This window comes from Argiope bruennichi, chromosome 1 (genome assembly GCF_947563725.1).
Source record: "Argiope bruennichi chromosome 1, qqArgBrue1.1, whole genome shotgun sequence".
Classification (NCBI taxonomy): Eukaryota; Metazoa; Arthropoda; class Arachnida; order Araneae; family Araneidae; genus Argiope; species Argiope bruennichi.
Genome location: NC_079151.1, coordinates 10,919,160 through 11,063,338, shown reverse-complemented (window position 1 = coordinate 11,063,338; position 144,179 = coordinate 10,919,160). Strand labels below are relative to the sequence as shown.

General features: G+C 30.3%; 2 protein-coding genes and 1 long non-coding RNA gene across 4 annotated transcripts; all 3 read left to right on the top strand.

The window, feature by feature from the left end:
• The first annotated feature begins 33,410 nt into the window (after nucleotides 1–33,410).
• LOC129966857 (acyl-CoA Delta-9 desaturase-like) lies at nucleotides 33,411–49,347 on the top strand. The gene is made up of 5 exons (XM_056081490.1): nucleotides 33,411–33,576; nucleotides 44,207–44,385; nucleotides 46,261–46,391; nucleotides 47,290–47,495; nucleotides 48,598–49,347. Exons 2-5 carry the CDS (start codon nucleotides 44,208–44,210, stop codon nucleotides 49,067–49,069), a joined length of 987 nt encoding a protein of 328 aa, XP_055937465.1. The 5' UTR covers nucleotides 33,411–33,576; nucleotide 44,207; the 3' UTR covers nucleotides 49,070–49,347.
• A 12,407-nt stretch (nucleotides 49,348–61,754) lies between these two features.
• LOC129966720 (acyl-CoA Delta12-desaturase-like) lies at nucleotides 61,755–92,368 on the top strand. 2 transcript variants are annotated; one of them, XM_056081291.1, is made up of 5 exons: nucleotides 61,755–61,953; nucleotides 84,181–84,359; nucleotides 86,401–86,531; nucleotides 90,290–90,495; nucleotides 91,599–92,368. In XM_056081291.1, the coding sequence occupies exons 1-5, from the start codon at nucleotides 61,934–61,936 to the stop codon at nucleotides 92,038–92,040; spliced, it is 978 nt and encodes a 325-aa protein (XP_055937266.1). In that variant the 5' UTR covers nucleotides 61,755–61,933; the 3' UTR covers nucleotides 92,041–92,368. The 2 variants fall into 2 exon arrangements, with proteins under 2 accessions (XP_055937266.1, XP_055937345.1); XM_056081370.1 differs by lacking the exon at nucleotides 61,755–61,953 and adding an exon at nucleotides 79,476–79,617 and having other exon boundaries at nucleotides 91,599–92,365.
• Nucleotides 92,369–98,500: 6,132 nt separating this feature from the next.
• Nucleotides 98,501–105,829, top strand: LOC129968524 (uncharacterized). The gene is made up of 3 exons (XR_008784420.1): nucleotides 98,501–98,628; nucleotides 100,324–100,502; nucleotides 104,430–105,829. It is a non-coding gene; the product is annotated as an uncharacterized LOC129968524 (long non-coding RNA).
• The last annotated feature ends 38,350 nt before the right edge of the window (nucleotides 105,830–144,179 follow it).

The following is a 144,179-nucleotide window of genomic DNA, read 5'->3' as shown; positions in this document are numbered from 1 at the left end:
GCGTTTTAAGCATTTAAAAGTTTTAAAATGTAGAAAAACGCTTGAAGCGCTTTATGGCCGCCCTGCAGAAGTTTCGCTAGACACGTTACGGACAACGAAGAGGTTAATACAACCTATTCGTACATAGGGCAGATGATTATAAAAGAGAAGAATTGTCTTTGAGCCTTCACCTTAATTTTTAAATGAAAATTACTATTCGTAAATCATTTTGTAAATTCAGAAATCGTGTAACCTTCAATTTCAATGAACATTTTCTTTTTCTTTGTAATGTGAGCACTTCGTTACAAGTACATCCGATTTCTTTAATTTCTTATCTATTTTCCGCGAGTATCGTTTTCAACTTCGATGCATCTCATTCAAGGATGATTGCTGATTTTGCTGCTTATCTCATCGGTCAACTCCCCATTTTGCGATAAGCTGCCCTATCTACAAAGGGGTCACGACTGTTATTTTGAGCTACTTCCATGCATTAACAGTTCATTGAGGCTTTTATTTGTGTGTTGAAGAAGTTTAAAGATGGTTCTAAGGAGATATATAATTTATATGTCAAGGCCAATTTAAAAATAAAATGAGAAATATCCATTCTCTCAAAGTACTGGCTTGCTTACACATAAAAACTTCCAATATCTCTCTTCTACAATTTTTAAGTCACTAGAGGAAGAACTATGTAAATCGAGAAAAAAGTGCGACAATTATACATAAAAATGCAAGATAAAAAAAAAACGGTAAGCGTTTCACAAATGCACATTATAATATTATAGAGTATTTAAACTAATTATTTTAAATAAATATCCGATGTAAATTTATTTTAATAATATTCACCTTTTGTTATTCTACTTTTCCATTGGCTAGGAAAGTAGGATTTCATTAGTAAATGAGTAGGAGTCAAAATACTGAGTCCTTATATATATTTTTGATTTTATCAGTAAAGACAGGCTGCAAGCAATCATTAACGAAGTTACGGAGCCCGCTCGAATAGCCTGGATATCAGGACCTCTCCCTTTTGTAAAATGTCATTGATTGAATACCCAAGTCGTGCGCTTTGTTCGTTAGAGACCTTCGCCCAGATGGATTTGTATAATAATAATATTTTCGAAGAACACTCAAAAGAAATTTATTTTATAACTACTATCTCAGCGGAAAGATCTTTTGTATAATAAGCCCTCAATAACACGAGCTGTCAGTGAGGTTTTTAAGAGAGGCAGAGAATTTTTCCTATATTTGATGTAGAAACTTGAACTTTTCAGTATTCTGAGGTATTTAAACTAAAATGATCTTGGGAATGAGAGGGTTCATTTTGTTATCCATTTTCGGTGAGGAATTATCTAAAATGCAGTAAGTATTCTTTCTCGGAGCGAAAGATGTAAATTTTAATAATTATCCATTTATTTATGTATTAAAAAACATGCGTTCGAGATGAGAAATCCAACGACTGCTTTCTACCTAAATATGTGACTCAAATGGAAATCTGCTAACTTCTTCCATTCCTTTATATTCCCTTTTTGTCTTTCAATTTATGAATTAAATTGATTTTTTTTTTTTCTTGATTGTTCATCACATTCCTGTTGCTTGAAATGTTTCTAGCTAATTGTGATGTCATTTTATTTCGACTTTTTTTTTTTTCGCTTGAACTATGTGGCTTCACATTAACTGCGGAAAGCCTGGAATGTCGATAGTACTGCTGATATAAAGTCTTTCTATGTTAATAAAAAATAATTATAAAAAGCCCATTGAAAATAATACTGAAAAATGCTTACTATGAAATATTTACATTTTATTATTTTTTTTTCAATTTCTACTATTAGTTCACACTCTCCTTATATATATTTATATATCTTGTTCAAGTCTTCAATCGTTAATAAAATACTTTTTATTCCTCCACTCAAGTTCAAATACATTTTTTTAGACTTGTAGTGGATGATACTTGATGTTATAGTTTTTCAAATATTAATTCATTAATTATTAAATCTAATTAATTTTTAAAAATTTAAATAAAGTTTTGGCAGTTTGTAATGAAAATTTAAATCAACGGGTAGTCAATCGGTAAAATGCAAGGATTTCAGAATTTTTCACATGAAAGTGAAGAATGCGAGTTCAATTCTTGCGAAAGTAGAAATTGAATTTAAAAATATTTTTATGTTACTTTTTTTTTTATCAACAGATAGCACGACCATTACAAAAGCAGTGATTTTACATTTAATTTTAACAAAATAACGTCAACGAAGTATTATTTGATACGACGTCCTAAAAGCAGTAGTTAATTCATTAATTGTAAGAACTCTAGATATAATATCCTTTTTTGTTCCTAATTTCAATGTCACATCTCCCAATAATGTTATCGAACAATAAAATAGCATTAGTAACATTTAGAAATTATAATTTATTAAAAAAAATACTTTAAAATTCCAACATAACATAACAAGATAAAATTACTCATTCTTTCCCATAAATAAATGGTGAAGTTTTTTTCCATTTAATTTTTTCTCAGAAGTATTTCACTTATACCAGGAAAATGCATAAACTAATAATTTCTGAGCTCTTAAAGGAATTACAATTAAATATGCAAACGACTACATTGTTGCTTTGTGTGAAAGACTGTTAGTTTGAAATTTACATTGTTTTAAAGTATGCATTCTATTTAAGATCTTTTCAATCAAAATCTTTTTCTCAGCAACTAAATGTAGAAATTGTTGTGAGAATTTGAAGATGAAAAATTATTTTCAACAATGAACAAAGAAATATCATTTTTATTAAAACGTCAGTTGTGTGAATTATTTTCAAAAATACGGATTTCGTTTTGCAAGTCTGCACTAAAGATGTTTTATTTATGAGGAAAACCTATTTTTTCTCTCCTTATTTCTAAACCGATTTATAATTTTTCTAGATTGATAATCTTCTTTCTATTGCACGATTCCCCCCCCCCCTCAAATCAAAGGCAAAAATCAGACACAGAAACAGATTTGTTTGTTTTTTTCGTATGTCAATTATAAATTTATTCTGTATTTCCTTTTTTCTTTTCCTATTTTTTTTTTACTCTAAATGTAATTTGAGTAATAAATCAATTACATTTATTTATTCTCTTGTTTGTATGAACTGTGAATTAGTTCACTTCTAGTTTAAGCTAATGTCTATATGTTATTGTGATACATAAGATTCATTTTAAGAGAACATAATCAAGACAGAATTTTTGTTTCAAGACAACACGATTATCTAGAAATTTCGAAAAGTAATTAAGGGATTTACTGGTTTGCGAAATTGCAGTTTAAGCCATGTTAAGGATATTCCATTTCTAACTATAGCCCAATTAATTTCGCTTTTATTCAATTCTCGAAAAAAAACTGCTCTGGACTTATTTTTACTCTGGACTTGATTTTTATCAAATCCAGAAAGAGTTTTCAACCGAAACATTCTTGATCTCTCTCTCTAATAAAGGCACAAAGTTTTTTCCTTGTGTAAAATCATGAATATTACGAGTACTCAGATTTTTATTTTCGGAGTTCTGCATTTTAAACTTTAGAGCATCGTTTTATGGTGATACACAATCGATTATGTATTTCGGATGTCTTTTCATTAACTATTTGAAAACAAAATTTTCGCAAAACTATTACATTAAAGTATCAGGATCTGATGCAAATTTCAGGTATCTATTACTTTTTTCAGTTACTAATAACTGCAAAAATATGTGCATGCTTGTAAACTCGAGTTTATCTTGGGCAAATATCTCCGCATTATCGTGTTTACCTGTATACCATCAGATGATCAACCTTTTGGTTGATCGTCTAATTTAAATTTCTAAACTTGATGCGATTCTAATCTAATTCTAAATGAATAAGAATTTGGTGCGATTTTAATCTAATTCTAAAGGAATGATATGATGCCATCCTAATCTAATTTAATCTAATTCTAAATTTGATGCGAATCTGCACTTTAGATATTATAATTCTTTTACGAATTCCGGAGATTTTTTATGATTAAAATATCTTTAAAACGTTTAATAAGATTAATTTCAATCAAAAATAATAGAAAAAAATAGTAGAGTTTTTGTAATATCTAAAATATTTTTTTTAATTCCAAGAAGGAGCAGTGTTTTCTTATAAATTTAATATTACTTTCAAATTTTCATATCTTTTATGCTTACAGGGGGTGGGGGGGGAGAATAAAAAATAGGGATTTATAACCAAGAAATTTTTAAATAGTGAAACCTTATTGTATTCTAATACTTGGCCATTTAAATCCGAGTTATGAACTCAAGTGGACCTGTAAAGAGAAATTTTTCTAATTCATCAACACTTGAAAGCAAATATAGCGAAGACAATCATCTCAATACATAGTCTGTAGTACTTATTTTTAAAAAAACTCATTTTTATTTTATTCTATTTTAATTATTACAGTTATTATTTTTTAATAGTCTAATTTATTTTCCAACTTAGGATCTCGCAACTCCTTTTTTTTTTTATGCCGAAAGAAAGGAAAAATTGGAATACCCTTTCATTTTTCCCGCAGTCTAAAGTCGTGCTGCCACCTAGTGGAGCATTTGTAACTGAAATTAATAGTGGTTTATTTAAAATTGTTAGGCTCAAAGGGCAGACTATGAAAAATATGTATATGAACGACATGATATATTCATATCAAATAATATGAATATATTTATTTGATAGATGCTTATCAATAACTTCAAGTATCAATGAACGTTTCCTTTATTACAAAAGGTAGGATGTATAAAAACAATTCTTCGTACAAAAGTTAGAAAGAATATGGATATTCTCTTTGTGTCTTTGCGTAGGTATATAACGAATACTTGTTTTTATAAATACACATTTCTTAGGTTTGTTTGCCTACAATATATTGAAAAAAATTTTAGAATGCAATGAAAGTGCTTTAGGGAGATTTTTGAAAAGAAATTTCAATAAAACGCTTTAAATAAATTTCTGAAAATATTATGTAAAATATTCTGCAGTCTCTGGTCGTATTTATTCTATGTTTATTTTCCCTCTTTATTTAACCTCTTTCCCCCCTTTCTCTCTCTCTCTTTATATATATATATATATATATATATATATATATATATATATATATATATATAATTGAATTTTGTTTCATTAAATTTTATACAATTTCATATTTTTGATAAACAAAACTTGGCATTTATGTTTCTTACCACATCGAAGAATTAACTTTGCTATTAAAAATTTTTTATAGCCTTTGTCGGATATCGATCTCCAAAAACTCTATTATGGATCAATATTCCTAGTTCTCAATACTCATGTGATGTAGTATATAAAACTCAATACTCTTCAACAACTTAAAAAAGCTTTTAATCTACTTCAACTACATATAATTACATTTACGGACATCTAAAACTACGAGGCACACAAAACATTACATCAAAACATAAACATTGAAAACAGAAGCCCGCCTAAAAAGGAGTTGCCAGATACAAGAATGATACAATAAAGTTTTAGAAATAATCTCGTAACCAGTCAGTTTTCTACAGCCTTCTAAAATAGATGAAATTACATTTTTCCGCCTTAACTTTCGAATGTATCATTCACCAAAAATTGTATTTAAATTTTTAAAAAAATTGACATTTCCATGGGCTGAATTCGATTATCATAAAACTATTTCCATAATTTTAACTATTCTTTTCAAAACTCATGCTCATTCTTTTCTCGTATACAATGATAATGTATTATAATCGCCAACAGAATTCGATTAGAGATTTTGGCGAATTCCCACATTTTAGATCTATCTCAGTGAGACAAAGGCATTTTTGAAATTTTGTCTGTGTATAAACATGATAAATCAAAAAAACATTTTGGACTGGGAGGAGGAAAATTGTTGTGTTGTTTTTTCCCAAAATTTGTAGATTTCTGTTAACATTTGAACAGAATCTATTCTCAGAATGTCTGTCTATTAGAACTGGTGAACATGCAAATTCCAAAAACACAAAGAGTTAGAGTGGTAAAATTTGATACACAGATTTGATATCTAAAATGTAGATACATGTCAAAGTTTGAACCAAATTCGACAAGAGATTGACCATCTGTTAGTGTATATTAGCCCGATTGTTCAAAAATATAACACTTAAATAAATGACATTTGGGACATGTTTTTAACATTTAAAGTGTAGATCTTTATAGCATTTAAAATCAAATTTGTCAAATGCGTGATAATCTATCGATCACTTGCAAGTGACGGGATAACTCAAAATCACAACGACTGAGATTAATAAATTTTAATCTTGGTAATTAAATCGTAGTTCAGTGTGAAATTTTGGCTTCATCTGTTCGAAAAAAAAAACATTCATATTCGTTTTACCATGATTCAGATTCGATTTTCTTCTCTATTCTACGAGAATTCTTACGAGATTCCACCTTTGTTTTGGGTGTAGGCGAAAAAGTTTCGGACCCCCCCCCCTCCAATTGTATTTTGAAATATTAAATTTATTTTATTATTTAATCACATTTATTACTCGTGCGCTTTTGTCGATGCTTTTAAATTATTTTCTTTTGGTAACTTCACTTTTTGCACTTATTTAGTAGTACAAGCAGCTTTTAATAAGAGAACTAAAATTATTGCTATTTTCTATTATTATTTGGCTTAGCACAATATTTGTTATTTATCGCTTTTAAATTTTCAGTGTATCTGTGGAATATTATATTTCCTTTTTACTGCTCTTTGGCTTCCATTCATGAAATATGACTTTCTTTCACTTTTTTAATCTATCACTTTTATTATATACTAGCCGCCTTTAGTGACCAGCCGGTTCGCCAATCTTAATGTTCGAGAAAATTTTAATAATTAAATATTTTATGCAATTCCTACTTTAATAGCTCCTACATAAATATATTTTAAAACTTCAAATTTTGATAATCATATAATTCACTCATAATATTATAAAGACCTTCAGTCATAACGTAATATGTATCTCTCTAATTTTCTGTTACCTCCCATAGAATTTATGCTTTAAATTAAGGTGGAAAGAATTTATCTTCAATTAATATAATAATATTTTTTACTGAAACAAAGTATTTTTTTGTAATATGATTACTGAAAGCAGTCACTGAGCGATTAAACTTTATGGGCACTAAAGAATATATTTCTTAATTTATGTAATATCTCAAGAATTTGTCAACAAAATTTTCTCAGATTCATCATGACCAGATCGATTAATTAACAATGTTTAATTTTAAATGCATCAAACACTAAGAAAATATAACGAATCGTTTAAAATAATCGGTTGAAATCAGGTTAAAAAAAACTACTTAAAAAACGATGGACTTAAAACTATAAGCATATACAAAAAATATATAACATAAATACAATTTAATTACAAAAGCATGCAACTAAGCTAAAAATAATTTAAATCAAGTCTGCAATCAGTCACAACAATCAGAACACAATGCGCATGCGTGAATTTTCAACGCCAGTTACGGTAAAGCAAATCCGTGGATTTTTCTACGCCAGTTGGGGTAAAGCTATGCAGATTAGAAATTTTTAATTTCCTTTATTCTGTTTTATTTTAATTCAAAAGTACTTCAGAATGAATCTCAAAGATCGATTAATTAATAATGTTTAATTTTAAAGGCATCAAGCATTAAGAAAATAAACAGAATCGTTTGAAATAATCGTCTAAAAAATGTTAACCCTAGCCTCTTTAGTGTGAGGGAAAAAAACTGAAGCCTTACTCATTTGGCGGTGGGGGAAATGAAAAGATTTTTTTTTGGCGGGAAAGTTATTTTTAATAATTAAAATCCTAATTAATTAATAATTAAAATCCTAATTAAAAATTCGAAAAAAGGGACCCCAGGTGCACATTCACGACCTCCAAGGTATGCATGTACCAAATTTGGTAGCTGTAGGTCAAACGATCTGGCCTGTAGAGCGCCAAAACACACACACACACACACACACATTGAGCTTTATATAAGTATAGATTTTATCGTACTAGCTTCAAAGCATTACATTTATTGCATTTTTTCGTCGTGTTTTTAAAATGCCTCAATAGACATTTCCTTTTAGTTTTGCATTTAGTGACTACAGATTTTGTGTCTTTTTAAATTTCGTAATGTCTAGAGCGCAGAAACATTTTCTCTGTTAAACTTTACTGTTATCCATCATTTAAAATCCAGACACTGGATTTTAAATTTTTGATTAAACATTACAGAAAATTTTAACTCCAAGGTTACTAAAATAGAACCGATGTCAATATTATTCAAAATTCTACATCACTCCACAAGCACTGTAAAATAAAATTAAAAATAATAAATAAATAAACTTAAACAAAAAATATTTTCTATATATATGTTTATTTATATGAGAGTTGTATCTTTCTCGGAAAAAATTATTTGCTTACTAGCCGCCTTTGGCGACCAGCCGGTTCGCCAGTATTACCGCTCGCTACAATTTTCAATTAAATATTTCAAATAACTTGTCTCTTAATATCTTCTCAAACAAAACATTTTTAATCTTCAAATTTTTATAGTCATACCAAACTTATACTGTTGTTTAGATCGTTTCGTTCAATTTACTATATATATTTTGCTAATTTGTTGTCATTTCCGGTAAAACTTCAACTTTAATTTAAAGTGGAAATGCTGAAATTGCAATTAATGTAAAGATATTTTTTAATGAAACCAAGCGTTTTATTTTATTCATCATTTTTGTTGTTATTTATTTATTATTATTATTATTGAATATGAGTACTGCAAACAGAATCGTTCGGTATTTAAGTCTTATGTGAACTACAAAATATTTTTCATAATTTGCGTAATATCTCAAAGAATAATTCAACAAAAATTTCGCAGATTCAGCATAAAATTCAGTTTTTAGTTTTGCTTTCAAAAGGATTGAAATGAAATCAATAATAATATTTTGTTCCGGCCTATAAATATATTTCAAAAATTATGAAGTCTAAATTTTATGCAGTAATGTATCAGATTCTGAGAAATATTCTGGACACACCAAATTTTAAATAAATTAATGAATGTTTCTATTTTCCACGATTAACTAAGACTGATTTATGAAGTTTTGAATGTTAAAAATTTAGAAAAACTCAACATTTTCATAATCTTAGGCCAATTAATCTTGAGAAACCTGCTCGCTGATTGGCGTATTTTCTTTAAAACGATCAATAAAAAATCTAAAATTATCCTTTTTTTTTTTTTGAATAGTGATATTTAAATTTTTATAAATCAGTCAGTTTAAGTGATTGATTTTGTTGATTGGAAATTAATTCTTTATTTAAAATATTAGTGTTTCAAGAACATTTTGTTAAACGTGATTTTCACAGCAGAAGCTTTATGTAAAATCAAAAATTCCTTATATATTAGAGTATTTATTGGATGAAGCTACATAAAATATAATCATTTTCCATTTAGACCATTTTAGTAGATCTGTGTCTATTACTAAAGGTTTACAAATTAGCAGTGTGGCCCTGATTTGAATGGATATCCGGTTCATATTAAACAAAACTTGCCTTAAAATAAAACTGATTTATTGGATTAATAATACAGATAGTGTAAAAGATCATAAAATAATTTTTCTTAAATTTATTTTTTAGAAAAAATAATATTTCATATTTGTTTTATTTCCTACAGACACGTGACGAAAATCATATTTTTGCAGATTTCATTTCCAAAAAGATTTAATTTATTTTTAAATGGAGCTTTAATAGATGTGATGGCAACACTTTGAAAAAAACTAATTTTTCCCCATGAATGCGAAACGTGCTCGTGCAGCTTAAATTTTATTTTTATTTTGTACGAAAAAAATTGTTGAAAAATATATTTAAAATATTTATTTAAAAATTAATTAAAAATAGAAATTTAATTTTAAGGTTAAAACATTAGTATCATTTAAAAGATAAATTTTTGATCTTTAACTTGATGTAAAATTCTTTTTTGTGCGGTAATATTTTCGGAAGTTATAGCAGAAACACGCTAAAATTTCGCTTATTTTTTAAATAAATAAAATTTTAATTAAAAATTCGAAACAATAACCTCGAGGTGCACATTCCCGGCCTCCAAGGTATACAAGTGCCAAATTTCGTAGCTGTTGGTCGAACGGTCTGGTCTGTAGAGCGCCAACACACACACACATTGAGCTTTATTATAAGTATATAGATAAACAAATATTAGATGTCTGAGACCAATGCAGCTTTTATGTGGAGATCTCTTAAAATTGCTAATGTCTTAAGTTAAAATTTAAACTCTTAAAACACCTCGCATAAACCTGTTAATTCCATGTTTCTCTCACGGCGAATTAAATGTTACCAGGTTCTGGAATGAGAACTCAGCACAATCTTTACATATATGCTCAAAACACTGGGATAAAAAATGCCATTCATACGACAGCTTTAAAATGGAAATTAATTAGATAATATTTTAGGACTGAGGATCCCAAATCTCTTTCACGGATTGAAAATTAGAACATTTTACTAAATAATATTATTAAATGTGATTTGCTTTTTCTTGTATGCAGGGTATCACATAAAGGTCTTCCAATCTGAAAATAAATAGCTTTGAATTGGTAATAAATGGAAGCATAAAAATACTATTATTTTGATTTAATCTTTTATGTAAATGCGTTATGAGTAAGCACATATTCAAAATTTTAGTTGCGAATATACCAATAGATGGCGCTAAAACCGCAATCATTATAAGAAGGCTACACGTTATGGGTAATACATGTAGTAGCAACCTCGTAGCATTCACATCAAACGCGATTCAAAGTGTGAATTTTTCACCTAGCGCACGCGCCGCAATGAAGCTTCAGTGATTCTTTGCAGTTGTCACCTTGACAAACAGCCTTCTTCAGCTCATCGAGTGATGAAGGATTGTTGAGGCAAACAATGCCCTTCTGTGCATCCCACAGAAAGATGACAGGTGGGCAGGGTGAGGAGAATACAGAGACTAATCCATGCATTTCTCCTTAACTGTCAAATATTTCAACGCAACAATTCTATTATCGAAGTATTTGTCCAAAAAGTGAAAAAAAAAAGTTTTGTATGCAGTGTAGATGATCCTGATTTTGCATGAACCATACCGTGCCTGGTCGAGTGGCCAAAGATTGTTGAGTGGAGACAAGCTGTTGCAAAAACGCAATATATCAATCAGCCGTTTCTTTGTTAGCATACTTCTAAATGGTCAGTTTAATTATATTAACATCGTGTTTGGAAACAAAATGAGGCCTATTTGGAGACGAACTTCGTCATTTTGAACTCTGGTCAAGTGACGAGAAAGACACATGATCTGGCAATCCCTTTTTCAAATTACCGCATCATACCAAAGGGAGAAAATTTGATCCACGACGTCATATTTAGCGTGCATCAGGCCTGCATGCACGGTGTATCTTTAGTGGAATGGGATCTCGAGCTTCAGACCCTCCGGTCACAGATCCGAGGTCTTAATAGTAAGCCACAAGGGCCTCATTTTTAATGGTCGGACTTCATGATTAGTTTGAAGCATCTTTGAAAAATTAGGATATATGATGGAAAATTGTTATTTTAAACTGTATTGTAATCTTTATTGTTAACTTTGATGCGAAAATGGTTGAATATATATTTTGAAAACTTAGAGATTTATTTTCAAACCGTATAACTTACCTCATATTGAGAGAAAATCTCTCGTTGTTGGAATTGCTAGTACGAAATCGTTTGGACATTTGGTGGAATACTTTGTAAATTTATTTAATGTAAGTGATACGGTTGATAGTTTTATTTAAATTAGAAACACCTAGAGCCTCTAGAAGAATCATATGCACATTTTGAATAATATACTACGTTCCATTACCTTTGAATTGGTAAAGTTCCTTTGTACTTTAGTCAGTGAAAAAAATTAGCTGATTTTATTGCGGCATCTGAGAAAGCCATTGTATTCTGTTAAGTAATACTACATATATCACTAATACACTAATTCATGAATTTTCAGAAAATACTGCCACCTTGATTTATTACAGACTATTATTCAGAGTTTGTTCCTTTTCAAAAACAGAAAAAGAGAAAAAAAATATTAAATCATTCTACAGAATAGAAATAATTTTGAAATTTAACATTACATTTTTGACCGCCTTAGAATGTATCGCAGTACTGTAAAGAGAGCTAGTGGTGGAGCTTTATGCACATATTACGCGCCCTTTGATTCGATACTGAAATATATATATATAGTAAATGTAAGAAACTGATGATTATGTATAATATCCTGTGATTATTTATAACCACCAATTAACTTATTGAGTTTGTGAATAATCACCGATAATTATACATTATCATCAGTTTATTACATTTACTATAAAAGATATATTTTACCCCCCCCCCAAAAAAAATGGACTTAAATGGAAACCTCCAGTAAAAATATTCCTTATTCTGTAAAGTATTCAGGGAACGCGCCTACGAGTCACCGAATTAAGAAATCTAGCTTGTTTAAATCTTGTGAAACAAACCGCTATAAAAATGCATTTCGCTCTACACGATCCAATTTCGATTTTATTTAGTACCATTTATTTGGGTAACTTTCTGGAAGCTCTTTGTTAAGAGAAGTCCCTCTCGAGTTGAAGGTAGCGTCCCACTTTCACCTTCATTGAAGATACAGCTAAAAGCTTGCCGTTTTTCTATCTGAAGTCGTCTGGTCAAAATTCGCCTACTGACCGAGTGTGAAGGCAACTTTCACTCGAGCTACGGTGACCCGCCATCGCTTGACCCATATTCCCAGGGTGATGTCACGAATGATGTAATATTATGTAAGGGGCAAGGTAAAAGGGACAGTGGATGTCCATGAAACGAAATGTCCTGCGGGCCATTTGATCATGGTCAGGTCAGAAAGTGCCTCTTAATGTGTGTATAACCAAAGAATGGATTTGTTTTACTTGATTTCGAGTGAAAGAAGTTCATTTAAAGAGGCTTTATTGAGTTTCAGTTTATTTACTGTCACTTCGTAATTGGATAATCCATTTCTTAACATTTGCTATATGTTGCAATCAGAACATGTTCGGACATTTTAACTCACAAATAAACTGATTTGCGAATTAAAAATGTCTTATGGATTGAAATGTTATGAAGTGATTTTAAATTAAAAAGTTTGCTTTATCTAACGCAGTAGAATTCGATTGCAAATTCGAACTATTAGATGTTTTCTTGTATTTTGATCATTTTTTCTCTTTAAAAAGGCATCTACTGAGAAAAATTGGTACAATATATATCAATAAAAATATTTTCCATCATTTTCTACAACTTTTTCCCATTTTCGTTCAATAAGTCTAGCAATTCATGGTCTTCGAGTTTTTTCCCCCTCCACTCTTTATCATTGACATCGCAATCACCACTCTTAAATCATTGAAACGAAAGCCGACAATTAGGATATGACGGAGCAGCTTCACCATACATTTCTAAAAGTGTCTGACGGGCTTCAGCAGTGAATTTCTTCAAATCAAACAAAAAAAGCAATGAATGTCGAAAATGCAATTTTGTGATCCATGATTGGAGTCCTTAAATCAATAATACTAAACGAAAAACTTTCAAAATGATAACAATAAAGTAATAAGAAATTGATTAAACCCAAAACCATTGTCATTTATACGGATACTTCTCATGTTTACCAACAGATGTCAGATTAAAATGTATGCAAGTGCCTAATAATAAAAAAATTAATTAAAGAAAACTTGATATAATAACAAGTACAACATGAAAAAGCAGTAAATTTACGTAAAAGTGTTTAAGGAGCCGTAAATTGCTAAATGAGTAGTGCATGATCCAGAAGTCATCCGAATCTTCTACAGGGCAGGCGTAATTATTTCTTGGATTGTAAATGTTCTCGAAGAAAAAATTTTTCAATTTTGTCTTTTAAATAATTTAAAAAAATTAATCGAATTGCTCACATTTTCCCTCAATAAATTTGAAGACTATAATCACAAGAAAATCCTTATACCACTTAAAATTTCAAAACAAAATTCTTTTAATGATACCAATTTCATATCTATGGCATTTTTTTCTCTAATTTTGATACATTTTTCAAAAGTTTTTAAAAGCATTTTGCAACGATAACAAACGGATTTTTAAAACGCGAGTGTAAAATTGATGCATGTGCTGTAAAAATAATATAAAGACCAATGATTTAATTCTAGAACATTATCATGTAACAATGTTCCAGAATAAAGATTTCGAATCCCTCTTTTCCCTTTATGTTATCCAAAAACTATAGTATTTATTTTCAATATTAAGAGTTTAGATGAATAATGCATAATTTCTTAACGGGGTATAAGAAATTCTAATAAATCAACAAATAGTAATTATCCGTTATAATTATTTCAATAAAATAATAATTGTAATGGCAGTAATTATTTTTAATATACAAACAGTTTACTGTATATTCAGTAACACAGTTGTACAATAGAGCTTCAAGATATACAATGCAAATCACATTTAACGTTTTCAAATTTTTTTGTTATATTACAAAGTTTTTTTTTACCATTTTTTTATAGGATACTTTAAACAATAACAAAGTCCTGAACTGAATTTTAGAGGCGCATTAAAAAAACTATAGAATATTTCTAAACGTATAGATTATAGTTCCTTAGTTAAGGAACTGCAAAACACTTTAAGAAATTATTATATCAAATTTGAACAAAAAAAAACATTTATCATATTTTAATTTATGAGGCTTTTTGAAAGAAAATTTTATCAAACATCAGAATTTAAGAAAATAGCATTTAAAGATGCGAAACAGTATTCAAACCGATATAAATGCAACTATGAAAATCAGTGAAACTTCCCAATAAATCAACTTACAAATAAAATTCAAGTGGTTATATAAAGAAAACTGTTCAAGCTTGAATAAAAACATATTTTCGTAAAAAATTGACTTTTTAATATACTCATCTATTTTAAAAACATGAACTAATTACCTTATTCATTTAAATAAACCAATTAAATTATTACTAAATTAAAATCACTTGATAGATTCAGTAAAAATGCTAAATTCATGCCAAAGATAAGTATTTCAAGATTATTATATGACCAATGCCATCCAAAGCATTCTCTGGGATAACACTTTTATTAGAAAACATGTGAGAAAGTTCTCGGGAGACTATTCCCGCTGGTTTCTAATGTTCACACCTTGAAGGACATTCGAGAAGAATAATCAACAGCAACGTTCTGCCCATCAGTTTTTTCATATACCTTTACAGTATGGAGTGTTTTGTGTTTCGATTCATTCAGGCGTTTAGTGAAGAGTACGGAGCACTCCACCCATCGTTGGATTTCGCCGCAAAATTGATATATCTACAATATTAATATGCAGAAAACCCGTACGCAATTTTACTATCCCCTCTTTTCCATATTGTGTTACTGTGCACAAAATAAGCATATAAATACCGAGCATATTATGTAAGTAGTTATATTATGTTTTTATGTAAGTGTATAACTATTGCAAACTTCCAGGAAAAATATTGATCAGTACGAAGAATTGCCTTCACACGTGGGACGCAATTTTTCTTCGATAATTTTAATAACTTATCTAATAGAAAGCATTGCAAAATGCATTGAAAAGAATTTGAATAATGGGGCTCTGACAGCTATTTTATCAACTTTTATGCATTGTGTTCATTTTTCAATTTTTAAAAAAGATATTTCTAGAAAGAGAAGAATCGTCTTTTATTGAATATATGATAAAACTGCAAACATCTATCAGTAATGAAATGCAAAATTTTAAATATCAACCGTTTTTTGAAAAGCTCATTGCATTGTGTAACTTATGTATTCATTCTTAAATCTGAAAACCAAAATCCAAACTCAGGAATTGTGTGAGTCTCAAAAAAACGCCGGTGTATTTTCTATGATGAATGACCAAATGACAAAAATATTTCTTAAAAACAACGGGTAAAATTGTCATATGAATTTCTACTAAAAGGACCAAAGTCTATTAGCGATTTGATTTGTGGTTAAGAATATCGTTTTTTTATACGATTGTGAAATTTTTCTTTATAACAGAGCATAGATTTCATGAATGTGAACATAACCATTAAAATGAATATGCGTGCCAACACTTTCTAATGTGGCACCTTTAAAATACCTTTTTGAAAATGCCACTCTTTTATTTATATTCTCTCTTTAGTAAGTAAAAATGATTATGAATTTGAGAAAGACCTTTCTTCAAAATATATGATTTCCAGGCTGTCATTCTTTAAATGATTTAAAGAATTATATTTGATGTTGTTTATATTTGTAAATGAATGCTATAAAACTAAATACTAGGTGTAAGTTTTTTAAGTCTTAAAGTCTTATTAAGTCCTAGTCATATTTAATAACATATTTTTGAAATACTAATATTATAAACAAAAAAATGTTCCCTTTTCTGCGTTTAAAACACTTAGAGTAATGATGCTTTGATTTTTATGATAGCAGGCCAATGTTTGACTTTTACATCATCCAGTTGTCCTCTAATTCGTCAATCTTTCACATCCGTAAACTTCAGGAATTGAAATTGTCGAAAATGGTCTAAAATAATGATGTTCATATCTTTATAGTTCGGTGGATTTCAGTTGAGAAAAAGGAAACTTCTTCTGTTTAAAATACTAGAGTATGAAAAATATTTTACTGAACCTTATTAACCGGACTTTAAAGATTAACAGTTCTCATTTTTTAAGTAGATTTCTTGATAAAAAATAATTTTTCACGTCATTTCCAGTTGGAAATGTGTTCTAACCTCTACCGATTTAGAAGTTACCTAGATATTGGTTCCCGACTTAAGCAGAAATCCTGTAGAAATTGTTCATTTTCGTATCAAAACTTTCTGCTAATTTCTCTCGGCCTCGATTACTACTGTTTAATCGTGTCTTCACACAAGCTAAGAGAATCAATAGACGCAATTCCAAAATTGCTTATTTTGGATCCTGAGATTTTTAAAATTCGTAAATTTGTAAAGCTTGCCAGTTCATCAAAAACTCTATATGAAATCTCCGACCACTACAATAATTTAATTACGTCTGTTTGTGTAAAAGAATACAAAAATAATTACCAAGATTTTCTAATGAATATAAATTTAATATATGTTTAGAAATGAATGTAAATGAATGCATCTCAAAGAAGTGAAAAACACTTGAATTTAAAGGAACCCATTTTCATGAAAGGCAGTAAATCATGCAGATGCAAAATATTATGATTTTATATGCAAGACAAATTAGTTTTAGTTGCCTTTTATTAAAAAAAACTGGATTCATTCTGCATTTCAAGACAATCAAAAAAATTTCAAGGGGTAAACAAAATTTATTTTGCTTATTTCTCGTTTTGATTGAAAAATTTTAGCTTGAAAAAATTAGAATGCACAATATCTATTCTTTATTCAAAATATAACTATTATAGTTTAATATATGCATCTAGCCTTTATTGAGAAAGAAAGTTCAGGAAATAGTTAAAAACATTTAACTGAATTTTTATCTTTACCGTAACATAAACAATTGGATGTCTCAGAATTCCCTCTGAAAAGCCTCTTCAACTCTGCATTCTAAAACACAAACTGTTGGTCTTAGAATTGTCAAAATAAATAAATAAATAAATAAACTTTTTTTAGAGAAAGAGAATGTGTACTAAAGAGCAAATTTTAAATTTTAATTAATCAAAATTAGGCTAAATTTTTAATATCTCCAATGATAACTTCTGAGAATATTATAGCACAAAAATGAGTTTTGCACCATTTTAATGTACTAATAGCAATTGATATTTATCGGGTCAATAATACATAACATAAGCTTTACAAAAGTATCCGAAATTTAAATAATTTTTAAAAATTTTAATAGATCGTACAACAGTTTTTCATTTTCATAAACTCTATTCATTTTCATTGTTGCCATAAATATTTCATAGTATGTTTTTCTTCCATTGATGATAAACAGTTCTTATTTTTGCATGTCGAATAGGTACATTAAAAACATATAGTTTATAGAATTTTTGAACTTTTTAATTGTTTAGCGATTATAGTTAAACCTCAGAAATAAGGAGTCATGGAAGTTGTAAAGTTGGCCCTTTTTAAGAGCAGTGCTATTCTTTCTGTTATATAATTTGAAGTATAAGAATATATTTTTTATCTTGAAATTTAGCTTTGTTACTTCAGCACGCATATTTTTTTTACTGAACAAAATTATTCGAAATACTAACCAAACTGTGAAATATATTTGATAATATAATTAAATTGCAATGCTGAATAATCGTGCTTACTTTCTTTTCTTATGTATATATTTCGATACAGCAGGCAAATTGTAAGGTTTGTGGAAATTGGATGATTTCATGTTGCAAAGATTCAGTTTTCGAAGAAAAAGTAAAAAATTAAGGAAGTAGATAGCGCAATTAAAGGGCAGTATAAGACATCTAAAATACGAAGAATTAATGTCTGTCAGGATCCAGAGTGATTTTGAGAAAGAATGTTTCAGAACTGAATATACAAACGATTTAATTCAAATTTTTGAAGCTGATAATCACCAGGAGCTAAAGACGGCTAATATAAGAATAAAAATAAAAATACTTAAATAAAAGATACGAATATTTATTTCGAAATCCAAAAATAAAAATAACTGTGAAGGGATATCTAAACAGGATAATGATTCTGATGGATAAACTTGAGCTGTCTTTTAAATAAAATTACCTTTATAGCAGACAATGAGTAGCAATTGTTAGGAAAATACTATGTAAAAATTGATTCCGACTATGGAACCATGGGAGTGCCCTTCCCAATTCTTTCTCGCATACTCTCTAATAAATATGTCATTACCCAATTCCAGCAAAAATTTATAGACTTTGGGTAAGGGAACGACTTTCCAAATTTTTCTCGTGTAAAAATAGATAAGAAAGAAGGGGTGAAAAAGTAAACGAATTCATAGAGGATTATAAAATAAACTGAGCCAAAAATTTAGAAAATATAATTTAACACGAAAAGCATGACAAAATAAAATAAATGCTTTTCTTAAAACATAGAAACTCAATCGTTATCACTTCGAATCTCAAAGTAATAAAATTTTCAATTGTTGACAGCTAAATACGTAAATTCAGATATTTTATAATAATCTTGAAAAAACATATAATGAATTAAGTTTCCTTTACTTTCAATTCTTTATAATTCTTTAATGTGTAAAGAGGAGATAAACCGAGCTAAAAAATTTAGAAAATATAATTTATAATTAACATGAAAAACGTGACAAAATAAAATAAATGCTTTTCTTAAAACCTAGAAACTCAATCGTTATCAATTCGAAATTTTCTAAAATATCCCAAAGAAATAATTTTTCAATTGTTGACAGCTAAATACGTAAATTAAGATATTTTATAATAATCTTGAAAAAACATATAATGAGTTAAGTTTACTTTACTTTCAGTTCTTTATAATTCTTTAATGTGTGAAGAGAAGAGAAAATAATGCATAATGTTAAAAAATATCTTCCTAATTCTACGAAGCATACGAATGAAATCAGATTCTCAAAAACATTTTACTTTAAAAAAAAAAATACATTACTAATTTTAAAATGCATTTTTAGAACATGGACGATATGAAGACTTTTCACGTGAATAACGTTTAAATTCGCTTCAGAAATTAAACTACTAACCTAAATATCTTACCGAAACAACGTAAGACTACAATGAAAACAAACACGTAGAAATTGAAAGGCAGCCTACAGGGCAGAGGCAACCCTGACATCAAAGGAGAAAAAATTAATCTCACTGTTACCGGTGAGATAGAAATGTGACTTGGAGTTCCTCTCCTGCTTTAAGTTCAAGGGCTGACCTTATTTCGGCCTAGGATATACCAAGATGGGAGTACGTGGCATTTCACTTATCTACTCGTCCTACGTAACACCGTTTTTTCATCTCACGATTATGTCACTCGAAACATGTTATTCATTCATTTCTTAAGGTTTTTGTTAGTTACTTCGTGTTTTCGGTAATCCGCGTAGGTGAATTTTATTTCTTTTGGAAATTGTAGAAAAGCTTGTTTCATTTATTGTATCACAGAAAGTGTAAATGAAATAGGATGCAAAATTCTGATAAAAAAAAACTTATTGCACAAAACTTTTTCGTAATAAAAATTTGGAAAGAAATTAATGTAAGATTTGAAAATAATTAGATGTTATGAAGACGATGAATCTGTGGGTATCACTAGAGAGAGCTACAATTTATAAATGCTTAACCCTTTATCTAAATGCAAAAATTAGTTTTTTTAAAAACCAGCTGCTTAAACATGTAGAATGAAGCAAATGTTTATTGAAATCACTTTCTGAACTATCGAATTCGACTGATTGCGCAGTACCAGCCTTCACCTATACACATAATTCATTTTTCTTGAATAATATCATTATGATGGGTATATCTCGCTTCTGAGTATCTAAAGGATATTTAGAGTATTCTGAGTTAAGATAAGCCATAGAAGGTTAAAATAACTGATAAAATGGATTTTATTCATTTCAGACTTACTTTTTAAAACAGGTATTAGTAAAATGATAGAAAACTTTAATTTTGTTTAATTATTTATTTTGATACATTTGCGAAGAGAAAATGGAAGAAAAGAAAATTTGTTATTTGTTATTTATGTGTCAGCAATTTTTATTTGATCTCAGAAAAGAATAAGCATAAAAGATTAGAAAATGTAACGATTCCAAAATTTTACAAACTTTCAAATGCCGCACACTTCTCAGTCTTAGGATGATAAATAAATCAATTGATAGCTGTAAAACCCTTAATCACAATTTGATTTTTTTTTCTTTTTGTCCTATTTGAATTGTCCTTTTTATTTTATTCCAAAAATTATATTTTTTAGAGCAATTTATATAAATGATTTCAAAATTTTATACTTTAAAGAAATGGAAATATAATACTAGCTTCCTAAGTGTTTCAATTTTCCGATAACTATACCTGTGAAACATTCCGGTGGGAGGAAGCAGAATTATAAATCAAAGTCAATATAAATATTTCATCATATTATTAGCATAAATATTTTTTAAAATATACTATAGCTGAAGTTGGAAAGCGAAAGTACATAGATTTCATTGCCAGAAAAGAAATTTTCTCACTGGTGTGGTATGGAAGCTTGGACAGGGAGACCAGCTCAGGTGCCGTCCCCGTCATCGGACCAGCAGTTCAAAATTACTAGTTTCGCATCAAAATAGCCCTAGTGTTGCTTTAAAATGGGACATTAATATAACTAAACTAAAGGAAATGGAAATTTCGTCTCCATCCGTCTCTAATTTCATAAAATGTAGCTATGTGTATGAAAAAAAAGGTGGGAAAAAAGCACAATGATTTAGAATTTTTCAATGATTTTCAATGCTTTCATTGTTTAGAAGGAGAAAACGTAACTTCTAGGAAAGAAAAATGTAATAATGAATAACGGGGAATGTAATAAGAAGTTCAAATTAAACTTGTCTATTGTATAACCTGAAAAATTTTAATTTATATCGTTTCTGATTTATAACTTTGTCCTACAATGATATGTGAAAATCATAATAAAACTGCAATTCACAAGAGAGGAAATCTCGATATTCCAAATTTTAGAAAGTGAAAAGAAAATCTTGAATTCCAGTTCACAGTCGCCTCAAATATATTCAAAGGGTCTTGAAAATTCACATAAACTATTATAAACGTTTTTCTCTGTGAATCAGGAAAACAAACAAAAAAAAAATGCTATCATAACTAACCCAATTTTCCTGAATTTCAGGAAATTGGGTTTTAGCATCGAGTGTCAAAACACATCATAAATTTGATTTTTAAATATGCCCTGCTTTTTAATGTTATTGATATGGCAGCAATATCGTCCAAAATATAATGTCTGCATTATTTCTGAATAAAAATATTTGTAAACTTCCCTATGCACGAACCTGAAAGTAAGGAAGGAAAAATCGTGAATGCGTCCTTGTCATTGACTTTAACTCTAGAACAAACAGAAAGAACTAAAATTTATGCAGTCATAAATTTTAATCACTTCATTCTTTTCAAAAAAATATTCGCTGCAGAAACGCTGGTGCACTTTTTTATATAATTTCAAAATATTTGCACAAAGAAGTCAAAGGTTTCCTTATTTATTTTTCAGGCATAAAACCGAATTTTGGGTATCACGTGTTCTCCTAAAAACTCATTCATAAATTAGTACCGAAAACATACGATTTGTTTTTAAAGTAAAACTAGAGACAGAAAGAGAGTCTGCACTTCTTTGTACACATTTAATTTAACTCCAAATACAGCATATAATTTTTTCCTAGATCAAAGGGACGTTTTTACCCCAATAAATCATAATCGTTCAATCAATCAAGCTAGGATTAAGTTGAAAACCTAAACAATTAAATAGATGCTTAGTTACTGATCATGATATTTTAATTTGAATTGTTTAATGTTTAAAAAGAAAGAATTTTGGAAGGAATTTTATTCTAATTTTTAAAATACAATAGTTTTGAAATGTTGAAACATTTGTGTATTCTCGATAGTGATATACTCTTTTTAATAATTTCAAAACTCATTTTCATTCAGTCGATTCATTTTATTTCGTTTTTATTCTGATCTAGCGATGTAATTTTGCAACGAATTTTGGAAAAAATTGAATTCAAGATTTTAGAACGTTGAAATAATGAATTATAAATGAAAGCCTTAAAATACTTTAAAAAAGCATTTTTTAAGCAATTAATAAAATTTTTTCTTAAAGTATTCGAAGCAACAACACATAGAAACAACATTTCTGAAAGGCTTCATCGTATAAGAAAAGTGACTTATTTTTGAATTATAATGTACTTTATTAAACCAAAGTCTTGATTTATTATAAATCCAATAATTTGCTCTTATTGATAGGTATAAAAAAGAAAAATTTAGTCAGCCTAGCCGTAAAACCCAAATTCCATAAACATGCAAAGAAAAGTCTTTATATCAAACAAGCACTAAATGGTCTCTCCAAAATTTTCTCCCATATTCTCTAATGAATGTGTTATTTATCACTAGCCCCGGCAAAAAATTAGGGACCTTCGACAGTTCAAGCATTACATGACTTTACATGGCATTGGTGTAAATAGTTACGAAATATTAACCTTTAACATAAATTTAGCATTTTTATTGACCATGTCAATAGCAATTTAGCTTGTCAATAAAAACCATGCAGGCAGTTAATAGTTCAAAAAAAACCGAATGCATGTTTTAGACTAGATTTTCCCAACCGGCTGAAATAAAAATTCGATATAGAACTACACTTATAGTCACAAAATCAGACATCAAATTTGATACATTTAAATTACCGCTTTTATATGTTTCTGAAAGCGCAGACCGACAGACGATCCACCTCTTGCTAGATTTGTCTCAAAATCTGATAGATGTCTATTCTATAGATGTTAAATTTATGTTATCGAATTTATTCATCAAGCTCCCTTCGTCTTGTAGTTATAAAGTGAACTTCTATTCGAAGAGCCAGACGCACAAACTTATTCTGAACGAATTCTGTTCAAAATTTGATAGAAATCTACAGATCTGGTGGGTGAGAAAGTGAAAGTAACCTTTCCCATCTTCAGTAGTTTTATGAGGTGAGAAACGTCTAACGAATGCCATAAGAAAACCATTGTTTCAGAATTATTTACTTCAAATACTATAAAAAAGGAATTTCCAGAAATGTGAATGTTAGGCCACAATTATAAACTTACAGCCATCGAATTTGACACAAATATGTTTTCTAAGTTCAGAATATGCATCTGGAAATGATATGTTCAAAATTTTAATTTTTTAAAATTTAAATGAGTTTTTAGTATTTTTCGCTGAAAATGTACGATATTTTTTGGATGAAAATGATTTTTATTCATTTTTAAATTCTCTTTATAACAGAAATTTAATTGAAATGAAACGCCTTCCCGTCATTTTAGCAAACTTTTCAAAAATATTTTTATTTTCATGCATATCGAGAATAGAGAAGGTACTGTAATCGTCAAAAATTCGAATTCATGATTCTGCCGAATCTACAAGTTTTAGACTTTCCTCGAGTTCGAAAAAAAAATTGGAAAATGTCCGTCTATATGAATGTCTGTCTGCGATAAACTCAAAAACACTTTGAGTGAAATGAATGAAATTTCGTATATGCTATTTAAATCGTATTTATTGATTTCTTTCAAAATTTGAGTCCCTTCAGAAAAAGTCCGTCTGTCTGGCTATTCAAATATAAGTTAACAAGATAACTACAAAATGGAGAGAGATAAAATTCCGTTCAAAAGTCAACTTTTATACTCTAGATTCTCACGAAAGTTTTGAGCCAAAACCAACAAGCGGTTGACCACCTGTCTGTCTATATGTTCAGAGACTTTTAAACACGATTTCTCAAAAACACTACTTAAATATATCAAATTTGGTATGGGATTTTGTGACGATAAGTGTATTTTGCGCCAAAGTTTTGTTTCTGTCGGTTGGAAACAAACTTATATAAAACAGAAATTCAATTTTCAGATACTATTAACCGTACCTCAGACAGTAATCGCCAAAAACCTAGCCAAGAATGACCACAACCCCCGATGTCTATCGGGGGTTGTGGAATGACCCAATAGATCCAGTAAGAATGCTAAATTCACGCTAGTGGTTAATATTTCGTAGCTGTTGTAGGCCATATGTATTTTTTCTGTACAATTTTCCTTGCATTTTCAACCATTTATGTTTTTAAAAAAAACTTGATCATTCGTGATATTATGGCGCAAGAATTTTCTAAAATCTTTAACATAAAGAGATTTTTTTAAAAAAAATCTCTTTATGTTATCTCGTTATGTTATAAATCTCTCTCTGCTATCTTTACAGAGTATGATTTTTCTATGTCTCTGTCTTAAATGTGTTAGATATTCTTGTTTTGCACACTGATTTGTATACAAACCAATATGAATAAACTTTTCTATGAATATGAATTAAATATGAGAGTTATTTCAAAATTCTTTAAGGAAAACTCGATAAATGTTTATTTATTACGCAAATAATACTTTATTCATTATGAAGTCGTAGATAAACTATTGGAAATGACTGATGAATTTTCATTGATAAAATATTTTAAAATTTATGATTGTATAAATTTATATGTCTAAGATAAATTTGCTGTAAATGAAGGTTCCTTGCTATTGTTTTGTGCTCAAAAATTGTGATTTTAATTCAATGTGATCTAAGAATGTCCTGATATTTAAAATTCTACTAAACTTCTTAAATTGAATATTCTACATCTTCAAATAGTTGTTGTTGGAAATCAATATGTATGAGCGTAAAAGAATGAAAACGTTAAAAAAATTCAATTGTTTTCATAATTTTATTGTATGATTACCAATTTCTCTCTTATGAGTAAATTTTGCATTAAGGAATTTTAAATAATTTTTATGAAAAGTTATGGATATTTTTTAATCTGCTGAATAAAAATCTAAATTATATATATATACATCGCAGTTCAAAGAATGTAATTATCATGCCTGACTAGCGTGCAACTTTTAAAAAACTGAACTTCAGAAAATTACACCCCACTGTAAACAAAAAGCAATGTTGTTAAGGTTAGAGTAAACAGTGCATCTTGCTGGTGTATGTTGAAAATTTTTTCATGCTATAAGCGATTACATAAAAATATTAAATTGCTAAAAAAATGATGCTATTAGGAATATTGCCCCTAATTTATTCCACGTTTTTAAATAGTTCCCTATTCATTGATTAGTTTGTAAATTAAACACTGGATAAAAAGATCTGAATGTTTGAAAATTTATGCTCTTAATTCTTCAGTATGAAAGTTGATAATTTCTCTAATGATATTACAACATTCGCTTTTACACCAAGTGATATACGTAGTAGCTAAAAACTCTGAACTAAGATATCAATTATTATAAATAGTCTCCATATATTTTTTAAATTATGCTTATGAAATTTTTTAATCTGAAGAATAATTTATGGTTACCCTGTTTTATTTTTAGACAGTTATCTATTTTTAAATGCGATATCTTTTTTTCCTCTTTTCCGAAGAATATTTCCATTCCAATTTTGGAACTGTAACAAACATTCGATTTTCTTATCTTTTTTTTTTTATTCAAGCGGACTCCACAATTTTAGAATAACTGATAATTTTTTAATAACGTAGCAGCTATTGGTCAAATTGCTCCATGATATATTGCTTATATCTTGAATCATTCTATAAAAACATATTGCAGCATTTTGAGACTTTCACTTCGATGCGTATGCGAATTCTTGAAAAATAATCATTGGTGCATTTTCTACCATGTATTTTTCTGATGACAGTCAATAAACGTGATGCATGACGTCAATTCTTTCGAACATAATGCATGATTTCGAATATCATTTTTCAAATTATTCTTAAGTTGCTGCCTTATGATGCATAAATGATAATTGCATCTACAATTTATTACCGTTTTCTACCGTTTTATTGATTAAGAAATATCGAGCTTCCTAAAGTAGAATCTTACATTTCATGTTTTTTAAAACAATTAGTGGGCGATAATATTTCTTATTTAGTTAATAAATACAGGATGGTAGAACATAACTTCTGTTTAAATAAATTTTTTTTTAAATGTAAAATTTCGATGTTTTATTGATGGATCGGATGTGCTGTCGCAGGAAAAAAAAATCCATCCAGCTTTATTCTGGTATCGTTCAACATACAATTATAAAAAAGGACATCATTCGAAAGGAATTAACGTACTTTTAAAGACTTTGGAATTAAAAATTTCATATGGGATCGTCTATATATTGAAATAAGCACAGAGGGCAGCAGCTATGTCCCTCCTTCATTTTTAAATCTAAATTAAAAGTAATTCGAGGAAACTATATTTCATTTTTCTAGGTCTATTCATTTCGAAATTCTGAACTAACACGGTCTTTTCTCTCTAATGTTGAAATTAAATTCTAAGCTTTTATGCACATCTAAAAAAAATTACAGTTATTGACCCAAACTTTTTTCCGTTATAAAAATATAAGAGCTTCTACACATTTTGCACATATATTTGTCACTAAAAGATCATTTTCAATAAAAAGAAGCAGTTTTCAAAATGAGAACCTTAAAATTTTTCAATGGCAACACATTTAAATTTAGGCATACATTAAATAACAAAGTAATATTATGCTGGCATGAAAAATTTTAATTCATTCCAAAGAGAAGTTTTTCCTATTGGATTCCCTTTTCTGTAATGCCTGTCAAACCCTACACTTTAAGCGCAATCAGAAATTTCAAAACGGTGACAAATTTTTTTTAATTTCACATTCAAATGCTATTCATCATGCATCTTTTGAATCAAACATTATTTTCCCATTACTGTAATTAAAAAAAAATGTTTTTTTAAATTTTATCAGTGAAAAAGTACTAAGCCAAAGCGAAAAAAAAAAGCTTTCATTGCCATTATGCTTTATTACTTGGCATTCATTTTAAGCGTGTATGACAGTCTTTATTCTTGTAGGAAGTTAAAATTTTTTATCATCGGTTCATATAATGTCTCTTACAGAATATAATTCAGTGGAAGTGGCATACCTGAAACTTTCTCTCATACCCTTCAATAAAAGTTTTATCTACTATATCCGAATAAAATGACGGACTTAGGAAACATGACATATACTTTGCATATATCTGGTGAACAATAATAACGAAATGGGGATCTTTTTCGTCAATATAGAAAGTTTGCTGAATCTATCGCAAAATATTTATTTCGGGCAATTTTTTCTTTATTGCCGGGTGATTGAAACTAAGACTCGACGTATGCCGTATTCACAACATATTGAATTTCATTGATTTAAGTCCTTACGTTGATGAGTTAGAGCGTTTATGCATAGAAAAGAACAAACCGACAAACGTTCTGCACTGTATGCATACACAGTAGAGACACGAAAGACGGTTAACCGTTTAAGAGATTTGTTTCAAAATCTGATAAATATTCAAAATATTTCAGATGCTGAACCTGTATAACAAATTTTATCTACCCAGCTCTTTGCTTTTGTAATTATTGAGTTCAGTTGTTCTCGAAAATCCTGACAAACAAGAAATGAATCGAAAATACAAACATTATGAAATGACAATTAAAAAATTATTTCTGAGTCAAACTAAAAAAATTCAAAAAGATGAAGATGCATTTAGAGAGTGCTCATGCTGCTACTACTAAAACACAGATGAACTTAACCAAATGAGAACTTCAGGCCGGATTCAGCATTTCTTTTCCCTTTTTTATTCTTTTTGTTTATATTAACTTAATATTTTTACTAATTTGCTGACAAACAAGACTTCCTTTTGATGAATTTCATTCAAAATTATATGTATATATGTGTGTGTGTGTGTGTGTGTGTGTGTGTGTGCTGTTGGTGAATTTCGCACAAAGTGGGACAGAAATCCACAAAATTCGGTGTAAAGAAGATATACCAAATTAAATCTGTCTGGTTCAAAGCGATTTTTGAGTTATCTTTGTCACAAAAGGAAAACGGACAGACAGGCATAATACCGAAAATGTAGATTTCAAGCTCAGAGAAGTATCAAATTCAAAATTTTTGACGATTACGATCATTTCCTTATATTTCATAAGTCAGAAAGTAAAAACTAATGTTCAAAAATTCTCGAATGCCTTCAATTTTTTTACAGTTTTATTATTGCATCTCTACTTCCTTTTAGACAAGTCTTTTTCGCCGAATTTCTACATAAACATTTGAATGAAGGCATGCATGTTTTAGAATCTCAAACGTAATGTCTTGTTCTATTTTAGTAGGTTTAGTTTTCTGTCTTGTTCTGTTTATTATGTGCAACAATAATAAATGAATGAAAAATTAATCATAAAATAATAAAATCATTTTCACTCTAAAAAATTAATGAGTCGTCTCAGTAAACATGAGTAGAACCAAATGGTAACAGATTTGAAGGACTTACTATCAATTATTCTATTGCTAATGATGAGCAACTTCGAATGAGAACTATGATTATTAATTCCTCGTCAACCTGAAGCACAGGCACTTTTAAATTTACGGCGCCAAAATATGTCTGTAAAATATTACCCCCGTGCTTTAACCGGAAACTCAGTTCCGTGCTCAGTCCGGAAACACCCTTTACACCCTTTGATGCTTTCTGTTCGCCTTCGGCGATTTTATATGGCTCGACCCTCTCACATTCTTCCTTTTTGTGTGAGAGTTAAATTACTCCTCGATGATTCGGAACTACAAGATGTGAGTATTCACACATTTGATTCATTTGCATTTCCTCATTGGGATTTACCACAGTTTTCCTTTTTAAATCCTTTTCATGGATTTGAGAAATCGACAACGCCCCCAGTGATTTTTCAAAATCTTTTTAATGCTCATTGCTGTTAGTATTCGACCCATATGCCTATTTTCACAGATGGGTCCAAGTCAGATGGACATGTTGGGTGTGGTATCATTTTTGATACAGAAACAATTAGTTATCGTTTGCATACATCTTTTTCAGTATTTTCTGTTGAATTAATGGCAATTTTCTATGCACTACAAAAAATTTCTCTCTCTACGGAACACAAATTTTGTATTTACACCGACAGCATGAGTTCTTTGAAAACACTCTCTCATTTTCATAATCAAATTCATCCCATCGCTCTGGAAATTCTGGATCTTTTAAGAACTCTGAAAAATAGGGACTACGAAATTTTATTCTGTTGGGTTCCGAGTCATGTTGGGATAACAGGAAATGTTCAGGCGGACAATGCTGCGAAAACAGCGTCTTTGTTTATGCAACATGAAGTACCCATCTACGATGCCAAGAAATCGTTTATTCGTTGTATTCATGCTATATGGCAGGAATCGTGGGATCAACAAAACAGTAATAAATTACATTTTATCAGACCCACAATCACAACATGGGCTGCTCTTCGAGTGCGTGAGCTCGAAGTCAAATTAACTAGACTCCGCATTGGTCACACTCGTTTAACACACAGACATCTTTTATTAGGCGATAGAGCTCCCTTTTGCTCCAAATGCCAAACGATTTTAACGGTTCTTCACCTTTTAATTGAATGCCCTTATTTTAATCATCATCGTTTACGATTTTTAAGTGTTTCAACAGTGGACATGCGGGTGCTTGTGGGGGAACGTCCCCACAAAAATGTTTTTAAATTTTTAAAAGCAATTAGTTTATATAATCTAATTTAATATTTCATCTTGTTGCCAGTTTTTAATCTCGTTTCTAACTATGAGAGACATTGTCAAGTAATTTTTTAATCGATCTCTAATTTAACAGATTTTTATATAAAGACGAGCTCTTTCTATTCTAACCATATGTCTGGCGCAGTATAGTCAGCAATAGCTCTTGCACCTATAAATCTCACAATTCAATCCAATCTAATCAATTATTCTATGAACACAGTGTGGCTGATGAGGGACCACGATGGGGTCGTGGTAAGTTTGCGGCTTCACGACCAATGGGTTCCAAGTTCGAGACCTGATTTCACCAAAGAACTTCCTGGAAGATGATCTCGTGAGCGTTAAAATTCGAGTCATGTGTTTTATAGGTAAGCTTGGAGAATTGGATAGCAACTCAGGTGTTATTCTCGTCATCTGACTACTGTTCAAATTCCAAAGTTCATCCCAAAATAGCCCTCGTGTGGCTTTCAAATGGGGCATTCTACAACTAAAACCCAACCAAAGAGCGACTTGAATTTTCAATGTTTGAATTTGAAACTTAATTTAGTCCGTCCATTGAGTTAACGCCCCTTTTGGGAAAAAAAACAAAAACAAGAAGGCTATTAGGTGACAAATGCGTAGCTTTAAACCTTGATCAGATAATGAGGATGACACCTTAGCAGACACTCCCTCGGCAAAACTTTTGTTCGATATCAGTGGGGGTATGCTTAACCAATGCAATCAGAGTTAAATTATACTAGGTTTACATATATGGCAGATCCTTGGAGAAATTGGGGTTCGAAGCTGTATACTCCGGCTCCAAAGTCGATGACTTCTTGTTGGTACCGCAAACAGCTAGACTACATATTATAGATGAATTCTAACTACTTAAAAATTATAGTGAAATAAAAGGATATTTTATTTTTAAAAGGGAAATCATGCGATGATATTTATTACTGAAAATATTAATGAATACTAATTCTACTCTCTTGGAAATTCCATTTCAAAAGACATCATTCCGAAACGGACCATATAACGTAACATTACTTAACTAATTTAATATATATAACAATCCAACTAAACAAAAAAAGCGGGATTATGGTTTTCTCCTCAAGAAAGAAATTTCGAAAATCACGACGTCTAAATAGTAAAAGTCTGAATAACGTTTTAATTTTGTCTTTTCCAGATAAAATTTGCGTTAAAACATTTAATAGCAGATTGTAAGTTCTAATCTTAAATATCGAGGCATGATATCGTTTTAGACTTTAATCATATTTTTCAAAATTTGTTATTATTTAAGGAAATAAGATTGTTCAACACTGATATTTTTTTTGTATCTTAAAGTGATTAAAGAAGGGTTTTAACGTGATAATATGTTCTGAAGTTATTAATGAAAAACATTAGTATTTCAATTAATTTTAATTAAAAATGTAATTAAGTTTTTTAACCTTTTACAATACCTACTAACCAAGAAATAATTAAGAGACAAATTTGGAAACTCTATGTCCAATCGTCTCCTCTGGAGAACATTTTGAGCAATTTTTGAACTCCTATGTCACATGAAGGAATTTGCAAATTATATCCAGCCTGTAAATAGCATATTGCTTAAAAATGAGGTAAAGTAAATAGATGGAAACAACTTACCTCAGACGAAATACCTTAATGTATAGCCAATATTTTCATAAAAAGTATTCTAAATATCTTAAAATGAATTAAATATGGTGAATATGTAAGAAAACACTTGTGACAAGAAAAACAGGAAGCCCACCATGTAGGAAATTAAATGCCTAATAATTAAGATATCCTGTAGAAAAAACGTCCAAGTTGGTTTTGTTTTTAGTCTTCTTAAAATGAGATATTTCAAAACATTATATTAACAATAAAGTAAGAAGTTCATAAAGTAACTGATAAAGATTTAACATGCCTTTCTTTCCCACTCTAGAAATCGAAATGAAATTTAGAAATATACTTAACGGGACAGTTCTATTTTTAAGAATAATTCATTTAGAGAAATGAAATTTTTTATAAATATTTATTAAAATATAAATACATCAAATATCTTTGAAAATTCTTTTAATGGGAAATACATTATTATTAAAAAATAAATAAATATAAATAATTTTCAAAAACTTCAAACGACTTCATTTTTTCCATTATTTGTTTTCTATTATACCATATAAAATTATTTGGAACAAAACTGCGTAGGAATCTGCAATTTTTTTTAAAAAATATTTTTGTGCACACACTCTGAAATTTTATAAGAATTTTGTGTTTTCAGAAATAAATTGGCTTTTAATTATCTAAAAGAACTCGAAAAAAATTCTTTATTTTAATGTTAAAGAATATCTACCTTATAAATGTTTTGAGATTTTCCCAAAAATTTAGACACCTGGAACATTTGAAGGTTATTTGAATCGGATCAGAACATAGTGTTGTGTCATAGTTTTAAAAATATATTTATTCCTCTTAGACTCTCAAATATTATTTTTATTAAACCAATAAATTTTATAATGATATTTTAATCGAATATAAGCGTATGATCAATAAAATGATCTTGATGATCGATAAAAGACCCATTAATTTTGTTATTTATTAATTTATTTATATTTGCTTATTTCAATGCCCATTGTCCCTATAATTTAGAGGAATATGGGGACTTGAGCAGAAACGTGAATTCTTGACTATTAAATCAAGGAAATGCATCCAGATTAGTATAACAAATAAGATGGGCATCTTTACAAAAAGGTTCAAGAACGTTATGTGTGTGTCAAATCCTATAAATATGTATATACGTCTACTACGACATCGAAAGATGATTATTTTTCTCACCGAATCATAATTCCATTAATCTCCTTGCTCACTGTGCCACTGGGGAGATAAAAGAATTTTTTTTAAAAAATGGAAATAAAAATTATATTATGCAGGAATAACTAAGCTAACTAATAAACTTATGAATAATTAAACATAATCTCAAACAATAACATGATAAAATATTAAATTTTCCTGCCGAATAATTATAAAAGTAGAACAATAGAATGAGAGAATCAGAATTTCACTTAGAAATTCAACAATGCAATGTACACATAAGCGTTGATTGAATTTAAAAACTGGTTTTATTCCCTCGCGTAAGAACTCTATTCCTAGAAAAATGAAATTGAAATGAATTTTGCACACAATCATATGACTTCATGAAAATCAGCATCGAGTGCTATTTGAATTTCAAAGCTTCCACCTGTTGAAGAGCTATGACGTCACTGCTCTCCAGCCAATGAGTGAAACCGAAGTTCAGGAGTAAAAATAAAAATGAAAAAGGCAACTGTGAGTATAAAGTAGTAGAATTCTCCCTGACCGGTTGAAGAGTGGAGTTCTTTTCTTTCTTGGCGTGTGGATAAATTTTATCTGTGAATTTGACCTATTGGTGGAAGCTGTTGCCTGATGGGCTTGAGTTTTATCTGAAATAAACGCTGCTTGTGTCTTTAGCAGAAGTCTCATTTTGAAAAGTAAGTTCCTTTTTTATATATATATATATATATATTAAAGGTTGGAGATATTATTTTGATGATTTAATGTTTCGTACGCGAGAATTCTAAATGTTCTGTTTTCTGCCCCCTTCGCATGCAATGAAGAATCTGACTTGCACTACGGATTACTAAATCTTTAATTTTAAATCTGTAATTAAGTGCGAGTATTAAATTATCTTAAAATACACAAATAGATCGAAAATTTATAAATCCCCAATATTTTAACTGGAAGTCAAGTAACTTCTTAGGGGTTTGGTAGAAGTTTTAAATCCTTATTTAATTTGGAATTGAATATTTAAATTTTGTGGGAAAAACTTGAATTGTTTCGGGGGAACAATATTTATGTTAAGCGATTTGAGCTTCGCATTTATTGATCTTCATCAAGAAGGTAGACTTGGTTTGCTATCAATTTTATGATGACTAGTCGACTCATTTTGTGCCAGACATCACCTTCCACGTATCCCTCACAAATTTTGAAAATTTACAAAGTTTTGCTTGAAGCAGTACAGCTGTTCTACCAACATTCATTAAATCTTTCAATATCCAATGAGTCTAATTTTACAAGCTGTGAGAACTTCTCGTTCGAAAAATGTACAACGCGAGTCGAACGAAAGTAGACTCCCATGGTACAGAAAAGATTAATTTCAAATATATTATTGACTTGTAATATATATAATTATTCATGCAGGGTTGCAACAACCTGTAAACAATTAATTAAATCAAAATGCAAAGAGAATTCACTAAAACGGAAAAGCGTTAAATTTCATGCGTCAATGTGAACAGATGCCTACAAAAACGAAGAAAGTTGTAATTTTTGTCTACAGTCCTCTAGATTTTATCATTGCCTCTAACCGTCTAGCAATAGATGTGAGGAGGATTTTTGCTGGCTTTTGAAAGGATTTTTTTTTTCCCTTCTCTTTTATGATTTATTTCAAATCTTCCTTATTAGAAATGATTCTTTAACGTACACTTTTCTCGAGATATAACCAGAAATTTTGAATAGGGGTTTGGATCTGATGACTATAGAGGATGGCCCAAATTCTTTGCAACATGAAAGAGTAACCATTCTTTCCCGATCTTTTTGTGTTGGGATCGTTATCGTGTATGGTGATCCAGCTTGGTAACAACCCGAAATTCGCAACACTAAAAGCGACGTTATCCTTTCGAATATTTAAGTAGTCCATTCTACTCGCTATAGATCTGTAAAAATACTGAATCGCACTTCTGGTGCCGCCATACAACCCCAGATCATAACGCATCCACCCCCCATCCCCATGTTTAATTGCTTTCAATGAATACTGGCTATATTCTTTTCTGTGTGCTAAATAGTTTCGTCTTTCTCGTCACTAAATAAAATATTCCTAAATCCTTTCTACGATGCTTTTGTCAGACGGGCGTTTTTCTGATTATATCTCGTGATGAATGGTTACTTGCGTAGAATCCTACCATTTAACTCGTGTTCATGTAGAGCCCTCCTTATAGTTCTTGCACTTATCTTCTCTGGGCTTGGTGAATTGTTTTTAAATATTTTAACAGCACTTCCAGCAAATGTAGTTTTGATCTCACCGATAAAGAAGCAAAAGCAGTAGCACGAAGGTCTTCTTAGTCTTAATGTTCTCTAAAATTCTTTAATCTGTCTATGTCCGAAATAATTGGCAAGAATTTTCCTCAGTGCAGAGGCTTCCTTCAATTCTTATCTCTTATTTACCATTTTCTTGTCTAGTTTTCCTTTTCTAGTTATTTCTCCATCCCATAATCTCTGGGTTTTTACCAACTTGCATAAATTCCGGCAGAATATAAGACTAATTTATATTAAGATCCATCCTCTAAAGAAAAATAGCTATCTATAAAATTGAAACATTTGAAGGAGAAAGTTCTATACGTATTTACTTTTTTGACACGTTAAAATTGGATGACTTTGAGTTATTTTCATTTAATGTTCACTAGTTTCAGTTTCTATTTAAGTTAATAATTGCATGCATCTACGTCATAAGGTAATATAATTTTAAATGTATTTCCTAATCGATCTTCACTGTTATTTTAACTCCCTGTAGAATAGTGGAATTTTCATATCTATTATTTATTTGTTGGAATCTTCTACAGAAATTGCTTCAAAGATATACGTGGTGTTTCATGTCGTATCCACTTCCTACGGAAATGAATCAAACGTTTCCAACAGACCGACTGAATGCAACCGTACACTTTCAACACTCGCGATCTTATTTGTATACATTAAGTTAAAGAAATGCTGATTATTTTCTTTTAAAATCGAACAATATTTCAATATTAAATCTGGCTTTTTATATTTATCTAGATATGATTTTCACGCAAAGTTTCTGATGCATTAGGAAACTTTCGCTTTCATCTTGTCGATAAAATATGCTACTCAAACTCGGTATTTAATCCTTGAACTCTAATATCCTATTCGTATAAAGTTCCCAGTTCCATCTATTGGGACGCGACTCTGTCCGATGAAGACAGATCTATGTTTGGAAAACTAAATATGCAAGCAAAGGAAAAAGTTGAATTGAGTAAAATATTTGAACTCGGACACGGAACAGCCCGAAATGCGTCACCTTTCTTCCCACCACTCATCTTCCGAATTAATTCGAATGTTTTTAAATTCGTTTCTTTTCGACGCTCTTCTAATCCGAAAAGGTCGTCCAGATGGAGTGGGTTAAAATGCCAGAATGGAGGGTAAGTAAACTTGGAAGAGAGGAAACAAAATTCAATGGCAGCTTATTTCGATCACTACTTAACAAAGACGGGTATTCTAAAATGGATCTCGACTGCGCAGAAGCTTTCAACCGCTTGACGTCTCGTCTGCTATTTTTGGTTGCATTTTCGAAAGAAAATTTAGTTTACTGCTTCCCCCCCTTACAAGATCATTTAAATTTATTTCGCAAGCCAAACTATAAAATTGCGACTTCCTCAAACTTGTTAATCTAAAATAACTTGAATACATTTATTGGAATATTTGTTTAAAATATTGAAACAGTTCAGGTTTTAATGTGGCCGAATTTTAAAACGTGAAGACGAATGAGAGAACGCTATTCAATTTGTACTATTCAATCATATTAGCATCTCGATGTACAAAAAAATCAATGATTCACTTCCAAACTTAATTCTAGCAATCTTCATCCGTCAGTTTGATCATGAAATTCACTAGTCCAAGTTTCCAGAATATGGATCCGTCATACAGAATGAAATGCATGCATATGTCACGAATTTGTATAGAACTACCAGTTTGATAAGGTCAATGTATTACTATACAGTGTCATAATCTATGAGTATTTTACATTATGATAGCATTTTTATTGAAGCGTATACAAATCTAAAACGTACTTGTTCTTTACAGTTAACTGGCCATAATGTTCTTAAGGATACTTAATTAGCGAGTCCAAATCATCACTTCGGTTTGGATTTGATGGTTCGTTTGAAGATGTACAATTAATGATTCTGTATGAATTTCGTCTCGGCTGCATTTTTTCTAATGTTGCGTCCTATCGTTATTACTATCGATTATAGCATTTCCGCTTTGGACCGTATCTCTAATCGATGTTAAATAATATGCGAAACTCAAATTTACTTATTGTAACTTAAAGCGTAATGCTGAAAATTTCTGAACTACGCGATTTTCTAATTTCATGTTTCTATTAACCGTATCAATACTTGACATGAAGGGCGAATTATGAATTGCTTGGAAACTTTTAAGAACTCTTCTTGGAGAGTACGAATTTAGTCGGTTGAATTTCTTGTCTTGTAACAAATGCGAAAAGAATAAGGCCTGGTTGTTTCTGCATAGCTTCGTTTTAAACTACTTTCAATCAAATCTGAATTCTCTTGTCAACATCTACAAGAAACATTGAATTTCTGAACTATGGTTAACACTACATACTCAACAATAACAAAGTCCCTCGTGGTATCTTTAAAACTTCAAATATTCAACATATGCTTTTTATACACGTCACAAGAAATGGAAAATCTCTTGATCGGTCCCATAATCGAATCTTGTATCGGGTTATAGGTGCAATACCTTTGCATCTGTAACCCGATGCAATCGATAGTACCTTGGACTTCGTATTTACCTAAGATACTACTTGTAGCCAAAATCTGACTTTTCAATATTAACTCTTCGAATTTAGGAATGCGATTACCCCGATGTATTCATGATCCACTTTAGCGCAATGTTTAGAAGCGAAACCTCGGTACATCCGATTTCCAAAAACTTCCGTAGCCTTAAAGTTCTCAACAGCTGACAACCCTTCAAGGTGCCAAAAATCAACAGGCAAATATGCTAATTGCTTCACGCTTTTCCCTGCAAACAGAGGAAGTCTCTTGAACTTGTTAACAGGTGTTTGAGTCGAAACGCCGAGGATGCCTGCCATTAGGGATTGATCTTGCGTAGCGTAACGGAACATCTCTCGCTTATTGAACTTGGCATTAAACTGGTTGAAGTAAAAGCTTCTAGTAGGAATTCCTTCCGATACGAGAGGAAATTGAGCAGTATCTTGATGAAAGATGAGATTCGATACTTTTTTGGTACTTTTCAAAAAATGGATCCAACTGCTCATAAGAAATTTGCGATTTCGTATTGTTGTCGAGTGTAATCGTCTGAAGATTGAAAATCGTACCGTTCTAAAAAGAAACTGAGATTCTTCTAGATCTTGAGCCGTAAAAGCAATAAAATAAGCTATTAACGGATCTAAGAGGTATAAGAAGCTGTAAGTAATTGCAACTGTTTATGACGGTCGAAAACTAGTTATAAATTTTTATATTTATAAGATTGCATCCTATAGAAAGAAAACACCAAAACTCAAAATTTAGAGAATTTGTATTGTAGCCTGACTTTAAAAAAATGTACACAGTAATTGTGTATCCACTATTATAACTAAAGTTAAGATAAACAAATTTTGTTATACAATCCTGTAGATGTTCTGGAGAACACCTGGATTTCCAGAATATAATGGATTTAACTCAATTCGTCGTAAACATTATTCCTTTGAAATCGTATAACTTTTTAAAACTCCAAGAATATTTCATGGATCTCGCACATTGCGTGTTTTTTTAGTTAAGATCAATACTCCGAGGATTATTCGATCAACCTCCAGATTTAGAAAATAAACCACTAGGTAGGAAGCCGGTATTTATATTACCTTATGAAATGGTTCAAACGATTTCTTCGCGAGAACATTCAAGATGACTTTTTAAACCGTTGCAGCACTCGTATACATAATGGAGGTGAATGTAAAGGTTTGTTTTGTATCGGACGCTAAAATGCATTTCTTTTAGAAGCGTATCATGTGAACTTTAGGGATGAACGAGTTTATACTATTCTGTAGATTTTTACACCGATAATTATTTAGACTTGAAAAGCTAGATCTCGCAAAGTGCTAAGAGTGAAAAAAAAGTGAGAATCAGATTTTCAACATTGCGGTTTTATTGAAAGAACTCGACATTTCCGACAGTCCTTAAAAGTAACCTTAAACGCTATTAATCTTGCTTTGATAAGTAAAATTTCGACATCCGAAATGCCAGCTAATCGCACGTCTCGAAAAAACGATAGGCGGCTATTTTGTTTCATTTCTTGATTAGAAAATGATAGATTGGCAAAAATGTTTGTGCAAACGTTTTCCTAAGCCGTCTGCATATATTTGGGTTTTGTTCGGATAAATCTTCTGAATTGCATTAGATTGGAAAAAGTTCTAAAAAGGAACTATTCAGCAAAAATGTTTAGTAATTCTAAGAGGAATTGTAACAAATCCTACTGCTCATGAGATTCCATATGCTTGGAAAAAAAAATACCGGGATGCTTGATTCATATTCAGCTCGGCATATGTAACGAATTTCTGATGAACTGCTTACAAAATAAATGGAGTAGGAAACAATATCTGTAGATAACCAAAATACTCTCGATCTGAAAAATCTTTTCATTGAATTGGCACGAGTTCTTGTTGATTTCGGAGCCTAACGCTTATTTGGTAGCAGCATCTTGGATAAACCCGATACAGAAGCAATTGCTCAACTCTTTCACTTTTAAATACAAGAATTCTTTCATTAGCTGAAACGAGCATATTGAATATAAAGAAGTTAAACAATTTTCTTCCTTGTATATCAAGTAGAAAGTATTGTAATCGTCAAGAAAAATCAGATCCGAGATTCTGACGAATCTGTTTTAGATCTCGAGTTCGAAAAATACACTTGGCCTCGTATCGGTGACAAAGATGGATGAAAAACACTCGGATCTAGACGGATGAAATTTGGTATACCGTGTTTGCAGCGAATTCTTAGAATTCTGTCAAATTTTCTGTAAAGTATATCATCCGGCTGTTCGAAAGAAAGTTAATGCGATAATATCGAACGACGACAGCTAGATGGATAAAATTTGGTACTTGGATATAGCATCTATATTGAAGACGCATGTTGAATTTTCTGCTAAATCGAATAGGGGTTGTACGTCTGTCGGTCTATAACTTAAGCATCCGATGACTGAAACGTCTCAAATTTGGTGTCTCGCTTTGACTGCAAGTGCAATTCTGTATTGAATATTGGCTTCAATGGTTGGGGAACGCAACTAAAACAAATTCACCTTTATTAGTATGCGGGAGTTTGGGCGAGATCCTTTCCACTGTTTTACATCTCGCTCATGCGGTTATATGCGATGAGGAGTTTGAGTTCTGAATTTAACACCCTAATGAGAACCGCTAACGTATGAAATAAGTTGAACTGTTTAAAAGGAGTTCTGCATTGGGAATATATAAACAGGATTAATTGCAAATGCGTTTAGAAATAGTGGGAAACTAAATGAATGCTGACATTTTTGTAGTACTTCAAACCGTGGCATAAATTCAAGTAATATAGTGTATTAAGAGAATGACCCATTCTTGGATTGATTCAAACTTTAAAATCTGAAATGTACTTTCACATTTCTTTCCAAACCACAATATCTTCGTCATTTTTAAGGATCGGAATTTAAATCTTATAGCTATTCCATTTATAAAACGGTTCACATGTCAATCACCGTACGAAGGTAACCTATTCGGTCAGCATGTTCTAATTAGTTCTTCATAGAACAATGAAAACGGGCGTATAAAAATGTATTCGCTACCATTATTATTCGCATGTGTATTGTCGCAACAACTTAAACGACGGAGCATATAAAAATGCGTTCATTTTACACGCTAAAAATCTAGCCGTTTATATATTTTCTCGTGCACGAAGTATAGAGAATTTCAATTGTCACAAAAAAAAAAAAAAAAAAAAAAAAATTGAACTCGAGATTTTGAATCTCGATATCCTAGACCTACAGTTCGAAAAATGCATTAACGGCCGTGACCTTTTCTTTAACTCCAAACCTTTAAACTGAAGAAATGGCCTTTATTCCGAATCCGTTTCTACTACCTGAATACAAATTATCGTGTCATCCACAAAACCAACAGAACTAAAGGGAGGAAATTTGGTGCATATTTAAAACGTTAAGTGTATATTCTTGACAAAATTGGAACTGAATTTGTCAAAGGGTTAACAGTCTGTCGCTTTATACTCTCTCAGCATGTAAAAGCCATAGCTCAAACGCAATGACTTAAAACTCAATTGCATAAAGTTTATATACTTGTTATAGTTACGTTGGATTTTAGTTTCCATCTTGTCTTGATTTATCAAATTCCTGTAAAATGACAGCAATTTAAATCATTGCTGTATCGTAGCTAGAAACTTGAATCTCTTCTCGTTTGTATGAGAAAGTAATATTTATCGTCGGAAACTGCCACGAACAGTATGGAGCTACCGAAATCTCGGGAATATTGTGACGAAAAGAAACGCAATCTGAAATCTACAGCAAATAAGGAAAGAATGAATTTGATTCGTTTATGAAAGGTTCTCATACAAATATTAATTGAAGTGCTTGTTTGACTAAATGCTTACCTTCAGACTTGTCTTATTCTCGGAATTTGTCTGCCATGTTTTTATCTTGTTTCTAGAAGTCGATTCATTTGTTCAGTGACCTTGCTTAGTAAAGAATTGTTTGCTAAGCCACACGTGTCACGAGAATGGATGTCTTCCAAATCAATTCGACTTGTACTTTGTGTTATACTAGTCATTGTAATCAACTTGGAAATCCAGCTGTTCTAGACAGAAGCTCATTTTGCTAACTCATAATTCACTTGTCATTAAGAAAGAGCATTTATAACCTCTTGTAAGGGCATTTTCAAGTCGGGCATCTGTCTACATAAAGATCCTAGCTTTTAGGTTAACTTAATATTTCGGTTAGCTTAGTAAAACTTGAGGCTTATTTGCTGATGCATTTTGTTGGTTGTCTGTGTTCAATTTTACATTTAAAATGGATTTACTTCAAAAGAATTTTTAAATTGTTTTTTTATGTAATAGACAAAAAGTGCAAGCAAATGTAACGTATTCAACCGTTTTAAATCGTAAGATGGAATCGACAGATAATGCTTTGTAAATCGATCCGAAAGATTTGTGAGTAATTTTTCTAAATTGTAGAGATGTGTTTATAACTCCTTGTTAATTAAATCTTGTATATCTATTCACTCTAGTTTGAAGTTGAAATATACAGAAGTAAATTTCAGCCTAAAAAGAATCGATGACGACTCTAGGAACTCACGGGACATCTTGAAAGGAATACGCTAGTTCCATATTTAGTGTTGCATCAATAGTTCCAGGAATTTGCTATAAGCGTTTAATTTATTTGTATACTAGGAGCAAGAGTGGGAAATACACTTGTGACCTTCACATCCAATAAATGTTAAGTTTTTCCCATTCAATAATTACATGTGTATAATGCACAACTTTTCCATTGCTAAATATAAATTTAGCTCGTCCTGAAACTTGGTTCGTTTGGATTTCAAATTTTTTCGCGCTTTTCTAATGGCTGAAAAATTTAAGGCAATAAAACCGCAAATTTTCCTACAACTGATTTGCTCGCCTTCAAAAGCGTTTTATTGGCTTTTTTTATTGAAATGTATATTCTTGCTTCAGCTTTCCTACAGGGAATACGCGTACCTCCCTCTTTTTGGGGTCGTAACCATACTTTCACTCTTAAGATTGCATCTTCAATTAAGTCGTTCCGTATGTCTTCAGCTCTATTCAGTTATGAATATGAGAAATCTGCACTCGAAGGCCTTTTGATTAGTGAAGAATAACTAGTAAAACTAGAGCAGTAGTCGTGACTTCAGTGGTAATAGAGGTCCTATTGACAACTCGAATAGTGGACGCAGAATATGAATTTGTCTGTGAACAAGGAAATGGTCTCTCTCGGTATTCTACTTTCAATTTTCTAGCTAAGAGCCAGGAGAATTGGAGAAATGGCTAGAGATCTCGTTTATTTTAAAGCCATCGCGAAGACATTCAACTCGAATTTTAAAGGTTATAGAATGCAAACTGGACACATTGATTTGACGCTCTGGCCAGTTTGGATAATTCTTCTGTATTCCATAGAAAGCAGTTGAAAAATCTTTAGCCGATTCGCTATCGCATTTTAAGATTTTTTTCCGAGATCGGTGCATTGAATAGTCGGCATCTAACACGCATACACTTCAATACTGCCATTTTTTATTGCAGTTGAGCTCATAAAATAGATTCCAAATGATCGCAGAATATCATGTCGGGCTTTATTCGTCGATCTATGAAAGTAAATTTTAAAAGTGCATATCATGGGAATCCAACTATGCTTTCGTCATATTAATTTGGTTATAACCAAAATTGTACTTCATCCTGCGATTACTTGTTCGATAAAGATAATTCAGATTGGTTACCCAAGTACACGAAGTGTGCGAATTTGGAGAAATCGGATCAGTTAATACTAGGGGCTTTCGCGAAATTTTAGAGACAGCTCTCGAAAATGTTGGCTAATATGTATAGGTAGTCGTTGTATCAACTGTTTTAAGTTTTCATATGAAATAAAAATCCGACAGCGGATGGAACTGATTTTAATTTTCTCAACTTATTTAAAATACAGTACAAGTTTTCAATGAAATGATTTTTGATGGAAACTAGTTTCCAAAGTGAAGCGGTTACTTGTACTGTCTTAAAATCTTGAGCTGTTGCATACTCGAAAACTACATTTAAATTGCTTATAACATAACCATCTGTTTTGGCACGATTTATTGATATTTTCCAGTGTTAAGGTTTCTCTTTTGTTGCGTCTAGTCCAGCAAGAAAATCGAACATCACATAAGACACCTGCGAGAGCAAGGCTATCTGGATGCTTCATATACATATTTCTAAGGAGTAAATTCTCAGTCGGATTATCTCTGGCCAGTTCAAGACCACGTTAGTTATTGTGCAGAAAGACTGTGGTCAAAGCCTTTATATATAATTCTAGGCCTTTGATCATGAAAATTGCTATGATTTTCGCTTTATGAGAGGCTGCAGCTACAGTTGGTCTTTTTATAAGTCAGCATAACAAATATTACGGTTTGTGCAATAGATTCATAGCTTGCGTCTGGTACAAAAGTACACGGTAATTATGTTGTTCTATCTAGCTCTTTTCATATCTAACTTACTAAACCTGCTCCTGCAGATATTCTTCCCAAACTTTTACACTCGATATTCTGGAATTCGCTTATATGGAAAATGTCTTTTCTTGCAGAATGGCTCCAAATTCAACTGTCGTGGAAGAACCTGTTCCTCAAAAAGAATCCGTGAAGCCAGAATATAAACCAAAGATAGTCTGGTTCAATGTTATGCTTTTCGTGTATCTGCATGCAAGTTTCTTTTACGGTGTTTACTTGGGTTTAACATCAGCATCTTGGAAAACTGCCCTATTTGGTATGTATTCAAATTCGGTAAAAAGCTCTATGAAAAAGATCTATTAGCTTATTAGTGGTTTGTATAATGTTATGCTGAAAAATTTGAGTTTTAAGAACTTTTGTGCAATTCCAAAGACTAGACTTTCAGCAAACCTAACGTCAGTTTTTAGTATTTATAATCCTACATCTGTTCCTAAACCGTTTCTGAATATTTAGACATCTGGAATTTCAAAACATTTTATTATGAATGTGTCGACAAAGACATCTTAGTAAAAGATGGCTTTTGTGCCATAAAAACCAACGCGATTTTTAAATTTTGGGAACTCTTCCATGCTATAGTATAAAGATGAAGTATTTGGCGCACTTTTTTTGTTGCATCGAATTAATAATCAGGACTTTATTAAATGCCTTGTGTTGATTCCAAATCATAAGATGCATCTGAATAATTAGAGAACGATTTTGCCAGTTTTTGAATACAGCCAACACTATGGAAACTAGCCTGACATTTTCTTTCACGTCTGTAGAGAGTCGCTGGCGATCCTCTGGCAAAAGCACTTCGATGTGCGGGGCAAGTCTCTCCACCGATACTAATTGGCAAACAATTTGCAAAACAGCGTCTGCATCAAATGCTACTTATAAATGGATATAGGTATTTACTATATCTGCGCCTCTTTGTTGATAAAATAGTAAAGGCATTGCAATGTTTCTAAGAGCAAATTGAGCCCGTTAATTAGACGGGTGTTCGGAATACAGCACATAAATACTCGAAATTTAGTCTTTGAAGAGAAATTCTAGAATTGAATAGATCAGAACAGTCAAATTGAATTTCCGTAAACTGACTTTAAAATTCCTTGACAGTAAACCGTTACACGACTGTCTGGCTGAAGCAAATGAATCTAATTTGCTCTTGACTGAAAACATGAAGTCAATGTAGACGTCCATTCAATCAAGCAAATCGTTTGAGCAAATACGTTCGCTATAAATCTGTATTTCCAGCACTTCAAGCCGTTGTTCCAGTAAGATTTTAAATGAAAATATCGTGACTTGGGACATATTATAATCTTCAATGTCTAAGAATTGAGCCGAAATTGAATATTTATTTCTACGAAATCGTGCTTTTCAACGCGTATTAATTTACTTATTTCCTGGTATTTCTCGATATTTTAAGCAATTCATAAGATTACTGAAATCGCCCATACTTGCAATAATTCGATAACAAAATGTGTCTGGACGTATGCGTTTAAATAACGCCTCCTATTTGCCTCTCAATTCCATAAAGGATATCGGTTTCACAAGTCGGGGTTTAAGGTAAGCTTTTACTAAATTTAAACATGGGAGGAATGGCATTACATTTGTATTGTTTACAATCAAGTCGTGGAACATCTCTCATGCATTTGGATTTTGAGTAACAAAATGAGATCGTGTTAAGATTTCGCGTTCAAATTGGACAATCGAAGGAATTTCTCTGCATTGTTTATAAAAGATATCATTGGAAAGTGAATTTAATCTTCTCAAAATAGTGTAATTTAAATGGCTATTCAATTTTCTCGGTTTCTTCCCATAGCGATAGAGTAATCTTTTTAGTGTGATGTAGAAATTTTAAAGGGATGTCTGAGATACTTTCATTAGCACTTTACCCGATTTAAGAGTGCAGATTCTTTCCAAAACGCCTGGTCTTCAAGACGGTATATTATCTAAACGACTGGGCATGAATATGCGAGACAAAGTTCGTATTTATTTTCGCTAATTAAATGCCAACGAGACTCTAGTCCCTTACGTTAAGTTTAAAATATTTTAGACTGTTTTTACGAGTGTAATATTACTGAAATGAAAATTGTCTTTTTGTTAGCATGAAACTATACGAATTCTGAAATGTGTTTATTTTCTTTTACAGCCTACATTTATGGAAATCTCGGTGGATTAGGCGTTACAGCCGGTTCACATAGACTCTGGTCTCATAGATCTTACAAAGCAAAATGGCCATTGAGATTTCTACTCTGTTGCTTTGCTAGTATTGCAGCCCAGGTAGGTGTCTGTTTATAGCATTTCTAATGTCCCGCGTCTTTAAATCAGCTGCCTATATTGAAAAGGCTTCATAACATTGACGAAATTTTTCCCATTGGGATTCGGGTCTTCCTCTTAAACCAAATTGTCACCGATACCTTTCTATATTTCAACTTTAACATTCGAGTCGAAAGCAAACCAGAAAGTTCGAAACAAAGTTGTCTTAACACAGTCGCTTTTGGGTGGGTTACTTCTGTTATTTATCACTTCTGAGTTCCATCTGTTTAATTCTGCAGCATTGAGGACAGAAAAAGGGCTTTAATGAACAGCGAAGACTAATTTTTTGATAGGCAACACTGAACGATACCCGTTTATAATGTTACAAAGCGACCGGCATGATCCTCCAATGGTAAATTGCTACGATTTGACCTGAAAACATTTGAAAGAAACTTATGCTCATTTTTATCAACCCTTTGCACTCGGTTGGTGCCTACCCCTTGCCATTCAAGGCGAGGCATTTTCTTTTTAATTCTAACTGTTCAAAATGTCTATAGTGTTATGAAGATGTAGAACAATTTTTCGGGTTAGTTAAACTTTAAAAAATTAAATCTTTATTGCTCCAAAAATGCTTGTTTTAGGTCGATGATTATGCACCGAATTACTTCCCAGAGTAGAAAAGGTTAAATTTATACACTAATGGAAAATTATCCTTAATTTGACAAATCCTAGAAATTTTGAAATTCATTGTCCTCTCACTTCTAAAGATTGCATCCTTGTGCATTGTTAAGCTTTTTGGTCAAACTTAACTTCTAGTATTTGCTTTCCTCATTTTTTGGCCATTTCGGTATCTTTTAGATGCACTGTCAATGAAACGAATTTTCGAATGCAAGTAATCGCTTAACAAAATATCCTTTTGCAGAACGACATCTACGAGTGGTGCCGAGATCACCGGGTCCATCACAAATTTACTGAAACTGATGCTGATCCACACAACATCAAGCGAGGATTCTTCTTCGCTCACATGGGATGGTTGATGTGCAAGAAACATCCGGATGTGGCCAAGAAAGGAAAGACCGTTTTTCTGGAAGATCTGTGGGCTGATCCTATTGTTCGATTTCACAGAAGGTAAAAATTCATTAAGATTTCATTTAAAATTGTAACTTTACGATACAAGTGCTTAATTAGCATCATCTCTAACTTTGTTCACCAGAAATTTGGCGATGGATATCCATAACGACTTAGACGTTATCGGCGCTGTAGCATAATCTCAGAGTATAAGCATGGTGTTAAAATTGATCTGTTATTTCAATGCTAAATTGTATTCGATGGCTCCACTTTTATATGGTCAACTTGGAAGCTTATTATGGAGAACTTAAATGCATAAGTGTTCCCCCTCGTTCGTAAGCTTTATATAATTTAATTGCTATAGATTAATACGATCACATTATTGAAATGTTCAATTCTTTGTTGGTCATGTTCGTTTCACTCTGCCGAATTTAAATTCAAAGAAATGATAAGATACTAAACGGAATTTCGCGATTACATCGAGTTGATCATTAAAGGCTGATTGTTGTACCAAGTTGCAAAGTTAAATTGACAATTGCGTCAGCAAGCAATGATGCTAAAATTTCAGTATTTCAAATTATTCGTACATAGAAGCAACCTTATGTCGTCATGCCTTTGATTTTTTTTCTCTCTCTTGTCTAATTCGGCAATGTAAAATCTCGAATATCGTGATGTCCTAGTTCATCAACTCTACAATAAACTTATAGTTTATGTAGTTTCAAAGCTTATAACTGTGCGTCTCTACTCGAACAGGAAAATGCTCTGAAATGGCTAAATTTGGAACCAATTGCTACCTCGGATTCTCTGAAATCTCAACTTTTATAAATCGTGTTTAAAGTGGGAATCCTTTATTTTTATAGAGTGGAAATGTTGATTATGATTGAGCAATTAGCAATGCTATATTCTCGACTTCCACTATAAAGGACTTCACTTCATCTAACAATAAAATTGCTCTCCATTTCGTGAATGGACTGAATGGTTTAGAGTGCGAGTCTACCATATGTTAGTACCTTTTCCACTTGCTTTAAAACTCGAATCGCATTGTATGCATTTAACCGAACTATATTTTGCGGATTGTTTTAAATAAGCTTTCAGATTGCTCGATGCATAAGATTCTATATAACGTCTCAATTTTGATAATATTTAACATTCTTTTTCTCAGGTTCTACATTCCGATGTCTGTTTTCTTCTGCTTTGTATTGCCAACTATGATACCCGTCTGGTGTTGGGGTGAAACCCTGTGGAATGCATTCTTCATTGCTGGTATGGCAAGATATTGTTTCAGTCTGAATATAACCTGGCTGGTAAATAGCGCAGCCCACAAATATGGCGACCAGCCATACGATAAATATATTGAGGCCAGAGAAAATGCTTTCGTTGCCTTCTTCGGGCATGGAGAAGGTTGGCACAACTACCATCATGTCTTCCCATGGGACTACTCAACAAGCGAATTGGGCTACACTCTCAACCTGACCAAAGTATTTATAGATTTCATGGCACTGATAGGGCAAGCTTATGATCTAAAATCTGCTCACCCAGAGATGGTCAAGAACAGGAAGTTGAAGACGGGAGATGGCACTAGAATGAAGCAAGTGGACGAACACGAACAGCAGCTCTCCTGCGCTCAGTCATAAGTTCCATGTAGAACACCATTTTTTCACTTTCGTTCCTCAGTTTATTCATTGAAAACTTTAGACTTGTCATTCTTAACTCCATATCATCGTGTTTATAGCTTGTAAAAATTTTCGTTCAGAAACGGCTGAAGCAATCGAATTGTATACCAAAATTCTGAACTGTAAAGATTTTTTGTATGTTTTATGGGTGATGCTCTGAAAATATGAGTATTGATCCTTGCTCATATGTACTTTTTATGTCTTAATAACTTGAATAAATTTTTAATTTTTAAACTGTTTCTCTGCTAGTCTGAGTGCAATGGTGTATTACTGAACCGACTTGGTGATCAATTCCTAGAGGCTAACTTCACTAAGCCAATTTTATTCGTATTTTTCACTTGCTTAAAATAAGAAAAGTTGATAAAAATGTGCCTGAATTCTTAATTTCGCATGGAAGCTTCTGACCTAGATACGTTTTCAATAGTTTTCGGCATCCTAGATGCCAGAAAATGGACTCGATGTATGGTGGACACCGACATCCACTCGTACTCCCTGTACAATCTCCGAAAATGTCTTATCATATGTAAACTCTAGAGTCCAATCATCTGTCAATGATCAATTCCTAATTTGCTAGATAAGGCGGACTCTCAAAGTTTCATTTCCCATTAACTTCAGAATTGTAGAGGATTGTCAGAATTCTTGTACTGTAATGGGGTTTTTCATTGCTAGTATGTCTTTCTCGTCAATTAACAAAACAATTGAAAGCTTTACTTCAAATGCATCTGTTTACTTGTTGTCGACCGATCCAGCCATATCAATGGATTTTAGTGCTTCATTGCATCGCGACTAATCATTGAATAGCTGTGGTTGCAATGTGATGAAATTTACTAGTGAACTCGGCTTAGTTTTTGAAGATGGAGACCATTTTATTTCGTAAATGAAGGCCGACGGAGTAGATGATATTTGACCCCCTTTATTTTGAATTTTTACAAAATTTGATTTTTAGATTCCGCCTGCCTTTGTAATTTATTCAATTTCTCTACGGATAATCTAAAGAATAGAAATATACAGTCCAACGGAATGTAGTGATGAAGAGCAGACGATGCTTGGTGATGTATCTAAGCATCTTTAACTTTCATATTAAATGGGGGAGGTGAAATCAGTAGAATGGTTGTTCAGGTAATTAACTCTTTATTATATATAGTATAACCGAAGGCAGCTAGAATTGCGATTAAATCATTATAACCAACTTTAGTTATTTGGAAACACTGCCTTAAACTTTTCGATAAAATTTTTGATAAAATAGCCATCCTACAATTAAAACTTTTGAAAATGGTCTCTTGAAGAAAGTCCTTGCTTCGCCTTAATCCTGTTCGTTTTTTACAGTATAACTGCCGCTATTTCTTCGTGAAGTGTGGAGAAAAATGCATAATTTTATTCGCTTAAGTGGAATTATCCGAAACTGACCTTTAAATTTGTGTCGAGATAAAATACGAGGGAGAAAGAGGCAGAAGTTTTAACAGCTTTTTGCGTTTAAGTTATCGGCTTCAGAGGAAAAATTGTAACTTAAAAAAGAAACCATAGATATTCCGTCTTATAAACTTTAGGTCTTAAAAATATTAGAGTAGGAGTATATTTAAAATGAAAACTTGGAAAAAATTCATTTTTATTTTTAACTTGAGCGAAATTTCTCTTAAGTAAGCGTTGTATAGAGGGATACAAGGCCAAAGGATGATAACTTCAATTTTTTTTTTTAATCAACGTTACTTGAAATTTTAGAATTCTTTAAAAAACATGTATTTTTTTTCTTTCCCGAGATTCAGACTGAAAAAGTACTTAATGCATTTTTCGATGAGCCTTGTTCTTTTCTATGAAGTCGAACTTTTCAAAAAAAGATAAAAATATCGATTGCCATTTTTTAAACATTACCTTCTATAAAACTTTTCACTTATTTAAATTTACTCCATCTCATTTATTAAGTTTTATAGCTCATTTTATAGATCTTTGACACTTACACCTTCTTAGATAACACTTCTTCTTTCATGTCATTGTAATTGTCGGTGTAAAACTTCCATCTCATATTATCCGGCAACATTTCCAGGTGCAAACTTACAGGCATGTTTTGGATAATCAAATGAACTCAAGCCAATTAAATTGCTGTTATGCATTTTTTGTTTTTTGCAGGAAAAAATACAATTTGGCTGAACTCGGTAATCAAATTAGAATTTAATTTTTATGGCTGTCTTTATTTATTTTATATCTTTAAAGTTATTTTGTGTTTCTACCGCTCTCTCTCTCTCTTGCTGTGTGTGAAGAAATTGACTACTTAAACCTAACTGATGTGCCATTAACTTTGTTCACCAAAATGAAGTTCAGCAAATGCTAACTAAAATGGAGAAATTAGAATTAATGTCAAAATGGAGAACTTATTTGTCGAAATTAGATTGGATTGTCTTGGGTGCCCTGTACAAAGCAATGGCGCTTATAACATTTGAAAACGAATTATTTGTTGAGTTACAGATTGAACTATTTTTTTAGTTCATCGACCGATCTATAATGGGTAGTTTAGCAATTCAAGTAGATTATCTAATAAAGTAGTAGCCATTACAGCAGAATGTGGCTACACATCATTTAAGTAATTCATACATCTGCAAGGTAAACAAAGCATAAAATTATCTGGAGACTTTTAAATATATTGTAAATTAAGTTACATGATCTTATTAGAGGTCTAATGCTATTTATATAATAGATGAGATATAACTATTCTAAGATTCAAGCTTTAAATAACATACTTTTAGAAAACAGCCTCCATTTTAATTTCGCTTAAAAATCAATTCATTGGAGAAGGTGCATCAGCTCAGATATCACCCTCGTCATCTACCTGCGGTTCAAAATTACGAAATCCATCCCAAAATAATCATAATGTTGCTTTTAAGACAGTAATTTAATATAACTGAAACTAAAAACTATAGAGCAATTGAAATTTAGCAATATCGATATCGTTCTGAATCTTAATTGCATTCAACTGCAATCAATATAGTTTGCCTTATATATAATTTTATATAATAATAGAGCAAATATATTTAGTGCATACAGTTTCATTTAATAATAATGTCCTGTTTTCCAGAATATATCTAAAATTCCATTTAAATGTAAATACAATCTCTAATAAGTTTTGTATTATTTGGTTGCAAATGACGGATTTCATATATAAAAAAACTTACGGAAAAATTTCGTATTTAAAAATAAAACAAGAATCTTTATGCTTTCTTTATAATAGCCGCCTTTGGCGACTAGGTTGCTCACCTGACTGACTTTTTTAGGCTATTAAACGATTATTATAAAATACATTTTTTTTTTTTAAATTTCAGTTTGTTTGATATGACTTTAACTGAATCATTCCGCAATAAGTTACTGTGGGCATATATCAAAAGTGTATGCATTGTGAAATATAAGCGGAAGCGAAAAATTCTATCTCAAAATTAATGATAAAAAAACGATTTTATTAAATCCCAATTTTAACATTGGCAAAAGCACGCGATTGAGTATTTTGATTGCTGAGCTTGAATTTCATACCATTAAAAAAGACGACCAAAGTGAGCAATACTCTTAAAACGCTTTTTAAAACCAAATCTAACATTAAAAGCATCGTGACAGTGTAAATAAAACTTGAAGAATTTATTAAAAGTCATTAAAGAGATTAAATTTATTAAAGAGAAGAAAAAAACTGTACAGAAATGAATGAAATCAATATCAATAACAAAATAAAACTTTTTTCGGTAATTAAACGTTTTGGAAGTCTTCCATTTCCGTAGGTAAGTCATACCGAGAATCCACAATGATAGTTAAACCTATTTTTCACACACAGTTATTAAACTTTCCGATGAATGCTTATCTCTTGATTTCTTTTATATCTTCTAACTGAATGAAGTGTTTGAGATGGCAAGCAGCATTTATAATATAATCATTTTACTTCATTGGCAAAGTGTTAAATGAAGTGCAGCTATAAAAACGCTGAATAAAGCAGTCTGCTGAAACTTTCGGACATCCATATGTCATTGCTGACATTCCGTAAAAAGTCATAAGAACGATTTCTGTGCCACTTACTTTAGAGTTTTATATATACGCACATTTTCTCGAATAAACGTGCTGTTTTTACGAGATTGCATGTACCCGTTATAATTATTGTTGAAATTTTCGAATCATTAATTGTATTTCGTCAAACGGAGGATTGTAAAATCATTTCCTATTTTGTTATTTTCTAGTCAGTCCCTTAAATACTCTCATGCCTGAATAATCACAGTAAAACATGAGTATAAATTTTAAAATGGTTGAAGTTTAAAGACAAATCGTCTCATTTTTGGGGGAAAATCTAGAAAAATGTGTCAATTCGAAAGTATTCGAATATTTTTGATCATAAAGTGAATATTAAAAAATGCTTTTCTGCTATCACGAGCTATTTATTTCATTGGCAGTTTTTTTGAGTTATTGGAAACTTTTGTTTCGATATTATTGAGCTCGCTCCTTTCTATAACAAATTCATAATTGAACTACTGATGCTGTAACTATCTTTTGTTATAAGAGCAATTTCTATATTCGTGCAAGAACTGTCGGCTGTCATTGTCAATTTTTATGGAAACAGAGAAGTTACAACAGGCAAATGAATTCATTTACGATTAATACTTTAATATCAAGAAAGTAAATATTGTTTCATTTCCTTTGATATTAAAAAACGATTTCAAAAGATAATGCAATTTATTGTATTTGAGAGCAACTTTTAAATAAAGTGCGCGTCAATTGCTTAACCATAAGTAGCTTCATGAGAGAACTCCAAATTTCCTGACAGAGAAGAATGCTGTTATATCAAACATTAAATCTAGGAATGACGTCATTGATAAACCTTCGCAGAATAGGGAGGCGATTCGGGAGACGAGAGTTAAGTTTGACAGTTTAATCGGTGATGAAGTGAGAAGAAGTGTCTGTTCAGCCAGGCGTAGAGTATTTTTTTTTTTTTTTTTTTTTTTACATATTTTGCAATTTTATTGTTAAAAGAGAACATCGCACGAAGTTATTGAAATATTTTTTTTTATAAAAGGCATCTCCGATCCAAATTAAATTTTAAAAGCAAATTTCCTTGTTTTTTTTATTTTATTTTATTTATTTATTTTTTTTCGTCTACTGACATTTGAGTTATGTTTGATAATTTTAAATAATGAACAAATCAATAGCTTATATTTAGGAATAAAATAAATAAAAAAATAAAGTAAAATGATAGAATAAGTCAATAAAATTAAATAATAAGTAGGTAAATTAATTAATTTTAATTAAATAATAAGTAAAGTAAAATATTAGAATAAATAAAATGAAACAATAAATAAAATGAACTAAAATAATAGAAAAGAAATAACATAATCAATTAGTAAATAAAGCTTTTTTTTTACAGAAGCTTGCAAAGATATCTTATTGAGAAAAATAAACAGAGAATTAAGATTAAATTTTAATTTTTTTCTTTTGGTTGTCCAGAGTTCATATTCTATAAGGAAGTGAATAAGTTTGCTGAAAATTTCCCAACAACAACTTTTTCCATTCTTTTGAAAGGTTTTAAGAATGTCATGTCCTGCGAAGCTTTCTTTAAGTGGAAGTAATTTCTTTGCTTTTTGAATCCATTTTAATAAAATACTTCCAAATTATTCTGCCTTTAGGAGAATTACTTCACCTTCCTTACTGTTGTTCCGCAGCTCTCTCCTAATTTGGTTTTCAGATAATGGAAATAAATATTAATCTGTGTGTGTGTGTGTGTGTGTGTGTGTGTGTGTGTGTGTGTGTGTGTGTGTGTGTGTGTGTGTGTGTGTGTGTGTGTGTGTGTGTGTGTGTGTGTGTGTGTGTGTGTGTGCACGCGCGCGTGTGTGTGTTTATTTACAGCTTGTTTTGTCAGTTCACCGGCTTTCACATACCTTCGTTTCTCCACTCCATTCGTCTTAGCTCCTTAATGTAAACAATAATTTTCTTTTTGTGATTAGTCAGCATCTCCCTCACTTCATCAAAGAAATCCGTAACGTAGCGCAGGGACCTGGGACAACTAAAATATTGGAAGTAAGCCCATTAATAAGAAAATCTTCTTCAAAATTATTATAAAGTACACAAAAGAATGCACAACGACAATTTTGAAGAATGCAATCTTCAAAATTTGAAATGTTAATATAAACAGTTTTCTTCCCTTCACCTCCAAACTATTATCAGTTGATTCTTTGGACTAAAAACTGCCTTCGCACTTTAAAGTCATATAATTCTTCCAAATTTCACTGGAAAATACGTTTTGTCTTTTTAACTATTTCATAAGCATCTATACTTTGATATTAAATGTAAGGCATTATGAACTTGCAAAACTCCATTTGAGGCTTCGCGATCTATTTTTGTTAGAAAAGGGAACCTTTGAATTTGAAAGAGCTTACTTTTAATTTTAGCAGAATTTTGGAGACAAATATATATATATAACTTAATAAATCTGTCTTGTAATTACTGTCCAGTTTTTTCGCGATTAATTCTTGGTAGCCGGTTAATAATATCGTAAAAAGTCATTTATGTTTTAGACACGTTTTCCCCAATCGATTGAATACGTCTTTTTTCAACTTGAGTTATTGCCTTTGCGTGCTTCTGAATGTATAGTGCGAAAGACGTTCAGCTCCTAGTTCAATTTGACTCAAAAATTGATAGATATTTATTTTATTCATATAGATTTCTTGATTTTGTAGTTATCATAACTTTGAATCAAACAGCTGGAAAGATAGACATTCTTTGAATATATTTAGCTCAAATTTTGACACAATTCTACAAATTTGATTTGAATATCATATACCGAATTTCATCTATCTAGCTCAAAGCAGTTAGTTTTGAGTAATCTTTGTCATAGATAAACAGACATTCCCGAAGATTATTTTTCGAACTCAGGAGGTCTAAAATGATTACAATACTTTCTCTGTACTTCGCATTCGAAAAGGTAAAAAGGGTGTTGGAGAAATCTTGAAATGATTGTAACATCGTATAAAACAAAAATAAAATTTAAAAAAAAACTAATTATAGAAACAAAATACCTTTATTTACTGACGACAGAACTACTAAAATTTCAGATTTTATTAAGCAAAGCATAGCCAAACGATACTCAATTTTAGACTGCTCATTCGCAAGTGCTCGAAAAGTTGTAGATTGCATGCCAACTGTGATACGCTGCTATAAGTCCTACAAATTACAGCAAAGTATCTGATACACATAACCTTTCCATAACCCACAAGAAAAGAAATCTAAAGAACTTAATATTGAAAATAGTAATTGGCTATTTTTTGAAATTTTCATATTAAATTAACATTAGACCAAGCATGGGATTCTGAGGAATAGCAGTGCTTTGAAATAAAACTTTGTTAAACCATACTTCATAATACTCTTCATAATATACCATAATAGTCTTTCACATAATATTGCCAAAGGATTCTCAGTCATCTATATAATCAATTCTCGAACCTCTATAAAGAATTCTCGATCATCTTTACAATATTTGTTTCTTTGTTTGTACGGATTTTTTTTTTATAACGTTGTGCAATTTTACGCCCTTGAGGGATTCGAATGAAATTTGGCAATATGCTTCTTAGCACCTAGAAAGATAAACTAAGCTGTTTGCAAGTTTCTACACCCACCTAAAACGGGTAAAAGGCATTTAAGGTTTTCCACCAAAACTTCAAAATGTATCACGGCACAAAAATTATTTTTATACCATCTTAAAATTCGAAAAATTCGCTTTTTAATAATGCTAATTTAATTTTTATAGAATTATTTTTTGCTTTTAATCCATTTTTCAAAGTTAATTTTATAATAATTTATTTTCGTCTAAAATTAAACTTTTTTCATTGTTCAGTCATATCTACCACACTTACCTTTGCTAAAGTTGTTGTCATACCACATTTTGTAGTTTGAGTTTTACTTTCATCTGTTGCTGTCGTCAAAAAAATTCAAAAATTCGAATTCAATATTTTCACGAATATCCAAATTTTAGACTTCACTGCCTTCGAAAAACGCCCTTCTGAGATGTAGGTCTGTCCCTCTGTCTGTCTGTCTGTGACAAAGACAATTTAAATACTTTTTCATCTAGATGGATAAAATTTGACTTACGGTCATCGCTACAAAATTTTAGACTTCTATAAAATTTTGAGCAGAATCCATTTTTAGAAAATTTATCTATCTAGTTCGAATATAAATCTATACAATAACAACGAAACGAAGAGAGTTAAATACATAAAATTCGGTTCACATGTTTAATTAATATCTATAGGGTAGATATGAATCAAAGCTTTAGCCAAATCTAAAAAGGGTGTGGCCGTGTCTACTTTTAGAAACATGTAAACGATGTAACTCAAAAATGCATACATCAAATTTGATATATGATTTTGTGACTACAAGTACTGTTTTATGTGAAACATTTTCACAAGAACAGTGAATGTGGAGCAATTTCCTTAAAGAAATTTCGGACATTAAAGGGTTTAAGAAACGACCTGATTCGATGACTGTATTCAGTCTGAAGAAAATTAATACACTCATGTCCATAAATTAAGGATAATGCAAGTTCAGGAAACGAAAGAGTCAGAAGCAAAACAAATGTGACTTATTTGTAAAGTCTATTTATTGAACAAAAGATAAAGACGAAAAAAAAAAGATGCTATATGTTTGATATCATTAATAAAAATTGCGATTTTCTGCTCCCTGGTGTAAATTACAAAAAAAAACTATTTACAAAAACCAATATTACATGGTTGGTATGACGGTTAATACATAGTATGTCTCCCAGACGATGCAATACCTAGGCATGCTGAGTATCAAATTATCGATCTGATCTTGGGGAATATTACACCACTCATCAAGCAATGCTCTCCGAAGTTCCGGTAGACATGTAGGACGTGGTTGACTCGTCCAACTCGTCGGCCAAGCATGTCCCACACATGCTGTACTGGATTCAAGTCCTATGAGAATGCTGGCCAATCCATACCGGTGATATCCTCCGATCGAAGACATTCTTTTACGATGTTTACACGGTGAGGAAGGGCGTTGCCAATCATAAACGCGAATTCTGCGCCCATGGCTCAACAAACATATATGATATTCCGAAATGACGTCCCAATGGATTTGGCCTGTCATGGTTCCAATTTGAACATACAAGTCAGTTCTTGAACCCAGAATGATTCCTCCCCAAACGAGCAATCCTGCACCACCGTAACGGTGTCGTTCAATGATGTTCTCTTGGTGGTAACGGGTACCTGGCGCTCCCCATATGAAAGTCCGGCGAGAATCAGACTGCAAGCTAAACCTGACTCTTCGGAAAACATCACACAAGCCCACTGTTGCGATGTCCACAATGTATGCTCTCTACTCCAGGCATACCGCAGGCGGCAGTGAGTAGCAGTAAGTGGAACACATCTCACAGGCCTACGAGCATATAGACCAATCTGTCCTAAGCGTCTGTACACGGTCTGTCTTGAAACTGTCGTACCAGTGGCTGAAGAGAGCTGACGAGACAGGTCTGATGCTGTGCTCCGTCTGTTTCTTTTGGCAGTAACTGCCAAATACCGGTCCTCATTCGGCATTGTAACTCGGGAACGACTTGTGTTGTAACGTCTACTCAAATTACCATCATCTTGGAATCGTTGCCAAAGTCTGGAGATGACACTCTGGGAGATTCCAAGTTCCTCGGATACTCCCAGCTGAGTACGTCCACATTCCAGACGCCCGATAATTCTACCAAGTAAAAATTCATCCAAATGCGTTCTTTGTGTCATAACTATGCGGTTATTGCACTGAAAGGCTTATAAAGCGCTTGCGAACAATTTTACTTCTTTACCCGTATTCCTTATACATTACTCTCCTACACTCTCGTCATTGTGACGTACTATCGGTGCCATATGGTGGCTTTCTGCAATTTGCATATGAATTTTGAAGATGTGTGTAGTATATATGTTACGGGTATATATGTATTTTAGAGTTCGATTTCTACATGACTCTGAATTATCCTTAATTCATGGACATGAGTGTAAATTCGAAGAAATGGGGTCATTCGACATGAAATGTGGCAGCGGAAGGTGAGCAATTGCTTGATGGTTATGGGACGATGTGTGCCGCATTGCACAAAGCGTCAAAAAGTGCTTTGGGAACATCTAGTGCACGAGAAATTTCTCGAATTTTAGACATGATGGTCTTTATGGACTTTAGACATGATTTGAGAGGATGATGAAAGCATGTTAAGCCTTTTCTACGCATCTTACCTGAAGAGCAGATAAGCGATTTACTGGATGAAATATGAATCCTGTACTTTATAGAACAACAGGTTTTTTTCCATCCCAATACCATTACTTCAATCTTGACGAAATTCAATATTTTTCTTATGAGTGGATAGATTTCTTTCCATTATGCAACAACTAGGGATTGCAATATCGGACCAAAATTTCAATACCGGTATTCGGTATTTTTTAGATCTTAATACCGGGATACCGGTTTTAATACCGATATTAGAAATTTTAGAAAAAGAAAGAAAACACAGGTGTTTCTTTGTTTTATTTGCCAGTTTTATTAGAAAGTGTAAATATCACAAAAAATAATTCGTAATTTATAAATTATAACAGTATATAAAGAGTCACAAAAAAGTAAAGGAACCTCTTATTTATTTAAATCACAAAAAAAGTGTAAATATCACTATTCAGTCTGTGGTGCCATTACAAATTTTTGAAATGTGATCTTAAAAAACATGATGCATTAATTGTACTAACATTAAGCCTGAAAAGTAATTTTGTGTAAAAATTACCAGCTGTCGAAAACGGTCTTTCGGCATCTACGCTAGTAAGTGGTACTGTTAGCAATGCGCGATATGCTTTTTCCAAGTATTTACCTCTAAATTCCTCATCAAATAAATCGATTTCTCGTCGGATGGTTTTGGTGGATATAGCTGATTTCTGTATTGTATTTTGGTTCGTTGAAATTTTTTTTATTTATCTCTAATTCTAATTTTTGTTCAAGAGACAATTCCTTTTCACTATCGACATTAGTGTCATCATAATCTTCGATAACTGAAACGAATTCTTTAGAATGTGGATAGGTTTGTGGGTAAAAAATTTTAAGGAAATTTACTCTAAACTTAATCAGATTTGAATTGGTTATTTTCTTTTCTTCTTTTTCATTTTCATTTTTAAAATCATTATAATTATGTAAATACCATAAGACATTTTCTATTTCGGTATGCCTTTCTTCTGTGCAATTTTTCAATGTAATATATAATTCTTCAGATAGTGATGTGCGCTGTTCTTTCAGTGACTGCATCATAAAATTTATTGTTGCATTAGCTGTTAATAAATTAGAATCTCTCCGACATAATGCCTCAATAGTCAGTTTTATTGGAAGTAGAGCTGATACAGTTCTGGATATTAAGTCGAATTCACTATCTGAAAAATTAATTTGCAAGTTTAAGTCGATTATTGCGTTTTGGATAGGATTTTTCAGTTTCAAAAATTGTTCCATCATTAGGAGTAAACTGTTCCAACGTGTTTTAGAATCTAATATTAACATATATTCGGTTTTATTTACAGCTAGTATATATTTTAGTAATATATCAATTTTTATAGGTGAACGTTTAAATATCTTTAAAAATTTTCGAACTTTATAAATTATAGGAAGAAATTCTTGCTGGGTTCATATTTCAACCTCATTAGCAATATCTTCTTCAACAATTACATTGTCATTATCTTCATTGTCAATATCACTCTTACTCTCTTCAAAGTTGGAATCCGAAGTTTCTATATCCACAGTGTTTGGGTTCTTCTGTTCTTTATTTTTTGATATAATACATCTATTACTCCTAATTGAATTCCATGTGCATAGCACAATTGCTGATTTACACCAATCAACTTTCCAACTTTTTTCATAAATGTTGCTCCATCAGTCGTTATAGATACAATATCTTCTTTCAGGGATAATCCATGTTTCGCTAATTTAGATTTAAGCAATTAATTAAGCCATTCATTAGCTAATTAATTTCACCCGTTAGGGAGACATAAAAACAAAAACGTATACTATTTTGCTATGTTCGCGATCCCTGAACATATAGTGGAGACAATTTTAAAAATTTCTAGTAAATACCGAAAAAACGGTATTTAAACTTGGGAATACTGGTATTAAAAATTGTACAAATGGCTCAAAATACCGGTATTTGGTATCCCGGTATTGCAACCCCTAGCAACAACATACCTCCTCACCATTACTCACCATTATGGTGCCAGATACCACCACCTAGACAGTATTTCAGTCTCAAGGTGAAAAGTCCACGACATGCTCCACCCGCTTTTAAATTTCTCTTAACTTAAATCTCTCCCGGCCAGCTGTTCAATACATTTATTCTAATGATCTTAAATCCAACCTAGTCACAAATCCAACCCAGTTTAGAGCAATGTCTGCGCACAAATCTTTACGATCCCTCCAACCTCCGCTGACGACATGTTTGTAACAGCTGCAATACTTTATCCTGATTTCAGTCCTTCCTTTTCTTCAGCGTGCATTAAGTGATCATGATGAATCGCGGAAGGCACATGATTACCCTTAGGCTCAAAGTATTTACTCCGAAATAGAGCTCCGAGCTATCAGAAACAGTGAAATCAAATCTTTATTCAAATTCGAACTTCGAATTCTTGTGTCTCTCCTTTGCCTTTTTACCAATGTATTTTCACTTAATGTTACTTTAATTAATAAATTTTAGTCTTAAATAACGTATCTATATAAATTAAAGTGGCTTATTCGAAAATCACCAAATTTTCATTGAAGGAGACGGGGACGGGGAAAACGAAGCTATCTATACCCAAGATCATGACTCAGAACGGTGCCAAGTAAGTAGACTGAACTCACTTAACATCAACATGATTGATGGTTTATGTAAAAAAAAGTTTTCTTTAATTTTTATATTTTTTCCGGTGTTTCTTACTGCTGTTTCTAATGTATTATTGGCTCTTTTGTTTCAGCAATAGCTTTTTTCATGCGTATAGATTTTGCAGTTACAATTGCATTCTACAAAATTTGAATATAATGTCCTTGAATTTTATGTTCAAATTTTAAAAAAATATTTCTTCAGTATCTTATCTGAATTTTTATATTTCACATCCCATTTTGCATGAATAATTTTGTGGGCATCTTAATAGAATGTAAACATGGTGTCTGTGTAAATTTTACTCTAACGACCGGTACGAATCGCTTTGCTTGGTTTTTTTTTAGTAACCCAGCGTATTGTACTTTGCTTTAAACAATCGATATAAAAACTTAGCCACATTTTTTTGCCCATAAAGTATGATCAACATAGATAGAAGATGCAAATGGGAAACATCTTCTGAAGTGCTGGGAAACACTTCATGACGATTACGCAATTTAAATAATCATAAAGTTATAGCCACAACTCAAAAAAGTGGTGTAACATATAAATAAGCTCAGTAACTCTTAGCTTTTGCCATGAAATTAAATAACTATTTGACCATTAATATCACCTTTCAAATTAAAGACATAATGAAACTTGACAACTTTTTTCACTCACATGCGCAACATAATCAATTTCAGGCGTTGCATTTTCTTCACTTATAACAAAAAGGGCAAATATCCTTTATACATCCATTTTTATTTTATTTCTAAATTTTGTTTGTATATGTTATTCTGAAACTTTTTCTAGAATCAATAAACTTTGTTCTTAAAACTGTTCTAATTCACTTTGTTTTATCCAGAATCTTATTCCGAAGCATGGGAAAGACCCTTTTCTCTGAAAACGTCTTTAGTCACTGAATGTTAAAATAAGTAGAAACCATTAAATATACCTCTACTCGTTGACATTTGTCAATTTCGGGGTTTAAGTGGTTGCATGAGTAGGAAATGTTATATTTGTTGAAAGAATATAAAAGTCAATGTCATGGTTTTTTTTCAAAGCGAGTCTCGCCTTTCTCAAATACATTTGCTTAGTTTTTTTGCACTTATCTGCACAGGAAGTTGAAATTTAACCGAAGGTTGCTCGTTCCGAAAACAGTATCAAGAAGTTAGAAGGTCTGAGATTTATGATTCATTGTAGATAGTGGCGAATTTCTAACTAGTCAACTAGGCAGCTATCTAGAGCCACTAGATAGCATGTTGGGCACTAATTACAGTCGGTCATCCTACCACCACTCTGTTGTGCAGAAATGGACAGCTAAATAGAAGGGGGGGGGGCATAGGCAGACCTATTTTAAAAAATGTTGTTGCTTATTTTCCGATTAAATAAATTTATAATAAATACAAATTCCATGAATTATAAATCTGTCATATATATTTAATAATTTCCTGTCAGTTTTAATATATTCATCTTTCATAGCAATATTTATTAATGTCAAGCATCTGCTTGAAAATAGTTATGTCCAAACTACAAGATATGCTCTGTCTAAATGGATTGTTATCCTGCTACAGTATCTCAGATCCGATAATCTCAAATTATTTCATAAAATTACCAATGTTGAATTAATCAAGTATATACATCATCATCGGAATTAATCAAATATATATCGTCACTGGATTTATTACATTTACCGTAACACACACACAAATTTATATATATATATAACAAAAGTAATAAAAATAAAGTTTATAAGAAAATCAAATTAAACCAAATAAAAAAATTTATTACTTTTTTACTTTTTATCACTTTTTTATTACTTTTATTTTTTTTATTACTTTTGTCTCAATTCATCTGTGTTTTAGAAGTAGCTGCATTTGCGCTCTCTAAATACTATGATATTTTTCCTGTTCCTTTTTTGGTTTTAGTTTGAATAAGAAATAAGTTTTAGTTGCGATTCCGAAACTATTTCGTTTCGTTTTCAAAATATTTCTTTCTTCTTCTTCTAAGAAATGTAATGCCTATTACAAATTTTAAAAAAAAGCATTGTTGCTGTTGTTACCTATGGCACTTGCCATAGACAAGCCCGCTGAAGAAGGCAGCGATTAAGCCGGGATAGTGCAGTAGTTTCTGACGGTAAAGGCCCCTGAGCACCCGAGGGCAGAAGTTTGACTTCTAGCTCATATGAAGATGACATTCACTTGCACAATCCCTTTTTACAGGCGGACTCTTTCACACACCTCACAAATAGAACACGAGGTAAAAAACAAAGAAGCCCGAACCAGGACTCGAACCCAGGGCTCGGGGAAGACGAGCTACCACTAAGCCAGGACAATGGCCAAGAAAAAAAAAGCATTGAAAACAAATATAAGCAATAAGCACCAACTGAAGTAAGAATATAGTGAGCGTATCAGCGTGAATATAAAATAATAAAAATTACAAAAATCAGCTCCTTGAATTGCTATTTTCCATTTTTATAAAAAGGAAATAAAATGTGAAGTTTACAATCGCATAATGAATTTTTTTCAGGCTTAGATTTATTTACTCACCTATAAATCACCTACAATTTAAAATTTTTTTAAAAAAATCCTGTCTGAATTACTTGACGCCAAAACAAGTTTGTATTTGAGCATCCGATAAGGATGCATACAAATAAAGTGAAGATATGCTTTTAACTCCGCTCTACAAGCGGAGGATGGACTATTATATTATAGACTGGATATCTAGTAGGTTCTTTCTTTAATCCCTTAACTATGGTGTTTTCTGCATTATCTACAGATGGCTCCTTCTGTTAATGGTATGTGTAATTACATTAATACATCTGAAAATTCATGGAACAGATGAGAGGCATGTAGATAACCCTATTATTTTTGTATGATGTAATGTCTGTAGATAAATTAATTTTAACTCATAATTACAAACAAACAAATTTCATAATTCTATGCAGGAGTAGAAATCCCAAGCGTTTCAAATTTTTTATGGGTATAGGGTTCATTTACTTTTGCTCGAAAACTGTTCTATTCCATATTGTAAATTGAATTTCGCCATTCCAGTATTTTCAGGATGTTACTACTTTAATGTTTATTTATTTACGAATCTTTATATTGATGATCCATCCCATGGCATCATAGTGCTATTAAAAACGTAAATGTCTGGTTTATCCGTCTTTTAAATTTCGCTGTATTAAACTTTATTTTTTAAATATCTTGTTAAGTGCACAAATATCAAATGGAATTCTTTAGCTTTGAGCATTGGAAATAGTTGATGAACAAAGAAAACAGTTTGAATTTCAGGACAACAGTCTAATCTATTGTCAGAAATTAGACACGTAATTATATATGCAATTAAAAATTGTCCATTTTGCAACCCTAAATAGGGTTTAATGTCTAAATCCATCGCTGAAGATATGAGATCTTTACCGATCATTCTACTGTTCAGCCTACACCTATTGTTTCAACCGATCTGATACATGATAACATAATAAATTATTTTAAAATCATATTTAAGGCTGACATATTTTCTATAAACAACGTGACACAAAAATCTTCTGAAACGCTTTTCAAGGCAGATCATCAGGTCAAGACATTAAATTAAGTTCATAATTGTTTTTTGAGGAGTAGGCGCTCACTAAGAAAGAAGTTTTTAAATTTTAAATGGATTTTTAACTGCCAAAAAGTTAATTGGAATGTTTATATTTTCCCCAATAACTGTGGAGCATATTATTAAGCAAAACCTATTTTTATACCACTTTAAAATTCAAAGTGTTAGCATTTTAGTGATGTCATTTGTAAAATAATTTTCTTGTTGAAATAAATTCAAATCAATTTAATTGTTTCAGCGCATTTCTCAGTTGCGTGCTTTTTTCATTTTTAACCCTATGATAAAAAAAATTGCTCTTTTAACTACAAAGAAGAACTTTTATTTTTGCTTTAACTGAATTTTTTGAAAGTTATTTTGAAAAGGGGTCGTCATCGATTTTATAAATTTTACAAGAGAATCAAAAAACTATTTACATCTATAATATTGCCAGAAAAGTTAAATCAATAATTTTCCATTTTTATAGGAGATAACACATGATGTAAACATGCTTGTTATTTATAATTCTTTCAGATTCCCAAGGAAAAAAATTTCCATTGTATATGATCTGTTTTCGAAATGAACCTGTTTGATGAAAGGCCATGTCCACTTTGATTTACAAAGACATGTATTTTTATGGATACATGATAGAGATATCACTACAGAGCTTTATCGGAATTGCATATAACAGGTAATATAAGTGAAAAAGAAACCTAGTTGCTCAAGCGCTTCGTCCATTTTAGTGGTTGGCCATTCATTTATTATTTCATTGTAGAAGTCTTTGTAGCCGGCTCGTTCGTATTTATTAAGATTCCTGATATTGGAAGTTCTTTTTGATAATCAGAGTTGTTTTCTAGTTCTTTTCTGTCTGAGTCTAGTTCTGTTCAATGTCGGGGGGGGGGAGAAATGTTCTGGTTTCTTCAATAATAAAAATTATTCCTCTAAGATGTTGATCAACTGGTTTCTGATTCTTCGCTGATGAAATGGAATCCAAAACTGTCGTTTATTTCAAAATAGCATTGCTGCTCTGAAGAAACAGCTCCTCTGTAAATCTGAATGATGTTAACTGAATTCTTAAAGAAGGTTGGGCAAAACGTTTTAAAATCAATTTTCAATGTACGTTTGCTTTGAATTTATTCGTTTTTCGCTGATTTCTATTTTTAGGTGTGCACGCGCACATATAATGAGCTGTTTCAAAATAATTGCACGAATGAAATCCAAATGGAAGTGTTTTTAAAAAATGAAATAAGTCTGAGTAGACGTAAAAAAGGCTGAGAAATTAACAAAAAGTGATAGGCCTTTTTAAAATGACCGATTCACTCAATGTGATATATTTTTTTTTATGTTGGCACTGTTTTTGTAAATTATATGATGCAAAAATCATCACAGACAGTATGGAATGGCCAGTACAACGAAGCTTGAAGACGATAAATAAATCAAGGCTAAAATTTTATCATGCTATGGTAGTTCCAGTTAAAACTTCCTTCTTCTTATTCTTTAGAATAATAATTTCTTTATAAAAACATATTTCTACTGTGGACAAAACTATTCTTTAAATATACGCACAAACGTTGAATCTTAAAAAAAAATTCAATAGATTGTAGTTTTTTTTAATGTAAAATATAAGAAAAACGACTTACTCGATAGTTGTTTAACATCGGGTCGGCTTCACTTGTATTCTGGGAATATGTTCTCTAAAAATAAATTAAACTGTAAATTATATGTACACTGCCTGAAGAATATTACATAGCATATTGGGAAACCAGAATGAAACAAAGATTATAAACTTTTCTTAGTAAATTTATTATAAAATTTTAGTTCTTGATTACTTACAAATGATTAATATATTTGAGATATGATAACGTAGTCGAAATACGAAATGATGCTTCAAAAATTCGCCATTTGAGCATGTTTGACACTTTATTTTCTCATGTATGGAGAAGGCATTTTGAAGGAGTCAAAAAAAAAAAAAAATACTATATCAAAATTAAAATGAACGTTGAAGCCTAAGTTCGTAAAAACATTCATGGAATTTAATAGACAAAATCTGTTTATCTCCTTGTGTGCATAAAAGCATGACATTTTAGCACATTAAGTTAAACGGATGAAATTTTGCAACTTATCTCTTTGAGGTTTTGGGCAAAATCTGAACACAGAGAAATTGTGTACCACTCCATGTATATAGCATTGGGTGATAACAGATAAATACAGCGAGACACCGTGAAACTGTGCTAGAATTTACAATTGCTAATTTGTCTTTCCATATAATTAGATTAACCCGATGTAAGTCCAAATGTTTGGAAAAACAGCTGTAAAGTTTTAGAGTTTAAATGATATTGTTATATTTTAGATTGACAATGCATAAAGGTGTATTCATTAAATGGTGATAAAATTAAACATTCAAAGTTGAATGAATTTAGTTTAACAATTATTAAATGACACTCGTTTTTAAGACGTCAGTATTCCATCTGCTAGGAAGTACCTTTTGAATTCCCGCTTGTTTCTGCGTTGACGAACTTCACCGTTACCTACAGAAGAGGATAGGAAATAAAAAGAAATGAACCAATCCAAATGGCGAATCATCAAGAAGATAAAAGTTATTTACATTATGTAAATTCTCAAACTTCCAAAAATTGCTAAATGAATTCTTTTCCTTTCATCTGTTAGTTATCACAGAGAGCATCATTACAATGGGCAGCATCATTAAGAACTGTGTTCGAGAAAAAAAGTCTGTATCAATATTTTAACAAAAATATTGTCATTCTCCAAATTTTTAAAAATTATAAGGATTTTTACCTCTCATTTGGTAATTCAGTGCAAATTTTCAAAATTCCATACCACTTTTTAACTACCCTACGCTGTTTCCGTCTCTGACACTGACAATCGAGACATGAACATTAAAAAGATACTTTTTGATTAATAATCAAGGACCGGATATATCATATCAAAGAAGGATGTGCGTGAATCTTAATATTTGATTCAGAGAACATTCCCATCAGTTAGTAAATAAGTGATAAAGTGTTGAAAAGATGAATAGGTTGCTTAAAATTATTATTATCTAAACTGAATAAGAAAAACAAATTTCGATAAAGATAGAAAAGCTAAGCGTAGAAATTATTAGCTTGTGATAAAAGATGATTTTGTTAGAATAACGAAATTGCATAGAATTTGTATAGAGTCACATATTTTCATTACTTTCTGAGACCTATTCCTTCCTATTTCGTTATTAGTTCAAATTGTAGAAAAGCGAAAGTGGGAAGTTTGAGATTTTTAGCCTCCTTTAAATAAATACAAAAATGGCGTGGTCCGTACCAAAATAACCCTCTTGTTACATTAAAACGAGATATTAATATTACTAAATGGAGCTTTACAAAATATATTCATTACATTCAGTTTTGTAATAAAAAATTCAGTTTTTTTTATAAATTGGTTTGATTTGATAATTCTTAATTACTAAAACGATTATACAGTGTTTAATTACTTTATATTATTTTGCAATGATTCATTAAATAAAAGACTTTACTACCTTTACAAATCGCATTGAATTGCAACGCAGAAGTAAAAATATAAGCCATAGGAAAATCTTAAATACTGTCCTGTATTGAAATAAAGAGCTGAATTCTTATTTTTACTTTCCAAAAAAATATAATATTCTTATTTTAATGCCTTCATTTCCTTTTGAAGTGATGAATTTTTAAAAAATTAATTTAAGTTCAGTTGACTTCTTTATTATTCAATATAAAAATGAATTGTTTTAATAATCATTCTATGTGCTTTTTTACTACAATGATTGCGATGTCCATTATTAAATTATTTTCACATATTTCATTTCATAAAAGGAAGGACTCGAATTCTTGAAGTTATAACATCACATCTCGAAGGCTCCAGTGAAAGTTTTACTCAATAAAATCTTAGACTCAATATTATAGTAAAAGGAATTCAAAATCGATGATCAGCTTAAATTTTATAGTATTATTTGGTGATCTGGAATTGATAAGAAAAATTGCTAATTATTTCTTTCTCTTTTATCTGCACTGCGATGTTGAATCGTGTACAAGTCACCCAACTGCAGATGCCCCAGCTGCGCGCCTTCAAATGCTAAATAACCATTCTCAGCAGCTGTGCTATACGGAACAAATTCTTCTTCCATTTCAATGAAAGCTTATTTTGGGTTATATTTTGTATTTGAATGAGGTCATATAAAAATTATGCCTCATATAGGTACAATTATCACTTTATATAAGACAAAAGTGTTTTAGGATTAAGCACTTAGTGCGAGGGTTCTCATTGTGTGCAATTTATCCCCCCCAAAAAAAACTATATTTTTGTGAAAGAAAGTGGCATTTTTCATTTGTTTTGCTAGTAAATTTCATTTCCAAGGGTATGCACTTAGTTGAAAATATTTATGAATAGTTGAAATCTTAAGTAATCGATAACTACCTCCAACTTTATCGAAACTAATGATGCGGTCCGTTGAGAAGTATTGTCCACGCCCTTTCATTTTGTGACTTCTTGGCAATGTGTTGTGCTTTGTGATGAAGGTTTTATTAAATATTATCTATTATAATAATAATCTTAAAATGATCATTCATTCAGTGTAAAAGAAAATTGGGCAAGGCGAGATGATAGAATTGTTGGTTCACGGAGGGTGCAAACGAGCTGACCGTGGCTGTACTAGTGCTAAAAATAAAGAAAAAGCATTTGTGTTAAGTAGCCACTATTTCCATTTCTGTAAGTCTTTTGGATTCTGTAAAAGTAATTTGGGAAAGATGTCATTCAAAGAAGTAATCTGTCTTCCCTCTTGAATAGTTTATTTTCGTCGTTTCAATATCTATTTAGATGAGTAACTTCTAATTATTTATTTATTGTTCCATGCATGCTAGTACGTAAAAAGTGTAGTTTTTATTCATTAATCTACGTACAATATACAGTGGCTCCCAAAATTGAGTATACACTATCCTCTTTCTTCTTTAATTTTATTCTTTTTGATCTTAACATTCCTATTTATGGCTAATATTTATAAGAACGACAAAATATATATTAGAAAAAGTATTAGGCTAAAAAACAAAACGGAGGAATCAATAATATTTTTATTACAGTCATTTTTATGTCAAAGTTGCAAATTCCAAAGTCACAAAATTGAGTATACATCTAGCAAAATCTGTCAACAAAAAGAGAAAAAGATAAATTAATATTTTGTTGCATATACTTTTGCATTTAGAACAGCTTTGTAAACGGCGTGGCATTGAGTTGACAAGTGTTTGAGTTGTTTCGCCGGATATTTTCGACCATTTTCCTTCTAATACTCTTTTTAAGTGTTCCTTGCCCATAATATCGTGTTTTTGAACTGATTTTACTAATTGCGAGCACAAATTTTCAATCACATTGTGATCTGGAGATTGAGGAGGGGTGTGCAATTGCATTTTATAATTATACAACAACCATAACTTAACTATTTTAGCTGCATATTTTAGGTCATTATTTTGTTGAAGCAGAAAACTTGACCCTAAACCCAAATTCTGGGCACTTTGTTTTAAATTGTTCTTCAACATATCCAAATATTTAATTTTGTCCATCATTCCATCAATGAAAACTAAATTTCCCACTCCTTTTGCAGACATACAGCCCCATATAAGAAGTGAACTACCTCCATGCTTGACAGAAGGATTGGTGTTTTTAGGAAGAAGTTCAGAATTGGGCTTTCTCCAAACATAACATCGACCATCACTACCAAAAACATTGAACTGACTTTCGTCACTGAATATTATTGATTCCAGAAGTCAGGGGGCTTTGAAATATGACTTTTAGCAAATGAAATTCTTCTCTCCTGATTTACTTTGGAAATGAATGGTTTTGTTCTGGCTACGCGACCATTATAATTTGCTTTTTGGATTACTCTTCGAATTGTTTCTGCAGAAACACACTTTCCAATTGTTCTTGAAGTAGATGTAGCAATTTTTGTAGCACTCACCTTAGGATTGTTTATTACCTCTCGAATAACTCTTCTCTTGGTCGTGGCACTGCGGATTTCTTTTCTTCCTCTTCCAAGTTTATTAGCAATTTGTCCATACATTTTATACTTCTGGATAATTTTTTGAACGCATCCGTGACTGCGTTGAATTTCCCTTGCAATTTCTCATAGATATGTACCATCTTCAGACAATCGAATAACAAGTTTCCGAATTTCAACATTTGTTTAATTTCTGGAGCTCATTATGATAACCAAAATGTTTGTTTTCGCTTGGAAATCAATGACTGTCAATTAAAGTAACAAAACTATTTTGCTTATTCATTTGAAAATAAATAATGGTAGTCAAGTCGCATATTTTATAAGGTGTATACTCAATTTTGTGACTTTGGAATTTGTAACTTTGACATAAAAATTACTGTAATAAAAATATTATTGATTCCTCCGTTTTGTTTTTTAGCCTAATATTTTTATTAATGTATATTTTGTCGTTCTTATAAATATTAGCCATAAATAGGAATGTTAAGATCAAAAAGAATAAAATTAAAGAAGAAAGAGTATAGTGTATACTCAATTTTGGGAGCCACTGTATATACTATTGTTAAAATCCTTATCATTAATTACCCATTCACTTGCTCGTTTGGCAAGCTAAAAATATTTTTATGGGACTAAAAGTTCATCCTCCTACAATCTTGCTAAATCATTTTTTTTCGATGCAGATGAATGAAAATGGTTCGGACTCTATAAGAATGATTCATCGATTAGGATGAGATTTGGAATCAATGAAAATGTGGATTCTTTTCATATAAATTTGAGGAAATATATTCATTTCTGAGATTCTGCTCGATTGAGGAAGATGTAAATTTGGGGATTGGAGAAGATATTGGTAACTGCCTTAAAAGGGAATAATACGGATAATGCGACCAATCTGGTACAACTCTGAGAGGATGACGCACAAATTGTCAGTTTTATATTAATACACTTTTTTGTTACGTAAAATAACATGTCAAATAATTTATATCGGCTTTTACCATCGTTCATTGCAGCAAATTGCGGGCAAACGATATGATGCTGTAATAATTTAAAATTATTGTATGGTAAGTAAAGAGAAGGAGCATTCTGTTTCGTTTCTTTTGAACTGTGTTAGTGCTCAAATAATCAAACAGCCATTTCTGATGACTCATCGTCTCATCCCTGCCATAAATATCATTTGCTCTAAATGGCTTTGTGAAATAACTTGATACTTTTCATCGGGACACCATAGTAATATAGTTGATGCAGAAATGCTTTAGGCAGTGGAATGGGATGATATTGTCTGCTTGCTCTTAGAACAAAGGCTAAAGTAGTCTCAATCTAGCACATTACTCGTCTCTACTTGAGAGCGAGACAAACATATTTGTTTCGGTTAAGTTTAGAATGGTTCTAAGAGTAAAATGTGACAGAAATTTGCAAATTCAGCCATGGTTATATGTATCAAATTTGATCCGTCTAGCTCAAAGCGTTTTTAAGTTGTCGTGTTCACAGACAGACTGACATAATGTCAAAAATGCCTTTTTACGACCCAAAGAAGTCTGAGATTCGTCAAAATCTCAAATTCGAAATACGGAATAGAGAGGATTTCCGTAAACGGGACAGACTTAATATCACAAAGAAACACTGTAAAAGAATCTAATACTCGTTCGATTCCTCATCTTGGTGTTTTGATATGTTCAGAAAGGGATTGCCAGGGGATAGTCCACTGTAACAAGATTACTTTCACATACTCAATATATTCCCTACTTTGATATATAATATTTAAGTCACAAATTGATATTGATATAAATAGACAATTTCACAGACAATGTAACAAGATTACCTAAAGCAAAATTTTAGTCTTTATTAATATAGTTATTACTTATTTTTGTCAGGAGCTTCCATCATTGTAAAAGATTTATTAGAGAAAAGTTATCTGCTCTGAAAATCCTGATTTATTTGCCATCATGCTTCAAACGGAAGATGAAAAACATCAGGTTGTTTCCATCATTTCCATTTCCATTTTAAAAGATTATATGTGACGCTGTTCCAGGAAAAATAGGTTCATTCCGAATACATCATTATCTGTTCTGTAGTAGTAATTAATAACATGTGCAGAAACTTCATCTGAACAGCTTCAATAATTTGTAGAGTCCGTATCTAGAGGAATCATCAAAGCCAAAGGAGTTTCAATACGCCAAATAGAGTTTTCTTAATATTTTGATCAATCAGAGTATATGCGAGGCTTTTTATATGAATTAATTATTTCTGTATCATAAATTTCAAAAATTCACTTAGTTTCAATCAAGTAATAGAATTAAAATAGTTTGCACATTTATCTTTGAATAGAATTAATATCCCAGATATGGTTTTGTGGCTCTGTTCAGTCTCAGTTTTCAAATGCTATTTTCAAAAATTTTAATGGTATACTTGTTTTTATTTATTTCTTAGCAAAGAATTTAAATAGTGGCTATAATGCTCTTATTTTCCAAGAAAATTTATGATCAGCAATATTCGTAGTACTTAAATAAAATTGTTTAATTTTGTGCTGCCATCTAGCGTAAAAATTAAAACTGAAATTAAGTCCGAATTTCTAAAATAAGTTCAATCATTTCTAAAGTAAGTTTCAATCATTAAACAGTATTCCTTGCAATTAATTGAAAAAGAGTCATTGCAAATGATAGTCAATTTTTGCAAATATGTTTAAAATACAAGGATAAACCAACCAAAGAACCAGTTAATAAGTTATATCAGTTGGTAAGAACTTTTGGGTTCTTACCAATTGATACAGATCTTTGAATTGCTTAAAAACTTGTAAGCTTTCAATACTATAAATTTTGTAACAAAGCTATAACTGTATATTATTTTTTATAATATTTGTAAATTTAATATTATTTATTTTGCAATATCTGCTGAACTGCACTAAATTCCTTAACTACTGTTGCTTCAATAGTTAATATTTTATTGTTTTTGTCTCAGAATTGAAATGAATCTGAAAACAATAACTTAGGCGAAAAGGAATCAATCTGAGTCTTCCATCTTGTCGAGAAGATTGTTTGACATTCACAGTTACGATTCAATTTGCATAAAAATAAACATAAAACTGAAATGACGTTTCATAAATGATAAATAAATATAAAAAAAAGGGAACAAATTTCTTCTTTTTAATAATTTTAAAGGCTGTTGATAACAAAAGATGGAAATTAATATATGAGCAATATTTAAAAACGTGCTAAAAATTAAAAGTAGTAATAATAATAATAATTGTTTTCAGATAATAGAATTAAACAGGTATTTTTATACTTTAAATCTTTAAATTATCTAACACTGTCCATTCAATATTACATAAAATTCAAAAAATTGTGGTAACAACCTGAAAAAATTTCCGAAATCAGATGTTATTCCATGGTACATAATTTTACTGTAAATTTAAATCTTCAGATTTTTTATATATATATTTTGGAGAGGAACAGTTATTTGAAAAGTAGAAACTTTATTCCATTCCTACATAATTCTATGAACTTTGAGTCACGGCGCCAGGAAAAAGTCATATTCGATTGATAGGAACTTTAAGAATACTTTTCTCTTTCTTATTTTTTCATACTTTTTCACAAAAAAAAATCGAAATATGCACTTTCGACAGATATCTATTATTTCTTTCGACGTATGTGAACCCTTTTAGGCAGTGCCCGCTCGTATGCGCACAAATAAGCAGTGTATACAAAATATGTATATATCTCATTTGAAATAAATTTAACCCTTAAAAGGGGCATTTTTTTCTAGTCATATTATGTTAAAATATTTTTAGAATTGAAATTAGAATAAGCAAAGGGATTAATTTAGCTTTTAGATAAAATTAATTTGATTCATTAATTAATTTGATTAATTAATAATTAAGTAACAAATCAAGATACATCATTTTGTCTGAGATAAAGAACTGAATCATCTAAGTTTCTGACTTACTAAAAAAATTTGTCAGAACTTATGCCAACCTACATAATTTCATACAAAGATTGATAAATTTGGTGGGAAGCTTACTTCCCACGACCCTAGAAAGGGTTAAAGAAAAAAATAGCCTTTAAATTGGAAATTGCTAATTGCAATTATCTCACATTTGCTTTAAGGCAGCTGGAGTGATTGTCCAAAAATTTCTCTCATATGAAGTCATTTTTTGTTTTAGAAGCAGTGTTTCCCAATCCATTGAAATCAAAATTTGACACATAACTACAGTTGCAGTCACAAAATCCCATACCAAATTTAATATATCTATCTAATATATATAAGGCATATTTTTTTTAATTATCACGGTTACAAACTTCTGAAAGTACATTCAACCACTTGTTGGATTTGGCTCAAAGTGTGGCAGTTGTCGATTATGTAGATATTAAAACTGTATAGTAAATTTTATACATCTAGCACTCTTTGTTTCGTAGTTATCGTATCAACATGTATTCGAACACTCAGACTTCCTCTTAACGAATTTTGTGTAAAATATAATAGAAATCAACGAATTTGGTGTAAAGACCTTGTACCAAATTTCTTCCGTCTTTCTTAAAGCGTTTTTGAATCCTCTTTATAACAGAAAGATAGACAAAGGGACAGCAGATATTTTCAAAGATGTTTTTTCGAAAGCAAGGAGGTTTCAATCGTCAAAATCTCAAGTTTGATTTTTTTTTATACAATTGCAATATTTTCTTAATACTAATTATACGAGAAAGTAAAAATATTCGATGTACTGTCCACTTCAAGATTCCAAGGCTAGCACTTATCGCCGATTATACTTCGATTAAGAGTGGGGCGCAGAAAGATGAACAATGAGTGCGCCTCCAAATTTCGTGAAGAATCTTAATTCACTCTATCGCTAAATAAAAACACCTCATCCTTTCGTCGTCTTCCCTCTTTTTTTTTTTTTTTTTTTTTTTGATGAAATAAACGCCTTTTGACAAATCCGCAAGAGCGTTGTAGGTTTCCAAATTCGGGAATAAACAGCATCTTGGGTGTTCCAGAAAACGAAACAACTACGCTTCCGTGGAAACAAGATGAAATCAAAACCGAAATCCAAAACAGCCAATGGAGAAAAAAAACAGTTTTAAGAGGAAGCCGTCAATAGTTTTGTGTGCAGAATTCATCCCATAGCAGTTTCGCTTAGTCATTTGTTTTGTCTTATTTTTTCATTTTAACTATGTTTTTTATTTTTATTTTTTATTAATAATAAGTCAATCCTTGTGCACCACAAAGTACAGCACAAGGCTTACAGAGGTAAGTAGAAACAACTACATACATAGAAAAAAAATATGTACATATAAAAATAAGGATAAAAACAACAGGAAAAATAAACAACAAAACTAATTAAAAATTGAAGCAACAAAGACAATAAATTTACAGAATTAGAAAAAAGCCATTATGTGGTCGACCAAAACATGAAGTGGAGGTGGAAACTTAATATTACAGGAATCTAGATCCACAATAAAATCTCTTCTCCCTTCAGTAACTTTGGAGCAATCAAAAAGCAAGTGTTCGACATTTTGAACTCCACCCACGCTGCAAGAGCACAGATCAGTGTTCGATAATCCAAATTTCTTGAGATAGTAATTGAAATGACCGTGTCTAGTAAGAAATTTTGTTAAGTGAAAATCACTGAAAAAATGCTTGTTATTCAACCTTTGAGAAATTGTGGGGAAAAATAATTTGGTTAAAGAGGCAGTTAACGAATTTTGGTACAGCTCGTTCCATAAGAGAATGGTCTTTTTGTGATTCTCATTACGAATGTGAGATTTTGGAATGCTCATAGGATCAATGATGTTTAGTTTTGTAGCTTGCTTTGCAAGCCAATCGGCTCTTTCATTCCCTAAAATGCCAGAATGACCTCGGACATGAGAAAAACAGACGCTAATTCCTCTTGCTTTAAGCTCGTAAAAAGTGATCTGAAAATTCACTACAATTCTGTTGCAGGAAGAAACATTACTAAGCAAAAATAAGGATGAGAGAGAATCAGTACAAATAAGGAACCTGGATGACAGAGTACAGTGGTTTACGATCCATTTTAACTATGTTGTTTACCATTTTACTATCATGGAACTTTCATAACAGAAAAATGTGAAAAATGAAAAAGGGACTCCCATCGAATCAAAAGCTTGATTGGTAAATTTCTTTTAAGTCATGACGATTGCATACTGTATTGCTAGGTAAATATCTGCAAATAATGGTCTTTCTGTAACGAATGAAATCGCATTTTTATATTTATCTCATTGAATTTATTAACATTCATTTAATTTCTTTAAAAAAATATTATTTACCTCATTAAACCTCATTGATAAGCCCTTTTCAATTTAGAAGTAAAAAAATTTCTGAGTAAATTTTGTAGCATGAAAAGCAAATTTTGCTATAAACAAATTTTGCGAATAAAGACGTAAAAATTTGTTTGTTTATAAGTAAATGTAAGAAGAATTTTTAATATATAACAGTTTGAGAAAGGAAGAAAATCTCGGACAAAGTGAATCATCTAGTTTCAAAAGGGTTGAAAATAATGAGAGGTTATAATTATGAAAATCTTTCTTTTCTTAATCTTTCCGTCTTAAATTAATTATTTAAGATGGAAATATTAAGTGAATAATTTCCACATTAAAATGAACCATTTTTGCTCAAAACGTTTTTTGGAATCTGCCATCCCAGAGGAGTATCCTATTCATTGATGAAAGTAACCCAATTACTTTAGATTTATTAAACTTAGTTCACCCGATTTTCGATGGATTCGAGGTAGAGTCTCAGCTTTAATATTCAAGAATCGATTCGATGCAAAATCCGAAGTATGTGGCAGAAAGGCCAGTTACCTTTCTGCCACAATGCAAAAAATAGACAAAAAGCGATAAATGCAAAAATAGATAAATGCAAACATAGACAAAAATCGACTTATTTTCGACTTGCTGTAAGGAATTTTTGTAATTAGTTTCTAAAGGCTTTGATGACTTCATTTTGCTTTCAAGGGGGACTACACTGGGGGCATATCTTTCCAAAAGTGGTTCAAAAGGGCAAATACAGAAACAGCCCTCGCATCTCTTTCGCATATTTTTTTATATAAATGTTTCCCAAAATACTTTCATTTCGGTAAAACTTCATGATAACTTGGCTAAGGTAATGATAACTTGGCTGCATTTGCAACTGAACAATTGCAAATACTAATTATTTATAAAACATTTTTGAGCAAATTTGAATCATGTGTTACATAGTCAACCATCAAATTGATGGCATTCATTTCGATACCAACCAACTTCGATTTAACTCTCGAAATTGTTTCATTTTGGCAAACTGGCAATTATAAGATGAATTATAATTTCAACTAAAGTTACTTAGTTACAAAAAAGAAAAGACACGATTTTTTAAAAACTCGTAATTTGGACTCTTTCTTTGCAATGTTAAAAATTATCAAGTAGAATGACTTCCTGAGCATTATGAAAATTAATTAAACTTATTTTTTACTTGTTCAAGCATAAACTTAATTTAAATTGTAACATTTCATATTAATAAGCTCATTATGAAACAGATATTGAAGAAATTTATACTAAACAGCTGAATAACAAGTAACTGCTGTAAGTGCTTTTATCCGGAATCAAACATCTGCAATCCATTTACGAAATGCAGTCTAAATAAATCCAGAAAATAAAAGTGTCACCATTCACCATTTGTGCACATAAAATTTAAACAAAATAAATAGTATAATAAAATTTTAATAAAACGAATAATTAAAATTATATAAAGGAAAAATACTTTGCTTTTTCGAATACAGGAAGAGAAACTGATACTCGAATGCTGTAATGACGCATGCCTTTTGAAGTTTGAAATTACTTTACGTAATCATTTAATATAAACATTTTTAAAGACAATGAGTCATCTATTTTGTAAAGATAAACTCAACTGTTTGAGAGAGGTATTTTTTTATAAAGAAATATTTTTTGAGCCACGTGTAGAGTTTCCTTCCGAGCAAAATCGAAATCTGAAAGCACCAACTCAGCAAACTAATCTCGGCCAAAGCAGAAAAGCAAGGACCTGGAGATCCAATGTTTGATGCTCAGTTTCACTTTGCTGCGGATTAGAAAGGTAAGTTTTAAAAAAATTAGTGGCAGCTGAACATTTGAAAAAAGCTTTAATAATTAATAGTTAAGAAATGTATTTTAAAAAAGCAGTCTAACCAAAAGAAAAATAGGCAGATGAAAGAAAAATAAATGAAATTCAACTTGAATTTGAGGGTAAAATTTTAGTATTTTCATTTTCAACGTTCGATGACATGGTATACAAGAGAAAAATGTGGAAAATGAATTAAATATCGATACAAAGGTTCACTTTATATATATAAAAAAAACATTAACTAATTGATTTGATGACGGCAACTACTGTGCTCAAGTTTATGTTCCAAAAAGTTCATGAAAAGAATTCTGAAACATTATTAAACTTTGTTTCGGAAAAATAATTGTTATTTTTACTGAAATCATAATTTAAAAATGCTGTTATTTTTTCATATAAAACTTTGCTTTAAGTATTTTGTTTTTTCTTAGTAACATGAGTGCAGGACGCTTTTCTTTTATATATTTACTGCAAATTTCTTTATTTCTGTATTCTATTCAAATTGGTGGTACTCCAAATTTTCGTTACTGTTTTGTTTTCCTGCTATTACAGTAAATATTTCTTTTGATTTTTATAGAAAGTAGCTGAAAATGTTACGTGTCAGATTCTTCTGGATTTTTAGCCTTTATTTTCTGATTAAAAGTAAAAAAATTTCTAACGCTATTTTCTTAAAATTTTAACGCCTAATTTCTGTTTTCATTACAAATTATAAAATTAATTGGTGCATTTAGATGAGCGTTGTTGAAAGACATAACTGATTGGATGAAAGCTTTTAGATATTTCTTATCCATATCGAGTGCTGAAATATAGAGAGGAACAAATGTCAAGCGCGGAAAGGAGAAATTTTAATCGCTGTTTGGTATCACAAATCTTATTTTTATTATGCGGATTTCTGATCCAAATCTAAATCTGAAAATCTAAAGGTCCACGTAAACCTTTAAACAGCGCAAAGGGAAAAAAAGGAAAAAATTGTGAATTCTAAAATTTTATACAATTCTTCAATCCCAGTAAATATTTTTGGCTCACTAACATAAAAAAATCTATTATTGTCTAATCAAATCTAATAAGCTAATAACTTTTAAATTTGATTTAAAATTAAAAGTTCTATGTTTAGATCAATCAACAGCTAGTTCGAGGAAGCGGAGTCTATTAATTGGATCATATTCTTCGAAGTAGTCGTTGATATCGCTAAAATGTTTTATAATACTTTAATATTTAAAATTTCATAATATGATCAGTTAGGTCATAGAATAATGGAATTTTCTTGCTTAAAATGTTAGCATATGTAGAATATTTTTCTGAAAATATTGAACAAGATCATGAAAGTGTACAAAAAAAGTGTGTAAGCTTCGTTATTTTTCCATCTAAGCATTTGATAATCGAAATAACAAAAATATATACATAACATAACAACACACAAGTATAATTATTTGTTTATTGTAGTATATTGTTTCAATCAAACCATGCTCCTATTAGCACAGTAAAACAGCATAGATGTTAGTTAATGAGTAAAGATTAAAGTTAATTATGGGAATATATCAAAATGAATAGGAAAAAAGCGAGAGTGATCCATAAAAGCTAAAAATTACTGTCAAAAATATAAAAATGTAAATTATATAAGAAAATTACACTCGAGTCTTAATAAATTTTGTATATGTTACTTACTATTGTGCAAACTGTTGCTCAATCAAACCAAAATCAATTTTTTTTTTTTTTTTTTTTTTGGTTTTATTATAATCCAATCCTCCTTTAAACAGCTGAACAAGCGGATATTTATCAATGTTGCATTCTATTGCCCTATTTTTTCAATACGATCTGATGGGCATAGTTTCCGTTCTCTTTTTCTTATGATGTATTGTACGAAAATGTGATCGCGTGTTCGCGCCATTTATTGAAAAAAAATGGTGTTTGATGATCTAACTGGAATTAAGGTTTACAACGTGTTTAGATCTCACCGAGATACATGTGGAATTAAATGAGTGCAGGTAATTTTTCGTAACATTTCATTAGAAATAGTATATTGGGAGAACAAATTATACTTTGTATTATTCGGTATTGTAAATATTTTCTAGTCTAGCTACTTACATCAAATCTTTTTTCCCCTGCAACTTCTTAAATTGATTTTATTCGCCCTGCCTGACACTTGTCTTTTTGCCTCCGCTCATTGAACCACCTGATACAAATCTACTGATCTTTTGCATTCGATATCCAAATTGGTATTATGGCGAGAACAGAAATATTTTCATGCCATGACTCAAAGTATCATTTTATTCATGTGTTACTGGAATTTGGTTTTCTTTTTCTCTCTCTGTTCTCATTACAATAATTGGCTATATTTACAGATAAAACAATCTAAAAGTTTGCGAAATTCAAATGAAAATTTCGCACAATAATTAATTTTAGATCGATAGTTATTTATGCAGTTAGTGGAGAAAATATTAATGAAAAAAAAACTCCGAAGTTTATCTTAATTTTTTATATAATTAAATGCATGAAAAAATAATTTTGAAAGTTTCAAAACAAACCAATTGACTCGTAAATGGAGCTCAGAATACCAACTGCGAATGTCATGTTACTCGCTCTTGTTCACGTTTCGAGGAATTCGTGTTAGATGGAAACACAGAAATAAATGTATTTTCTGCTTTTTGTAGATAGAAGGAAAGTTATAAATTTCAAATCAATTTTTCAAAAATTAAAAATTGTTTGGAAATTTGATTGATCGTTCAAATATATTTGATCATTTGATAAGGAAATCAGATTGTGTAAATAAACACTTTGTGAATTTCTTATGTTCTTATTGAATTTCAGCATATATTCTGTAGTTATTATTATAAAATATGCATAAAAATTCTCAGTATAGTTTAAATTATCAAACGGAATGAAAAGCAATTAAAATGCTGAAAAAAGTGAATTTTCCTCAATCATGATGAAATTGAAAACGCGTCATTACTTTTTTCCTTTTTCCTGATCAAATTATCTAGGTAATAATTTTGGGACCACTTTTGCTGTTATTGTTACTTATGGTACTTTACAAGCCCGCTGACAGATCTATCAGTGATTTAAGCCGAATGAACGTCTCTTATTTTTTCAGTAGCGCATACTAGATCCAAGAGTACGACTTAGCTACTTCATGCGTCAAATTCGCTTGCACAACCCCTTTTTACAAAGGGAACATTCACACACCTGACGGATAGAACGCAGAAGAACAACCGTGCTCGAATCCAGGACGCCCAGATCACAGGGAAGACGCGCTGCCCGTGTACCAGGACGCCAGCTCCACTTTTTGATTAAGTAAAAAACAAGGGAGATAATCAAAACTTTGAGACAAACAAATTAAAATTACAAATTAAAGATTTCAGTTGAAGCTTACCTGAAGTTTAATGAGCTATTTCCTTCGTTTACGTGGACGCGTATCATCACGATGTTAACATAATCTTTCTATGAATATTTTGCTTTTAATTTTGTATATACAAGCAAACCAGTTTTTAAATTTAAAAAAATGATCTGTGGTTATTGGTGGAATTCTCGTTTGGAGGTAAATATCATGGTCCGTTTTTAATTTATAGAAAAGTTTTTTCTGAGAATTGTAGACATACTTCCATTTAATGTTCATTTATAATGTAAATGATTTAAAATGCTTTTATCAGTAAATTAGTTATATGATTTTTATAATGAGTAAAAGACAGTGAGTAAGATGTAAGCACAGATTTCTAACCAGTCTAAACTACGTATATGGTATTTGTATTCCAGATATATAATATGATATTAAAATTTAAAACTAAATTCCTTTCGTGTTTTCTGGTATTTCTGTTGTAAAAATGAATTTGAAAGTTTTTCCAAATATTTAGAATGATTCAAAAAAATTTTGAACAGATTTGGACTTGTGAACATGATCCTAAATATTATTTAAAAATGTCTAATCAGATATTAATTCATCTATATAAGCTCTGCTGTCAACTGAAGCTTCCATATTTATATGCAGACAGAATCAAAAGAATAATACTTTTATTTTTTAATTATTTTTATTACATTTATTTTATTAATTCAATTAAATTTTATCTATATATAATTTTACAGAGAAAAAATTAGACACTTAAAATGTATGTTTAAAAAAAATATTGATGTTTTTTTTAAATGTCGTAAAAATATGTTTTCCCTGTGAAAACACTATAGAATTTGCATGTTAATGAATGTTTTAAAGTTTGTTTTATTGATAATTTTCAATTTATTTTTCACAAATCATTAATGATTTTAAGTAACACTGATAAAAAATTAAAGCTACACTTTTATATTACTATAAAATATTAATTTAAGATTTGAACAGAAATTTAAAGAACTGCATGAGTTTTGATAAACGATTTATATTTAATTTATTTCAATTTCGAATACTCATATTTTTGTACTTTTAATTTTTTAATAATACTTTTAAAGAATTTCTGTCAATTTAATTTTTTTTAGTTCAAAGTTTTTGGAAATGGGATAGGTTTAAATCTATGTTTCAATAAAAAAAGAAATCAGTATGTTCACTTTATATTTCAGAATGGCGCCAAACTCCAAAATTGTGGAAGAACCTGTTCAATATAATGGATCAGAGAAACTGGAATACAAAACAAAAATAGTTTGGCGAAATGTGCTTCTTTTTGTATACCTACATTTATCCATGCTGTATGGTTTATATTTAATTTTTACATCAGCCAATGTGAAAACTGCTTTGTTTGGTAAATTTTATTTATTGGAAACATTTATAGTGATGATTTTTTAATTAAGGTATGAAGCGTTCTGTAAGCCGCCTTTGAAGACCAGATAGTTCGCTAGGAGTATCGATTATGTTTCATGTCAATTAATAATTTCGTATGTTCTTACTCTTTAAGCTTTCAGAAGAAGAATATTTCAAACTTAAAATAATAAACAATCCATACAAATTTCCAAAATATTTCAGAAACAAAAAAAAAATTTCAAATCAGATATGAACCTGAAAATTAATGAATTCGGAATTAAAGACAGACCTTAAAAAGAATTTGATGAATTTTAGGTTTATTGCAAGCCATATATGTTTTATAGTGTATCTTTGTATATGTATATTTCGAAAAAATAAAACGAAATCAAAAATGAAACATTAACATCCAAATGAAATAATGTTATTTTAATTTTATCAATGGAAAAAATAGGACTAAAAGAGACTAAATGATGAATAAATGAGAGAACGAATTATTTTAATAATATAAGAACTTAAATAACCGCCTTTGGCGATTAAACTCTCATATAATATTTCCGAAAAATCGAAGAATCGAAGAGCAATCTTCCCAGATATGAATACTGAATGAATTTCACCAATTTCTTTACTATATATTCTCCAAGAGAAAAATCCTTCGCAGAGTTTGCCAATCACAGCCACTAAATAAAATATTCCGTCTACCGATTTTGCCATTTCTGTTGAAGTTTTTATCTATAGAAAAAGTAGAGCTTGGCCAGTATCCGTTGTAATCGTCAAAAATAAACATATTGTAGTCGTCAAAAAATTATGATTCGAGATTTTGGTGAATCACCAAATTTTAGATCGCCCTGAGTTCGAAAAGCATTTTTTTTAGCATTATGTCTGTCTCCCTATGTCTGTCTATTGGTATATTGCAAAGATAACTAAAAAACAGTTGGAGCCAACGGAAGGAATGTGTTGTATGTTCTTTACAACAAATTTGAAGATTTCTGTCAAAATTTTGAGTAAAATCCGTTTAGAGGAAGTCTGACCGTCCGGCTATTCTAATATAACAAAATAACTACAAAATAAGTTAGATAGATAATAGTATAGAATTTATAGTATAAACACCTTTCAAATTTGAGCCAAGATAAACACTGAGTTGATTGTCTATCGACCTGCACTTTCAAAAGCATGTATGCAAACGCGATCATTCAAAAATGCAATTACTTAATATATAGAATTTAATATGTGATTTTTCTGAGTGCAATTGCTATTCTGTATCAAATTTTATTTCAATCGGGTTCAATTCTCCCGCCGAGAATGAACAATTTTTTTTTAATTTCCACAAAAATTAGGATCTATGGAAAGAATGAACCCTTCATGAAATATCTAAGGGCCTAGAGTTTCACACTGTACAGACACTGATGAAATGAGTCCAGTGGCTGAGGCTGTTTGATTGGTTTATTCGTCTTCTTTGTTATTTTAAATATCTAAATTCATTTTTATGATAATTAAATATACAAATGATTGATCAATTGTTTTGATTGCGTCCTTTTTTTCTCTATTTTGTTTGATTCTATACAAGCCTAATAAATAAGTTGTGAAAAATTGATTCCCAGATTTCATGATATTTCTAATAATGAAAATCGGTTTTTCAAAACTGATTCTTTCTAACGGATCAAAAGATATTTTTTAATTTGAAATTCATTGTTATAAATATTATGACAATTTGAAACTAAATTTTTCTTTCAAATTCTTCATCAAGTGATGCCACTAGCACAGAAAAAAAATAATCTTAATTAATACTTTACTGCTACATTATTTTCTAAAAATAAACGTCATTGTCAACGAGAGCACATAATTGTGCAAAATTTTAAAATTGACACATCAGGAAATAAGTCGAAATTCGATAACAAATTCCATCTATATAAACACGAAATACGTCAGGTTAAGTAAAAAGATATAAAATGTTGAAAATTGTAAAAATATAAATAATTTATCTCTTTAATACTTTAATAGAAGTAAGTGCGTTTTTAAAAATAGTTTTATTCACTTTGTTTCAGGGTACATTTTCGGAATTTTAGGGGGCCTGGGAGTCACTGCAGGAGCCCATCGATTGTGGTCTCATCGCTCCTACAAAGCTAGATGGCCTCTGAGGGTTATTCTCTGCATTTTCAACACTATCGCAGCTCAGGTGAAGCTCTTTGATTTCCGGATCTCGGCATGATAGCCATTCAAAAGTATCTTAATAATATGAATTGGCTTCCCAAAGAAGAAGCTAAGTAGTAGCTTCTTCTTTGGAAAAAAAAAACATTTTATTCCATATTTGCAGGAATTTGCAGGAATAGTTTCTCAGGAAACTATTCCTGCAAAAACTCCATGGAGGGGAACTCGAAAACATGTAACGACTACTTATTTACACTTATTAGATTATTTCAACCAGTTGATTGCAAAATTTTTTAAGTTCCCTTAAATCTCCTTTTTTTAAATCAAGCGATGACGCATGCACACGTTGAACGCAATACAAATGCCTGCATAGTAAATTTTGCAAGAAAAAAATCATAATAAAGCGAATAAGATTCCACTTTTATAAGATAAAAATGACACATTGAATGCTTCAAAATGGATATTTGGATTGTGGTTTATAAGCGTCGAAGGTCCTTAAATGGTTAAGAACAATAATTCTCGTAAAATAATTTCTGGAAAATTTCTACACAGTTTCTGCGGTTATGATCTCTGTAGAATCCGATTCTCATCATTTCAAAGAAACTATTGTAAACATTCCGTCCATGTTGTGTGAACACGACACCGTGATTCATTTTGAACTGGATTTGGACTTGGCGAGGAACACTTGGAAGAGTGCATACCTCGGCCGAATTAGTAAAACAGCCGTCTAACTTAAATGGATTGGGGACGGTGAGGGATTGAAATTCTCATTTCCTTATGAATCCGTGTTATTGAAGATGCAAAGATAATTCAAATTATTATAATTTTAGTCTTATTATGTTAGAACAATTATTGTACTAGCAATTCTTCATTCATTGAAGTCTCTCAGAAGTTAGGAGCATAAAAGCAATTTTAAGACTCAAAATTATTCTGTTTTATAAATCCAAACAACTGATGTCTTATTGGAAAAATTTTCATTTTTTTCTAATATCCTAGATACAAACATTATGGAATGGAATTGGTGAGAAAGAAACCTTCCGATTTTTCAGAGAGATTTTTTTTTCTTTACTTAGAAAGATTCTAGGCTAAATTGGATGGGTAGTGGATCCAGAAAATAACTACAATCAGTATTATTCTAAACAACTGATTTTTGTAATTATAAATGGAAAGATGTATTCGAAAGTAATTTAAACACGAACTATTTTGCGAATTGAGAACACATTTTTTCTAAACACTCCTTCAAATACACATCGTGCAGTGAAGTACACAGTTTAATCAGTGTAACTTTTTATGATTGCTTAAGTTAATAAGATTACTTTTATTACAAACTGATATTCTGATAGTTAAAGCAATATTGAAAAAAATGAAAAACACGTAAGGTTCATTAAGGGTATAATCTATCTATCCTGTATAATTTTTTAAAAATTTATTTTCACTTTTGTTTTTTACTTTAAAATTCATCAGAACACCTTTTTTTAATCATGATGTGGATAAACCAAAATTTATTTACCTCAATTGTTACATTTCTGAATTACCACTTAAGTGTTTGTGAAAGTACAGTCTGGCAAAGGGTCAACACCTTGAATAGATGTTGTTCAAGATTTGACAGATATCTACACTTTGAATGGTAGATATGTGTACCAAATTATATTCATCTATCTCTTTTTGTTTCCTAGTTAGCATGCTGCCTGAATAGCCGATCAAGCAAGCTTTCTCTCAATAGATTTTGCTCAAAATTTGATGGACACCTGCAAATTCAGCGTCAAGACTCTATGTAAAATTTCATCCGTCCAGCTCAAAGTGTTTTTGAGTTATTGTGCTCCAAATAAGACAGAGATAATTAAGAAATTGTGTTTTTAGAATTCTGAAATGTCTAAAACGTGCATAAAAGTCAAAATCTCTAAAGGTGGATGTGTTGACTATTTTCATTTATTTACTTTGAACATGAGAAACTAAAAATGGAAGCTTGCTGTATCTGAGAAAGTAAAAAGGATAAAATTACGAAAGTAAAAGAAGAATCGTTGCTTTGGAAGGCAGTACTGAGTTCTTTTGGAAGGGAAATTGGGAATTCTTTATGTATACGAAATATCATTAGAATAATTCACAATTTAGTTATTGCGGGAAGCGGTGAACTGGTGGTACAGGTCCCGGCGTCGGAACTGGAGGGTCTCAAGCTTGAGACCCGATTTCACCGAAGAACCGTCGTGTAGACCAGTCTGGCGCACGTTACATTCGTCGGGGTGTGGAAGTTAGAGAGAGGATGGCACCCTCATCATCTGATCGTGGTTCAAAATGACGAGGTCCGTCCCAAGATAGGCCTAGTGTTACTTTAAAGAACGGGACTCTAATTTAATTAAAACTAAATTGTAGCTACTGCAAAATTCGATAAGGAAGAATTTACTTAGCTTTCTTTTGAAAACGCTAGATATCTTTTTTTTTTTTTAAGTTAAGTTTAACGTTAAGTGACTACATTAATACCGCTAACTGCATCAGCTTCAGATACATATGCACTAAAAAAATATTATAATCGTCAAAACTTTCAACTTAGATATTTTGATGGATGTCTATATTTTTAACCTCCTTCTTCATAAGGAGTTTAACATTCGTAGACAACATAGACACAAAAAATATTAATTTTTAACAATGCTAACACAAGTGTCAGCCGAAATTGGAAAAAAAAAATTAAATTGGCAACCAACCCATACAAGGAGGTTTTCTTATTAAAATACAATATCATTTAAAAAATACGGACAAATGAAGGTTAATTATTTATGATCAAATATAATATATTACTTTTTATAATAATTTATGGTCATTAAAATGAAACGGATATCGTATAAGTACTTCAAATAGGATGAAAGAAACGAAACCATCCCACCCTGGCACTAGATTCTTTTCACTTTCTTGTCTACAAAGTATACAACTCAAAAATGTTTTGAGCTAGACAGATGAAATTTGTATACGAGTTTTGCTCGCAATTTATAGATATCTATCCTTTTTGAATAAAATCAGTTCAGAGGAAATCTGTTTGTCCGGCTGTTCGAATACAAGCTAACACAATAACTGCAAAGAGCTAGATGGATAAAATTCTATACAAAGATTAAACATTCATAGTGTAAACACTTAGCAAATTTTGTGCCAAATCCAATTAGGTGACTTTTTGTCGATCTGTACTTTTATAAGCATGTGAACACCATAACTCAAAAACGCAATGACTTAAATACATCAAATTTGGTATGTGATTTTTTTCCCGTCTAAAATTGTGCTCTGTGTCCAATTTTAATTTCAATAGAATGATAAAAACGTGCCTAAAATGCAAATTCGCTTTTCGGATACTATTAACAGAAAGCCTTGTGATTAATCACCAAAACACTCGCCAAGGTAACTAACACTGATAATATACTTTACGCGATTATTATACAAAGCGTTCTGTGTTACTGCGCATAGCACCTTTATTAGAGATTATGCGAGAAAGTTTTGAAGAAACAACTCCATCTGTTTTTACTATTAATATGGTAAATCATTGATGTTCACGAGGAAAGCCAATGTTAGAATAAAATCTGAAACTGATTCTACTGGCACGATGGCAGATTCTTTTAAAAACTATCACTGATTATTGGAAGCATAAAATGTTGCATCGCCTATAAAGACAGCTCGTACTCAATGAAGTGAAAGGTTGTTTATAGTATTCAAAATAATAAATGAAAGAGCACCAAAATCGTTTTCATGTGCAACAGTTTTTCATACTGACCAGCTAGATGAGATTTACTTAATCTTATGTTTTAGAATGACATCTACGAGTGGTGCCGAGATCACCGGGTCCACCACAAATTCAGCGAAACCGACGGAGACCCACACAATATCAAGAGAGGTTTCTTCTTCGCTCACATGGGATGGTTGATGTGCAAGAAACATCCGGATGTCAAGACGAAAGGAAAAATCGTTAAACTGGACGATCTGTGGGCTGATCCTATTGTTCGATTTCAGAAAAGGTATTTTGAAACAATTTCATTTGATTTGCTTTATATTCATAAAAAAAAATTGGTAACCGATTTTTTTTACTTCCTGGAGTTTAGAAATCTCGCAATTTCTGAATTCTTGCCAGCAATATACGGTTTTAAGAATTCGGCTTTTAGTTGTCATTGAATCGATTGATTTAGTTCCATTTTATGTCCATATAGTAGAGAATTCTTTAAAAAATTATACTAAAATTGCATATTATTTATTATGATGATTTATAAGTAAGAGACTGAAAACGAACAATAATTACAATAAAAATTATTCTACTCCTTTGAATGCATGTCTTTAAAAATTATCTTAAAATTAAATTTTTATTTATTCAGTGTTCAAAAGCTCAAAAAGTTCCTCTTTTCAGATGGGAAAACATCATCCTCTCTTTAAGTTATACACCTAGATCAATTTTTAATGATATTTTTCGACCGATTTTTGGCAAACAGTTGAAGGCTTCTTTTTAGAATTTTGAACCGATGTCACATTTAGCCACTCATGCGTTTTTATCAATTGTAAATGATTAAAATAAATTATAATGCAAAAATCATATTTCATCTGTTGTCATCTATTGAAGAGGCTGGTTTAAGCCGTTTTAGAAATAAATTTTATGTTCCTTTTTAAACATAGTTGTGTACTTGATTAGGAGTGAGAAATGCACATTGCTTTTTATATAGAACCAATATAATGCTTAAATGGCCTATTTATTTGTATTTATATAATTTTTCTTTATTTAGGATTCTTAAATGTTATAAAGAAAGCATCACAGATATTGATTGCAACTTTGACAAATTTTATTTCTAATCAGGAATGACTCTGAAAAGGTTACTGATAGTGAAAGTAAAAATAACTTGTTTAAATTCAAGTTCCAGCCTCGGTGGCCTAGTGTATTAAATAGGCTTATGAAGAATAGCTCAGTACTTTGAAAATTTTGTTACCGATCTTAATATTCAAGCAAAATAAACCAATTTTTAGAGAATTTTGATTTTTCATACAATTTCTTTACCAGTATAAAAATCAGTAAAATTATGTTTAGTAAAATGTATTCTTGATGCTTTACTTAATAAAGCAAAATCTGTTTTTGCAGGTTTTACATTCCTTTGGTCCTTTTCTTTTCTTTCTACCTGCCAACTATGATACCCGTGTGGTGTTGGGGGGAAACGGTATGGAATTCCTTTTTCGTCGCAGTCATGGCAAGATACTGCCTTGGCTTGAACAGCACGTGGTTGGTGAACAGCGCTGCGCATAAATATGGCGACCAGCCTTTCGACAAGTACATAGAAGCCAGAGAAAATCGTGTAGTATCCTTCTTCGCGATTGGTGAAGGCTGGCACAACTACCACCATGTCTTCCCCTGGGATTATTCTACTAGTGAACTGGGTTACGCCTTTAACCTGACTAAAGTCTTCATCGATGGGATGGCACTACTCGGACTGGCATATGATCTGAAGACAGCTCATCCAGATTCGATTAGAAACAGAAAACTGAAATCTGGAGATGGCTCGAGGTTGAACCACAGCTCTGAGTAGGAAGTTGCATTCAATGGATGGTGGAATCAATTCAACTAGTGCACAATGCTGAATTTTCTTTAATATTCTGTGAGAATGCAAGTGTTGTGCAAACTTCATCTTGAATTAAATTTCATTTCATAAAATTTATTATATTTTGAAAACTATTGAGATAATGATGTTTGGATTATAAATCAATGCAATTGTGATGATAAAAGAAGACTTGCGCCGCTTTTGGTATCTTAAATCATAGATATCTTCCTCAGTTCTGTAACTTTTAGGTCTTCGTTCACAAATATTTTGTAAAAATATTTTCCACATTTGTTAACTTGAATAAAATGTTGAATCCTCCAAACTTGGAGACTAATAATGCTTTCATTCCATTTCTGAGTAAATACCAATTGTTCTAAAGGACTTCTATTTTCTATTTTTTCACATAAATAAGCATAAAATGCTAATAAAAAAATAACGAACAAGAAACTAAAAAACAGATCAAGAAATGCAAGTGAAATATTATATGTGAAATTTTGCACTAAAAATAAAATATTTTTCTTTTTAAGTCGTGAAAATCACAAACGAAATTTTTAGATGCAGCCTTTATAAATCTCAACTTTCGTTTTATTCCTTTCAAATTTAGTGAAGAAAATATTTTCAACACTTTGTATAAGTAGATTCCTCACAGAGCTAAGCAAGATTTCAAAATACAATATCCATTAGCAGTAACATGATATTTTCATCTTTTAGATAAATTGAGTTATCTCTTTTTCCTTCATTAACAATAGATTTATATTAGCTTTATATCTGATTAAGTAATTATTGATTAAAACAATAAGTAGAAATTATAATGATATTAATATGTGATATTTTATTACATGTTTGTGAGATGGTTATATGAAAAAATACATATATAAGAAATTAAATTCGTTCAATAAACTATGGACGTTTACGAACGGACGTTACGTATGGACAACCGTTAGGAAACAATTCAGGTCTTTAAATTACTTAAATATTATGTCAAAAAATTATGGTAATGAGCAAAAATTGTGTTTCTTCGTAGCAATTTTTGAAGAGTACTTGCAGTCAAATTATCATTACATCTATTTTCAAAACCTTTTAAAGCAAAAAAAAAATTAATTTTATAGATTGAAACTAATATTTTGGTAATATCTTAGATAAAATTAATATGTTATAAATCCTGAATTCAAAGCACTTAAATATAAAAATAGAACTCCCAATTTGATATTTCTCTCTGATTGAAGAGCCTTTCGAATTTTTACAATGATAGTTAAAAATTTGTTTTCATTTTAGTAATAAAAGAATTTTTCAGGACGGTATCTTCTTCGTGCCAACGTGATTTTTCTTCGTTTGTATGCAAGAAGATGTAGATACATGTTTTACTTCAAACAAACAAACAAAACAAAAAAAAAAGGAAAAGAAAAAAAAAAAAAGAAGAAAAAAAAACTTTTTTTTTTTCATAACTTTTGGATTTTATTCCGTCGAATTTATAAGTGAGTGCTATTAATGAATTAATAAGGTTTTAAGTCCAAAGTTCTAAGCAAGTAATTCTTATCTCTAATCATTTTCTATTAAAATATTTGTGTTGGGAATGGTTGTTTATAACCTATGAAATATTTATTCGGATTACTTTTCCCTTCTAAGCAATAAGAATATTGAAAAAAGTAATTACAAAAAAGAACATCCTAATTATGTAAGAATCATAGCATGAGAAAAAAAATGATGATAAATCGATTCCATCAAAATTCAAAGTCAAATTTAATTTACGTATACTATAACTATTAATGCACCGAAACTAGTAGGATGGTATACACAAACGCGTATATAAAACCTTTTCAGAAAAGTGCTATCTTAATAACTATGTAATGAAGAAAGGAATTAAACCAACAGCTGCTGCAACGGTATTATTCTTGTTTCTAATTTTTAAAAGTTCTGTAAAGATTTGATATTCTAATAGAGGCAGAATAAAGCTTACATGAAGTTACACAGATATTTTTCCATTTTGTAAATTTGATGTTTTCCGTCGCTATTCTCAAAGTCATTTCTATTATCTGAACTTTTAACCCCAAAATATTATTTGCTCATTGATAAAATTCAGATTTTTTCAAACGCTCTTACTTAACTTCATTTGTTCAATGTCTGCAAAAATGAAATTCGGTAATCCATTTTTTTCACTGGATTCCTTATGCTAGGAGATTGATTATTTGTACATACGTACATTCTCGGCGGCAATACACAATCTCAATATTTTCAGATTAACCCTCTCGGTGGCCAAGATTAACTATAAATTAATTATAATCAAATTATACTTTAATTCTGTAATTATAATGCCCCCTGGTGGCAAATTATAATAATAGTAAATTTCAAAATTAAAAAGAAAATAGTTTTAAAAATCTATTTTTAATGTACTAATCAAAATGTTTATAGAAAAATATTCAAAATTATTTATTTATTTATTTACTTTAAAAACGTTCTTGGAAAGCATACATAAATGTATTAATAATTCAGTTTGGTGGAATGCCAGATAAGTGCAAATAATGAATTTATTTCAATTCAGGGGTTTCTTTTTAATAATTTTAGAAAATGAGAAACATTTTGAAATTGTAATAACATTCATTAGGGTGTTTCTTATGAGAATGACAGGAAACACATGCAAGTTTTGAAATAACCCAAAGATAAAGCATTTCATAAAGGTGAAACAGATTTTGCTTAGTCTCTCTATACAGAGGGAGTAGACTGATTGCTCAATTTCTTGCTATTTTCTTACTACGGCGTGCATGTGAAAATAGACTTTCATAAGAAGTGAAGATTAAGTTAAAGAACATGCGCATAATCCATATCCATGTGTTCTTTTTGTTTAATATTCCTATTGCTTCAAATGCATGCTACATATCCATGCAGCACAAGCCTAACATTCACTGTGTTCTTCTAAATTCGCTTTATCATTCAAATAAATAGAAAATACATTGTTGTTACTGCGATTATGAAACAGCATGAATCATGATACATAATGAAATCAGATTCAAAAAATAACATCACTGAGAATAATTGAATTTAGAGTTCAGAAAATGACTGGTCTTTGTAAATGTTCTTCTCCTTACGCTGTATCCATAAATAGAAATGACTTTGAAAACTCTAATGTTCCCTTTCAATTTTCTCACCCATTTTTACATATCTCTTACCAAATGTAGTAGAAAACTAATTTTCTTACATTGTTTAAAAGTAAACATTTTCAATTGGTATCCATAGAAATTGTCAAAAATATTGGACAATATATTGTCTTTTACACTAATAGTTTATTGTTTTAAATTTCATAATTTTGCTGCATTCCGGTGATAACACTATTATAAGCCATATCACTAATTCATCGACCCGCCCGAAGGCCCACGGATAAAGAAAACTGAATGAACGGACCACCGCAACAGCAACACTGGCGGGAACTGTGGTTGAAACCTAAGGGCCATCACCGGCCATGGTGCAACCTTTCCCGCAAAGAGTATATTTCCACCCTGCTTTAGCGACCGGGACCTAGCCAACCGCTAATAGTAAATCCAAGCTCTAGGATCAACCCATAATAGTCCCACATGTATCTACATCTCAGATACAATAACTATTTGTCAACTCAATGAACTCAGTAAATAGACAATGGGATCACATCTATGTGTTTATTTTTCTGGCGATTTCTTATCCCCATGTGTTAAGAATAGTCCTCAAGTGAAAAAGGCTGTAATCAAAATTTAAATGAAATCATCCAACCTTGGCACTAGCCGATCTGAATAACCAGTTTAATTTAGTTTAGTAATGTCCCGTTGTGAAGCAACACTAGGGCTATTTTGGGACTGACCTCGTAATTTTGAACCGCGGTCAGATGACTAGGACGACACTTGAGCTGACACTCCCTCTCCACACCGCACCACACGAGCGGGAGACGTTTGGTCTGACGGATTTAACGTGCAACAGACCGCCTTACACGATGGTTATTCGGTGGAATCGAGTTACGAACCTGAAACCCTACGGCTCACAACCCGAGACCTTACCACCAGGACACCGCGGCCCATTTGAATAACCACATCGTCGAGAATAGTAATACGCTACTATAATCAGTTATAAAACAACCGTCACCGGTTCATGAACCAGCCATTTCCACAGGCGGTAAATCCATCATCAAAAATGTGACAAATGTATTCACAGAATCATATCAAAACCCTCAGAGAAAGCGAAAGTTCAATTACGTCCAATACTTATCCAACGACTTCTCTTCGTATCTGAGGTGCATCCAATATTTATCTAACGATTTCCCTTCTTGATATCTGAGGTGCATCCAATCGGGTGAGGACAGGTTGTAATCACAAAGAAAATTCCGAAAATTGAGTGATGACATAATAATACGGCTACTATTAACCATGAGTAAAATGAACTTTATGAGCACCAATGTATAAAATTCCGAGATTGTGCTAGGTGCATTGATCAATTACGAAACAGCTAATACTCCAGTTTTGGAAACCTACTAAAATGATCATCCCGTTGGACTGTGCAGATTGTAAGACGAATCTAACGCTGGCGTCCTGGCATAGGGGTAGCGTGTCTTCCCCGTGATCTGAGCGTCCTGGGTTTGAGTCCCGGTTTGGGCATGGTTGTTCTTCCGTTGTTCTATCTGTGAGATCTGTGAATGTGCCCTCCTGTCAAAAGGGATTGTGCAAGCGAATGAGTGATGCGTGAGTAGATAAGTCTTACTCTTGGCCCTAGTTGGCGCAACTAAATAAACAAGAGACGCTGGCCCACAGGTTTAAATCGCTGTCTTCGTAACAGCGGGCTTGTCCATGGCAACTGCCCTAAGAAACAACGACAACGAATCTAATGGGAGGGAGTAGTCTCCCCACAACTTTCTCACATATTCTCTAATAAAGGTGACATCACCCACCTTCCACAAAAAATTGTACACCTTGAGTATGACAGAGAATGCCTTGCATGGCACTGGCATAATAGTCACGAAACATCAACCTTTAGAGCGAATTTAGCATTTTTACTGAATCGATCATGTGACGCTTGGCGAGTATTTTGGCGATTAATCCCTGGCATGCGATTGATAGTAAACGAAAATTGAATTTGTGTTTTAGAAGTATTTTTCCTCAAATGATTGAAACCAAAATTTCACACAAAACTACAACTGTAGCAAAAATAATCATATATCAAATTTTATATATCTAATTCATTGTGTTTTTTTATTATCGCATTTACATGCTTCTGAGGGGCGTTCAACCCCTTGTTGGATTTTTAGAAGTTTGAAGGATGTCTAGAATATAGATTATACATCTGTGTGCCGAAGCTTATTTATCTAGCTTTCTTCTCTTCGTAATTATCGTGTTAACCTATATTCTAACATCCGGACAGTAGGACTTCCTCTGAATAGATTTTGCTCAAATTTTGATAGAAATCCATAAATTTGGCTCAAAGAGCATATACCGAATTTCATCTCTCCGACGGTTTTATTTGTCGCAGACAGACACATATATAATGCCAAAAGTGGTGTTTTTTTTTTTTTTTTTCCTTCTAACTTAGCGAGGTCTAAAAGTGGAAATTCTCTAAAATTTCGAATTCGAATTTTTTATAAGTTACAATAGATTCGAATTCAGATTACAATACTTTCTCACTACTTTGAATTCAAGAAAGCAAAACAGAAAAGACTATTTTTTGTGATTAATGAGAAATCAAAACTGCTTCATATTGTCTTATTGATTGATTTTGTAAATGAAAATATTTTAAATATCGAGTATGATCAAAACTGAAATAAAATTTTGACACACTCATATTATAGGCAGTATTAATTAGAAGTCTACAATTCATGGATTTACACCAATTAAATAATCTTAAATACGCTGACCATGTATTTTTAAATTGAAAAATTTCACTAGTATTTAACTTTTCGTATTAATGTTTGATTACTTTATGATGATTTTAAAATGAAAGTTATTTAATAACATGGAAATATTTTTATAGCTTTGAAACCCATAGAAATTCGTATTAAGTAACTTTCAAAACGTTCAACTTGTATTGTAGTGATAATAGAAAATTTTATTACTCATGCAGTTTTTTTTAAGACTAGCGTCATTTTTTATAATAATAAAAGATATCGCCTTATCCTGTTTTAAAAAATAAATATTTTTCTTTTCTTTTCAATCTCCATTTTCTCATTCAAATTTTCTCAAAAAAAAAAGGGGGGGGGGGCACATTTGAATACGAAACTTTATAAAAACAGATACGTGACCTTTTTGTTTAAATTATCAAAAATTGGGAAGAAAGCAAACCAAAAAAAAAGAAAGAAAGAAAACCATCTATTTCTAGTTTTTCAATGTCAGTGCCCAAATGATGTCCTATGACGTAAGGTTTGTATTAGCCAATAAAAGATGTGGAAACTCAAAACTGAAAAATGTGGAGTCAATATGAAATTGCAGAATCTGTCCGAATTGTTTTTAAGACAGAACAAAAGAATTTTATTTTCCATTTTAAATATTTTTAGTTTTGAGGACTTGAAAACTTTCGAAAGCAGCTGCGATTCGGCAATAATGTGTGTTGGCCGTATTTTTTCATCCAAAAGTATGATATTTTTTCATGAATATTAAGCATTTTTTAGATAGATTCAGCTTCACATTAAATAATATTAGTTTAATTTATTATCCGTAAATGTGTTCCATGTTTAAAAAATATGTTTATGAATAAAAAAACTGGTATGTCTATAAAATAAGAACAAGATGTAAGAAAAATGAATTCTTAATTCTTAATTTTCAGTTTATTGTGACTACTCAAAATGGAACTATCTCCAACATATATATTTTGAATTGTAACTATTTTCACAAAACAGTCCAGAAATAGATCAAGCTTAACATTCATTGTTTTTCAGGAAACTGCAAATAATTCACTTTAGTGTGGTTGACTCAAAAAAAGAACAGTTTTCAAAGCAGAAATTATTTTATGGAAACTATTGAAAAATTCTATGCGACTTAAATATTCTTGTTATCATTTTTTCGTTATATCAGTATATTTAAAAATATTAAAAGCGAAATGGCATTAAAAGTCACCATTGCTCTAAAGTATATTTAAATAGCAAAGAGAGAGAAGACTATTTTTTGTAGGTTCTTTTTTTTTTCTAAAGTTCGTTAATTAAATTTTGTTTACAGTTTATTCGGTAAAAATATTGCTGATAAGCTTTTACTAAAGATATTTTTAAAAATTTCCTATCCCAAACTATAAAATGAAGAAATCACAAATCTCTTAAATTCATTTTAAGATTTAGGTTTTCACCTTATGATACCTAAAAGTAAAAAGAAAAATAATCCAATAGAATGTTTTTTTTTTGTTTTTTTGTTGTTGTTGTTTTGTTTGGTTATTGTGTTTTTTTGGAAAAAGAATTGTTTTCATCGTATTAATCAGTAGCAACATGTGACTTATAAGCATTGCTGCATTTAAATAGCCATTATTACAAGAAATTGCTTTATTTAAATCAAGATTTCTTAAACTAGAAATGGCAACTTCAGTGGGTCCCGTGGAAAAATGCTGCGGTCCGATATGTTCTAAAAAATTTTTCTTCTTGGTAACTCTTTTAAGAATTAAGAAGTAGCTTATAAAATTAACATGCCATAAAAAGTTTAACTACAGTTTCCTGAATTTCTACTATTCATTAAATTTCCTTTTGTTATTTAATTATTCATCTGCCTTCTTATTTATTTTTAAACTTAGTGGTCGAAGAAATTATTTCGGAAGGAATGAAGAACATTTTTTTCAGCTTTGAAAGGGAAGATGGGATTATTTTAGATTATATAATTCAGCTGCTTTCTTACTCATTCTCAGCAATTTTCATTCATGGGCTTCATAGAAATTATTTTAATTTATATTAATTTTATCATTAAAAAATCACTAAATAATTTCTTAGTGGAATAACTAATGCAACTTGCAGTCGGAAGACACTTACTATTTGAGAATTCATTGCCATAATCCATGCCTAAGATTTTCATTTACAATGAAAAAGTGTAACAATTTCTATCCGCTGTATTAAAAATTACATTTATAAAGCCTTAATTACTATTATGAAGTCACTTGTAAGGTTTTGCGAAAACAACTATGTCTCAAATTATATATTTCCGAGATGGCAATTTATACAATAACTAATCATAGTAAAAATTTAATAATTTTAATTAAAAGGTATTATTTTCTCTTTCATAGTTACATAATTTTATGGTATAGAATAAAAATCATTTTATTATTCTCAAATTACATTTATACATTACTTTCTAGGATGTATCCTAATTCAAAAACTACGGAGAAAGCCAGCTGGCCAAAGGAATCCAATAAATGAAAGTGGAAAGAGAAGAAAATTGAACTCAAAACATTTCTTCTTTACATGTTGCTCGCTTTTATCCGGCATGCCATTCATGTGGCCGTCAAGCCACGCACATGATAGACATTTGTCTACGGTAAGCATTCAGTATTGTTCAAAATAAAGTCATAAAAATTTAAGTATTGCTGGAATTTTATTCACATTAATGAATGGGAGAGAATTTCTTTCACTTAATTCTCACTGTGACTCAAAATCTTTACAGTATTCATCTCAATATCCTACGCTATATTATTCTTTTATCAATCCAGGCACATGGCAGACATCTGTCTGCGTGTAAGCATTCACTGTTATGATTTAAACACTTACTGACCTTTTTACTGTTTAATTTTCAATATTACCTATCAAGATGAAACCTTTTTTTGATAAATAACATTGACAACTTTTAATAGATAGATAGTTGTCATGTTGATTTTTCAAAGAATCCATGGAAGACATAACATTTGATGGACCTAATTTTTGAATCGAACTGTAACATTTAAAAATAATTTAATCTTTAGTTTATTAGATTAAATAATAAAAATAAAAATATTTTTTAGAACAGGATTATATCAATGCACTTTAAAATAAAAATATATACTTTTATCGAAAATATGAAATTTGAAACCAAATCATACAAATTTAAGGATTACTCTAAGTAAACTGAAATTTTATTTACCTTTACATTTTATAATAATGAATGTATAAAAATTTCCTTTCGTTTGATACTCATTGCGATTTAAAATCTTTACGCTATTAGTCTTAATGTCCTATGCTATTTTATTTTTTCTTTCACCTCTTTTACTTTGTTTTTAATAAGAAGAAATATTTCTGCATTTTAGTTCATTAATAAAAGCGTACTTTAAAAAAATACTTTCAACTTTTTTGTCTTTTAGTTTTTAATATAATTCCTTATTATCATTACCAATTGTTTCTAGTTGTTTTGATTTAAGTCTCCGGTACATATTCATATGGAATCATAAATGAATTAAATGAATCTACCAGTTAATGAATCATCAAAAACAAAAATAACCTAAGTTGTTAATTTATTAGTAATTTTTCACGTGTTATGAGATGTCCAAACTTGAGTTCACCTTTATCAAATTATGAACATCTCCTTAAGCTATACAAAATATTCGTATGACGCTCAGAAGTGCTGCATACCATTGGATTTCAATAAAAGAACATAAAGCAGAATAGCTTCGACGATTTCGGCAAATTTATGAAACCTTCAAATAATTGCTACCGTTGGCCCAATGACACAATCTAGAGTTGAAGATATGATAAAAGGCTTTATCCTGAGTGTCCAGTGTTTCTGTTTAAACATATGCCTTCGGAACTTCTTTCATCCAAATTTTCAATCATCATGTGTTGGGGCTATTTACTGGGCTTAAAAATGCCAGATCAACAATGCTCTGGAAATATTCATGAAGTATTTGAGTTTTCTAATTTCATCGATTAGAATAAAATTTCTTCAATTAGACGAATTCCGAATCTATATATCTATTTGAATAGTATTACTCAATTTTTAACGCTCTGTTTTCTGTAAAAGTTTACACAAATGGTAATGTTGGTGATGATAATTGCCGTACATATGTTATAAATCAGTTTCAAATTTCAACTATATTCATTCGTTAAGTATATTGACTTTTTCCTTCTTTTTATTCAACATTTCAATTTTCTTTAAACAGTTGTTATTAAAAATTGAGATACAAACACCGTGCAACGAAAATTCAAAAAAATCGAGTTAAATCTAAAAATAACAAAAAAGCACCTGCTTCAGTAAAAATATTCTTTTGAAAATGGTAATATAGTTTCATTTTAGAAGTAAACTTTCCCCAGTATTTTAAAACTTCGACAACATGATACAATATACTAAATGTGTATTGTATGAATGGAGCTTAAGCATAATGTCCTATGGATAAGGAATGTATTTACACTGAAAAACCAGGAAAACTGATTACATGTATGCGTATGCAAGTAAAGGATCAAAGCTACTTTGTTCATGCGTAACGTGATGTGATCAACAGCGCCAATATGAGATAACAGTTATCTAGCAAAGCTGTTAGATCAGTGCTTGCTGCTACAGGAACAGGTTCTTAGGATTTAAGTGATTTTGAACGCGGCGTTATAGTCGCCACATTTGAGATGGGACAAAATACCTTTCACTTAATGATGATGTTTGAATTATCGAAAATTTTAAGAGTATGCAGTAAATGCCAAATATCCGGTTAAAAATCAAATTTCTAACATCTGCTTGGCCGGAAAATAACCTTAAAAGAACAGGACAGACAGCAGTTGACGAGAATCCTCAAAACGAAATAGACACGCAATATTTCCCCAAATCGCCAATCTGTGCATCAACAAATGACAGCGTGCTGTTCAAGATGCCATCATAGATACTGGATGCGATGCTAAAAGCCCACTCGTGCACCATTCTCACTACACCTCACAAAGCTTTATATACTTTTTCCTGGGACAGCCAACACCACTATTAGACTGTTAATGACTCAAAATACTTAGCGTTGTTTGATGAATTCCATTTGCAATTTTATTGTGCGGATGGACGTGTATAGGTATGGATAAAGCCTCATGAATCTATGAACTTAACATAACCAGAAGGCACTGTTCAATCTGGTGAAGCCTGTTAGGTGATAAAGGTATGTGCAGTTAGTGTAATATGAAACCCCCAATATATCTGCGGTTCCATATCTGACAAGTGAAGGAACGTATGCATCATGTTCGTTCACCTACACCCATTTATGTATTTTGTGGAATCCGATGGATTTTGACAAATCCAACAGGACAATGCAACCCCCTCAGCGTCAAGAATTGCTACCGAATGGCTCCAGAAACACTTTTTTAGCTTTAGACACTTCCACTGGACACCTAAATCTCCAGACATGAATATTATTGAACGTGCTTGTGATGACTCACAACGTACGTTCAGCACAGATCTCTACCATACCCGGCTCCTTTATATTTGTGGACTGCCTACGGAATTCAAAAAGTGAATTGCCTCCAGTTTATCTTCAGACACTAGTGGAATCCATGCCTTATTGTTTTGTAGTTCTTCGTGCTCATAGGGATTCTACACGATATTAAGTAAGGGTACCAATTTTTCTGGTTCTTCATTGAACCGTTAAAAAGTTTATAGCATACTCTAACAAGATATTCTAAAGAGAAATTCTATCACTTTTGAAACTCTTTTAGGCTGTTATTTATAAGAGCATGAGATCAGCATATCAAATTTAACAACTCTGAACTGAAATTTGAGATTTGTGTACATAATAACACATAATTATACAGACAAATAAATAGTATGAATATAAACAAAGTATCTTTCTCGTATTAAAAGTATTCAGTACAAAGCAATGTTTAGCTACACATACACCTATTTTTCTAAATTACAAATTACACGAAAGTCGATTCATCTGAAAAACAAACAAGGTTTAAATGATCGTTGAATTCGCAGTTTCTAATGTGATTGTTCTTTTCCAGCAAGTGTAAGTATGATCTGCTTACAAAGATTTTAATAATAAAAGGGAAACGAAATCCACGTTTGAATCACTTCACTCTATGCTCAACATTTCTTAAAAAATCATTATGATTACTTCTAAGTTTTATTTTGAAGTTTCACATCATTGCTTTCAAGTATTTACATTTGTTCTGAGCCCATAAGAATATCTAAATATTCGCAAATCAAAAATGTCTGATTTTGTATGATGTAACCATAAAATGCAATTTTTACTCTTCAATGGTATCATATCGCTAAAAAATTGACATCTGATTTCCTTTTTTGTTTAATTACTTTGATATCTATTCAAATATTTTTTAAAAAATATTTTAAGAGCCCCGGTTATTCCGTGATAAAAATTTGACTTACCTTGCTAACGTTTCGTACTCGGAATAAGACTATCTGCTCAGCCTGTATAATTTTATATATTGTATTGCTGTATTAGTTTTATCATCATTTAAAACACCAAAATTGGTAGGATAATTTATATTATTTTATTTTATATTTCAGATGACCCACTACGAATATCCTTATTTACAATTCCAATATCCAGATTCAGTTCACTACTGGTGTTAGGACCGGATTTCCTGAAATAGTTTTTCATCAGTTCTGCGTTAAGCAAAGGCGAAGTTCAAGTAATCAGAGCTATGTTGGAATCTAAGCCTCCTGGCATGCAGATCTGTGTGGCCAACCACCCAAAGATTTGCTCTGTCCATTTTCTCTTTTCTCTTTGTGAAATTCGATAAAATTAGTGTCAATTGATGTCATTATAATTAAGGATTACTCAACTAATGTACCGCTTGTCATACTATTGCATACTGAAGAAATTTATTTTTGTTACACACCACCTGCTTTAAAATGTATTCATTGAAGGAAAAGAGGCCACCAAGGAGAAGCAATAGGCATAACTAAATGCTGCAAGCTCGTGATGCCATTATAAATAGTATAAAATTAGGATTTTAGTTAATTTCATTAAAAGGTTTGTGGCCATTTTTTTCCTACAAACGGCACATTAAAATATTTTGAAAATTTAAAAAACGAAATTCATTTAGATCATAGAAAAATCTAAACGCATCGTTGTAACTGCGATTCCAAATACGTAGAGGTTTTCAACAAAAAAATTAAAGCCTGAATTTATGCCAACATTCTTTTCAGAATTAGGTATAGGCATATAATTATTTCAAAATAAAAATATTAATAACTAATTGATAAATAATTTGATTTTACAATCTATAATATCTGATCAAAGTATTTATTAACATTTATGCGATTTCTCAAGCTTTTTAGAAATAGCAACTCCACTTAGAAGTAACTTTCTATGAGCATTTAAAAATTGTTGAATTCGACTATCAGTATATTTTCCCATTGTTTCTCCATTTCTCCAGTCGTTTGTTCGACCCCACCTTCCTGTTTCAACTGCGTAATTGAGGGGTGACAAGGGTATAGGCTGAATTTAAATGTCTCCAACCTTCAGAAAGGATTCCAGTAAAACCTTAAAATAGCTTTTGAAGTAATGCAAATGTTCAGTTAAAATGTCACATGCCTATTCTACAGTAACAAGTTAGTAAAAGCTGATCTGAATCATTTGATTGACTTTCTCCTTCACACTTTAAAAGAAAGGGGAAAAAAAATCCGAAAAAATCAGAGTTCATGGAATCGCATTGCATCATTAATGAAAGCAGGTTTCCAGACCAAGGCGCCTTTTGCTGCGCACACTGAGAAGAATGAAAATACTAAGAAACGCACAAGCAAAAATACAGAAAAGTACTAATTGCATGACTTCAACTAATTCAACAGTATGCAAGAATTTTTAACGAATTAGTGAAAAATTATTAAAATATTTCATCTTTCGTGTTTGTTTTTTTTAATCTAATGCTTTGAATCTAATAAATCTTTAAAATCTTCCAAAATCTATGGATGTTTTTATTTTATTTTTGATGATATGCTGATTTGGATCAAGTTGTGAGAGAACACTACAGTCGTGATTTATAATTGTCAATGCGAAAGGCAGAAGTTAGAGAACGACAATATTTTCCAGTGAATGCCGACAAATACCACCAAGCAATTATGTAAAGTCCGATATTCACTGGAATAATTCACAGACATATTTCGGATATCAATCTTTCATTAATAATAAACAATCAATGAGTATGTTAAATTTATTTTAAATTCATAAACAATGACTTTGATATTTTATTATGACATAAAAGCTATTTTTGTTAAATAATAAAACAGTTTATTACCTTCTGTTATTGTAGTAGTAGCTATCTTTTCTTTCATAATGTATATACCTAATATTTAATTTAATGAAAATTGAAATTTTTTGAATAATTTTACTAAAATGTTTTGAGCTGAAATGCCGCATTAAATATGAAACCATCAGCTGAGTAGAAAATTCCAAAATATCTACGTCATCATTACAAAGTGAATAGCCTGATATTTTGAAACGCAAAAAAGACGGTAACTTGAGACGATGCTGTTAAAGGTCTTAATCAGTAAATTTCAATCAATCAACGCTTGAAAAGCAAAACGAAATAATCTTAAACAGAACCTAATTTCCAGAAATACGATAAGAAAAGTTTCCAATTACAAAAACTAAGATCAAACTTTTCAAAATATGTTTGAGACCAAAATTTTTTAAGTTAATTCCCAGCTACTATGTCTAAAAGAAATAAAACCCAAATTATCATAAATGTGAAATTAAAAAGAAACTAAACATTAGTAATTAGTAAATAAAACGACATTTTTATGCAACTTGACAGCAAACATTTGAGGCATTAGTTCGAAATGTGTGCAGAAACATATTTAACTGAACAATCGAAAAAAAAATAATAATTATTAAATTGAATTTCATTAGCACAATGAAATTTATCGTTTCATATTATATAAGAAATAGCTTTTATAATTTTTTTTCAAATAAGGAATGAAATGACATGTTAAAATGAGATCATTGAAAGATAATATAAATCATTTAAACATATAATAATATTTTCACAAATGATTGCAAAAAAAAAAAAAAATCGGCTTGCTTTTAATGTGATGCTTTAATCTTCTTTAAAATCTCTGCGGTAAGCATTTCTCCAAAATCTGCTTATGCGAAATTTGGTTTAAAGTGCATACAGCACCATTAAACACATACTTTTGATTTTACTGTAAAATGAGTTTCTGGTTCAAATTTGTTTTCAAAAAACAATCTCAAGAGGATTCAATACTTAAAAAGTTGTTCAAATAGTGGTTTTAATAATTTAGATTTTTGTTTATGGAGGGAAATGAACTCTTATTCTGGCAAATTCTGTATGGCAGTGAAGAAAACCTATAGATCTGTTTTCTCTTTAAGATAGAACTTAGAAACATTTTTTTACACGTTTATTACTTAACGCTGCGTATGCAATGACGATTCAACTATTTAGCTTATATGTATATAATTCGATTAATTTCATATTAGATGAAACTTGAAAATCCAAACACAGCTTTGTATAGTACATTATATAAATATAAAAATAATATATGAAATAAAAAATATTCCTCTTTGGAAAAGTAATACAGAATTTTAAAAAAAAAAAAAAGTCTACATTTCAATTAACAGACCCAACAGATTTTCTCCAGAAGTTCATTACTACCAAAATATTTTCAATACTTAAAAATATATTGAAAAAGAACTGAAACTCGTTCACTAGTTTAATTAATCAATTTACAAAAAAAAGAAAAAAAAAACCCAAAAATATCATTTAATGGTTGGATTTCAAAAGAAATAATACTACTGGTTTGTTATATTAATATTTTATATAATATAAATAATATTTACGGTTTACTGGTTACTTTAATATAATATATAAATAATATTTACTGGTTTGAAAATAATCATTCAAAATATGGCAGCAGAATCAGATGTTTGAAGAATACATGCTTGAAACATATATAATAAAAATTTGATCAATTATACTTGATTAAATAATATTTTCTTAATATTTTGTCATCCAAAGAATTTGCATTTTTCACAGACTATTTTATTTAGCAATTAGGGAAATGGAGTCTTTAAATCGACCAACTTGACTAAGTTAATCTACTTTCAATTTAGCCTGCCCGGGGCCTCCGTGATAGAGGAGAGCAATTAAAGTTTTATATGAGTTTAGAAGAGAAGGCAGTCTTCTCGGAGGCCCGGCCAAAACCTTGATTGACCTTGAACACCATTTACACTTACAAAACTTTAATTATGCACCCAGACCAGACGAAAAAAAAAAAGAAAGAAAAGAAAAAGAAAAACATTTCATCCCGAAATTTACTGTACTCCACAGTAAAAAATAAATAAAAAAATCGATGCATTATGAAAATACTAATGTTTACAAATTCTGAATTATGTATTAAATATCCTTACATTGATAAATAATTGCATTTTAATGCTTGATGTAGTAGTGAAATTGTACTTGGATTATTACACAACACATTATTTCGTCATTTATACATGAGGCGAAATGCATGACGTCACCCATTCCCTGCAAGAATTTGTTATTTAGATTAGACCGTTCGAAGCAGAGTGGCGCAGTGGAAGCGTGCTGGGCCCATAACCCAGAGGTCCGTGGATCGAAACCACGCTCTGCTAGTTTCTATTTTCATGCTCGTAGAATTGTATATTGCATTTTCTTCTTCACAAGAAATCTGTAAGCACGCTCTGCTAGTTCAATTTTATCTTTTCATATATATATTTTTTTTATTCTGAAAGTGGTTAATATAATCAGTATTTATCATGTCCAAAAATGATATTAGAAATGATCTGTTACAAACGATCACATTTTGAAATATAATTAATTCTTTTTTAAAAATATTTAGCTTTAGATTATGCTATAGTCGTTGTCTATTGAATTTCTTTGAAAAAAAAGAGAAAGAGGGAAAAATAACCTTAAATTTCATTATGATATATAAATTTCTTTCAAAGAAATTGAAAATAATAATTTAATAGAAATATAATGGTAGTGAAATTAGTTATAAAATTATAGTGAATTTAAATAATTGTTTCAAAAGAGTTTGCAATGAAATACTAAATTAACTCTAATAATTATAAAAAAATTATTTTTAATTAATTTCAAATATAAAAAATTATATATATTTAAATTTAAATATTTTCCGTTCATATGTCAAATTTAAATAATATTTCTTAAAAATTAATTTGTCTACTTCTTAAAAAATACATAAATACCCATTTTACTATCTGTTCCTTTGTATTTTCAATTCCAATTTTTATTACTAACTAATGCTCATATTTAAAAAGCATATAAAAAAATTTTTGATGTTATCATTTGCAGAATTTTATAAATGAATTTATATTTATATTCACACTAAATTTGCAAAGTGAAAATATATAAATTAAATAAAAATAGAGACAAATGCCATTGTTGCTCATTGGTAGATGGCGCCACATTTACTAGTACCACTGTTTCTGCGGGCATTTGAAGATAGAAACTAGACTCTGTGGCCAGACTAGCATCTAAAGCACAACACGCTGTGTATGAGACGGACGAGTCCATTGAATGACGTAGGGATAAGGTTTAAAGAGGAAGAGACTAGTTTTTGTTTACAAAACTGCAGGAGTTAGCCAATTGTACAGACAAAGGATACCGACGTGCTCTAATTGGTAGATTTCTTTCTCACAGAATTTTCTGTGCTGTATTTGCTGCAACCAATACGTGTTATTTAGTTTCATTTATGCGTTCTTTTTCGTCTGAACTTTTTCAAAACGGAGAAAATAAATCTTCATAGAAATATAAGTATATAGTAATTGAGATTGATGGAAATTTGTCTGTTTTCCGTATTTCCGATATTATAAATAATTAGCGTGAAGAAATATTAAAATAAGACTTGAAAATCAAGCTTTTATAAGCTACTATAAAATATCTATATGCAGATATATTATATTTATTAAGATATTTCGATGACATTAAACGGTATAGAAATCATTATAATTCTTACTGAATATGCATGTGCAAGAAGAGATTTATTTTTTTAATTTTATATTAAAATTATTACCATTAGATGTCTATCTGGAAATGTATTATGTTTATTAAGTTATTTTCGATGAAATTAAATGGTATAGAAATCTTTTCAATTCACTCTGAATATGCATATAAAATATCATAAGAGGAGACATATTGAATCCAGAGAGATTCAAAATAAATGAATTAAAAATCAAACTGTTTATTTTGCTGATTTTTTAAATTTAAATATGATATTAAAATTTATCTATATTTATCTGAAAACAAAATATATAATTTTATTAAAAAAAGAGTTCAAATTTAGATAAAATTCTTACTTGTGGCAATAAAAAAATTACTTCACTTATAAATTCATATTCTAAAATATGAAACGTTGATGGTATGTATCAAGAAAGAGATAAATGTAGTAAAGTGGTGAGCACCAGTTGCTCCTCGAATATTTCAACTCTGTTATGGATAAAAATCACAATATTTTTGACTTATCTTGCAATGAAGAAACAACATTCCCAATGGTTTCATTTTTTAAGGATTGCCCAGAGATTTCTGACTTTTCTTTGAGCTGTAAACTTTTAGGAAGTTCTTTTTTGGCAAACTGGAATTTTCAGAAAACAGAGAATTGAATTCTGTTTAGTTATTAACTTAATATCAAGATTTATAAATATATAAATAGTTTATATATCTCTTTTGAATACTTATTGCTTGCATTTTTGTAACACATATTTTAGGAAGGGATTAAAGAATATGAACAAAAATCAGAAACAGTTAGGCGTGTTCAGAAAACACACAAATCAACTGGGCGCCTTAATGTTTATAAATGTGACTTAATATGCCAGCACAATGTGCGACAAGTAATAACTAATATTTCATATTTTATTGCTTCAAATGCATTACATGTGTGATTTTAGACACTTTTTATTTTATTATTTAGATAATAACAAGGTTAGATTTAAAGTTTATTTGCATGTGGCAAGAGACATATTTGTATCTATCTAGTTACAGATATATTTAATTCCAGCAAATTTCATTATAATAAATATTTGTATTATTCATGTTTTTTAAATTGTTTTAGTGTTACAAATCCTTAAAAGTTTTAGAGCTTCCATACTCTGTACTATATATTGACATATATTTTTAACCAAAGTCTGATCTAAAGTTCATTTTGCTTGAGGCATGAATGATATTTGGTGCCCCCCTTGTTACACAGCACTTAGCAAATGGTGCATAGTTTATATGTATTTTCCTCATAAGGAAATATTTTTTCTTTTTATTCTATTTTCAATCTTCTGATCAGTTCGATGAATAAAAGAAAGTCCAGTGATTTTTTTGTGTGTGTGCTGTTATTTGTGATCTTCACAATGCACATTTCATTAATAAGAGCACATTTTATGTTAAGAAAACATTTTAAAAATTTCAGATCTAGACCTGAATCAATAAAATTTTTAATTTGCAAACATACTAATTATATTTGTCAAAAATTAGAAACGAATGATAACTCGCAACAAAATGTAGATAACATTGAAGACAATTTAATTATACATATCGAAATCACTGAAGACCTAAATATTAGGAAAAATCGAATGATTCAACATTTAAAAGAACTGCAATCAATAATATTAGAATGGGACACATTACATCCTCTTCCAAATGTGGAAGAAAAAATCAAAGCCATAAAAGCAAGTTTTCAGGTAGACACTGCTTCGACTAGTAGTTCTCATAAAGAAAAGGAAATGTTAAAAGTATCCAAAGCTCCACCAAACAAACATATTAGCAAACAAAGAAAATTTATAGTAAAGAGGAAAAAATCAAAACAAAATCCTCAATAACAATTTTTTAAACTAATTATTGTATTTAAGTTAAATGTTATTTTAAATTATATTAGAAATATTAGTCCTTGAGAGACTTTAATAGAAATTTTGGAAAATGTATATTTCTGTATAAATGTGTGTATTTTTTCTTTTTTATTTACATATAAATAAAGTATTTCTATTTTTTTATTTGAAATTTTTATAAATTTACAAGGACTGCCTAGTTATTAATTTAATTTAATTTCATTTTTTCTTTATTTCATTTAAAGGAGTGCAAAATAATAATAAAAAAAACATGTTGACATAGATTTAAGTAATTGAATGAAAATAAGAGAGTAGATATTTGAATAAACAATACAAAAAGCCTTGAGTTTCATTACAATAACAAAAAATGTGGTACTTATGAATTGACAGAGAAAGATTGGCGATTCGTTGGCGATAACACGATTTTTTTTTGTTTTTTTTTTTTTGTATAAACAGCACATGCAAATGCTTGTTTTCTTCTCATAATTTATCGCTTATAGGTTGATGCACTTTGGTGTTACATTTAGAGATTTTTGGCCCTTCCGTCGTTAATTACTATCAAAATATACTTTAAAGGGGAAAGTATTGAGTAATTCATTAAAACAGGAAAAATCAATGAAAAACATAATTCTTGTATGAAAACCCATATGATATTTTAAAAAAATAACATCTTAATGGCAGTTTTTAATGATTGAATAAAATTTTTTAAAAAGCGATTGAGTTAAATGGTTTGAGTCTTAGTCCAACAACAATATATATAAATATATACTTCTTCAAAGGTAAGGGGAGGGGGAAATCTTCGTAAATTACTCGTAACTTCAAAAGAAATTTAATCCACAATTAGAATATCTGTAAATAATATTTAAATCGCAGAAAGAGTGCCTTTAAATGGTATTTAATCATTAGGTAATGTACCTGCAATATATATTTTCATTCAATCGTAGTAAATTATTAGTAATATAAAATTAATTTAATTCACTACTTAAATTTTAATTAATTTTTTATTTTAAAATTGTGGTGGAAACATTCACTAAAGTATTCTGATACAGATAAAAATGAGCTGGTAGATCAAATTGTTAATTAATTTAGAATTTTGAATAGCGTTTGTTTGTTAGTGATGGAAAATACTCGGTTTCGTTTTCGGATGCAGTATTTCTATAAAAAATTACATAACTTGAATTCTATTATTCATAAAAAAAAAATTAAGAAAACACAGATGTGGGGATCCAAATAAATAGGCTTTAAAACAAAACAATAAAAAACTCAATCTTTAAAAAAAAAAACCCAATCTGCCTTTTCAATGAAGTAAGATTCCTTCAATCCTCAACATAGCTGCGGACGAAAGCAGCAACACGGTTGCGTATGATAACCGGACTTACCTACGAATAAAATAGATTCGCCCATCCAATCCACAACCGTGTTGAGCTTTAGCCGCTAGTCTGTGGCCAGCACCAGAATTTTGCTCATATGAAAAAACGTAGGGATTTCTAAATGTTTAGGAAAAGAGTTTCTTCGGTCCACGTGATTTCTCTGTCAGATTCCTGAGCTGTATTGCTAATGCTGTATACTGAAAAATGATTCAAAATGTGTCTTTGGAATTATGAAATATAGATATCTTTGATTTTTAGGACGGTTTTATTGAATTAAATATAACGACAGATTAAGACTATCCTTTATATGAAAGTTTATGACATTATTTATATGAAAAATATGATGCTGGAAAAAATTCTCCTTCTATTCCTATAGATTTCCTATCTATATTCCTATAGATTTCTCCTCCGTGTCAACTAATTCATTGATTAAATTTTTATTATTTAATTATATACATAAATTAATTAGAAAGTAGCGCAGTTTACTTACAAACATATCCCAGAATACCAAATGCAATGCCATGTTATTTGTTTAAGTAGAGTTTTTGTAACAACATACAATATTTTTGGTTTTATATTATAAATAAGCATCAATTGAAAGTTTTTCTAATTATTTAGAGAAAAATATGATTTGATTAATGTACTGTTATATATATATATTTCAGTGCTAGTATGCATTCTTAAGGAATATTTTTAAACAAATATAATTAAAAATATTTGGGCATTTGGTGCTATTAAATACATAGGTCTACTAATGTAATTATGAAGAAATACGAATACATACGAGTTTCATCATTTGATCTCATCAATGAAAAATAAATTTGTATATTAAAATACATATATCACAACTGTATAATTCAAATGAATTATGTTAAATTCCAATGAAATGACATTTAATTTTTTTTAAGTTATTCAATTTATCATTTTACAGAAAACAATAAAATAATATTAAACAGTTTTGAATACATGTATATTTAGTCTTGATATCTGCATCATTGAAACATTTTATGTTTCATTTGACTATCACATTATTAAATTATTGTTAAATCAGTTATTATACAATTGATGCTTATGAAACAGTTAATGCTTATCCTACAATAAGAAGGTAATTTATTTCAAACATAATTTTATGGTTCTTTTTACCTTTTTTTAAAAATTTTGAATTCAGTCTTTTTAAATAAATTAATTAAAATAAGAGCCTAATTCATGCCGTAATGAGAACAAAACTAAATAATTATTATGTAATCTAAATTTGCATATGATTCAATTATTGGAAACATATAATTGCTTATTGAAAAATATTTTTGAAAATGTTAAATGTACCTATATTAAAAGAATTGTGAAAAACTAACAATTTGAAATAACATTTATTATTCTTGATCAAAAAATGGTCCTTTTTATTTAAAATTTTACTAAACTTTTGTTATATATATGTGTGTAACTGAAATTTTATGATTGAAATGTAAATATAAATTTCTATTAGTAAAATAATTTTTAATATTTTTATTAGCTGACAAAATTTGTATTGCAAAGAATTTGATCATTGTAAAATCAAGCGCATCTAAATAACCAGTGTTAGTTGAAGAAAATATAAAAACCAAAGCCGTGATTTTGTTCATCAAAGTTTAATATAGAAATATACCCAATAAAAAAAATTATATATTAAAGTTTAAAACTTAATTATCAACTTTATTATATATTACTGCCTTTGCCAACATGGCTGGTTTGTCAGGATATTGGCTATATTTAATTTCATTATGTCCCAAATTTGATACTATAAATCAAACAATCTGGTCTGCAGAGAGTCGACACACATACATATACCTTTATTATTATTATAGTAGAGATTATTCATTTTAAAAAAATGGATCAAAAATGATAAATTTTGTGCTTCCTCCTTTTCTGACAGTAAAATAATTTATTATATAATTTAAAATAGTATATAATATATAATCAAAAGGAAAAAGAAAAACATTTACTTTAAATCAAATGATAATTAGTTGAATATTATAAAAGAACGAATAAAAAATAAATTTTTTATGATATTAAAGGTGTTTTTTTTTTAATTTACAAATATAAACAATACCTTATTTAAAGATGTTTTGCTACCTGAAGTGTGAAAGATTTAAAAAAAGATTGGTAAAAAAATCATCACTCCTATTCAAATTATGTTAACCACTTCAGTTAGGTGAAAAATTGTTTTTTTATATTTATTTAATTTTTCAATGCCCATTGTTTATAAATTTAAATCTGTAATAGTAATAAGCTTTAGAGTCAAAATTTGGTGATTGATGGCTTAAGAAATGAAAGAAGTTATGAATATATATGAAAGCTATAAATCAAAGAAGGATGAGTTCAGAAAATGTTTTCATGAGTTTACTTAATCATAACTCTGTGATCTATTTTCTACTTAGTATATTTATACTTAGTATTTTCTACTATTAATTTATTTAACATTAAAAAATTTTAAAAAAAAAAATCCCTTTGGGATTTTAAGTGCTATACTTTTACTGTGAACAAATTATTACTTCCTTTTAAATGCATTATACAAAAATAAGGAAATATTAAAAATAGCATACTTTATTAAAAAGATTCATTCTTTTTAATATTTGCTTATTTCTGTATAATGTAATTAAATCTATATGTACAGCAGTAATCTAATTGGTGTAGCACGAAATAAAAAAGGTGTGATATTACGAGAAAATTTCTGTATACTTTATTAAAATAACAAAAATATGACAATTTTAGATAATATATTTTCCTAAACACATCTATTGAAAATTGTCTTGTAAATGTGTTTATATTTGTAACGTAAAATTTTAATAAAATCACTACGAAATTAGATTACATATATATATTTATATATACTCATTTACTTTGTAATTTCTTTCAACACTGAGGATGAGAAACCTTGTTAAAAAGTACAGAACATTAAAAATGATAATTACATCAAATGATATACATCAAAAGCAGTGGTAGTAATAATGATGAGAATAATCTTAATTCATTGTATACCTACAACACTTTTGATGAGAATTTTCAGACATATGCAAGTATACATTTATCATACAAGTTTGTGAATTCCATTACTGAGTGATTTTAGAAATTTCAGAAAGGGGGGGGGGATTTGAACAAATATTTCATTTTTAAATTATCACATTTCTTATTTCTCAGAGCCATAGTAAATATGTTAATGGCCCAGTAGCCATAACAGTATTTAATAAAATTGTAAGTAAAATGTTTTTACTGTAATTTTTAAAATTCTTAATTAAACTAGAAATTGTATGGTATCAAAAATATACAGGGAAAAAACATTTTAAGGCTGAGAGTTGCATATGAAACAAGTTTGAGGTTTTAAAATCCTTGGAAATATAGTTTATTGTTCTCTAAATTTTCTCCATAGATATAGAATGTATATTTCTCAAATAGTTTGAAAATTGAAATATACAGTTATTTCCCTGTTTTGAAGTACTTATACATATGAACAATTATTTTCCCTTGAATTACTGATCCAGAATTACTGATTCACCTTATGTTATTTTCAAATTAATACTATTAACAACGTGTTTCCTGAAATAGAAATGAGGGTAGCTGAAGATACTTCATGCAAAGAAGGAGCATCAATATTAATTTGTCTTTTTTTATACGACATTTTTGAAATAGACCAACATTTTCAAAAAGAAAACTTTTTGTTGTTGTTTTTTGTTTCCCATATAAACCTTGTTTATTTTGGCCAGGTTAACACATGAATCTGACATCTTTACAATAAAAAAATGACAGGAATTTATGAAAAAGTTAAGCACTTTAAAATGTAATTGGAGCAAGATTTTGTTTATATATTTAAAATAAATTATTGAATCTATGGGTCAAGAATCCTTTTAATTAAATAAATGTTAATTAGATGCCAGCTAATTGATACTGATAATCTGATGTCAACTAATTATATATTTAGTTTTTTTTATTATGTACAAGTAAAGATTTTTTTAATGTTGGCTACAAAGATATATTTAAAAAGATTGTAATTGAAACTGGTCATGCAAAATATCATATGAGTATATATATATTGTATATAAAGTAAAAGCATGTAAATTAAACACAGCAAACATTTTAATAAATTTAACATTGAAGTTAAAAGTAGAATAGTTGTGAAAGGATTAAACTACAGAATTGTGTTAAAATGCTTTTTTATGCAAAATAAAATTTCTTATGTATGAAATCTACAATGGATTAAAATCTCAGAAAAATAACTTTAATTTAAAAATTGTTTCTATATAAGATTTTTAAAAGAGTGGACCTATAGTAATACAAGCATAAATTACATTTATATATAAAAATGATTGCGACTAAGAATACCAAATATTATTATAACTTATAATTTATAAATTAATAAATAAAGAAAATTTATTCAATAGACAGATTACAACAAAGTTATAGCAACTCCATTTCTTTATTCTTAAATTGAATATGCTTTAAAAATCTAAACTAATTTTGAGTAATTCAGGATATTTATACAAAACAGAATCTGAATATTTATACAAGGATGTTTATTTTAAAAAATTACTGAATTTTAACTACTTTACTTACACCAGCAGTCTGATTATTTCATTGAACTAGATACTATCTAAAAGTTTTACACTTTTTCAATATCTTACTTATATATATGTTTATTTATTTATAAAATAAAATGCAAGATATTGAACCTCTGAAAAAAATTATTGATTTGAGAAGTTAAAAAAAAAAAAAATCTAGAATAGAATCAATTCAGTACAATAAAGAAATCTAAACCTATCCTAATATTCAATGTAAACAATTAAGAAGAACGACAAACAGAAATATTTACTATTGTTCATTTCACCCTGATACCATATTAAGGATATTTAACTGGTCTTTTTAATAATTTCATTATATAAGAGAAGTTGGTATTTGAATTAAATCAATCACAGACAAAAAATATGTGCAGTCAAATTTCAATAGTGGAACATGACTCATTATATGTACACACAAATAAGTTTTCATTACATGATATGATGGAAATCTATTAATAATCATTAAATATAAATCTTTATACTAATGAAGTAAGATTTATCTTTAAAAAAATTCTCAGATATAATGAAATACACAAGGTATTTTATGATATAAATATTTTCTTTCTGAATGTATAAAAACATTTGCAGTACTTTTGTTTTCAGCATATTATGAAATTATAACTGTTACAGAATAAAAAGATTCATAATTTGAAACATCTATTACATTCAATATAAAGGATTTTTTAATACACATTTTTACTTTCAAATGAAAAGAAGTATGTCCTCATAAAATTTTACAAGGGAAATAATAAAAGACCATTGTATTAGGCTTCAGCAAGAACAAAAACCCTTGGATAAGTTCCATAGTAATATTTCATAAGCAAATGCCGTTTTAAAATCTTAAGAAATGAAAAGCAGAGTTTTTACTCGATGAATGCAAGACATACATTCAATTCCCAGTTTGATGTAGAATTTATTTACACAACTGAGGATAATCTTTTATACCAATGAAATATGAATGCCAATGTCAATGAAATGCCTTTTTTTTTAATTACAGAAATAGTTCTGTATTAAACTTATTATCAACATACGTAAATTTCCTAAAAATATATGGAAAAATATTTCAGGTACATAAAGTAGGACTTTCTAAATTAATTTGCATGCTAAATGATCTGAAAAAAAATGATAAGGAAGATGTCATAAGAAGTTATTTTTTAATACAGATAAATATTAGTTAGAACTAACATTTAATCCTATATCTGCTTAACGGACATGGACAGTTAGTTACACAAACAGAAATATGTGATGAGTCGTCCAAGATTCCTACTATTTAAATCGTGCACAATTTGTAATATTTGCATCCATACTAAACATTAACTCATAAAATAATTATATTTGCAATTGATTGAAAATTAATAATTTTTCAAATTTTAGTTTATAAATTGCATTTATAAATAAATGAAAACATTTCATATCGCTACTACTAAATTATTAAGGCTTTTGATGATGGATTTTATGCACAATAACACATTTTTAATTAATCATATACATTACAAATAATAACTTTTCTCCCGTCCTTTTTTTTTTTTTTTTTTTTTTTTTTTTTTGCTTTTATTAAGTATAGTTAATTTACTAGCTGACTTTTCTTTGAAAGCTCATTTCAATGATTAGAACACCATCTGATGAGTCAACATAAACATAAAGTCTTTTCGAACATAGATGACGTCAGTAAGCTTTGGAATAAGAGCTTTAAAAGATTCAATGCTCATGTAGCAGAGTGGCGCAGTGGAAGCGTGCTGGGCCCATAACCCAGAGGTCCGTGGATCGAAACCACGCTCTGCTAGATTCTCTTTTTATGTTCATAGAATTGTGTAATATATTTTCTTCACAAAAAATCTATAATATCGTTTCGTTTAAAAGATACTGCAACAATTGAATTCAATTTCTATCATAACGTAGAACTAAGGTATTTTAAAATACGATATATGCTGATATAATACCTGTAAAATGCAGCATCCATAATTAAAATTTGTGTAAATTTTATTTTTAATATTTAATTTTAATTCTATAGAATATATAATATACAGACAAAAAATTTCTTTTTGTATCGTTCTACCTCGAGTCCGCATAAATCCAGTAACTGAAAGATAAAAAGTTTTTAAAATTTACTAATATTAGAGGAAGAAACTTTATACCAAAATAAAATTAAAAGATTTTTTTATTTTTATTTTCAAAAAGTGTAAAAATGATTTATGTACAATGATATATGCGGAAGGAAAATGTTTGGATCAGTTATTCTAGATCCAAAGGCCTGATTTTCAGAGTGTTTTAAATGAGTTTAAATTATTTTTACTTAGATAGTAAGTAGATTATTTAGATAGTAAGCCACTCTATGAACATTACTATGCTTAGAGTGAATTGCATGATTAGATGATTCTGAACATCAAATAATCATTTCTAAGAAACGATAGAATATCATATATGTTTTAATACTTACAATAGATGGCGACAGGATCGCTGGCGATAAATCTTCCCATGGATTACCGATTATTGATTTATACGAATTCAAAATTTCGATTTTTCTCATCATATATAAAAGATTTTCTGTCAGTGAATTTGGTTCTTATTCAAATATACAGTTTTTGTCCATTTATGAATTTTTCCCAATGGGCTTTTAAAAGCAAGAGAAAAAATTCTCAAATTTTCTAATTTGAAGAATTGCAATTGAGTGAAAGAGTAAAAATTTAAAACCACATTTTTCCTTCGACATCTATTGAAAATGCTGTCTCACAAAAGTAACTTTCACGCCATTTTAAGATAGAAACGAATTTAATTTTTCTAATGATACAAACTTCATTGTTGCATAATTTATCCTTTCATTTTAAAAATTCCTTTCTTTTTTTATGACTAGCAACACTTTTTATTGTATACATTCATTCAAACAATACTTCCCGTTCATTCATACAGTACTTTCCATTCATACTTTGCAATATATTTTTCTAATTCAATGAATAATATTTCATAGTGCTCAATACCTCCATTTATACATCTGTTATAATACTATAATGAAAATAAAATTCCTAGTTTTGAAGTGACGTATCCGCCGCATTTTATTCTTCTAATAATTCATCGTATTTTATTTTACTAGTTTTGAATTAATTTGTTTTTAGATATTTAATCTTCTAAATATTTTTTGCAATGTTTTTGTCAATTTTAAAAATTAATTTTTGTTTTTTTAAAAATGACTCTATGCTTGCAAACTAGTTACAAAAGTTGTTTGGTTCATTAATGATAGAGAGGGGTTTTTCCCTCTCTGATATATATTAACTTCAATGCATTTTCTATTAAATGATTAACGAAATTATCCTTTTTGAGAGTGGGCGTCTGTTAGTGTTTTGTTTTCTAATCACAGGTTTGCATTATAATTCCTGAATTGTTATAATTCGTGTTTATAAAGAGCATCTTGATTTTAAAAAAGAAAGCTTAACTCTTCACAAAATTTATTGTTTGCAAAATTCTAATAGTTAGCTGATTTAGAATATTTTGGCTAGATTTATATCGCTGTATAATCTCTAAACTTGATTTTTTTTTTTTTTTTTTACACAATAGTTTATCAAATTTGGCAATATATTTGTCCTGGTTAATTGTTACTCTCATGCCTTAAGTTTTTTTTTCCCCAAAGGCAGACATAGAAAAGTAATTCGCATCTTCGCATCGATTTCAGTTTCCATCACATAATTTTCAGTTAATGTGCCATTTTAAATAATTTAACTTTCCTGATTAATAGTTTAATAGAAAAGAAATGAACCTTCTGTTTAACAAGCGTGAAGCCAAAGTCGGCTAATAATTTATAATTTCAGCTTCATAGTACATGTACATTTGTTAAGTCTGGGGCAGAAAAGTAAAATGAACTTCAAGTTGTGCCTTACATTAGATTTTTTTTTCATTGCGTGACATATAAAACGTGATTTTATGTGAAAAGAAATATTAAGAAAAGTCAGTCATATGAAAGTCGAATGTCATATGAAAAAATGTCAGATTAAAAAAATAATAATGTTTTTCGCAGCCATTTATTATTAAATTGCAAAATAAGTAGGTCTCATTTGAAAACTTTTTATAATTCATTGTACAGGAATGTATAAATTAATTTTATAAGAAAGGCAGAAAATTATAAGAAAATAAATCTGCTTCTGAAATTCACAAAAATTCTATCAAATGTAATTAAATTTATACATTTTTAAGCAATTTAGGTAGTTCTCCGTTAAAAGGACTTAGGAAAAAAATATGTCAAATCTTCGCGATGTCTCTTTTGAAACTGAACATAGGTGTTCATAAAAAGATATCATAATTATTATAATTTTGAATGAACTTTTATTGAAAGTTGGACATTCGGATATTAAATGTATTCATTATTGTTGTAAGATTTCCAGCAAAACCGAAATTTGCTTTTGGGAATTTTACTTTCTTAAACATTTTACAAATAAAAAATAAATAAATAAAACCTAGTTAATATTTTCTTGTTGAGGCTCGAATTTTATTTATGTATTTTCTATTTAAGATAACAATTGCGATAATGATCAGTGATTTTCAGAAATTTTTGGCTCCGATTTTTAGCTAAGATCATTATTAAAGATGCATTTCAGTAGACACCAATCAATCGTTCAAAATTTAACCCATCTTTCCCTTAATATTCCAATTTACATTTTTAATTGTTATTGCAGTTGTATAATGTTTTCATGGTTCAAACATCTGTAATGTGTTGTCATTGTAAATGGTTATAGAAAATGTGATTAATTTAATTGTTGGAAACTAGCCAGCTATATGATTTTTTTTCTTTACATTACAGTATGATAATGCACACTCTCAGATACAAAAAAAGCACCAAGCTTTGAAGAAATTCATAAAACGAGAAGTGTTTTTCAAATTTTAGTCAATTTCATTAGTCGAAGAGTCGTCATTAATGTGAAACCGAAATTTAATTTAAGTAGTGTATTAACTGATAATTGCGTTCTGAAACTATTAAAATATTGCCATTGTCAATGTAAATACAGAAGTGCAAAATTTTGGAACTTTAGCATATTCAGAAGCGTGAGAAAAACAAATAATCAAAAATTCTATCTTTACAAGCATTAAACTTTAAGTTGAGTACAAGTATATAAAAATAGAATCGAACATTCACTAGATACCCAGTTTAAAATGCTTTTAGATTGCTTTTATAGTTAGTTACCTGCATAATCATTTCATATGTGAAAATGCACGGGAAAATAAATGGAAGAACATTTCCGATTTTTTACTTAACAGAAATTACTTTTGATCATTTTTTTTTTTTTTTCCTTACTCTGCCTGTGTTTTTTCAAATTTATTTCAAGTTGATAGCTGAATTCCATGTAAAACGATTTTGCAGGAATTATTTATAAGTGTAAATAACAGCTAAGGAATAAATTATAAGTATTATAATCGGGTTTCCTTTTTCCTTCTCTGTCTATTTTAATCATTACAGTTGACTTAAAATTGGCAAAGTATTGACTTATTATTTTCCTTTTTGTCCTATTGTAATTAATGAAGGAAAATAATAAGAAGTCATAGCAAAGCTCAGTTAAAATTTCATAGCTGTTGATACTCATCGAAAAATGGAGAATGTCGATAATTTCATACATGTCAAATTCTAATACCTAATCAACGCAGAATTTTAGCTATTCAACTGAGGAACTTCACTCCTGCCTTTTATTTTCCAAGAAAAAGGATTCAGACTCTATTTATCACGCCAAGTCTATCGGGTCGACTACTTTTCGACATTTCACTGCTTCAAACACTTTCTTTTGACACACACGATGCTCCATTTATCAAACAAACACTTTTAACAGAGGATAAAGAAAGCAATAATATCTTTGTGTCAATATCAAATCAAACATACATCGATTTATCGAGTTTCGATAAAGCGTTTTTATTATTACAAGTACGAAACGGCGGAAATATACCTAAATATAAAGTTGTCCAGCGGAAATAAACTTATCCCGATTCTTGATTACTGATTCATAGTTCCATTTGGGAAAAAAACGTATGATGTGTTTGTTTTATCGCCAGTTCCGATTCAACGAGTAATAAAAGATGCCAAAAATAGTCAAACGAACTCTGATCTATGCTGTGGTTGGTCGTCTTCTGCCGTAAGTATTGGCGGAACTTCGCACACTCTTCCGATTCCTCTAATCGATACTGAGGGATCGTTCGCTCGTGGCCATTTACATAACGTTTATCAGCTGTCGATGTCACAAGTACGCACGTGCGACGAGACGGACTTTGCTCCCCTCAAACCAATCATTCACACTGGTGATGAGGGTATGAAGTGCATTTTTAGGTGGAATGCGGGAAATCTATTTTGTTTCTAGTGATAACATTTCTGCTGATGTTACAAAGTACTGAATAAATGCGAATACCTATTTTGTTTTGTTACAATTTCTTTCTTTCTTTTTTTTCTTTTTTTTTTCCTTTGATCAGCAAAGATGGCTTACTTATATAACTTAATGACTTACTTATATAACAGCCATGAAGGGATCTGTTATAGCCTAAAAGGCTTATTATTTATTTATTTAATGTTCTATTTTGGTCTCAGCCCAGCACAAATTCACATTTTATTTAGTACTAAGTCTATGTCAAAATTAAATCTTTCAGTTCACCTTTAAGTTCCAGTTCCTTTCAAAAATAATATTTCCTCTAGTTAAACGAATTCATTATTTTGTAATTTCAGATTAGTATACATATTTCAAATTTATATTTTGAGAAGCTTCTATTTATGCTATCCAACTTTGGCAACCAGATGGTTCACTGCCGCCGAAATGGCCGAATAAAAATTAATATCATTGTGCCTGTACCACTAACTTATATTACATTAATTAATTAATTTCAACAAATTATTTCAACTCCCACAAAAAAAAATATCATGCAGAGTGCATGAAAAGTTGGTCCTAGAATCGTAGCTACAAAGTGTTATATAATAAAATTAAATGCAAGACTATATTTTTAAAACTGCTTTTCATTCAATGCTAAGAAAAATATCTATCAATAAAAATTCTAGAATTTAATTTTAAATAATGAGAAAATCTGACAAAATGAACCTGACGAAGCAATGCAAACGAACTGTATTTTATTACATGAAACAGGGATGTTATAATTATATTTAAGAATTTATATATATATATATATATATATATATATATATATATATATATATATATATATATATATATATATATATATATATATATATATATATATATATATATATATATATGAATAATAACACCTTCAAGACGGATGAATTTATTGCATGCAGCGATTTTTTTTTCTTCTTTCATCTTAGTATTAGCTTTAAAAAGAAACAAAAATTTTAATCTAAAGCAACGTTAAAAGACATGCTTTGTTTCTTACTTTATTTTAACAATTTTTTACTCTTACTAGAGAATCCTTTTGTGAAGTTGATATGCCTTTCCTCAAAAAAAAAAAAAAAAAAAAAAAAAAAAAAAAAAAAAAATCATGCCAATCTGAAAGCTTTTGGTTATTGCAACATATTTAAAAAAAAACGAAAGAAATTGGAATATTGATATATTAGATTTTTCTTCTTCGTGTGACATCAAGACTTTTATGAAATTCTATTCAAAAAATTTTAATATCTAACCTGGAAAATTGATTAGAAATATAAAATATGCTTCCAAATTTTTAAAAATGCATTGTTTTTGTTATTTCAGTATTTTAATACGAAATAAAAATTATTTTTAAAGATTTATTATATGTTTAAATCGATTTAAAAAACGGGAATTCTCAATTAACAATTAGGAATTCAACTTTTCATTCGTTTCTTACTCATCATCCGCTTATTCAAAATTACAAAATGTTATATGTGTTTGAGCTGTTTTGATTTGGAGAATTGAGATAAGCAATTCTAAGTTGGGTGCTGCAGCATGAAAAAAATTGAATTCATGCAAATCTAAATATGGAGACAACCTCTTACATGAAGAAATATGTTATACACTTATAGAGGATCCATTTCTACCACGACAAGCATTTACAATTTTAATGTGCGGTAATTAGTTTTGGAATAAAAGACAATTACTTATTGACTGAATGCTTATTTAGTATTTTTTGACACAGGTGCCAACTTTGAGCAAACTGCACCAATCACATGCTAAACTATAGAACTCTTGATATTAATAAAATTTTTAAGATAACGAAACCAGAGGCATATGTAAAACACGATTAAAAGGCAAATGTGAGAGAGGGTTTTTTTAAAGATATAAACTGTAAACAAAAAAAATAATGAACTGTTAAATGCCAATAAAAAGTGAATAGCTTTTAAAAAATTAAAAATATTTGGGCGATATTTTTCACCTATCAAGTCTTGTAAGTTTAGAAACTATTATTGGAAATAATGATCAAGATAAGATTTAAAAGAAGGGCAGTCAATCAGAATGTGAAGAGCACACTAAAAAAACATGGAAAATGGAGCACATTGGTGTCTTCTCTCCAGAAATAAAATGAATGCTTGGGGATAAGACAAGTGTGTGCTCTGCAGAGGCGACTTAATTTGATGTCGAACTCTCAATTCTTGTGGTGGATGGTACACAAGTTAAGCGTTTAAATGTGGATTTATAACAAAGTCGTCAAAAGGGCTTTCTATCGATCTGTTCTTTCTCATGCATGTACGATTAAATACAATATCCCCAAAATGCAATGACTTGTACCAATGAAATTCGGTATATGATCTTGTGTCTAATCCTGGAACACATTTTGATTTCAACCAATTGGGAAGAAAGTGTTCTCTAACACAAAAACAGTTTTCAGATATTTGTTTAACAGCATGCCAGGAATTACCAAAATTGAATATCGGGCGTGCCCACCCCCAAATTGTCAGAATTGTACTATAGATTCAATAAAAATGCACCATCTATATTCCTAACTGCTGTTTTTCAATACCAAGTCTCACGTCACTGGGACTTTATCCGAGATAAATCATTTTTGGGGTTAAGACCTTTGTTAGAGCGCGTACGAGGAATTTTTAATGAGAACACTCTCATTGGTGCATAACTAGTCAAACTTCTGGTTGATATTTTAACAGTAACATCTCAAATAAGCACCACTGGAAATAACGTGACCCGTCTCGAAATGTGATTTAAAATCGAGATTTTAATCTTACCAAAGAAAATTTAATTGACAACAAATCTCGAAGTCTGTCTCCAGTGTCTCTAAGTCAATCTCTTCTACCACATTAAGCAAATGGAACATTACTTCTGCCAACCAAAATCAAACAAACACCCTCAGTTTCTTTGATTCTTGAAACCTACAGAACATCTTAATTAACAAATCAGTAAATTATTTAACAGAAAAATACATCTTTTTTATTATGCCAAATTAGCTGTATTAATATTATTCTATGTTCAAATTCTTCAAAGAAACTAAAATCAAATTAAGCATACATAGTATACCTTTGATTTAAACATAGTGTAAATAATGACATCATTTAAGACTTTTTTCGTTATATTCATACTTTAAATGTTTTTAATTATTATTCTCCTAAATCTTTCCATTAAAAATAACCCGATATATTCATTTATCTACGAAATTCTAAACAATCATCGCGTACTTATTTCTTTCATGATTATTATCATTACTTGTTTCTTTTTAATAGCATGCGAAAGAAAGAAGGAACATTTAAATTTAATTCTTACTTGTCTCGTCAAGCATCTTGAGTCTGATAAGCTGTTACCGGTTTCGAAATCGCAAGTACGTAATACAGCAATCTAAATGAAACTTCAGCATCGCGTGATTTGAATAATAAAAATATTTTTAAAATGATGACATATCTTAACAAGGGAATTGACAACTTGCTTGTTCAATTTTTAAGATAAAATTTTATCGAGCTTAGTATTCAAATCGGTTTACTTATGTTAATGATAAGTATCGGATTAAAGAAAGCTCAAAATGAAAAAAGAAAAGCAGAAAGGAAACTTGTCTCTTCTCAAATGCCAAATTGCAAATTTTGTAAAAAGAAATATTTAAATTCCAAATATGAGCATTTTTGTGATATTAAAAACCCCACTTTATCAAAAGCAAATGAAATTTCGATTTTAGATTATTTAATGAATACATTTAATAAAAAATCATTTTTAATAACTCATAAACAAAAAATTTAATCATTTTTAGTTTGATCAGTAGTTTTAATCTTAATTCATCATTTATACTCTACACATCTAATAACCGGTAGCTGCAAGCCGATAACCAGTATTATGTGTTACGTGGAAGACATAAATAATCACTGAATCAGTCAAAATAATGGATAATAGATATTTCAAGGGGGAAAAGTGAATGCAGAGATCTTACTGCATCAATGAGTTTACTTTATTTAAGTAAATATCGTAGGAAGAAGTATCTGTACCAGTAATTACACATTCTTGAAAACAACATAAAAATGAATCTAGCCTATAGCCTATTTTACATAATATGCGTAACTTAAGCAACAGGTGCTGTTTTTTTTTTTTTTTTTTTTTTTTTTTTTGCCATAACTCCATAAGAAATCATCTGAGAGACGTGAAATGCAGAAATGAGAGACAGCATTTTGCACTTAAACGATGTCGAAAGTATAGTTGTGCAAAAATGAATACAATGCATATAGTATGAAACAAAAAAAAAAGGCCTTATTGGACTCATAGTATTGCTACACATGATTGTCTGTCAAAGAGGAAGAACAACAAGCAGATGTTCCTTAGTATGGGATTTGCCCTCCCCTTACTGCAATGGTTGCTTCTCACCGTCTCCCCAGACTCAGTAAATGATATTTTAGGTATTAATTCATTCGAAATTTTTCCTAACATGATTAATTTAAATTTATTAATTAACATTTAACATGATTAATTAATAAATTTAAATTAATCATGGATTGATACCATAATGGAAAGTTCCATGTTGTGCTATCGTTCTATGCATCATAATTTGGAATACAAACTGTCGGATTCGTAATTAGCGCTCTTCGTGTAATTAGACTATAACGCTCTATTTGGGGACCCCACAAATTGTATATCAAAATACTCGCCTTGACGTGTTCTATCCGAATCTGTAAATATCAGATGCTGCATAACTTGTGGGACACCCTGTACTTAACAGTATGTATATAATGTATCCCGAATTTAATAATTATCGCACAAACAGAAGCAAGGTATATGGCAATAAAACAAATGGTAAAATAAGCGCAAATGAGAGAAGTGACAGCGTCTGTTTGGCAGTGAATTGAGTAAAGGATGTACCATATAAAATGTACAAGCGGGTTAAATGGAATAAAATTAATAACAGCATAAAAGCTTTACAGCAAGAATAACACTGAAAGCCTTAAGCATCACGGTAGATGCGATAATGGCACGTAAGATTCAGCTATTCAAATGCCGTTGAAAAACTTAAGGATTTTCTCTTCAAAGAGATTTAACAATTTATCATTCATGTAAATGGCTTGTTGTGCTATTGTCAATTTGTATTCCTCTGAATGTTTGTTGCATATTTTATATTGTACATCTTTTTCTTTTACTTAATTTACCGATAAGCAGTCCTCTATAGTTGATTTCCGTTTTCATTTTTGCATTCCCGAACCCGGAACTTCCTCGCATGCCATTTAAATGTTTATTCCCTCCCCCTAGCATAAATGTGTGGACATTGACCAAGGCCGAGAATGCCACGAATGCTTAGATTTTTATTTATAGAATCCCACACATGTGCACTTTGTAGTAAGTAAAGAATACATTACTTGTGTATTAATAGCATGGTGTTGGCGAAAAATAATAACAAAATTTCGATCTTTATTATGAATCCGGCATGGTATATTCACTGGTATGCGGTTAATATACAAGTACAAGAAAATCGAATATGTATTTTTAATGCCTTTTTTTTTTTCCCCGACTCATCAAAACTAAAATTTGGCATTGAACTGCAATTGCATTCACAAGGTCACACACATAAATGTATTTATTTAGAGATTTTTATTTATTTTATAGATTTGGTTCAAAATTTGGCAAAAATCTACACTTTAGATGCCAGAATTGTGTACCAAATTAATTACATTTGCCTGAATTTTTACGACTTTGCATTATTGTCTTTGCATGCTTGTTAAATGTAGACCGAAAGATGCATTTGGCCCTCAATTTTATTCTGAACCATATTTTAGATGTGCACAAAATTTTATTTTTCGAGCTCTTTACGTTTTGGAGTTATCGTAGTTACTTGCGGTCGGATAGACGTTCAAAATTTGATAGAAATCTGCAAATTTGATGTGAAGTCCAGATGCCTCCTTTCATCCACACAGGCTCAAAGCATTGTTGAGATACCATGTTCACAGACAGATTGACATAATTCCAAAGATGCGAGGATTAGCTAAATTCTAGAGTTTGAATTTTTTAACGATTACACTTTCTCTTTGTAAATTGCGTTTACGTGAAAGTAGAGATGACTGTTTTTGTTTGCCTGGCCTAACCATAAAAGTTTCAAACAAAATTTCGAGCTGTATTTTAATGCTTTTTTTCCCATGAGACAAGTTCGAGATAGGACATTTAATTGAGATCTGCTATACATCGTCTTACAAGATTTTGGACCGGAACTAAGCTGCCTTTTCTTTATATTTTTCCATACATCTGAAAACGAGATGATATTCGAAATCGTATCATTAAGAGAGTTTTTATTCTGAGAACTTAATCTGAAATCATTCATTCGCACTTGGAAATGCCATCCTGATTTTTGTGATCGATTGATGTTTGCATAATAGTCGGATTCCATTATCTTCCCAGGATAAATATATGGACGATGATTTTAATGACTCCAGAAACAACAGAAAAAGCGGCTGCAGATAATGGATATTCGATGCCGAAGGGATTGCTGTGGGGATATTTTTCCTTCTATAACATAGATTAGAAAGAAAAACAAATACTGTAGGGCCTCAACAGGAAGACCTAGAGTTTATTGTTTCCAGAATTAGTAATAAAAGTGCTCTTTTCTGATTAAAAAAATGCGTGCAGGAACATTAGTTTCCTTATGCTCCTCGATCGTTTTTTTAGAGGGATTGAGGGCTCTATCGTGTACCCTCCTCCAATTGAAATATTTTTTACTGAATCTTACACATTGTCAACGAATTTTTGAAAAAAGTATCAAAGCACATTTTTTTTAATGTTTTATTAAAATTCCAATGATATCATCATCTGGATTGGAACAGTAAAATTTACTTGATATACACCGAGATGTGAAAGGTCATGTGATAGCATTATGCAAATAGACAGATAGCAGAAATATCGCGTACAAAATGTATAAATGGGCAGTGTATCAGCAATACTTTCATTATGTGAAAAGGTTTCTTAAGTGATTATGGCCACATAACGGAATATTAATAATAAAAATGAATGTATCTATTTATATGTCTGCTGGTGTAATAAGGCAAACCATTGTAGCCAGAAATGACAAATTTGGAGCAAATATAATTTAAAGGATAATAATCTGCAGCTCGGAATAATTAAAATATATTAAGAATTTTAATTCATAAAAAAATAACTGACATTTTAGGCGGTTTTCCCGTGCGTAACATTTTTTACATCACAAAATTTGCAGAAAGAAAAACCTACCGAAGCAGCAAGAAAACATTATCACGCTGAAAAAGCAACACCTTGCTGCCAGTTTCTCCGAAATTTTGATGCGCGAGTTCCAGGTACGAGACCGGTCTCAACAAAGATCCTCAGTATTCTCGACGTGCATAATCAATAAGAGTTAAACATTCTCACCTTGGTAGTGTGGCATGAAATTGGAAGAGAAGGTGATAATTCATACGTCGTTCTCATCATTTGACCATATTTCGGAATGACGACATTCGTCACAATATATCTTCAACATATTATGTGGAATATTGTAGATAAATGTTTGATATATCATCTGTATAATTTTGAATAATGAAGAATGTTCATTTTTGAATGACAAAAACTCTCCTTTTTTCCATTCTTGCAAAATAGGTAATAGCAATTACTTTACTATCATGAAAATTTTATATGATGCAAGGCATCAATCATTTTCCGCTGGTAGGTTTAATTTTGATCAAATTATATTAAAAACTTGTTATAAAAATCAAAATGACTCCCTTTTTAAAACATCCATTGATTATTCGTGATCATGTTGTTGTTTGTCCAAATTGAATCTAATTTTTCATCTCAATAAACATCTTTTCAATTCTTTCTAGATGTCCAATCCAATTTAGTTTTAGAAATTGAAATGACATCCTTTCCGTAAAAGCGTCCTTTTAAATGAGAATGGTGCCGTGCAATTGAATTACGCTTCTCATTTCAATTTTCCACAACAGCTGCACAAGAAATGAGAGTTGGATTCGATGACGTGGTTCCTGACATATGCGATTTCCAGCATTTTAGAACTTATTGTTTCGTCATATTAGTGACAGATATCTGTGCCACGGATAGTATCAGTTTTCACTTTCAGAGTTGAAACTTATCTATTATAATAAAACTGTTAGCACGGATTTTAAGAAAAACATTTTCTGTTTAGATTAAAAAATTAATACTTTATAAAATAGAATGTTTCTTATTACAGAACAATTTCTAGTTTATTTAGAAAGTTTTTTTTTATTTTATTGAATGAATATGACTCATAACTACAACAAATGTTTGTATTTTGACTCTCTACTAAGTAAACTGTTAAACTTACATTGTTTGCCTTGTTTGCATGTGTTATATGAAATTTTAATCCAATAAAAGTAAGCAAATCTTCGGCATTTTTTTCGGTGCTAATTTCTGGCACTATTATAATACAAAATTCCTTTTTAAACAAGAAAATACATTTTTATGACATCTGAATTTTAATCGCATTTAAATTTATTTATATTTTTTAAAGATAATTGATAATAGTATAATTGTTATCATTAAAGTCAGACTGATTCCGTTGTTTCATTAAATTTTTAAATTACAGGATTTCTTCTTATAAAAAATTTGATACAAATGCTAACCTTGGAAAAAAGGAATCATTTTCGGACTAGGACTTTCTGAACTTAGATTTTTATGAAGAACTTAGATTTTGAATTCTTGATTCTTGATTTTCTGAACTTAGATTTTTATCTCGTTTTTCCGCTGATAGATTTAATTTTGACCAAATTCCACTGGTGAACAAAACTTAAGCAACAATGTAAATTTTAAGCAGGTAGCCATGAAATTGCAGAGAAAGGGTTATTGTGATCAATTCAATGAACGCGCAATTCTGTAGAAAGGTACTTAAGGTACAGTCGCAGCTCGAAATTACAAGGAAAGGAAGAACGGAGGCGCAATTAAAGACATTCGCTGCAAATGCAAGTGAGTTCTTTCGTGAAATTTGATTAGAAGAAATCACTTGAACGACTTCACACGTGGAAGAATGATCAGAAAGCTGGAGGAGAGACGCAGTTTGACCAATGCAGCTGAAAATTTTGGAATCAAGAAAAGTGTCGTTTCGCGCGTTTGGAAAGTCTTACAAATCATAGGTACAGTTGTTAGAAAGATTGGTGGTGGCCGCCCTAGGAAAAAAACCACAGTGGAGGACTGATATATCGTCCTGCAGGCGAAAAGAGCCTGATACCAGTCAGCAGCGCCACTGCTCAACAACTATGTCAGCAACAGGGCAACAAGTGTCGCGGTTTACAGTGACCAGATGCCTTCACCAAGGTGGCCTATTCGCCCACCGTCCTGAACGCTGCATTCCTTTGAAAGGTGGTCATCGGTGGTACTGTTTAGAGGGGTGTAAGGAGGAAAAAAAACTGGACATATTATCAATGGAGTCGTATCGTCTTTACGGATGAGAATCGTTTCAGTGCCACAAGTGATTTTCAATGCCAGCTAATTTGGAAAGAGGTCGGGACACGGTTTCATCCCAGTAGCATGATGGGAAGAGACCTTTACGGTGGTCCTGGAGTTGTCGTCAGGGAGGCCTTATGCTGAACGGACGGACAGAGCACCACGTTTTCGACAGAGGTTCTGTAACCGGAGATCGCTATTGTAAGGAGGTAATCCTTCCCCATGTGCGTCTGTTCTGAGGTGCTATTGGACCAGACTTCGATTTTATAGATGACAATGCACAGCCACACCGGACTGCTGATGTTCAGCAGCTACTGGAAAGTGAAGATATCACTCGAATGGATTGGCAGCATTCTCTCCTGATTTAAATTCCATAGAATATGTGTGGGATGCTTTGTGAAGATGTCTTGCGGCGGGGAACACCCAAAAGGGGAAACAGATGCTGATTGAGGAATGGGCACTCTTACCTCAAGAACTGTTGGACAATCTGGTGCTGAGTATGGAGAGACGGTGCGAATCAACCATTGCAGTAAGGGGAGGGCATATCGCATACTAAGGAACATCTGCTTGTTGTTCTTCCTCTTGGACAGATAATCATGTGTAGCGATGCTATAAGTTTTTTTTTTATTTGATTCCATACTATACACATTGTATTACTTTTTGTACAACTATGCTTTCGACATCGTGTAAGTACAAAATGCTGCTCTCATTTCTGAATTTCATGTCTCTCAGATGATTTCTTGTGGAGTTATGGCAAAAAAAAAAGTACCTGTTGCTTAAGCTATGCACACCAGTGTATATTAAAAACATAAGCTATAAAAATCAAAATGACTCCTTTTTTAAAACATCCATTGATTATTCGTGATCATGTTGTTGCTTGCCCAAATTGAATCTTCTTTCTCTTTCTTCTTATTTTTCGATGGGAAAAAAGAAAGAATTTATGTAAAAAATAAAATTTTACTTATTCTAGAGCTTTCGCCAAGTAATCTATAATTTTTTCGGAGAACATTTTCGTTGACATGAAAACTTTCATCCTTTGATCATTGCCTTCCGTCTAGTTTCCTCGAAAACCCAAAAATAAACAAGGAAAGGCATTGTTTTAAGGGCTAAAATTTTAAAGGAAAATGCGTTTAAGTTATCAAGTGTAATAATTTTACCTTAACTGCCAATTATATATTTCTTTTTCTATCTTAATAGAAATTTACATTGTTTCGAATTTTCCTCACTTATTACAACGCTTGTCATTTTGAAGACGTGGTCAACAACCTGAAATTTTGCAGGTGCCATTTCCAAGGTTAACTTCAGAATTTGTATCATAATTATCTCATTGTAAAACAGATAAGTTTATTCACTAATACAAACTTTAGTGCGTTGATTTATTTTACACCAGCCTTCTTCTGCGCCCTGCTGTTGTAGATTCCTTTTATTTTCAATGGAATCTCGTATGCATTGCTTGATATCCTTAATTCCTTCAACGAAATATTTTCAAGTATCTAAAGTATCGTTAAGCGAAAAAAAAATCTGATGGTTTTAATAGTTTTAGAGCTGTTCTTATTGATATGAACATAAGCCTTCTTAATGCACCCAAATCCCATGACGTCATAACATTATAATATATATTTTAACAAGTCATAGTGTTAAAAATATAAGTCAATTTAATTCTTTTTTTAAATTAAATTTTTTTTTCTTCCGGGATGTCAACTTTATTTTCTTACTTCCTATGTAAATTGCGCAGAAAATTTTCATCTTTAACTTTCATTAAAAGAAAATTTAAAAAAATTGCGCGATTATACATTTGACTAAGCAATAGAACCGGTTTGGATTTTATTACAACAATTAAATGTATTATTGAGCATTACGCAAAAAAAAAAAAAAAAAATACATTGAAAAAACTGCGTGGAAACGAGATTAGTGCATTAAAAATTTTACAAATTTCGAAATAATGTACAAAAAAGCTTATGCTTTAAAAGTGTTTGAAATTATTGTAGAAAAATCCAAAATCTCACTTAGTTTTTAACAAATAAAAATTCTTGTAATAATTTCAAAAATACCATTCCGTAGTGCTGATTCCTCACTAGGTAGTTGTGGCATACTTGATATCTGTGGGTCAAAGCCTGTAGAACGCTAACTGACACACACATAGTCAGACATACAGAACACATGTGAGACACATATTCTCCTGTATAATTCGATTACCAATAAAATTTGAATTTGAGCTTCTTTCTAAATTTTTTGATCATCATTCTCTGTAATAATTTTAAGCTTGAATATTATATGATTCAAAAGAATTTATATCTTTCAGAAGTGAGTTAGTTGTGACTACATAAAAAAAAAAGAAAAAGAAGAAAAAGTTTTAAGAAAAACCTCCTAAATTTACACACTGGAATTGGCATAAGAAAATAGTAGAAATAGTACTTTCTCAATTTCTAACTTCACCATTCTCAATATTAAAAATGGGAATGGGTCAAGGCGTGACATGAAATAAAAGAATCCGGTACTCCGCTGTCTGATATAGGACATGTAGTCACTTATCAGGTACCTAAGAAACAGGGTCGGAGGAAACCAGATACGGGTACTGGAACAAAACATTGGCATGCGCGCCTTCCCTACACCAAACACTTACCCTTTAAAATAAGAAATATATATGTTACAATAAGTTTATAAAATCCCCAACTGATAAACGTCTGATACGTCTGATAAACTTTTGATTATGAATAATTACCTGTGATTACTCATAATCACGCTTTTAGAAAAGTGTAATAAAAGCGATTATGAATAATCACCAGTTTATTACATTTACTATAACATATATACGTTGTCTTATTTTGCAATGAATTTTGCCTCCATATAAGACTTTCATGTCTAGGACTTAAAAGAATATTATGCATATAAATTTCTATTCCGTTCCATATTTTTCCTAGTCAAGAGAAAAAAATTGCTAAAAAAAAAGAGGGTAAGAAATATAATATATCTTCAAAATGTAATAAAATATTGATTTTAACCAATACTTTTCCTCAAATCTTCACCTGAAACTGGTTTTTGGTAAAAATCAGTTTCTTGTAAAATCAATCGAATCCAGGGCGAGACGCCCTAGATTCGCCTGATTTTATACATATTCACTCACAGTCGAAATTTTTAATGGGTACAGTGTGTCAAGCTAACGGACTAAATCCACCCTTTCAGACTTTCTGCTCCAGTGATGCAACAACTTCACACATTTCTAAGAAAACGAATGTCGAGGGGAAAAAAGAAAATCAAATCGGCTAAATGGTCCAAAACGATGAGCATCATTTTGTAATAATGTTTCCTCAAATAGTGGTTTGCTTTTTTAATCATGGTCGTTTACCTGAGCAAATAGGGTAAAATTCAATTAAGATAATCTTTCAAAAGAGTTTTGGTTAGTGTAGCGGTAATGTCACGCCTCACCAAGCAAAAAGAAAAAAAAAAAAAAAGAAGAAGAAGAAGCTTTTCTGAAGATCTTGTGTATTCTTCCTCTGATGTTTTTTCTGCGAAAAGAAAAATTTCCAGAAGAAAAAAAAGGGGGGGGGGAATGAGGCACAAAATATAATAAGCATATTAAGGGCTCGCAAAAGTTGATAGTGAATGTTTTAAATACTTTTTTAGATGAAAGTTAGTCTCAAAATTCAGAAACAAAAATTGGTATTGAGAAATCAAATATTATTTCTTGCTGGTTTCTTTTTGCTTTAACGCTTTTTTATTTAACCTGACTCATTTCCAAGTTTTTAATAAAAGAATTTTGTGATCAATTTCATTTTCGATTTCTGATGCGAAAAGCCACTAAAATTTTGTAGTATCGTCTGTTGCAATTCAAAAATACAACCCTTCTATATTTTCGATATTGATTTATCAATTGATTGTTTAAATTTTTGATTCGAAACAAAACTCCTCATGTGATATCGAATTCGAGAAAGACTGATATGCTTTCTTTTCTGACAAACTTTAAAATAAGTTCTGTCATTAGCAGTTAATCTAGTTTCAAAGTACACAACTACATCTTTGGTGAGTCGGCAGAGAAAAGTATCCGGTAATAGAAGAGTTGCTAAAGGTAAGTTGTAAAACAGACACTATATATAGACAAACAGGGCCCCTGGATTAATTCTTTTTGTTTCACTGATATCAATAATAAATACTAGTACAAGCCATTAATTTATGTCTAAATTTTTGTGGGTAACAAAAAAAAAAAAAAAGAGAGAGAGAGATAGAGTGAGAAAGAAAGAAGAGTATTTCAAACCATTTATATAAAAATAGTTTTAAAAATAATAACAAGGTGAATCATAAAGTTAGTATTTTCTTCGTACCATCTGGCATCACCTCACTTCTATCAAATTTCTTACACTGAAGGATTTCTAACTTGCAAATACTTTCAAAAGTGATCCAAATGAATATTAGTAACTTTGCAATTGATAAGAGATTCGTTTCCATTTTTCAGGGAAAATAACTTTTCATATTGACAAGTACTTTATTTCATATGTCAGTTCACGAGTGTTTTCAAATCTGGGTAACAGATGCTTATAAAATTCAAGAACCCAATTTCACTGAATTCTATCTTTAAATCTAAACAGTATTAGATTTCAATTACCACCATTTGCATATGATTATATACTGATTATATGTCTAAGGAAAAAATCGTGGTAAACAAATAAAAACCATATAAATAATTTTGTATATTTCAGAATTTTAATTGAATTAGGAATGTAAATGTAATTATGTTTAATAAGAAATTAAAAAAATAAGCAACCAAATAATAAACTACCAAATCATGTGCTTCGCTTGCTAGGTCGCAAAGATACTCGTTGGGGTTGACATGTGACCAGACGACTGCGTGTTTGATACCTTTGATTTATATACTATTACTTAGAAACATTGGATAGAAGAATTTCATTAATTTATTCTGTATCTCTGAGTTAGAATGTTCTTCATGAGTTTCGGTTTGTTTAACTATACCATTTCTTGGAGCAAAAAAGGGAAGAGGCCTCGGGCTCTTGTGGTAAGGCCGAGATAGGAGGGTTTGAGACCTGATTTCGCTGAAGAATCTCGGTGTTAGCGGACTTGGTTCACATTAAATCCGTTAGGGCCAAATGCAATTCTGCTGTAGGGATGTGACAATTTGGAGAAGGAGAATCAGCTTACAAGTTGTTCTAGCCATCTGAATTCAATTTAAAATTACGAGGTTCTCAGAAATAGACTTAGTGGTGCTTTAAAAAATGAGACGTTAATATTATTGAACTAAACTAACTAGAGAAAAGTGAAAGCTTCGACATACAGACTATGAATGCGGCAATTATCATTCTGAGACACCTTGAAAATTAATATGCAAATTTATATATTTTAGAAGTTTGAAACAACCTCTGATTAAAAGAATGCTTAATTAAGAGTGCTGGTATCAAAGCTGTTTACAATTCCATAACATTTATGTGCCCTTCTATCTTAAGATGGCCTGTTTTGACGCACATTTCTTCATTGACGTTATTGACATAATAAAGGAAGCTTGGATATCACATTAATATTTCTGAAGGTGGAGTAGCGCCTGCAGTAACTGCTTTTTATTGGCATTTGTCTCACGTGCTCCACAGTTTAATGTCATTTCAGACTGAAAACACATAAAACTTTGAAAGGGAAATGAATTTATCCATAATTCATAAAAAAGATCCCATTTGAAAATTTATGCACCTTTTCCTACGCAAGTAGTGCTTTTCACGTAATTAAACTTCTGACCTTTCAAAAAGGGTAATTAAAGACAGAATGTTCTATGGTATGATGTGAAACAGAATGGAAACGGAAATTTGAGTATCATTTATGTCAATCAATTAATTCTGCGAAATATGCATTTAATATCGTCGATATATTGAGGGATGTTCGAGAGAAAGTATAAAAGGTGAAGGAAGCGTAAGTCTTCGAGATAATGCGTAATTTTTGCAATTAATTTTGATAGATTTTGACTTTGATATCGAAACATGATCACAAATTCAAATAATATGCGCACTAAATGAGTGGTCGCTGGTCGTGGGGGTGATACACAAGATATTTTTCAACGAAAATACAGGGTGATTATAAGTGAATATCCCAACTTTTCAGGGCTTTTAGAGGAAAACAAAACAAAATATAACCTTGTTGCTCGTCAGAAATTACAAATAACAGCTGAAAGTTAAGCCCCTACAAAAATAAGAACGATATAAAGACAATATGACAGCTCATCTCACACTTTTCCATTATCTTTGATTTAACATATGCATGTCGTGGTAGTGGTGAAATAAACCTCTTCTGTTTGATATAGACAAATAAAAAAATCAAATATTGCCATTCACTCCTATCTCTATCGATCCTTTTTACTAACTGATTGTCCGTAATCTTATGCCTTGTTGTGACATCATGTCATTTTTAACATGATGATGATTATAGCATGATACAAACAACGGTTATGCATGATACTCTATTAGTCGCAAACCATTCGAATTAGAACTGTCATATTTCGCACGCTGCTACTTCTTGAATAATAAAAACTCACTGAGAAAATAGTTTTTCCACTGTTAAATTTTTAACGAAAAATGTAATTAAATATTAAAGTATCTCTTTAGTAACCTCTGAACTTATTATTGCAGAAATACAATTTTTACATAACTTTACATTTTTTTAAAAAATTAGCTTTTTAGAAAGTTTGTGTGTTTGCAAAAAATTGAAATTCTTAGCCCAAATACTAAAACTTCTTCACCCAAATACTAATACTTAAATACATACTTCGAAATACTTTTAGAAATTTTTTTAAATGGGTGAAATACATTGTATGGAAATAAAATTGAAAAAACTTTTTTTTTTTATTCATAAGTGATATAAAAATGGTTTTCGTGCATTTATACGACCCAAGTGAATAAGAAAAATGTAATATTTCGATTAAGTGTTACGTAAGAAACCAATAATATTTTGAGAGACCCTTTCTTAGAGAAAACTTACTACCAAAGAAGAAATGAAAGCACCATACACACGCGTCTGCCCAGTAGAAAATTTTGAACAGTTTTCTCATCGTGCAAGTACCATTACGCAATTTAAGCGTTGAAATATTATAAGTATTTATTAAACCTCATTTGTTATTATTTTGCTTGATACGCGTAAATGCACACACTTTACAATGATTTTTAATACTTTTCACTTTTTCGTATACGAAATATGGAGAAAGTATTGTAATCGTCAAAAAATTTGTATTCGAGATTTTGAGGAATCTTCACATTTTAAACCTCTCAAAACAAACACATTTTTAGTATTATGTCTGTCTATCTGTGACAAAGAGAGCTTGTAGTGGTTTGATATGAGTGAGGATAGAACCTGAGACCTTATGGTTCGCAGCCGAGTAACATGACCACAGTACAAAAGCAATTGCCCATGTTTTGTAGCTGTTAACTGGCTTATAAGCTTTCACTACAAGTTCAAAAACACTCTGACCTAGATAGGAGAAATTCCGTAAACGGTCTTTACACCAAATTTGTAGATTTCTAACAAATGTTGAGCAAAACCCATTCAAAGAAAGTCTGTCTGTCCGGCTATTCGAATGTGAATTATCACGATAACTACAAAATGAAGATATCCAGATATATAAAAAAATCGTATGCTGATTTAACATCTACATTATAGACTCTCAGCAAAGTTTGAACCAAATGCAAAAAGAGATTGGCCGTTTGTTGTTCCGTAAGCATGTAAACGCTACAATTAAAAAAGCCATGATTTAAATATATTAGATCTAAAATGTGATTTTGTAACTGCAACGGTAGTTTTTTTTTTTTGAAATTTTGTTTTTAATTAATTGGAGAAAAATACACCCGAAACTCAAACAAAATACCTTTATTAGTGAATTATGCGCGACTGGTTAGAGGAGACCACTTCCCTTCGTTTGTATGTACGTTACTATCACTGAAAGAATAATTAAAAAAAAAAATGTAGAGACAGATGAACGAATTTCCTTTAAATTTCCAAAATTGCTTTCTCTCTGTGAATAAAAACAGTAGCTGTAAATAGTGAATTACAAACTTTAAATATTGTACCTTTGTAAGACACACAATGGATTTAAAAACTGAATTCTAGCATTGCATTTGTCAGGCATCTCGTGAACACGAATTCGCTTCATTAAAAACAAGGGAACTGGAGATGAGGATTTATTCTAGAAGTTCGAACAAACTATTAAATGTGTAAAATTAATATTGCTAAATATATACAATATCTATAATGCTTTGATTAGAGTCTTAGCTTAGTTGAGTCATATCAACATCTCTTTCAGAAGTTACACGAAAGCCATTTTCAGACTGGCCTCGTCATTTTAAACCATGGTAAGAAGGCGAGAACGGTACCTGGGCTCTCTAAACTCCCACACAACACCAGCGGGAAGACATTTGACATTTGTGGAATCTGGTCTCGAACTAGGAAGCCTCTTGTTTCAACACCATGACTTCACCACCAGGCACCACGACCCTTGATACTAGAGAAAATGATTTCAGTGCTTTATTTTGTTCGCTTCATCCCATCTTCAAAATTATGATTTAGCATTTCCACTTTTATAATTATATCTTAGATTTCAAATTGCTTTCTGATGTACTGAATTTTAGAGTGTGAAAAAAGTGACCAAGGTTTTAGGGAACACATACAAAAAAAGGTCCGAACATTCTAAAAATGGCAGAAAATAGTTGTTATTGAACGTGACGTCTCTATGAAAACACTTTTCAGATTCAGGATCGATTATTTCAACAATCAATAGCTAATGCTTTAGCTCGTTTCTTTTATGAATTCTTTCATCTTTCGTGTCGCAAAATAAGTATTTTTTTGATGCTTGTCAAAAAAAAAAAAAAAAAAAAAAAAAAAAAAATGCAAAATATTATTGTCTCGCATGTTTGAAAATAATTATAATTCATTTTTATTCGAAAATAGTATGGAATAGATATGAATATATAATAAAAATATTTTTAAAGTAAGAAAACGGTAGTTGAAGGAGAAGGAGATTAGTTATATTTGAAATGTAATTTTTTTCTCTGCTTATTTTGTCTATTTATAACATTGTTGCAATATTTTGCAATATTTACAACAAAATCAAAATTTATGAAAATAATTTGCTCAATCATCTGCTTTATCTTCTAAAAGTATTTGCTGATGGGTCTCATAAGTAATTTTATTTTTCATATTGCCGATAGTTTCGAAAAAATATTTCTAACCATATTGGCACGCAAAGTTGATTTTGGACGAAACTTGAGAAATTATTATTACGATTTACAGTTCCTATTAAGTGCGATTTATCATTGTAGATTTAGTTCAATATTATGTAGAAATAAGTTTGTGTGCATTAACTAAACGCCATATTCTTTCCATCCAGCTTGTTGTGTTCCTGAATTGTCGTGTTTACATTCATATGGAGAGATATTCCAGCAAAGATGCTTTTTTTTTCTCCCACAAAGTAGGAAAATATTAATCATTGAAATTCTTCAAGTAGGATCTTTTGACAATTATATAAAAAGAAAGTAAAAATAGGCTTATTATTCAATTTTAATAAATAATTATCTTTGAACGGAGAAAGGAAAAATAGAATATATATGATATCCAAAACATTTTGACGGAATAAAGCATTATACAGAAACAATCAAACAATATTGTATTAATCATACATAAACTTGTATTGGACTCATATTGTTTTCTTCTCCATTTTCTCTCCCTATAGATTCATTTAAATATTATTTGTTCGTTCAAATTTTATTTTTGTATTTCATTTTTTCTTATGTAGTTTCAACTGATACATTAAAGAATCTTCAGTGTTATGGTGATCTCATGGATTATCGTCTGTTTTTCCTTTGATAAGCAAAACATTTCAAGATGGCTTAATCTCCGAAAAAGATATTTCAAAACTATTTTTTGAAATCTAAAATTATTAACATTTACAGTTAGGCTATCAACAAAAGTATGCATTTTTATTTCGTCTTTAACGACACATAGTCCAAAAATGGAATGCTGCTTGATGGCATGAAATCATAATTAAAAAAATGAAACTAGGTTTTCTCTATATTAAATGGTAAAAAAATTAAAAATGAAGAATCAGCCAAGCAAAATTCTCAAATATGATAAAATTTCAAAAATAAATGATTAAACTATCAGTCTGATACAAAAGAAAAAAGAATATGGTCTTTCAAACAATATAAAAGCAGTCGTATGATACAAAACAGATATCCTAAAAATTCCATTATAAATTTTGTGAGTTTCCAGTTTTATACATACCTAACGACGGAATATAAAATTAAGGGAACGATAAGAATGAAATTTTAGGAATTCACTTAATGTAGTTGATCAAAACAGCAAGCTAACCAAATCGAGAATTCTAATTTATCAAAAATAAAATGCTTGTGAGTAATGCGAGTGTGACTAACGCGGCATTTAAAAATTCGGCTTCAGTGGTTTGAATTGCAGTTTGATTTGAAATCGCCGACCGCATAGTACGAGTCACTTAGAATGTGTCATAAAGAAACCGATGAGTGAATCTGCTGCATGCAGAAAGCAATTTTGGTAATGCAATGAGCCTATCTGGTTGCTGCTATGCTAACATGATAGAGAATCATCAAAATAAAACATCAAGGCGTCTAATTTGACTCTTACCAACTAGATCAGTTTCCTGTTTTAATTTTGAATCAAATACTCTCCATGACCAAAATGTGAAATGAAATATTTCA

Bases quoted from the DNA above. Each gene is read 5' to 3' on its own strand.
- LOC129966720 (XM_056081291.1), top strand. From the start codon at position 61,934: ATGACTCAGAACGGTGCCAA. The intron at 61,954-84,180 runs GTAAGTAGACTG...TTTATATTTCAG, and splicing joins ATGACTCAGAACGGTGCCAA to AATGGCGCCAAACTCCAAAA. The intron at 86,532-90,289 runs GTGAAGCTCTTT...CTTATGTTTTAG, and splicing joins TCAACACTATCGCAGCTCAG to AATGACATCTACGAGTGGTG.
- LOC129966857 (XM_056081490.1), top strand. From the start codon at position 44,208: ATGGCTCCAAATTCAACTGTCGTGGAAGAACCTGTTCCTCAAAAAGAA. The intron at 46,392-47,289 runs GTAGGTGTCTGT...ATCCTTTTGCAG, and splicing joins TTGCTAGTATTGCAGCCCAG to AACGACATCTACGAGTGGTG. The intron at 47,496-48,597 runs GTAAAAATTCAT...TCTTTTTCTCAG, and splicing joins ATTGTTCGATTTCACAGAAG to GTTCTACATTCCGATGTCTG.